This window comes from Carcharhinus amblyrhynchos, chromosome 1 (assembly GCF_965287045.1).
Source record: "Carcharhinus amblyrhynchos chromosome 1, sCarAmb.v2.hapA, whole genome shotgun sequence".
Classification (NCBI taxonomy): domain Eukaryota; kingdom Metazoa; phylum Chordata; class Chondrichthyes; order Carcharhiniformes; family Carcharhinidae; genus Carcharhinus; species Carcharhinus amblyrhynchos.
In genome coordinates, this window is record NC_137324.1 from 143,859,426 (window position 1) to 144,003,604 (window position 144,179).

Below are 144,179 nucleotides of genomic sequence, written 5' to 3' on the forward strand. Positions count from 1 at the left end.
TTTGCTCCCAGGTCGGGAGCGCAGAGTTGTGACAATTCCTGACTTCGTAAACCCAAACCCAAGAAAAAGTGCCTCAGATGTCCTAGGTTTCAGTCTATGGAGTGGAGGAAGGTAGCAGCCCCAGAAAGTATCCTAAGATTGCTAGGTGCAGAGGTAGGCTGGGTGGAAGACCCGCTTCAGTGCTCTGGCACTTTGCTAAAGTGTTCATAAAATGAAAAGCAGCCCTTCAGCCCTCACCCCACCACAGTCTCTACATTCTCCATCCATGCCAACCCATACTAACAAATGCACATAGCATTCCACCCGCCCCCATGCCCACTCATACTGTCCATGCTAAACTTCATTCCTCCATCAACCTTCGTGGCCACTCCATACTAATATATCCCCCTCCGTGTGTGGGGTGTCAGGGAGGGGTAGTACCTTTGGTGGGGGAACATGTCGCGTCCTTTCAGGGCGGTTTGTCCATCCTTTGTCCCCACCTGGCACTCAGCTCTCACCTGTGGCTCCCTGTAGCTGTTTGCATGTGACAGCGGCCACACCCCGGGCAACGGCCTCGACAAGCCGGCTAAACCAGGTGAGGGTAGCCGACGGGTCTCAACCCTCGGTGAGATAGGGAGATGTCTATCCCAGCTCGTGAAGACAGAGTCCGATGGCTTGAGCAGATGGGACTAATGGAAGGTCCAACGGTCAAGAAGGCGGTCTCTGCAAGCGTCGTGGAACGCAAAGAGTGGACAAGACACAGAAGATGTCCTGGTCATCCACTGCAGCTAGTCCCACCTCCAGCTGTCTTGACTCATGTCTTGCCACTGGATCTAGATGGAAATTGGGAAGAGAGAGTGGGGCTGACGCTGCACAACTCTCCCTCACTTTAATCCAATAGTTTCGACACGATCATCATCATCATCATCTGTGGCGATGGGCGAGCGACGAAGCAGCAGGTGTGGATACACTGGGAGCTGTAGTCACGGACCTGCACGCAGGCGGCTCAGGTCTAATGGTCATTTTCCACTGATCGAAGCAGCAGTGGAACTCAGCGTCTACCTGGACGACTGAGCAGTCCTCTTCAGGAACGCACTGGTCACCTGCATAGAATGAGGAAGGGGCTAGAAAAGATGCCCTAAACATTGCCTGCTTCACTACACCCTGGCCAGTTTACCACGGCTGGTGAGGGTCCCATCTTGCAGTCGAACAAACAAAATAAAACACAAGGTAATACCACTTACGATTGGCACTTGGAACGTGTGCATGCTTTTGGACAACCCTACAGCAGACAGACCAAAGAGAAGAACAGCCTTAGTTGCCAGAGAGCTTGCAAGATACAACATTGACATTGCAGCCCTGAGCGAAACTCGTCTTGCCAACGTAGGTCAGTTGACTGAAACTGGAGGTGGATACACTTTTTTCTGGAGCAGTTGCAGCAGTGATGAGTGTCGTGATGCTGGAGTTGGATTCACCGTCAGGAGTCATCTTGTTCGGGAACTTGATAGTGTACCCAAGGGTGTGAACGACCAGCTTATGACATTACAGCTTCCACTACAGAACAGAAGTCAAGCCACCCTGATCAGCACCTTTGCCCCCACAATGAACAACTCGGACGAGATGAAAGACAAGTTCTATGAAGAACTAGACGCCCTATTATCAGCAGTGAGCAGTACCGACAAGCTGATCTTGCTTGGCGATTTCAATGCAAAAGTAGGGTGTGACTCTGCAATCTGGCAGAGAGTCATTGGGAGGCATGGAGTGGGCAAGTGTAACAGTAACGGTCTACTTTCAATGAAGACCTGTGCAGCACACGACCTCCTCATCACCAACACAACCTTCCGTCTGCCTACCTGTAATAAGACCTCCTGGATGCACCCCCGCTCTAAGCATTGGCATCTTATCAACTATGTCATTGTCAGGAGAAAAGACGGGCAGGATGTCAGAGTAACCAAGGCCATGTGTGGTGCTGACTGCTGGACAGATCACAGGGTCATTGTCTCCAAAATGAGGCTCCGCATCAGACCCAAGAGGCGACAACAAGGAAGCAAGGTTATGAAAAGAATCAATGCGGCCAAGCTGAAGAACCCCAGCAGATCTTGAACACTGGCTGAAGACTTAGAAATCAAGCTTGCTGATCTACACCTCGCGGGCAGCACTAAGGACGACTGGGAACGCTTCAGGGATGTTATCCACACATCTGCGCTGAAGATGCTCGGGCCCTCCACCCACAAGCAGCATGATTGGTTCGATGAGAATGATGAGATACAGGCTCTACTTGTTGAAAAGCACCATCTTCATCGGGCCTGTCAGAATGACCCATCATCAGCTGCCAAGAAAAATGCTTTTACCAGTGCTCGCAGGACAGTCCAGAATAAACTGTGTAAAATGCAGGATGCCTGGCTGAGCGCCAAGGCAGATGAAATACAGGGATACGCTGACAGAAACGACTTGAAACGGTTCTGTGAAGCCCTCAACACTCTCTACGGACCTCAATCTCTCGGGAGCTCCCCCCTCCTGAGTACAGACGGTATAACTCTCATTACAGAGAAGGCTCAGATCCTGCTGAGATGGGCTGAACACTTTGAAGCCATCCTTAACCGATCGTCATCTATTAACGATGAGGCAATAGACAGGATTCCCCAGGTCGATATCAACAGTGCCATGGATGACCCACCGGTAATAGCCGAAGTCACGAAAGCTGTCAGCCAGCTATCCAGTGGCAAAGCCCCAGGGACAGATGCCATACCCGCAGAGATCTATAAAGCTGTAGGTCCTGTACTTATCGAGAAGCTCACCGAGTTGTTCCAGTCCTTTTGGAAGCAAGGATCCATTCCTCAGGAACTAAAGATGCTTCCATCGTACACCTCTACAAGAGGAAGGGCAATCAGCAAGTATGCGACAACCACCGAGGAATCTCGCTGCTCTCCATCACAGGAAAAACCCTCGCAAGAGTCCTGCTAGTCGCTCATCTGGAGCTGGGCCTGCTTCCAGAGTCACAGTGTGGCTTCCGCAAAGGTCTTAGGACTATTGACATGATTTTTGCTGTGCGCCAACTTCAGGAGGAGCGTCAGAGCAGAATCGCGAGCTCTACACAACCTTTGTTGACCTCGCGAAAGTCTTTGATACTGTAAGCCGACAAGGTCTGTGGAGGATCATGTCAAAGTTCAGCTGCCCTCCCAAATTCATTCAGATGGTACGCCAGTTCCATGATGGCATGATGGCCAGAGAACTGGATGGCGGAGAATCCTCTGAGGCATTCCCACTCACCAACGGTATCAAACAGGGCTGTGCCTCAGGACCTATGCTGAGATTAAGTTTTTAAAAGTCTGTTAATTTACTCTTTCAGAAAAATACACACATGTTGATATATTTGTTAACACTTGATTTCATTTAATCCCATATGAAAAGAAGCATTTGAATCCAAAGTCCCACTTCAAAATGTTTATGATTTTTGACAGACAAGGGAATTAAGGGTTATGGGGAGAAAGTGGGAAAGTGGAACTGATCCACTTCAGATCAGCCATGATCTTCTTGAATGGCAGGGCAGGCTTGAAGGGCTAGATGGCCTACTCCTGCTCCTATTTCTTATGTTCTTATGAGCACTTGGATCTGTCTATCAAATTGTGAACTGGCTAGCACCGCACTTTGAGAATTATAGGTTGTGAAATAAGCCATGCAGCACTAATCCTACAATCATAACCCCCAGGCCGATGTCACAGACAGAGTAAAATAGCAAAACTGACTTTTTTTTGAAACACAGCAGTCATATCTTTCTAATATTAAAGGCGAGGACATTTAAATGCCTTGACCATTCTTTTGACAGTTCTTTGGACTGTTAACATTTCCAATAAGAACTCTTAACATTTCCAATAAGCCTAACAGTTTGAATGAGTTTATACACTTTCCATGCACCTAAACGATTATATTTAACAATCCCAAAGGGTGCCTTACTTCTCCCAAAGGGCACTTGACCTCTCCCAAAAAGTTGCAGCACCATATCCAAAGGAGACCTTTCCTCTCCAAACAACTCCAGCAGCTTTAGGCCTTCTGCTGCCAGGTAAGATCAAGCCATCAGATCAAGTCTAAGATGGGGTGCAAAATCTTTTCTTGTCAGTTTGGATCTTGTGTATCTCTCTTGTGGGGACGATGAATTGGATTCAGTTTGAATTTGGTTTTTGGAGCAAGCAAGGAAATAGATTTGGGTCTGCCTGGTCTGCTCTATGCATTGGCTTTGTAACTTTAAGAATGGAGTAAAAAAATGATAACCTGCAAAATTGTGCTTTGGGCGTCCCAATAGCCAACATTGTATCAGACTGAGACAGTTCCACTTTAATATTGAACACACCTGTAGGCCCCCCCAGCAAAAATGGCGAAGGTTGAGTTTGAGGGCAGAACTTGTGGATCGGGTCCTCCGCTGCCACTTTTACTAAATGTGACAACCTCTTCATCTGTGCAAAAATTCTCAAATTTTTGAGAGGTGTTGTCTTTTCAGGGTAATTTGAGTAAGACTGGGCATCTTTTCAGTCCAGGAGCAGCAGCCTTTTGTCCATTTGCGAGTTTGCATGTACACAATGAACAATGACCTGATCAGAATTGTTATTGCCCTGCAGGATTGCTATGATGCATTCCATTCCTGTGTCAAGTGAGCAAGTGGACTAAGAGCCTAGCTACAATATTGCTGATAATTTCAATTTTACAATGAGTGGAACTATATGAATCCTAATTTGTAAAGTGAGCAGCATACACAGATGGATAATTGGATTTCTCAGTTATCAAATCAAGGAAAGGGAGTGGGTTAGACTGCTTGATCTGCAAAGGAACTTGAGCGCAGCATGGAATGTATTAAGGTGCGTTATGAAATCCTGGCATGTGGCTGCAGATTCAAACATTACAAACATATCATTTCTGTCTTAGAAAAATGCCACCAGTAGGGAGTTAAGGCTCATTCCACCTTACAGCATGTTTTCTCTTGTAAACTAATGAAAATGTAAGTGAGATTTCGATCTACAGGGGATCTCATGGCTTGGATCTGAGTGTAAGGTTACACAGGTCACCGAAAGTGACAATGCAGATGGTCAAGAAGGCATACGCATGCTTGCCTTCATCGGCCAGTGCATTGAGTTTAAAAATTGGCAAGTCATGTTGCAGATTTATAGAACCTTAGTTAGGCTGCACTTGGAATATAGTCTTCAATTCTGGCCGCCACACTACCAGAAGGATGTGGAGGCTTTGGAGAGGGGACAGAAAAGATTTACCAGGATGTTGCCTGGTATGGAGGGCATTAGCTATGAGGAGAGGTTGGAGAAATTTGGTTTGTTCTCACTGAAATGATGGAAGTTGAGGGGTGACCTGATAGAAGTCAACAAGATTGTAAGGGGCATGAGTGAATCGTCAGAAGCCTTTTCCCAGGATGGAGGAGTCAATTCCTCGGGGGCATAGGTTTAAGGTGCGAGGTGCAAGCTTTAAAGGAGATGTACGAGGCAAGTTTTTTACACAGAGGGTGGTGGGTGCCTAGAAATCGCTGCCGGGGGAGGTAGATAGTGACTTTTAAGGGGTATCTGGACAAATACGTGAATAGGATGGGAATAGAGGGGTATGATCCCCGGAAGGGTAGGAGGTTTTAGTTCAGATGGGCGGCATGTTTGGTGCAGGCTTGAAAGGCCGAAGGTCCTGTTCCTGAGATGTAATTTTCTTCGTTCTTTATACACCGTCTAATAGAACATAAATGGAGCTGAATTAGGTGGCTGCGATGGGCAGTTGACATGTTCCAAGCAGACTTGCCCTACAACCACAACCCAAGTTATGCCAACTGCTATTAGATGTTGACCAGAATGGGGCAGAAAAAAGACTTACATTTATATAACACTTTTCATGATCACTGAATGTCTCAAAGTGCATTGTAACCAATGAAGTGCCTCTGATGTGTAGGCACTGTTGTAATGTAGGGAATGCAGCAGCCAATACGTGCACAGCAAACTCCCACAAACAGCAATGATCATGCCAGTGGGGGGAGGGAGTTGGGGTTGATTGAGGAATAAATATTGGCCTATATCCCAGGATAACTCCCCTGCACTTCTACAAAATAACACCATGGGGACTGAAATTTTCTGGCTGTTCCTGCCAGCAGGATCTTCTGGTCATGGCAAAGGCAATGCTCATCACGGAGGCAGCAGAGGGTGCAAATAACGGGAAAACCCATTGATAGTGGCAGGACACAAAGATCCTGTTGATGGTCAATGGTGGGCTGCTCCACTATGGAGGCTGGAGTTGGGGTTGGGGGGTGGAATGTTGGAAAATCCTACCCAGGATCTTTTATGCCCATTTTATGCAGATTGGTTCTTACTCCAAAAGACAGCATCTTCATCACTGTCTCAGTATTGTACTGGAGCATTAGCTTTGATTTTTATGCTCAAGTCTGGCGTGAGACCTGAAGTATCGGTTGGACTTAAACCTGGTGTTGTCAGACTTTTTACTGTGTTTACCCAGTCCAACGCCAGCATATCCACATCATGGGACCTGAACCCAGAATTTTGTGACTTAGAGGCAACTGAGCTGCAGGTGACACATGAAGATAAGGTTTTCAAACCACTTCCGTGTTTGCTCAGCATCACTATCACAGAAAGAATCTCTATTCCAAAACCTGCAATATGTAACGCCCTCAAATTTTCAAAGATTAATTTTACTGTTTGAGAATACATCTTTACCCTTGTTAAGTTACATAGCTTAGACATTATTGAAAGATTCATAGAGTCATAGAAGTCACTTAGTCCATTGTGTCTGCACTAGCTGAGAAATTAGTCACCCAGTTGAACCCCACTTTCCCCGCATTAGGTTAATAGTTCTGCAGATTACAGATTCAGGTGCACATCCAGATACCTTTTGAAATTAGGTGAAGGTCTCTGCCTCTGTTACCCTAATGGGCAGTGAGTTCCAGACCCCTGCAACACAATGAGTGAAAAATTGTTTCCTTGTCTCCCCTCTAATTATTCTGACAATCACTTTAAAGCTATGCCCGCTATAGCCGCAGGCCTCTCTGCTAAAGTAAATAGGCTCTTCCCATCCACTCTATCCAGGCTCCTCACAATTTTGTACATCAAAACTAAATCTCCCCTCAGCCTCCCCAGTTGTAAGGAGAACAACCTCAGCCAATCTAACCTTTCCTCTGAGCTACAATTTTCCAGTCCTGGCAACACCCTTGTAAATCCTCTCTCTAATGCAATTACATCCTTTCTGTAATGGGGTGACCAGAACTGCACACAGTACTCCAATTGGCCTATAGTTCCAGCTTAACCTCCTTGTTCTTGATTCCATTCGCCTTCTTGGTCACCTTATCAACCTGTCCTGCCGCCTTTGGAGTCTGTGAACATTCACTGCAATGCCCTTCACTTACTCTAAACCTCTCAGTATAACTCCATTTATTATGCTTAATTGTTTGCTTGAAGAAGGATTCCAGCCAAATGATTTATCAATCTACTGGTCAAGTGCTCTAAATGCTGGATATTTAAAGCATGGATAGCCTGTGGCACTATCATCACTCACGCATCTTCTTAATGAAAGGCCATTGAGAAAATGATCACACAGCAGGGCTAATGACAAGCACAGCTGTAACATGTGAGTGACCTAAATCTGCCACCTTGAATCTGAGATGCTGCAGCAGCGTTCTGCTTCACCAGCATTCAACAATTCTGCATGAAGTGAAGACAGCTTACTAGAATTGAAGCTTCAGATCGCCATGATACTGTAGCACTATTAATACCAAATTTACTATCTAAAATAGAAGTGCCAAAAATCCTCAGCCTCTGGATAGACCACATGAAGCAGCAGTTTTTTTGTATGTTTATTTTATTATTTGTATTATTGTCACAAGTAGACTCACATTAACACTGAAATGAAGTTACTGTGAAAATCCCCTAGTTGCCATATTCCGGCACCTGCTCGGGTACACTGAGGGAGAATTTAGCATGGCTCATGCACCTAACCGGCATGACTTCCAAATTATGGGAGGAAATAGTCCCTGTGGGATGTATGTAGTGAGGGACTCCCACAGTGTTTCAGGTGATTTTACTTGTGGGAAGTGTGTTAGATTGCAGTTTCTGGAGGAGCGTGTAAAGGAGCTGGAAGGGGAATTAGAGGAGCTCCGTATAATTCGGGAAGTGGAGGAGGACATAGAAAGGAGTTATAAGGAGATAGTCACTCCTAGGAATAAGTCTTGGGTCACTGCCAGGAAGAGGGGCAAAAAGCAGTTGGGGGGACAATCCCCTGGGGCTGTTCCCCTCCAAAATAGGTTTTCGGCCCTGGAGGCTACAGTTGAGGAGAAATCAACTGGGGATAGCCAAAGGGAGCAGGTCTCTGGGGGTGAGCCTATTGGCAAGCCTCAGGTGGTTAGGGGTAAGAGATTGGGCCTCGTGATTGGGGACTCCACAGTTATGGGGACGGATAGGAGAGTTGGAGGTAAGGGTAGGGACTCTGGGCTGGTGTGTTGCCTACCAGGGGCTGGGGTCCAGGATGTATCGGACAGAGTATTCAGGACTCTTAGGGGAGAGGGAGATCAACCCCAAGTTATAGTTCATGTGGGGACACATGACATAGGGAGATTAAGGGAAGGGGATATTAAGCAAAGATTTATGGAGTTGGGGTGGAAACTAAAGGCGAAGTCAGAAAGAGTAGTTATATCTGGACTCTTGCCTGTGCCACGGGATAGTTTAGAGAGGAATAGGGAGAGGGAAAGTTTGAACTCGTGGCTGAGGGGATGGTGCAGGAGGGAGGGGTTCAGGTACTTGAGCAATTGGGGCTCATTCTGGGGAAGGTGGGACCTCTATAAGAGGGATGGTCTACACCTGAACCAGAGGGGAATCAATATCCTGGGGGGTAAATTTGCAAAAGCGATGCAGGAAGGTTTAAACTGATTCGGAGGGGGGGAGGGATAGTGAGGAAAGGGGGTGAAAGTGAGGGGGGCATAGTTGGGGAATGCAAGGCACGGCATAGTGGGGGTGGGGCGGAGCAGGGTTTGAAATGCGTGTACTTTAATGCGAGGAGTATTCGCAATAAAGTGGATGAACTTGCAGCGTGGATCAGTACCTGGGACTTTGATGTTGTGGCCATTTCTGAGACATGGATAGAGCAGGGTCAGGAATGGATGTTGCAGGTTCCGGGGTACAAATGCTTTAGTCGGAGTAGAGAAGAAGGTAGAAGGGGGGGTGGGGTAGCATTGCTAGTCAAGGACTGTATCACAGTGTCGGAGAGAAAGTTTGATGAGGACTTGTCAGTTGAGGTAGTATGGGCGGAGATTAGAAATAGGAGAGGAGAGGTCACCCTGTTGGGAGTCTTTTATAGACCTCCTAAAAGTTCTAGAGAGGTTGAGGAAAGGATTGCGGAGACAATCCTGGTTAGGAGTGAAAGTAATAGGGTAATTGTTATGGGGGACTTTAACTTTACGAATATTGATTGGAGTTGCTATAGTTCTAGCTCGCTAGAGGGGTCAGTGTTTGTACAAAGCGTGCAGGAGGGTTTTTTGTCTCAGTATGTAGACAGGCCAACTAGAGGTGAGGCTATATTGGATTTGGTGCTGGGAAATGAGCCAGACCAGGTGCTAGACTTGGAAGTTGGTGTGCATTTTGGTGATAGTGACCACAATTCGGTTACGTTCACCTTAGTGATGGGAAGAGATAGGCATGAACCTCGGGTCAGCAATTTTAGCTGGGGTAAGGGCGATTATGAGGCTATCAGGAGTGAATTAGGAAGCATGGATTGGATTAGGGGATTACAGGGACTGGGAACGTCTGAAATGTGGAGTTTTTTCAAGGAGCAGCTACTGCGAGTCCTTGATAGGTATGTCCCTGTCAGGCATGGTGGATTTGGTAGATCTAGGGAACCGTGGTGCACTAAAAGAGTTGAGTCGATGGTTAAAAAGAAAAAGGAGGCTTATGTTCGGATGAGATTGGAGGGCTCAGATAGTGCACTAGAAAGCTTTAGATTGGCTAGGAGGGAGTTGAAGAGTGAGTTGAGAAGGGCTAAAAGAGGACATGAGAAGACTTTGGCTGATAGGATTAAGGAGAATCCTAAGGCGTTCTATAGGTATGTCAAGAACAGAAGGATGGTCAAGGCAAGATTAGGGCCAGTTACAGACAGCAGGGGGAAGTTGTGTGTGGAACCGGAGGAGATTGGAGAAGTATTGAACCAATATTTCTCTTCGGTGTTCATGCAGGGGGACATGAATATAGCTGAGGAGGACATTGGGTTGCAGGGGTGTAAAATAGACAGTATTACGGTTGATAAAGAGGATGTGCTGGAAATTCTTGAGGGGCTGAAAATAGATAAGTCCCCTGGTCCGGATGGGATCTACCCTAGGATTCTCTGGGAGGCTAGAGAGGTGATTGCAGAGCCTCTGGCTCTGATCTTCAGGTCGTCATTGGTCTCTGGCGTAGTCCCGGAGGATTGGAGGATAGCGAATGTTGTCCCACTGTTTAAGAAGGGGAACAGAGACTTTGCCGGGAATTATAGACCGGTGAGTCTTACTTCTGTTGTGGGCAAGGTTTTAGAAAAAATTATTAGGGATAGGATTTATAGTTATTTGGAGTGTAATGAATTGATTAGAAATAGTCAGCATGGTTTTGTAGCGGGTAGGTCGTGCCTTACTAACCTTATTGAGTTTTTTGAGAAGGTGACCAAAGAGGTGGATGGGGGCAAGGCAGTTGACGTGGTATACATGGATTTTAGTAAGGCGTTCGATAAGGTTCACCATGGTAGGCTTCTGCAGAAAATGCAGATGTATGGGATTGTGGGTAATCTAGGAAGTTGGATCAGGAATTGGCTATCAGATAGGAGACAGAGGGTGGTGGTGGATGGTAAATATTCATCATGGAGTACAGTTACGAGTGGTGTGCCTCAGGGATCTGTTTTGGGGCCACTGTTGTTTGTAATTTTTATTAATGATCTGGATGAGGGTATAGTTGGGTGGATTAGTAAATTTGCTGATGACACCAAAGTTGGAGGTGTGGTAGATTGTGAGGAAGGGTGTCATAGTCTGCAGGGAGACTTAGATAGGTTGCAGAGCTGGGCCGAGAGGTGGCGGATGGAATTTAATGCGGAGAAGTGTGAGGTAATTCACTTTGGTAGGAGCAACAGATGTGTCGAGTATAGGGCTAACGGGAGGACTTTGAATAGTGTGGATGAACAGAGGGATCTAGGTGTGTGTGTACATAGATCCCTGAAAGTTGGGAATCAAGTAGATAAGGTTGTTAAGAAGGCGTACGGTGTCTTGGCGTTTATTGGTAGGGGGATTGAATTTAGGAGTCGCAGTGTAATGTTGCAACTGTACACTACTCTAGTGCGGCCGCACTTGGAGTACTGTGTGCAGTTCTGGTCCCCGCATTACAAGAAGGATGTGGAGGCGTTGGAGAGGGTGCAGAGGAGGTTTACTAGGATGTTGCCTGGTATGGTGGGGAGGTCCTATGAGGAGAGACTGAGGGATTTAGGGTTGTTTTCGTTGGAAAGAAGGCGGCTAAGAGGGGATCTTATTGAAACATATAAGATGATTAGAGGTTTAGATAGGGTGGATAGTGATAGCCTTTTTCCTCGGATGGAGAAAGCTAGCACGAGGGGGCATGGCTTTAAATTAAGGGGGGGTAGCTACAGGACGGATGTCAGGGGTAGGTTCTTTACCCAGCGGGTGGTGAGGGATTGGAATGCCCTGCCTGCTGCAGTTGTAAATGCGTCTAGTTTGGGGGCGTTTAAGAGATCTCTGGTTAGGTTTATGGACGAAAAGGGATTGGTATAGGCTAGTGGGCCATTGTTTCTGTAACTGGTCGGCGCAACATCGTGGGCCGAAGGGCCTGTTCTGCGCTGTAATGTTCTATGTTCTATGTTCTATGTTCATTGGTCCCCTGGGCCAGATGGGATACATCCTGGGATACCTTGGGAGGCAAAGGATGAGATTGCAGAGCCTTTAGCTTTGATCTTTGGGTCCTCACTGTCCGCAGGGATAGTCATGATGTGGGTATGCCGGCGTTGGACTGGCGTAAACACAGTAAAAAGTCTGACAACACCAGGTTTTAGTCCAACCTATTTATTTGATAATATACTCGCAAGCTTTCGGGTTAGTCCCTTCGTCAGGTGAATGGAGAGTTCTGGCCTCAGACAGAGCATATAAAGCACAGACAGTTTAGAGATTACTGATTAGAATGCGAATCCTTACACCTAACCTGCTGTTCAAGACCTGAAGTGGCTGATAATGTGAGTGGAAGGAGCACTGATCACAGTTTAAAGAGATGTGTATTGTCTCCAGACAGTACAGTAAGTGAGGTTTTGCAAACCCAGGCAAGTCACGGGGGTTACAGATAGTGCGACATGAACCCAAGATCCCTGTTGAGACCGTCCTCATGTGTGCGGAACTTGGCTATCAGTCTCTGTTCAGCGACTCTGCGCTGTCGTGTGTCGTGAAGGCCGCCTTGGAGAATGCTTACCCGAAGGTCAGAGGCTGAATGCCCGTGACCACTGAAGTGTTCGCCAACAGGAAGGGAACAGTCTTGCCTGGTGACTGTCGAGCGGTGTGTCGTGAAGGCGGCCTTCACGACACACGACAGCGCAGAGTCGCTGAACAGAGACTGATAGTCAAGTTCCGCACACATGAGGACGGTCTCAACAGGGATCTTGGGTTCATGTCGCACTATCTGTAACCCCCGTGACTTGCCTGGGTTTGCAAAACCTCACTTACTGTACTGTCTGGAGACAATACACATCTCTTTAAACTGTGATCAGTGCTCCTTCCACTCACATTATCAGCCACTTCAGGTCTTGAACAGCAGGTTAGGTGTAAGGATTCGCATTCTAATCAGTAATCTCTAAACTGTCTGTGCTTTATATGCTCTGTCTGAGGCCAGAACTCTCCATTCACCTGACGAAGGGGCTAACCCGAAAGCTTACGAGTATATTATCAAATAAATAGGTTGGACTAAAACCTGGTGTTGTCAGACTTTTTACTGCGCAGGGATAGTGCCAGAGGACTGGAGAGTGGCAAATGTTGTTCCTCTTTTCAAGAAAGGAAATAGGAAGGACCCTGGTAATTATAGGCCAGTGGTCAGAAATGGAAAGGGTCCTGAGAGATAGGATTTATGACCATTTGGAAAGATGTAATTTAATCTGGAATAGTCAGCAAGGTTTTGTGAGGTGTAAGTCTTGCCTCACAAATTTGATTGAATTCTTTGAGGACGTAACTAAGTGTGTGGACAAAGATAGAGCAGTTGATGTTGTAAACATGGATTTTAGTAAGGCGTTTGATAACGTTCCCCATGGTAGGCTCATGAAAAAGATATGGAGGTGTGGGATAGAGGCAAATTTGGCCAATTGGATAAGTAACTGGCTGTCTCATAGAAGACAGAGGGTGGTGATGGAAGGAAAATTTTCAGACTGGAGGCCAGTTACCAGTTACAGGGGTCAGTGCTGGGTCCTCTGCTTTTTTTGTGATTTTTATCAATGACTTGGAAGGGGGGCTGAAGGGTGGGTCAGTAAATTTGCTGATGACACCAAGATTGGTGGAGTAGTGGATGAGGTGGAGGGCTCTTGGAGGCTGCAAAGAGACATTGATAGGATGCAGAGCTGGGCAGAAAAGTGGCAGATGGAGTCTTAACCCTGATAAGTATGAGGTGATTCATTTTGGTCGGACAAACTTGAATGCAGATTACAGGGTCAATGGCAGGGTTTTAAGAACAGAGAGATCTTGGGGTTCATATCCACAGATCTCTGAAGGTTGCCACTCAAGTGGATAGAGCCATGAAGAAAGCTTATAGTGTGTTAGCGTCTATTAACAGGGGGTTTGAGTTTAAGAGCTGTGGGGTTATGCTGCAACTACACCAGATGTTGGTGAGACCACATTTGGAATATTATGTTCAGTTCTGGTCACCTCATTATAAGAAGGATGTGGAGGCGTTGGAGAGAGTGCAGAGGAGATTTACCAGGATGCTGCCTGGTTTGGAGGGTAGGTCTTATGAGGAAAGTTTGAGGGAGCTGGGGCTTTTCTCTTTGGAGCGGAGAAGGATGAGAGGCGACTTAATAGAAGCTTATAAGATGATGAGAGGGATTGATAGAGTGAACGTGCAGAGACTATTTCCTCGGGTGAATGTAGCTGTTACTAGGGGGCATAACTATAAGGTTCATGGTGGAAGATATAGGAGGGATGTCTGAGATTGATTCTTTACTCAGCGAGTGGTTAGGGTGTGGAATAGACTGCCTGCTGTGATAGTGGAGTCGGACACTTTAGGTACTTTCAAGTGGTTATTGGATAGGCACATGGAACACACCAGAATCATAGGGAGTGGGATAGCTTGATCTTGGGATTGGACATAGCTCGGCACAACATTGAAGGCTGAAGGGCCTGTACTGTGCTGTAATGTTCTATGTTTCTATGTAAATCTGAGCATCCGGAGGAAACCCATGCAGACCCAGGGAGAATGTGCAGACTCCGCACAGACAATGACCCAAGCTGGGATTCAAACCTGTGTTCCTGGTGTTAACCATTGTGTCACCATGTCAGGATAAAGAGTTTTCAGCACCTTTGTCCAAAAAGTGTACAGACTTACAACTAAGCTTTTTTTCTCCCTGCTTATTGCAGGATAGATTTGTGATGAAGGTAACCATTTTACAAATCTATGCAAAATTGTTTGCAAATTTGAAGCATAGCTGGAGTAATTATAATGAACTGGATTCACTGGATATCTGTAGCGTGTAGTCTCTTTTTGAATTTGTAAATAATTTACTTAAGGTCAAGCTACTATTTTCAATCAATTTCTTGATATGTGTAATGAAAAGACATTGGGTGGAGTTTTCCAAACAAAATAGCAAAGTGTCAGGTTCTGATGCAAAACTGGCATGTTTCTCCCCAGTGAAACAGGCAGCTATTCTCTCCAGATCTTCTGACCCTTTGCCAAAAAGAAAGCAAGGGCATGTGTTTTGTGCCATCGTTTCTCAGGGATGGGGCCTATACTTGCAAGAGACCCTCTTCAAAAGGCACCGTGGTCTCAAATTAAACTTAAAGTCTCCCCTCACCCATCTCACCAGCATCGGGGGCTTCAGAGCCCCCTTCCCCCTAATGGAGGCACCCACCACCTGCAGACAGTCTCCTACCCCATCGCTGAGTGTGAAACTGATTACATCATCGGCAGAGGAACAGGGGAGATCTCATTGAGATCCTCCCAGTGCAAATTCCATGATTGCACTCACAAAAGTTAGCTGTCATAAAGGGATTTCTGTGGAGAATGAATACATGACCTTACCAAATGCCAGAATACATGACACCTACCATAATGCTGCTTCCATGAATTTATATACTTCACTCTGCTTTTGCACTCTTAAGACACTGACAGCCCAAAGAATATTTTCCATTTGATTTTTTCAAGCATCCCATTTATCAGATCAGATGTGGAAGACATTCTGATGGAAGATAAACAGTTTTAAATTCTGAAGTCATGGCTATGATGGATATGTTCAGCAACGTCCATGGGGCTGAAATTAAAACTCAGCTCAACACCTCCCAATCTCCACCCTGCGGATACTATTATTACATTAATACAAGTTGGCGCTGTTGTGTAACACTAGGGACTCATTTGGACAGTATGCTTCTTGAGGATGGTTTTGCTGGGCAGAACTCAGTCTGATCCAAATCCATCTGTGGAAGGTCTAACATATCTGTGGAGGGACTGGGGTGGGTTTGGGGAGAGGGGCGTTATTAGTGGTGTCGGACTCTATCAGCGACCCTTATGGCCTTGATTTCACTGCAATGAATGACGTGGGGATGGGTTGGCTGGGATGAATGTAGCTAGGGAACATCTGAGGTGAATACACCCTTCACAATGATTTCATTGCTTTGAATGGAAGGTGAACATTGCAGTCCCATGTGCATTCATGCATCGGTTCAGTGTTCCTGAAGAAGTGAGAATGAGTACATTATAGAAGGAGCAACAAATCATCGAATCATAGAATCTCTACAGTGCAGAGGAGGCCAATTGGCCCATCGAGACTGCACTGACTTTCTAAAAGTGTATTTCACCCACGTCATCTCCCCTGCCCTGTCCACACACATTTTGCAGACTAATCACTCTAACCTGCACATCTTGCGGCACTAAGACCGGAACTTTTCCATCCCATCTGTCATGGAAATTGTAGCAGGCCGGAGGCAGACCATGAAAAGATCTGTTGCCCTCAGGGGGGATTTTCCGGTTTTGGGGCAAGCAGGGCCAGAGAATTCTGCCCAATGAGTTAATTCATTGTGGCTAATCCACCAAACCTGTACATCTTTGTAGTGTGGGAGGATACCAGAGCATTCGATGGAAACCTATGCAAGACACAGGGAGAACGTGCAAACTCTACACGGACAATCACTCAAGACCAGAATTGAACCCAGGTCCTGGCAGCAGTGCTAACCATTTGCCACTGTGTAGTCCCACCATCATTGTCTTCATCCTGCCAATCTCGCAGCTGAGGAGGAGGAGTCTATTGCCAGCAAGCTGGGCAGTGGGAAGAATGTTACCTTGATGAATAAGCATCCGCTGAGTCCCCTCAAGATCCTGAAGCTGAGGCTGGCAGAGCCATTCAATTAAGGCATTTAGCATGATCAAGGGTGTATGCAAGATGAATCTTAGACCTACAGAGATGACCGAGAGACAGTGCCACAGATGCCTCCATTGTCAAGGGATGTCGTGTCTCACATTTGTTACATCCTCTGGGAAGAACTGATGCCACAGATACTGGCCATCCATTACCACTGGCTCTCAAAGTGACCACTGCTCTGAACTGTGGCTCATTCCAGGGCTCCACTGGGGACATCCGAGAGATTAGTCATGTCGTATTTAGCAAAGTGAAGCTAGTTCTTCCTGGGTGAAGCCAGTCAGACTGCCAGAGCAGTAGGATTTGTAACAATCCCTGAATCCCCGCAGTTGCAGGATGCTATTGATTGTGCACATGCTCACGCTGCCATTCATCACCAGGGTAGGGTTTTTGTCTTTCTGTGTGTAGCTGGTCTATAATCACCAGAGATTGTGCAGGTCTGTATGAGATCTCCTAAAATCTCTCATGACAGATCTTCCAGGGGCCTCAGTGCATCTAGGGTTGGCTTCTGGATATCTGCAAAAGGAGTGCTTGGTGGTTCCCGTTTGGCAGCCATAAAGTGTCTTAGAAGAGACAGATATAATGCTGCTCATTCTGTAACACACTCATTGATTAAGCTTCTTGAAGGTTAATCCTTGATGCCTGGACTGGTCAGATGGCACTGTCCTGTACTCTCCACAGAGGGTCTCTTGTATCACAGTGGCTTGCTGCGTTCTACACAACTGGATGCTCCTAAGGGGAAGATGTCATGGCGGAATGAGAGATGTTGAGTTGCATGTCTCTCCCAATGAGGTGTACGTCAGGAGGGTTGAACTCAATGAGGATGAGGAAGATGAGGCTCCAGAGAAGGAGGCCATAGCATGGGCTAGATGAGGCAGCTGTGCATGCGAGGTCCTTACAGACACTGGATTCCATGAGGACAATGAGGACTAACTCAAACAAAACTCTTTCACTAGTAATTATCAATTTGGGTCAACCTTAAACTCTTGCTGCGATCTTCGTCATCTCAGTGAAGCACATTAATCTCTGAATGAGTGGTAATACAATGAGTGGCATCACAATGTCCTCATCCTTGGAATGTCAGGCAGCCTCTGGAACATGTGGCCTCTCTGTTATGGGGATAATAATTAAAACAACACATTTTGTAAGCAGATTAGACATTGTACAGCCTTGTTAAATATTTAGCCAACATTCCACTGCCCAAGGCAGCCTTCAAGCAAATCAATCCTCAGTGCACTCCAGGCAATATGGTTACAGTGTTTCAAAGCACTTCAAGGCATCAGTGGTTCTCACTTTGGTAACTGAAGGCTAATGTGAATCCGCATTGCAGTATCTCTGCATAGGCAATTAGCCATGCAAGGTAAGTCTTCAGGCTTCATCATCACATTGAGTCCATAGTCTGAGATCTATTTTCAGGACACTCTCAGTCACGGATGAAAACCTTCAATTTAACTCATCTTTCAGTGGGCTGTGAAAGCTTCAACAGTAGCATAGTCTGATCCCTATTAAACATAGAAACATGGAAATTAGAAGCAGGAGCAGGCAATTCGGCCCATCGGGCTGCTCCACCATTCACTTTGATCAGCGAATTCAATATCCTGATTCCCCCCCCAATATCCCTTGATCCTTTTAGACTTAAGGGCTATATCTAATTTCTTCTTGAAATCACACAACATTTTGGCCTTAACTACATTCTGTGGTAGTGAATTTCACACATTCACCACACTCTGAGGAAAGAAATTTCTCCTCACTTCAGTTCTAAAAGGTTTACTCTTTATCCTCAAACTATGACCCCTAGTTCTGGATTCCCTCACCATTGGGAACATTCTTTCTGAATCTACCATGCCTAGCCCTGTTAAAATTTTATAAGTTTCTATGAGATCCCCTCTCATCTTCTAAACTCTAGTGAATATAATCCTAACTGATGTGTTGAGTATAGGGCTAATGGGAAGACTTTGAATAGTGTGGAGGAGCAGAGGGATCTAGGTGTATGTGTACATAGATCCCTGAAAGTTGGGAATCAAGTAGATAAGGTTGTTAAGAAGGCATACAGTGTCTTGGCGTTTATTGGTAGGGGGATTGAATTTAGGAGTCGTAGCGTTATGTTGCAACTGTACACAACTCTGGTGCGGCCGCACTTGGAGTATTGTGTGCAGTTCTGGTCCCCACATTACAGGAAGGATGTGGAGGCTTTGGAGAGGGTGCAGAGGAGGTTTACCAGGATGTTGCCTGGTATGGAGGGGAGATCCTATGAGGAGAGGCTGAGGGATTTGGGGTTGTTTTCGCTGGAAAGAAGGCGGCTAAGAGGGGATCTTATTGAAACATATAAGATGATTAGAGGTTTAGATAGGGTGGATAGTGATAGCCTTTTTCCTCTGATGGAAAAATCTAGCACGAGGGGGCATGGCTTTAAACTAAGGGGGGGTAGTTATAGGACAGATGTCAGGGGTAGGTTCTTTACCCAGAGGGTGGTGAGGGATTGGAATGCCCTGCCTGCTGCAGTTGTAAATGCGCCTAGTTTGGGGGCGTTTAAGAGGTCTGTGGACAGGTTTATGGACGAAAAGGGATTGGTTTAGGTTAGTGGGTCATTGTTGTTGTTTTTTTTTTAACTGGTCGGCGCAACATCGTGGGCCGAAGGGCCTGTTCTGCGCTGTAATGTTCTATGTTCTATGTTCTAACTGACTAACTCTCTTCTTACATGGCGGACTTGCCACCCCAGGAATCAGCCTGGTAAACCTTTGCTGTACTACCTCTATAGCAAGGACATCCTTCCTCAGATAAGGGCACCAAACTGTATGTAATACTCCAGGTGTAGCCTCACCAATGCCCTATATAATTGCAGCAAAACATCCTTATCGCTATGCTCAAATCCTTTCACTATGAAGGCCAACATACAATTTGTCTTCTTTACTGTGCATACTTTCAGCGATTAATGCACAAGGACTCCAAGGTCTCATTGCATATCCACATCTCTCAATTTACATCCATTCAAGTAATAATCTGTCTCCCTATTATCACTACCAAAGTGGATAACATCATACTTATTCACGTTATACTGCATCTTCCATGTACATGACCATACAGTCAGCCTGCTCAAATCACACTGAAGCATCTCTGCATCCTCCTCACAGCTCACACTCCACCCAACTTCATCTGAAAATTTGGAGATAACGCAATCAGTTCCCTCTTCCAAATCTTTAATATGTAATGTAAACAGTTGGGGTTCTAGCATAGATCCCTACGGAACCCTAGTAGTCATTGACTGTCAATCAGAAAGTGAGTCATTTATGCCAACTCTTTGTTTCCTATCTGCTAACCAGCTTTCTATCCATCTAAAGACATTACCTGCAATCCCATGTGCTTTAACTTTACATAGTAGTCTGCTATGTGAGATCTTGTTGAAAGCTTTCTGATAGTCTAAATAAACCGCATCCATTGATTCACCTTGGTCAACTCTACTAGTTATGTCCTTAAAAAATTCCAATAGATTCATCAAGCATGATTTTCCCATTATAAATCTATGCTGACTTTGTTTGATTATACCATTGTCTTTCGCAAGCCGAGTTTTGAAATCCTTGATAACAGAGTCTAGTAATACCAACATTAGGCTCATTGGTCTATAGTTCCTTGTTTTCTTTCTACTTCCCTTTTTGAATAGCAGGCTTACATAAGCTATCCTCCAACCTTTAGGAACTATTTCAGAGTTCAATGAATTTTGGAAAATAACTATCAATGGATATACTAGTTCCAGGGCCACTTCCTTAAATACTTTGCAATGAAGATTATGAGGACCTGGAGATGTATCCACTTTCAATCTCATCAGTTTTCCCCTACTGTTTCTCTACTAATGCTGATTTCCTTCAGCTCCTCACTAAAACATGTTTCTCTCAGCACCTCTGGTACATTATTCATGTCCTCCTTTGTGAAGACTGAAGCAAAGTATGAATTTAATTCCTCAGCCATTTCTCTGTTCCTTATTGTGAATTGGATTATCAGAGGCCAAGCATCTAGCAAATTTAGAAGAGGTGTTAGAGATTCCAAGAGGCTAGAGTTCACCTCCACAAACACAACAGAACTTAACTCCTTTTTGGGGATGGTAAATGTCTATGGATGTTTTTTACCAAAGTTATCAATGGTATTGGCCCCTTGCATATTTTTCTGAAGAAACACTATCGTTGGTCTTGGAAGACTTCCCAGGAGGAAGCTTTTGAGAGAATAAAGCAATTGCTGTATTCCTCAAACTGGTTAGTACATTTCGACCCATCATCTTCGAAGAACTGATATTGACTTGCATGCCTCTACATGTGGTATCGGTATGATGTTGTCCCATAAGATTGATGATGGCTCTGAAAGACCAATAGGGTATATGTCAAGAACCCTCTCAGAGGTCAAAAAAGGCTCTTCACAAATATAAGAACATAAGAACATAAGAAATAGGAGCAGGAGTAGGCCATCTGGGCCTTCGAGCCTGCCCCGCCATTCAATAAGATCATGGCTGATCTGTCGTGGCTCAGTTCCACTTTCCGGCCCTCTCCCCATAACCCTTAATCCCCTCTCTTATCAAAAACCCATCAACCCGCTTCTTGAAAATATTTAGCGAGGCAGCCTCCACCACTTCAACGGGTAGAGAATTCCAGAGATTCACCACCCTTTGAGTGAAGAAGTTCCTCCTCAACTCCGTTCTAAAACGCCCCCCCTTTATCTTGAGGCTGTGCCCCCTAGTCCTACTGTCTTTTTTCAGTGGGAAGAGTCTCTCCACCTCTATCCTATCCATCCCATTCATCATCTTATACGTCTCAATGAGATCTCCCCTCATTCTTCTAAACTCCAACGAGTACAAGCCTAGTTTATTCAGCCTCTCCTCATAGTTCAACCCCCTCAACTCCGGTATCAGCCTAGTAAACCTCCTCTGCACTCCCTCCAGGGCCAAAATATCTTTGCGCAGGTGCGGCGCCCAAAACTGCACACAGTACTCCAGCTGCGGCCTCACCAATGCCCTGTACAGCTGCAGCAAGACCTCCCTACTTTTATATTCAATCCCCTTCGCTATGAAGGCCAGCATCCCATTCGCCTTCCTGACCACCTGCTGCACCTGCAAGCTGGGTTTTTGCGACTCATGCACAAGGACCCCGAGGTCCCTCTGCACCGTCGCCTGCTGCAGTTTTTCGCCCCGTAAGTAATAGTCCTTCCTACCATTATTCCTGCCAAAGTGGACCACCTCACACTTGCCAACATTAAATTCCATTTGCCATTTCCTGGCCCATTCGCCCAGCCTATCTAGATCCTTCTGCAGACTCTCCACACCCTCCGCACAATTTGCCATTCCCCCAATCTTGGTGTCATCCGCAAATTTCGACACCCTACACTCGGTTCCCTCCTCCAGATCATCTATATAAATGGTAAAAAGCTGAGGCCCCAGCACCGACCCCTGGGGCACTCCACTAGTCACCATCCGCCAATCCGAATAGCACCCGTTGACCCCCACTTGAAGAACTATCAATTGTCTTTGACATCAAGAAATTCCAACAGTACTTACATGGTAGACACTTTCCTATAGTTTCTCAGCGCTAACTGTATTGGGCTTATTCAAAGAGGACAACGTTATCCCAGTGATCACCTTGGCAAGAATTTAACGAGAGGCATTAATTCTGCTTGCCAATGCATATAGTTTCAAGATGGACCTGGAACACACATGACGAATACGGATGCTGTTAGCCACCTACCCTTTCAATAACATATCACATGTACTCCAGTACCACAAGAAATCATGGCATTACATTTTTAGACATGCTGCCAGTCTGGAGTGATTTTGGGAGGCGTCCCTTGGAGTGCCAAGAGCTGGAAGACACTGGCCTGCATTGTGTCCCCTGCTGTGGGACATGTGCACCCTCCTCAGTCTGTGGAGCTGGAACTGATGAGATCACAGGCAGAGGGGATTGGGATTGGTTGGATTCTCCTGAGTCACCTGTGTGGATTATCCTGTGCTCCACCTCCTTGTGGGTGCACGAGAGCCTCTGCCTCATGATTCTTTGAGGAGCACCTGGATTCTAGCCAATGTGCCTGCCTCTCTCACCACGTCACTGATAGATCCCACCTATGGCTAGAGCAGGTTCTGGTACAGATCAAGTTAAAAGTTCTGGATCAAGTTCTCCATGGCAGTCAGCATACTATCAATGCTGATCTCAGTGTTCTGGCATGTTGGTGCAATGCCAGTAGAGTAAACACAGATAGACATCTCCATTCTACATTCTGATCTGGTGCTGGCCTTTGAAAACCCTGCCTGTTGTTCTCCTGCCTGCTTTTGCAGCTCCAAAATCTCTTTAAAGGCCAACGCCAGAGGCTTTTCATCAGACTCAGCAGGGGCTTGAGAAGGCAGATGAGACGTATGTCTGCCTTCTATGTATACAGAGTGGATTTGCGGTGAGAGCTGAGGATGCAAATTGTGCAGGATGTGACAAGAGATGAAGATATTATAGTATGTGTGAGAGAATCTGTTGTAATCTGGTGGGCCAAAGGGCCTGTTTCCTGTGCTGTGTTGTTCTTTGTTCTTTGTAATGTCCCTTGAGCTGGGAGTAAGATCCCTATAGAATGTAACCCTGCAAATGTCCGATGGGTTTGTGAGAGTGAGTTGAGAGTGGAGAGAAGGTAGATTTATTCTGCCTGAGCAGATGGTCATCCTCTTCAGGGTGGCTGTTGTCTCTGGGATGCTTAGTATTGATTGCACTGGTAAACTGCTCCCAAGCCAATCTGGTGAAGTTAGTGGGTATCTGGCTCCAATTTCAGGGGTAAAGTATGTCCCTCTGGTCCTCCGTTGCCCGGGGGAGTGCCCCTAAAGCAGAGTCACTAACCTTTGGCACAGCGTGCTTTGCTGTCTTAGGAGCCAGTCTATTAATCATCATGACAAATCTTAGCTGCAGAGAGTGATGTGTACATGGGTGTGGTTTAAAAATGATGCCTGGAAATATGAGCTGATGAGGTAACTGCAGGGCAGATAAATCTCATGCCACACCACCACGAAATACGATATGCATCATGTTTATGTAGTGCAATGGAAGCCCACCATGAAGGTAGTGTTTTCTGTGCCATCTTTCCTGCCCGCCACCACACCTAGTCTCCAGAGCAGAAAATATTCTCTGTACCATGATGAGGTCAGTTGCTTTTGATGAAGTATCTAAGCAGGGTTGCATGCAAAATTCCAGTACAACACATCATGCTTAAAGTAAAGAGATTCTGAACTCATATTCAGGCACAACTAAGAATGATATTGCATTGATCGTTGCCGTCCATCAAAAGAAATAGTTGTCAAGTGAATTACATTGCAGATTACATTCTTGAGTAAAGAAACTGTCATCAGTGTTTGTATGGCACACTTAAAAATCAAGCATAGAGACATTTTTGTAGGAGACTTAAAGAACAATAAAATCCAGGCCAAACTTTTGAGCAAAGACTGTTGTGGAATGAAGCCTGCAATAGGACCTCAGCCACAGCCATGGAATTGGAAGAAAGAGATACTTTCAGCATGTAAGTGAGTTATTTTCTCGAGCCAGCAAGGGAGGCTGCCCTGGAATTTATTGGGATCCAGTCATAGCAGTTAAATTCACAATCTGAGAGTCAGAAATTTGCCATTACCATTTCCACAGTAGTCACCAACCATCTAAATGCCACTAATTCCAGTCAACACGCTGTGCATATAGGAAAATCCATCATATTCAGATGGCATGCAGTAGAAGAAACAGTAAAGCTTCATGTTGCAGTCGAGCAACATGAGGTCATGGTTTGCCCAGGAGCCTGGAAATCCTTTAATGTACATCTGATAGGTATGGAAACAGAAGTTGATATAACCGAGCATGAAGATCAAGACTTGGTCAGACAGCAAGAGAAAAAGTACATAGGAGATGAGATTAAAGCACTGAAGGTATAATTCCTGCACCCACAGTAGAAACAAATATCGACGATTCACAACTCAATTTTATTCTTGATGCAACTGCAGCAGTGTCTGTTATCTCGGAAGGAGAGTACAAAGAACACCTAAGTCACCTTCTCTAATGTAAAACTGATTAGATACTTCAATAAAAATATTCCAATGTTTTGTCAAGTGAGTGTAAAGGTCAAACATGATGATACATCCACTTATCATTAGTAGTAGGAGGGAACAAAGTCTCCCTGATGGGAAGGAATTAGCATTTTTATTCTATCACAGGATATGGGCATCGTTGGCTAGATCAACACTTATTTCCTACATTTAATTACCATTGAGAAGGTGGTGGTGAGTCACCTTGTATCACTAGAGTCAATGTATAGTACACCCATAGTGCTGTTGGGGAGGGAGCTCCAGGCTTTTGACCCACCGACAGTGAAGGAACAGTGATACAATTCCAAGTCAAGATGATGAGTGGTTTGGAGGGGAACTTGCAGGTCCCCTTGCTTCCCTTGTCCTTCCAGATGGTAGAGGTTGTGGATTTGAAAGATGCTGTTGGAGGAATCTTGGTGAGTTGTTGCAATGCGTCTTGTAAATGGTATGCACAACTGACAATGTTCATCAGTGGTGGAGGGAGTGAATGTTTAAGGTTGTGGATGGGGTCTCTTATGGCCATGTGAGGGGCAAAAATTCCCTCTCCTACCACTCTATGTCTGACTGTAACAGAGTTTTTTTTTGTGAATTTAAAAAGATGAAGGTCTCAATGTCTGTGCTTAATCCTGTATGTGCTGGTTGTAAATCAACTAGTCTGACAGGCTTTCCTGAGTGCAAAAAAAGGGTTAGTTTGTATTGACCTTTCCAGGCTTTGAGGAGTCAGGAAGCAAAACTTCCAGCCTCTGACTTACTTGTTTAGCCACAGTATTTGTATGGCTGATCCAGTTCAGTTTCTGGTCAATGACATCTCCAGGATATTGATAGTTTAAGAATATATGGTTAAACTAGGCCAAGTTATTTTCAGTTGGGATCTGTAAGAGTATGTTTGACATTGAGAAAGTGGTAAGAGAGGACAAAGTGGTCTTTGAACAAGAAGGACAAACTGATGTAATTAGGCATCACAAGACCAAAGTCAAGTTAAAGGACAATTGAGAGTCAGTAATATGCATGGCTAGGCCAGTACCTTATGCATTGTTCGATGTAGCTTGTAAAGAACTGATAGATTAGAAAAAACAGGGGCAATTAAGAGGATGAAGAGCAGTGAATAGACCACACACATTGTGGTAACTTAATTCAGATTTGTGGAGATTATAAACAAACAGTAAATAAAATGATTGCAAATGCTAGATTTGGAATAGTCTGTGGAATGTCAGAAGTCTTTGAAGAAATGAATCAAGTACAGACAGGTATGCTATTTTATCCACTTTGATCCCAAAAAACAATTGGTTTTAGTGTGCAGTGCTTCACCACTAGGAGTATGTGAGTGTTATCTCATAATGAATACAAACATAGAAACATAGAAGATAGGAGCAGGAGGAGGCCATTTGGCCCTTAGAGCCTGCTCTGCCATTCATCACAATCATAGCTAATCGTTCAACTCAATAGCCTAATCCTGCTTCCTTCCTGTAACCTTTGATCCGTTCACTCCAAGTGCTATATCTTGCTGCTCTTGAATACATTTAATGCTTTGACTTCAACTACTTCCTGTGGTAATGAATTCCACAAGCTCACCACTCTTTTTTGCCCCTTGGTATTTCCCAACTTTACCCATACAGTCTCCACATTGTCAGAGCTACTATCCTTTCACATTATTATGTTAATTTCCTCTTTAACCAACAATGCCACTCCATCCCCTTTTTCTTTATGCCTGCCCCGCCTAAATATTGAATAGCTTGGGACATTCAATTTCCATCTTTGGTCACCCTGCAGTTTGTCTCTGTAATCCCAATTATATCTTACCCGTTTACATCTATCTGCATGATTAGTTCATCCACTTTATTGCAAATGCTCTGCGCAATAAGGCACAGAACATTTAAGCTTGACTTTTGAACATTGTTTGTCTTGGTCCCAAAATTTTTCTCTATCACCTTGTTTGAATTTTGTCCTTGGTTTCTCTGCCTATCACTTTTATTCCCTTTTCTACCTTTTGTTTTTGTCCTTGCTCCCTCCTTCACTGACACCTTATATAGGTTCCCATCCCCCTGGAATGTTAATTTAAACCCTCCCCAACAGCTCTAGCAAACAGTCCCCCTAGGACATCAGTCCCAATCCTGCCCAGGTGTAACCTGTCCAATTGTACAGGGTGGAGAAGGCTATAGCATGCAGTTCATTTATTTTAGTTAGTTGTGAATTGCTTTACATCCACAAATTACATGCCAGTGCGGCCAGAGAAGTCAGAGAAGATGTTTACAAGGATGTGCTGCTCAGTAAAGTGCCCAGTTATGTTATGAATCGCTGATCTAAAGAGCATCTTAATTAAAAATTGTACGACTATTTCACACACAGAAATAAGCTAAACATAGATCAATGCTGTCTACTTTGGGGTTTAAGAATCATGGCTGGGATTCTCCCAAACATTTGCGTAAAAACTGGACTAACTCAGCGGGATTTTCAAAATGAATCTCTCACACTCTGTGCATCACAGAGTGCCCTAGTGTGAATCACAATAAAAATTGGGCCTGTTCCCGCTGGAGAAGCCAGCAGCATAGCGCTAAGTGGGCCACATCGCATGCACTGATTTGTCAGCAAGTGGATAGGTGCATGTGCAGTAGCCCCGCACTTCCAGCCTCCTGATCGCTGGCCAGCCCTGCAATCCCACAACACTGCCCTTCCGACACCTCCAATCCCCAATCACTGTCTTCCCCACTGCTCCTCAAGGCCTGCCTCAATCTCCCCAACCCTCTCTCACTGCCGACCTCCTGGTCCTATCTCCCCCCACATCTCCATCCCCCTCCTCTCTGCGATGGCCAACCCCGATCACTATCCTCCCTCCCTCTGTCACTGATCCCAAGACGTGGAGGTGCTGGCAATGGACTGGGTAAGCACAGTAAGAAGTCTCACAATACCAGGTTAATGTCCAACAGATTTATTTGGCAGCACTAGCTTTTGGAGTCTCAGGCTCCTTCACCAGGTAGTGAGGAGCTGTGTTCATAAATAGGGCATATACAAATACAAACTCAATTTATAAGATAATGGTTGGAATGTGAGTCTTTACAGGTAATCAAGTCTTAAAGGTACAGATAATGTGAGTGGAGAGAGGATGAATCACAGGTTAAAGAGATGTGTATTGTCTCCAGCCAGGACAGTTAGTGAGATTTTGCAAGCCCAGGCAAGTCGTGGGGGTTACAGATAGTGTGACATGAACCCAAGATCCTGATTGAGGTCATCCTCATGTGTGCAGAACTTGGCTGTCAGTTTCTGTTCAACAACTCTGCATTGTTGTGTGTCGTGAAGGCCATATTGCTCCAAAAGCAATCTCCACTGCACTCCATGGGCAGAATTTTCCCATCTTTTCCAACACAAAAATTGTAGTGGGTGGGACATGGACCGTGCAAAGATCTGTTGAACTTGGGTGGGATTTTCAGGCACTGGGGCAAGCGCAGCCTGAAAATCCCATCCTATGAATTCATTCGCTTGGTTGCCATTTCAATTTGGTTAGCTTAACCTATAGGGAAATTAAAGTCACTCCTGAATAGTTCAGTGCTCTTTTTACATACATTTGCTATTTCTTGATTTGAACTCCTTCCTACAATGTGACTACTTCTCAGGGCCTATACAAATTCTACTACCACTCTCTTCCTTCCTTCAATATTTGTCACTTCCAGCCAAATTGATCCCACTTTCTCTGAATCTGGATTGTCCCTTACTTATTTCCTCTCTTGTAAGCAGAGATACCTTCCGCCTTTTCCTTCCTGTGAGTCCTTCCTAAGAGTCAAATAACTTTGAACATTAATTTCCTAATTTTGATCTGCTTGCAACCATGTATCAGTAATGGCTATAAGATCATACCCAATTAACTCTGTATGTGTACCATCAGTTAATTTTTCTTGTTTCTTTATATTAAGTGCATTAAGATACAGAGCTCTTCATTTTGTTTCTCTACCACTTTTCCTTGCACTAAGCACATCTCTAGGAACAACTGAGCCACTTTTACATGCCTATTATTCCCATGTCTTCTCCTTTTGATTTCACTTTTTTTGCCTTTTGTTTCTAACCCAGTTTCCATCTCCTCTCACTCCCTGCTAAGGTACTCGTCCTCCTGCCATATGAGTTCAAAGCCTCCCAAGCAACACTAGAAGACATCTCTGCAAGGATATTGGTCCTGATCCTATTAGGATGTGACCCATCCTGTTAGGGAATAACCCAGTTTGTACAAGTCCCACCTGAAGCGTTGGTGAAAAGTTATGAAGCTCATGTCAGAAGAAAAAAATGATCCACTCAAGGTACCTTTAGTACAGGATCAGAGATGTCTTTATACTTTTTATGATGTGGGTATGCCGGCGTTGGACTGGCGTAAACACAGTAAAAAGTCTGACAACACCAGGTTTTAGTCCAACCTATTTATTTGATAATATACTCGCAAGCTTTCGGGTTAGCCCCTTCGTCAGGTGAATGGAGAGTTCTGGCCTCAGGCAGAGCATATAAAGCACAGACAGTTTAGAGATTACTGATTAGAATGCGAATCCTTACACCTAACCTGCTGTTCAAGACCTGAAGTGGCTGATAATGTGAGTGGAAGGAGCACTGATCACAGTTTAAAGAGATGTGTATTGTCTCCAGACAGTACAGTAAGTGAGGTTTTGCAAACCCAGGCAAGTCACGGGGGTTACAGATAGTGCGACATGAACCCAAGATCCCTGTTGAGACCGTCCTCATGTGTGCGGAACTTGGCTATCAGTCTCTGTTCAGCGACTCTGCGCTGTCGTGTGTCGTGAAGGCCGCCTTGGAGAATGCTTACCCGAAGGTCAGAGGCTGAATGCCCGTGACCACTGAAGTGTTCGCCAACAGGAAGGGAACAGTCTTGCCTGGTGACTGTCGAGCGATGTTCATTCATCCGTTGTCGTAGCGTCTGCATGGTCTCCCCAATGTACCATGCTTCGGGACATCCTTTCTTGCAACGTATCAGGTAGACAATGTTGGCCGAGTTACAAGAGTATCTACCATGTACCTGGTGGACAGTATTCTCACGTGTGATGATGGTATCCATGTTGATGATCCGGCATGTCTTGCAGAGGTTGCTGTGGCAGGGTTGTGTGGTATTGTGGTCACTGTTCTCCTGAAGGCTGGGTAGTTTGCTGCGAACAATGGTCTGTTTGAGGTTGTGTGGTTGTCTGAAAGCAAGAAGTGGGGATGTGGGGATAGCCCTGGCGAGATGTTCGTCTTCTGGAGCGGAGAAGCTACGACATCTCGCCAGGGCTATCCCCACATCCCCACTTCTTGCTTTCAGACAACCACACAACCTCAAACAGACCATTGTTCGCAGCAAACTACCCAGCCTTCAGGAGAACAGTGACCACAATACCACACAACCCTGCCACAGCAACCTCTGCAAGACATGCCGGATCATCAACATGGATACCATCATCACACGTGAGAATACTGTCCACCAGGTACATGGTAAATACTCTTGTAACTCGGCCAACATTGTCTACCTGATACGTTGCAAGAAAGGATGTCCCGAAGCATGGTACATTGGGGAGACCATGCAGACGCTACGACAACGGATGAATGAACATCGCTCGACAGTCACCAGGCAAGACTGTTCCCTTCCTGTTGGCGAACACTTCAGTGGTCACGGGCATTCAGCCTCTGACCTTCGGGTAAGCATTCTCCAAGGCGGCCTTCACGACACACGACAGCGCAGAGTCGCTGAACAGAGACTGATAGCCAAGTTCCGCACACATGAGGACGGTCTCAACAGGGATCTTGGGTTCATGTCGCACTATCTGTAACCCCCGTGACTTGCCTGGGTTTGCAAAACCTCACTTACTGTACTGTCTGGAGACAATACACAACTCTTTAAACTGTGATCAGTGCTCCTTCCACTCACATTATCAGCCACTTCAGGTCTTGAACAGCAGGTTAGGTGTAAGGATTCGCATTCTAATCAGTAATCTCTAAACTGTCTGTGCTTTATATGCTCTGTCTGAGGCCAGAACTCTCCATTCACCTGATGAAGGGACTAACCCGAAAGCTTGCGAGTATATTATCAAATAAATAGGTTGGACTAAAACCTGGTGTTGTCAGACTTTTTACTGTTTATACTTTTTACACAGGGCCTTGGTGAGGCCACACCTGGACTATTATGAGCAATTTTGGTCTCCTTATCTAAGGAAGGATGTTCTTGCTCTCGAGGGAGTGCAGAGGTTTATCAATCTGATTCCTTGGATGGCAGGATTGATGTATGAGGAGAGATTGAGTTGGTTAGGATTGCATTCACTGGAGTTCAGAAGAATGAGGGGGAATCTAATAGAAAACTATAAAATTCTAATAGGATTGGACAGGGTGAATGCAAGAAGGATATTCCCGATAATAGGGATATCCAGAATCAGGGGTCACAGCCTGAGGATACATAGTAGACATTTAGGACAGAGATGAGCAAACATTTCTTCACCCAAAGAGTGTTCAGCCTATGGAATTCACGACCACAGGAAGTAGTTGAAGCCAAAACACTATGGCTGGAATTCTCCCTGCAGCATCCACCACTATTCTGGCGGGTCCGGCCGGGAGACGCACTTCTGCAGCCTTGAACAGGGATTTGTGCTTGCATGGGGAACGCATGCGCATCCCCCAGAGCCTGCGAGCAGTCGGCAGCTAGACCATGCTGGAAGCCAGTGGGAAGGCAGGTAAGTAATTTAAATCGTTTTAATCTATTTCAACTGTATAGAATTGCTAATTATCAGGATCTTTCAGGATCTCCCACCCCACCAGGTGTACTTCATACTGGTGGGGTTCAGACTAGCTACCCACATTTGGGGAGCTGAGGGAGACCCCATCAGAATGAAGGGGAAGCAATGGGGGCCCCCCAGGCATCAGGCAGTGCCAAAAGGGTAGGGCCTAGATGCGATCAGTAGGGGTCCCACCCCATTCTGCATTAGGATCAGTCCAGGATGGAGGGAGAGCAGTCACTGGGCTGGGCAGGGGGGGCGGTGTATTCTGCCGGGATGGGGAGGAGACTGCTCCGCGGGAGGGGTCTGACCCCGGGGAGGGGGGGCTAAGTGCGGGGGAGAAGGGAGCTGCTGGGGTGAGGGAGTTGAGGCATCATCACTGCTGGGGCGTGGGCACTGGGGTGCTCTGGGACAGGGGGAGGGGTCAGGGCTGGCCCCTGGGCATCGCGATCTGGCTGTGGTGAGGGGCTGGAGGGTCAGAACTGCGTGGGTCCCGGGCTGGCCAGCGCAGAGCCCCAGGACTGTCAAACATGAATAGGCTCCACCCCCTTGGGTTTTTAATGAGATTCACAACTGGGACCTCTGCTCCGCGGAGATTCGGGTGAGAAACTGAACTGCCGGAACTGTCGCCAATTCAACACTTTAGGGACAATCACCCCCTTTGTTTTAAAAAGTAGTTTTGGGGTGAAGGGAATCAAAGGATATAATGGAAAGCAGGATGAGGCTATTATAAATCATAAAATTATACAGCACAGAAGAGGCCCTTTAGCCCATTGATCATTTATTGTGATCATAATAAATGATGGAGCAGGCTTGAAGGGCTGAATGGCCTCCTCCTGCTTCTATTTTCAATGTTTTCATGTTTCTATATCACCAGAACCAGATGGGATGCATCCGAGGATACTTGAGTGAATTATTTATTGGTGTCACAAGTAGAGTTACATAACACCGCAATGAAGTTATTGCAAAAATCCTCTTATCACTACACTCTTGTGCCTGCTTAGGTACACTGAGGAAGAATTTAGCATGGCCAATGCATATCTTTTGGACTGTGGGAGGGAACTGGAGCACGCGGAGGAATACCACGCAGACATGGAGAGAATGTGCAGACTCCAAACAGACAGTTACCCAAGCCGAGAATCGAACTCAGGACGCTGGCAGCAGTGCTAGCCACTATGTCAATGTGCCACGTGGGTAGAAATTGAAGAGGCTCTTACCATAATCTTTAAGTCCTCCTTAGTCACATGTGTGGTGCCAGAGGAATGGAAAATGCAAGTATTATACTTTTGTTCAAAAAAGGGTGTCAGGTTTATCACAGCAACTATAGAGCAGTCATTTAACTTTGGTGGTTGGCAAAGTTCCAGAAACAATAATCCAGGACAAAATTAACCTGAAAAGGTGCGGAATAATTGTGGAAAACCAGCATGGATCTCTTAAAGGCAAATAATGTGTAACTAATTTGATTGCATTTCATGGGTGAGGTAACAGAGAAGTGTGGTAAGTATAATGTGGTTGATGTTAATTACAGGAATCTCCAAAAATATTTCATGAAGTGTGATTTTATCAACTTGCCAACAAAGTCAAAGCCCATGGAACAAAGGGGACACAGGCAAGGGAACCAGGCTGGGTGATGGAAAGCAGACTAGTGATTACAATTGTCTCTTTGAGCAAGATATGTACGTCTCCAAGACTGCCTTTCTAGATATATATTAATATCTTGAATTGAGTGTGTAGAAGACAATTTCAAAATTTGTAGATGACAAAAATATTGTGAATTGTGAGGAAGATTGTGATTGACTATCCCATACCAAACTTGGAGATGAGGTAAATAGTGGGAATGATACCAGTCAACTAAAAACAGGGCAGAAGTAGGGGGCAGAATGGGTGGACAAGTGGTGAATGGAATTTAACACAGCGAAGTGTGAGCTGATGCAGTTTGGCAGAAAGGATAGGAATATGCAATCACAGTAAATGGCACTTTTCAAAACAGTGGACAGGAACAGAGAGATCTGGAGTGTCCAAGCACGTAGACCTTTGAAGGAGGCAGCGAGGGTTGAGAATGCATTTAAGTAGCAAACGGAAGTGTAAAGACATGAGACATGGGCGTCAATGGCTGGCCAATGTTTATTGCCCATCTCTAGTTGCCCACGGGCAGTTGAGAGTCGACCATTGCTGTGGCTCTGGAGTCACATGTAGGCCAGACCAGGTAAGGATGGTAGATTCCCTTCCCTAAAGACCAGATGGGTTTTTGCAACAATCAACAAAGGTTTCATGGTCATCAGTAGATTCTTAATCCCAGATATCTTTTATTGAAGTCAAATTCCAGTATTTGCCATGGTGGGATTTGAACCTGAGTCCCCAGAACATTAGCTGAATTACTGGATTAATAGTCTAGCGATAATACCACTAGGCCTTTGCCTCCCTGGTACATTGTGACGATCTTTTAGAAAAGACTGGTTTGGTATAGATTGGAGAAGATGTGATTATTCTGTTTGGTGAAGTGAAGATTGAGAGGAGACTTAATAGAGGTATTGAGAATCGTGAGGGGTTGTCCGAGAGATAGTGAGAAACTGTTCCCATTGGCGGGGAATCACCAAATTTTCAATGAATAGTAAAATAACCAAAGGTAGCATGAGAAAAAACATTTTAGAAAGCAAGTTGTTTGTACCAGAAATGCTCTGTCTGAGATTGAGATGGAGGCAGATTTAATCACGGCTTTGAATAGGAAATTGGGTGAGCTTCTGATGGGAAGAAAATTGCAGAACTCCAGTGAAAGGGCAGGGGAGTGGAATGGGCTGAGTTGCAAAGAACCAGCAGGGAATGACCTCCTTCTGTGTGGAAATCACTCTCTGATTTTGTGATTGTAATTACTGCAAGTTTGCCAACAGCCTGCTTCAGCCTCAGACAGTGGCAAGAGATGGAGTTGATGGATTGGCTGCCAAAAGCCTGAGGACACTGAAAACTGCTTATGCAGTACAATTACTAATGAATTTTGGAATGAGGACTTCATACAGGCAGTGGACTCCCTCAGTGTCTAACACTTGATTCAGAAATGGGCCTGCTCCCTTTTCCAGGAACCATTACTTACAGTACTGATTCTTCCAATGCAGAATATGTACATGTGTACCTGCCCCCTGCCGAAAACATTCCCCCCCCCCATTCCCCCGACTATGTAAAGCTTGTTATATAAGCGCAGTGACAATGAACTTCAAGGCCAAAATATTATTATTTATTTTTCACCTAGGAGTGGATTGAAGAATATTTAAAACAGAATATCTTGACAGAAGAAAATAGAGGAAGAACACAAAAGGAGAAAGAAAAACAGAAAAGAGGGTAGAAAGCTCAGTACTTGTTTTCTTTGAATCAAAATGCACAAGCTCTTTCTGTTGCTAGGCAACACAGTATGGTGTTATAATAGAGTCTCTTATTCCTGGCTGCAGACTGATGCAGCTTTGGTGCACAATTAATCTGCAACAAATGATCGAGTAAGGTGTTCCAATCTTGTATAATGCTGTATTCTGACAGTAAAGCAAACAGTTCAAATCAGTAATAGGATCTCTGGAAAGATTGGAGAGTCCTAATCATCTGTAAAATTGAGGAGTCCCACAACGAAAGAAGTTCATATTGATTCACCCAAGCCATGTCATCAATTTTGGCCTGGATGCCAGAGAGCGCTATTTACAAGAATCCTCACACGGCTGTTGTTCACCGATAGAGGATCAAACAAACATTCAATCTGATTACTCACAGCAAGTGACATCTTCATAATAATGTGACAAAATTGTCAAGCTGCAATGTAAACAATCCCACCATTGTCACGTCTGGTCTTAACAGGCTTCTGTTCAAAAAGCTACACTACAAGATCTATCTTCTAAAAAAATGGTAACTTTGATTTTCTGATTGGAACAGCACTTCTTGCCAACTTAAGGCAGATGGCCCAAGTTGAAAAAAAGACAGCATTCTGTTCCATTGAAAGACCATCCAATATACAGCCCACTGCAATTTCCGCTGTAACTACTGACACACTGGAAATGCTCACCTAAAACCAGCGGGGTTTTCTATGAATAACATGCAGAGTCAGGATGTCTTGCCTTCTCTCTCCTATACAGAATTGGATTTGTAATTATCCATATGTGGACTAGGCATCCAACATGATCAAGCACTGGTAAGCTAAGAAAGATTAATTTCAAGATCAAAATCATATTAAAGTAATAGGTGGAAAAAATTGAGAAGATCATTTTCCAGCTCTGCAGGACATGATGTTTATGTACCTGTGCCTCAACCCATTGAGGAAGGCAGCTGGCATGGAAGGGAGAGGTGCCATATTCTTGCAGACATCCAGGAGGTTCTCAAGATGACCAGACTCTCACACATCAGTTAGATCCTCCACCACACACTTGTACACCTACGAATGCTTCTAACCGCACAGCCACTTCTCACTATCTCCACATAATTCAAGCAATTCAGCTCAGAGGCAAACCACAGTTAGTAATGGGGAGTAGGGCTGGTCAGTAATTGAGTATGAGTGTTGCATTGATAGTAATGGAGACAGGAAACAACGGCCACAATGGTAGGAAGCTTGGGGCATGGGTTCATGTTATGCAGCAGAGAAAAACTCAGAGAGAGATCCTGAGATATTCAGAGTAGAGAGGCAATCATCAGGAACTGTATGACATTTGGACACCCTAATATTGGCCATGGTAAAAAAAAGCAGTAGGCAAGAGCAGGCCAAGAATGGATATATTTCACAAATTAATCGTTAACCCTTTACCTTCTCATACCTTTGTTGGCTGTGTTAATATTAGGGATGATGGGTGGAATCTTACAGTCTCGCCACGCATGGGAAGTATCTCGTAGTGGGTCTTAGTTTGGCCGTAGACGAAAAATCAATTTCCCAATGATAGGATTAAATTTCGGGGAATTCTGTTCTTGAGGCTTAAAGGGCAGGTTAGAGGTGGTTCGAGCTTCCTGACGCACAATGTTGGCAAGCCCTGTTGCATGCATTAACAAGTCATGCATGCTGATTGGAAGCTGCTGACTGAAAGGTATAACACCCCTTGGGTGACATCTAACCATTTCAGGCTTTGTGAGAAACAAAAGGTATTTATTGATAAAGAGAATCAGGAACAGGGGATTATAGCCAAGGCTGCCTTGTGGCAGAGTCCCAGTTCTTACGTAATTAAATATAGCTGCTCAGTGATTCTGCACAAGAGAGGACTCCACCCTCTAGTATGATCATTTACACTCCATTTCCATTGGCCCCTCAAACAAGGTGACCCAGTACTGCTGTGCTGTTTTTAAGGGACAGACATTATAATGACTATATCTCTCGCCCTTAAAGTTTTTATACAAATGTCAAAATTAATTTACTCAAACTCATGTTATACACACAAGTTAGACATTGTTGATTGATTCTCCTTCAAAAACTTCCAAACTGCACTGCCTGCAGCCTCATAGTGCACTGAATGCTACCAGGGACTCCTGCCACCCCACCTTTTTTCCCTTTCACAGAATCTCTACGGTGCAGAAGGAGGCCCATCAAGTCTGCGCCAACCACAGGCTATATTCCCGTAACCCCACATATTCACAATAATTCTAAGTTACTTTGAGCCACATTAAGTCACCCTCGACTTATTATACATCTGCAGTGGAAATTATTCCCACCCCCATACCAGCCACTGAGTGTAGACTCCAGATCAAAAGATTTCACCCTGTATTTCCACTGAGGTCTATTTAAAGCCCATCTCTCGTTATTTGGATTTAACCTGTATCCCCATCGGAAATTCTAAACTGTTATTTAACATTTTAAAAATAGTGTATTTATTTCAGTACATAAATACAGCACAATTTGCCTATTATTTTTCTTGAATACTGCTGGGAGCTCTTACTTTCACTTAAGAAGCACAAAGTTACTGATTGAGTCATGAACAGAATGAATCTTTGACAAGTGAACCTCGTCAAATAGAACAATATATAAGACTGATTTTTCTAATCCATTCTTAGATTTATCAATAACTGAAGTCAAACGATTGGGCCAGTGATTTCTTTGTTCTTTCTTACTACCTTTTTGATAGGCTGTGTGTACAGGCTGTATGGCAGCAATCCAAGCTGTCAATAAACTGTTAAATATATGGCCCATTGGCTCACATAAAACAGCTGCCCAGAATAAATACCATATTTAAATCCTCTTAGATCCCCTGTCAGGGTCAGCTGCTCAATCTGTTTCAAAAGCCTTCATTGTGACAGAAAATTACCTGGGTCAGTGATATCAACACTGTGTACAAGAGCAGATCAATGGCTGACCTCTTAGAATTCTTAGAAACCCTACAGTACAGAAAGAGGACATTCAGCCCATCAAGTCTGCACCTACCACAATCCCAGTCAGGCCCTATCCCCATATCCCTACACATTTACCTGCTAATCTCTCTAACCTATACATCTCAGGGCACTAAGGGGCAATTTTTTTTTAGGATGGCCAATCAACCTAACCCACACATCTTTGGACTGTGGGACGAAACCGGAGCAAACCCACGTAGACACGAGGAGAATGTGCAAACTCCACACAGCCAGCGACCCAAGCTGGGTATCGAACCCAGGTCCCTGGAGTTGTGAAGCAGCAGTGCTAACCACCATGCCACCCAAAGCTTGATTCCCAAAGCTCTACAATTGACAATGCTCAAGCCAGGAGTGGGATTAGATACTCACTTTTCACTTGAATAGGACAGACACAGCAATATTCAAGCTCAACATTTTCCTCCACAGAATGTCTCACTTAATTGGCCTCGGCACTGAGCTCAATATCCGTGCCCAATACACTGCAGCATTGTGGCTGCAGTGACACATCTGCAGCATGCCCTACAGAAACCAACAAGATTGCTTGAATTAAAATCCTGGATTCCTTTCCTCGCAACAATACCAGAGCGCCATCATGACAAAAGCAAAATGGAAATTTTATTAGCATCACCTCTATGACTACACTGGTGATTCAATATCATCTTCAGTAATAAAGATTGGTGCAAAATACCTATTTAAACTTCAGCCATGTCTTTTGAACCAATGGACAAAATTTTAACTGCCAAGGATGTGGTGTGGCGTGGGGTGGTGATTTTGGATGGGAGTGAGGCTTCAAGACACAAAAGATAGAGTCAGGTAGCAACCTGGCATGATCCTGCCCACTTCTGGGTTTCACCCAGTGTGTGTGTGTGTGTGTGTGTGTGTGGGGGGGGGGGGGGGGGGGTGAAACTTCAAATTAGGAGTAGGCAGTGAACCTGCCATTAGGTTATCTAAATAATTTATTCTTATTTTAACCCAAAGTTCCAACTATAACAGCCAACATTTGACAAATTTGATTACACCCTTAAGAGAAATTCAATAGCTAGCTTATCTATTTGTAATTTACCTGCAAGTTGAATTAGATTGATAACATCCTGAATTTGATCAATTTCACAATTTGTGTAAAATTGCCAGGTGCAACCAGCTAAGAGCACAGTGGGTGGACATTCTACATTGATGACCAGTTTCTGCAGACAAATGTAGAAACAGATTAAAATAATCCATCTTTCACATAGTTCTATTTCACTAAGGCAGCCAAACACATGGGCTCAGAGATCCAGCTATAGATTCGCCAACACAGGATCTACAGGCAGAGAGGATCAGTTCCAGTTTGAGCTCTAATTCCTCCTGAGGGATTAGGCTCAGGCTTTCAAGAGAGGTTGTTGCTGAGTTCTACAGCCTACTGGAACAAGACTCTTTACTAATGGACCACATAGGCCTGCATTGCCAGTGACCTGGTCTGGGTAACTAAGGGATTCCAAGGTGGAATTTTGCTTTAACTCAGCCACTGAATTGATACTTTCCTTTCTGGTTTCCCAATGAATCAGAAAGGAGAGGTGTGTTGAACCCTTCAAAGGAACAGTTTTTAGTTAAAAAGATCCCAACAGAGGTTGGAATGGATAAACTGAACTTGATTCCAATCACAGAAATGGAAAGGGTTCCTGGGAAGGCTGCCCCCTGATTCTTGGATTCTTGTCTGGAAGTCCTGCTGCAGCATCTGAGTGGCTGCAATGAACTGACTTTCTCCAAAGACAGACTGAAGAGGGTAACCTCCCCAACTATGGGGGCATGGATGGAACTGGCTGAGGCAGTGAGCAGCCAGAGTGTGACCCCTCAAGATTGAGAACAGTTTCAAAATGTTCAAGCATTTCAAGAGGGCTGGAGAGATGGGTGCTGAGCACCTTCAAGCACCAAGACCAACATGCCAACTTCCCTAGCATTCTACAGCAAAACACCCCTCACAATGATATATCCATTCATTCTCAGAAAACATTTCCTCGTATCCCCATCAGACCAATAATCACTGACATTTCACCCTCATCTTTCTGCCATTTCACAGTCACAGTCACCCTACACAAATGTTTTCTTTTCCTCCTTCACACATAATCCATATCTCACACTGATAACCCTATGCTTTCTCAACTCGCAGGAAGCAGAATCTGGTGATTCTAGTGAAAAGCAGAGACCAGAATGGAACAGGGAGTTGGTGGGCTGTGGAGGGCAGAGGGAATCCAAAGCTGAGTACCCAGAGATAGGGGAAAAGGGTGGGATTGGAGAGGATGGAAAATTACAGCTGTTGACATATGTCAGGAAGATTCATCCTTTACCTATAAACCCTTTCTCACCTTCACTGAGCTGGATCTCTACTTCCATCCCCCATCCTGTTTAGTGGCAGGTTTTGCTTATACAGCTTATACCACATAAAGAGGGGACTTGTATCGAGAGAGTGTGCTTACAATCTGGGTGCAGTAGCTTGGTGGAGATTGTAGTTGTCAGAGGAGACAGCTGATAGTGTTACTCCTACTGTTCATCCCGTTGGAGTCAGAATCGGTGTTGTTGCTCCTTTTCCATCTCCCCAGAGCTCCAAAGCAGAGCCACATAAGTTACTTATTGTGTACTGCACTGAGAAAAGACTAACATATGCTCAATGACAATCAACCACTGGCAAATCAAATTTATTTGCATTTTCTCAACAGAAAGGGGACAGAGAGAGGTGTTTTTAACTTACTATACTCACCACTTTAAAAAGTACGTTAAACCTCAAAATGGCATATGTACATAATTTGCTGGAATACAAAGACCCAGTACTCCTAGGAGTGGGAATGATGGTTGGGCTGTTGCTGTGGTCAAAAATTCCCTGATTCATTGCTGCTGTACATTTCTTCAGGGGTCTGCCAAGCTCAGCTTTCACAGAAATGCACTGTGCAGTGTCCTTTAGGGAACTTTAAAATAGAGTCAGGAAAAGACAGGATACACCCCGTGTGACTAAACAACATCAGCAATACCTGTAAGTTGACAGGTTGCTTTAAACATCTGTTTTCACAGTAATCAGAACTGAAACATATATGATCAAAAGTACCAAAATAATTTGCATGTAAATGAAAAAAAATCATTTTTTCTTAACATAAGTATGTGTTGAACAAAGTTTAATTTGCCAAGAAATAATGGAAAGACCAATTTTTTCCTTCTTCCTTCTTACGTACATTCAATTAACCCATCTGGCATATTTCTCTTTCTGTCAGAATAACTTCTTCCAGCTCCATTTCCATTAGCTTGACTCTGCCCTTCCAACACCTTTTGCTGTGTCAAACCTGAACTTTGATTACCAACTCCATTTAATGGAGGAATCTGTGAAATCAATTGATTTATCTTAATCAAATACTTTAGTGACTCACTTTGTTCTACAGGTGAATTCTGTGATATTGGCAAACTTTCAGTTTCTTTGTGACTTTCTCTTGCTTCCCGATTTCCCATTCCATTGATGGATGAATTTAGATTAAAATAACTTTCTTCTGCTCTCTCTTTGTCAGATTTCCTCTTTCAAACTGACCTACATGTCATTGATGGACATTCTCTCCAACCTGCAGCATATGTGAATGCATGTCGTCTCCTTTCAACTCCAATCACATTCTTCACCTCATTGGTTTTTCACCATAACCTTCTGACCAGCACTAAACTCTTTAAGATTCATACCTGGTGTATAATGACTCATCTTCACTTCATCTTGATTTTATTCTCCTTTGCTATTGATGTCAGACTTAGAAAATCTAAACCTTATCTTAGGAATGTGTTTAAACGCAAATTTATAAGGTGAGCAACCTGTTGTAGACTGTGAGGTTATTCAGTAAGAGAACAGAAAATTGTCCAGCTTGTGACATAAAGAAACCTGGAAATGAGTGCTTAGCTGTCACCAAGCAAATCCTATAAAGACTACAATCTGTCCACTTCTTTCTGCAGCATCATTGTCGCTGGGTAGTATTAGAGTCTTTATTCCATTTTTACTCAGAAATATTTCAAAGTCATCTGATGTAAATTTTGGACAATTTGATACCTGGGCCTCATTGCACATTCCCTTCTCCTAATTTAAGACCATTCAGATAATAATCCACCTTCCCGTTTTTGCTATCAAAATGGATAACCTCACATTTATCAAAATTATACTACATCTGCCATTCATTTGCCCACTCACTCAACTTGTCCCAATTAAACTGAAAGATCTCAGCATCCTTCTCACTGCTTACCCTCCCACCCAGCTTTGTGTCATCTGAAAATTTAGAGCTATTAAGTTTATTTCTCTCATCTAAATCATTAATATACATAGTGAATAGCTGGAGTCCCAGAACTCATCCCTGCAGAACCCTGGTAGTCAGTACCTGCCATTTGGAAAAAGATCCATTTATTCTTCCTCTTTGTTTCCTGTCTTTTCAGTTTTCTATCCATCTCAGTATACTACTCCGACTTTAAGTATATGCACTTTTAAGTACAGACAGCCAGTCTAATACTTCAATTATTTAGCTCATCCAATGTCTCAATTAACTTATCTTTCAAAATGACTTCTGCAGCATATTTCCATCAGGAAAGACAGGTGCAAGATATTAATTTATCACATTAGCCATGACTTTTGCCTATCTCTACCTTTTGGTCCAAAATTGGCCCCACTCTTCCTTTTACTATCTTTTCACTATTTTTAAGAAAACTTTGGGACTGCTTTTTATGTTAATTGCCAGTTTCTTCTCATATTCTATCACTGACTCTGTCACTTCCTCTAAACTTTCCAAATTCAGCCTAGTTATTACGTGTAAAGATGAAATAATCTGAAATCTGTCATCTGCATCCTTTTTCTGCTTCATCTTACTTTCTATCTCTTTCATCATTCAAGGAGCTCTGTATTTCCATTCCCTGCCTTTCCCTTTTGTGGGAATATACATTGATTGTATCCAAATTATCTTGTCTTCCTTTACTTTTATCTGTCAGTCTTTGATTCCAGTGCCAGGTCTGTTCTGACTCCACTGAAATTGGCAATCCTCCAATTAATTATTTTATTCTAGATTGTTTTTATCCATTTTCATAGATAATCTAAACTTTATAATTCTATGATCACTGATTTTTATTTCCTTCTGATGCTTGATCAATGTGACCCCCCTATACATTCTCCAGTACAAGATCCAGCAATGTCACCTTCATCTTTGGACAAGAAGCAATAATAATCTAGAAAATTCATGTCAACACACTTCAAAAACTTTTCTCCCTCTGCCCTTCATATTATCAAAGCCCCAGCTATATTAGGATAATTAATGTCATGAATTAAGCTTCTGAGCACATCCTCTCCATCAGCAAGATCACCTATTTCCAGCATGGCCTCAACTCATCTGCTGCTGAAACTTTCATCGATGCCATTGTAATTTCTAGTCTCAACTATTCCAACACCATCCTAGCTGATCTCACAACATGCGCCTTCCACATATTTGAGTTCACACACATCTTTGCTGCTCATATCTAAACTCATACCAAGCCCAGTTCACCCACTCTTGTACTCCTTCACATGTATTGACCCCCATATAGAAGCACATTGGGACTTTTACGGCCTTGCTCATGCCAAAACCATAAAATCCCACCTGAGATCAACAGACCTTTCCATGTTCTGCCCCGATTCCCGTGGTGGACAATCACAGTAAAATTCCAGCCATCATTTTAAAAATTATTTTCCTTGATTTCAATCCATTCAGAGCCTCACTCATTCCAATCTGTAATCTGTTCCTCCCTGCAAACCTTCAAGATCTTTGTGCTCTTCATATTCTGACCCATTGTGCATCCCCAATTTTAGTTTCCCTTTGGGGTTCAAGCCTCCAGCTGTCTAAACCCTAGGCCCTGGCAACCCCTATCTAAGTCCTCTACATCTCTAACTCTCCTCCTTTAAGGTGCTCCTTTTAACCAAGTTTTGCATTTATCTCTTTTTAATGTTTTGGTGTCAAACTTATTTTAACTGTACTAGTGAAGCGGCTTGAGATGTCTAACCACATTAAAAATGCCAGAATATAGACTGTTGTTGTGAAAAAGATTACAGCAGGTTTCTTATCGACTTTTATTGTCCAGCTGGAAAGAACAGAAGAGTATCAATATTAAATGTACAAGCTGCTACTGACTTCCACTTGGGCCTCTCCATTGCCCATCCCTTCTTGGGCTCTGCTTTCAGCCTTGCTGTTGTCTAATCCAACCGATCTTCAATCTTCCTGTATTGACAATCTGTCTCTGGGGCTGCAAATGGAACCCACAGTTGACAGGTAGTAGGATTTTAAAGGCTGGCAAACAAAACCAGCCTTCTCAGACATGGAGCAGCATTGTGATCCTCTCTTAGTCAATGGGGACCAAAGTGGAGGAAGGTGATTTGACTTCAGGCCATATCTCTGAAGATACGCTCTAGTTACTTCCCAATAACTGGTGTTAAATTGGCAAATTAGTAGTTCCCATTTTCTTCCTTCCCTCCACTTTCTAATTCCCATTCCCAGTTTCTGAGTCACAACAATCCTTTGGATTCAACCAGCAACCACCCCACAATCTATCCTGTCCTAGTGATATCCTACAGGCACCTGCTCCTTCATGCTTTCCCTGGTGAAAAAGTTTAAAAGACATCCTGATGGTTACCTCAGCAAGGGCCAGAATTCTTTGACCTCATCTGCAACTGGGATTCTCCGGTCTCGCCACAGTGAATGGAGTTTTGGCTGAGTGCCACATGAGATTGGAGAATTCTTGCCGTGGTGTCTGCAAATTCCAGTCCTCCAGTCTTCAAGAACGCCCCCGCCCCCCCCCCCCCCCCCCCCCCACCACTCCCCACCCACCCCACCCCCTCCTCGTTTCTTTGTTCAGGACCTTGAGTAAATATCCAGAGCCTCAGATTCAGAAACCCAATTGAAATGGGGTAACTTTCCCAGTAACTATAATACCGAACAAGAAAGGCAGTGGAATCAGAGAAGGAAGTTCAGAACTTAAAACATTTGTACAAAATATATGAGTGGATCCTACAGTGACACATGAATTTTAATGAAGCCCAAAGAATTAAAATGACATTGACAGCATGGACATGAAATTGACAGTGAGACAGGAAACATAGAATAATGAGGACAGTTGTTTTTCACATTCAATGGACACATATAGCTGTGGTTCCCAAAGATCAAGATTCAGGTACAGTTTTTTTGATGTATATTAATTACCTGGAATTGGGTATAAAGGGCAGCATTTAAAAGTTTACAGATAGCATAAAGCTATATAGCATAAAGGAAATTGAATAAACAGTGAAGAGAATAAAAACAAACAGGAGTGGCATGGTGGCACAGTGGTTAGCACTGTTGCCTCACAGTGCGAGGGACCTGGGTTCAGTTCTGGCCTCAGTGACTGCCTGTGTGGAGTTTGCACTTTCCCCCCTTGTCTGCATGGTTTCCTCCGGGTAGACAAGTTTCCTCCACACTCAGATTAGGCTGATTGGCCATGTTGAACTGCCCTTTAGTGTCAGGGGGACTAGCAAGGATAAATAGGTGGCATTATGGGGGTAGGGCCTGGGTGGGATTGTGGTCGGCACAGACTTGATGGGCTGAATGGCCTTCTGCACCTTAGGGATTCCACTATACTATGAAACATAAGAAAAATACGAACAGACTGGGGAAATGGGCAGAAATGCGGCAGGCAGTGAATTGGAGTTATTACATTTCGGAAGGAAAAATGAAGAGAGGTAATGAAAACTGAATGAGACAATGCAAAAGGGATTGCAGGAAAGAAGAGATCTAGAGTGCACAAATCTTTGAATAAAGCAGGACAAGCTGATAAAGATGTTAAAAATAGCAGATAGCTTTAGAAATAGAGAAAAGAAATGCAAAGAAAGGCTGGTAAGCTATTCTAAAACATTGATGAGGCCCAAGCTGGAGTTCAGTTCTGGATACCACTTTTGGAAGGATGTCAAGGCATTAAAGAGGATGCAGAAGTGATTAATTCAAATGGTATTTTGAATAAGGAAGAGAAAATTGTTTGCATTGTGCTGCTTGTAGAAGTGTCATGCAGATTATGTAGATTCCGGAGGGGAATGTGTCTGTCACCATGTGGATCAATCAGTCTCCTTCAATGATATCAATGGTGAGCACCACGTAGACCATGCTCTTAATGGCCACAACTCTCTCCATACCCAGGGAAGTGATGTAAGTCCATATACTGCAGCTACAAGTGGCGCTATGCCAATGAATTTCCCCTTAAGGATTATAGTTATGAGAAAAAACTGGGAAGCACTGTTCTCTTTAGAATGTGTGAAATTCTGGGAAATTGATACAGACCCTCAGAATGAAAGATTTTAACAGACTAAATAAGGAGCAAGTGTTTCTACTGCCTGGAGGACAGTAATCAGAGGACATAGATTTAAGATTGTTGGCAAAAAAGCCGGAGGGATTAGAAGTTTTTATTGCACAGTGTGTCATTTGGAATGCAATGCCTGAAAAGATGGAGGAAACAGATCCAATAGTAACTTTCATATGGAATTGAGTATTTATTTATAAATGAAATACTGGAACGATATAGTCAAAAAGCAGAAGAGTGGGATTAATTGAATAATCATTCCATATTCCAACACCTGCACCCTGGGCAAATAGTCTCCTTCTGTGTTGTATCATTCTATGAATCTATTTGTTATCACCTCCGGAATGCAAACCAGTTTTATTTGGGACTTGTCAAAATCTCGACTTTCGAGTTTGACTTTAACACAAACACACATTAACACAAAATGTTTAACTGACAGATTGTCTTTATTTACTTGCTAGCAAAGGAAGGAGTCTTGACACAATGGGCCAGAGACACCACTCCACCAGACAAAGAAAATCATCCTGGTTTATACAAATTCTGCAGTTCACAGTCAGTTGGAGACAATCCAATCAAAAGTGTTATAAATGACATACTTTATGTGCCAACAGAATGAAAATACGGAACCACCCTGATCTATGAGCTCATGATACCTCGTCAGCAGAGAGGATACCCGATCCTCTACACTGGTAGAGAATCCCACCCTCCCACCTCCTCTAACCTAAATTATAAGTGTGAGAAAGTTTTTTTTTGTTTTTGTTTTTTTTCTGCTGGTAATTGTTTCAGGGATGGCAGTTCAGGCAGTGTGCTGCATCTCCTGTGGGATGTATGTGGTGAGGGACTCCAGTAGTGTTTCAGGGGATTTTACTTGTAAGAAGTGTGTTAGATTGAAGCTTCTGGAGGAGCGTGTAAAGGAGCTGGAGGTGGAATTAGAGGAACTCCGCATAATTCGGGAGGCAGAGGTGGACATTGACAGGAGTTATAAGGAGATAGTCACTCCTAGAAATCAGTCTTGGGTCACTGCCAAGAGGAGGGGAATGAAGCAAGTGAGGGGTCAATCCCCTGGGGCTGTTCCCCTCCAAAATAGGTTTTCAGTCCTGGAGGCTACAGTTGAGGAGGAATCAACTGGGGATAGCCAAAGGGAGCAGGTCTCTGGGGGTGAGCCTATTGTAAAAGCTCAGGTGGTTAGGGGATGCAAAAGATTGGGCCTCATGATTGGGGACTCCACAGTTAAGGGGATGGATAGGAGAGTCGGTAGTAATGGTAGGGACTCAGGGCTGGTGTGTTGCCTACCAGGGGCTGGGGTCCGGGATGTATCAGAGAGGATATTCAAGACTCTTAGGGGAGAGGGAGATCAACCCCAAGTTATAATTCATGTGGGGACACATGACATAGGGAGGCTAAGGGTAGGGGATATTAAGCAGAGATTCAAGGAGTTGGGGTGGAAACTAAAGGCCAAGACGGACAGAGTGGTTATCTCTGGACTCTTGCCTGTGCCACGGGATAGTTTAGAGAGGAATAGAGAGAGGGAAAGTTTGAACTTGTGGCTGAGGGGATGGTGCAGGAGGGAGGGGTTCAAGTACTTGAGCAATTGGGGCTCATTCTGGGGAAGGTGGGACCTCTATAAGAGTGATGGATTACACCTGAACCAGAGGGGAACAAATATCCTGGGGGGTAAATTTGTGAAGGTTATGCGGAGTGGTTTAAACTGATTCAGAGGGGGGGTGGGATCCTGAGTAGAGGGGGTGAAAGTGAGGGGGGCATAGATGGGGACTGCAATGCACGGCATTGTGGGGGTGGGGCGGAGCAGGGTTTGAAATGCGTATACTTTAATGCGAGGAGTATTCGCAATAAAGTGGATGAACTTGCAGCGTGGATCAGTATCTGGGACTTTGATGTTGTGGCCATTTCAGAGACATGGGTAGAGCAGGGGCAGGAATGGATGTTGCAGGTCCCGGGGTACAAATGCTTTAGTCGGAGTAGAGAAGGAGGTAGAAGGGGGGGTGGAGTAGCATTATTGGTCAAGGACTGTATCACAGTGTCAGAGAGGAAGTTTGATGAGGACTTGTCTGTTGAGGTAGTATGGGCGGAGATTAGAAATAGGAGAGGAGAGGTCACCCTGCTGGGAGTCTTTTATAGACCTCCAAAAAGTTCTAGAGAGGTTGAGGAAAGGATTGCGGAGACGATCCTGGTTAGGAGTGAAAGTAATAGGGTAATTGTCATGGGGGACTTTAACTTTACTAATATTGATTGGAATTGCTATAGCTCTAGCTCGTTAGAGGGGTCAGTTTTCGTTCAAAGTGTGCAGGAAGGTTTTTTGACTCAGTATGTAGATAGGCCAACTAGAGGTGAGGCTATATTGGATTTGGTGCTGGGTAATGAGCCAGACCAGGTGCTAGACTTGGAAGTTGGTGTGCATTTCGGTGATAGTGACCACAATTCGGTTACGTTCACCTTAGTGATGGAAAGGGATAGGCATGAACCTCGGGTCAGTAGTTTTAGCTGGGGGAAGGGTAATTATGAGGCTATTAGGAGAGAATTAGGAAGCATAGGTTGGACTAGGAGATTACAGGGACTGGGAACGTCCGAAATGTGGAATTTTTTCAAGGAGCAGCTATTGCGGGTCTGTGATAGGTATGTCCCTGTCAGGCAAGGAGGATTTGGTAGGGCTAGGGAACCGTGGTGTACTAAAAAAGTTGATTCGTTGGTTAGGAAGAAAAAGGAGGCTTATGTTCGGATGAGGCTTGAGGGCTCAGGTAGTGCATTAGAAAGCTTTAGATTGGCTAGGAGGGAGTTGAAGAGGGAGTTAAGAAGGGCTAAAAGAGGACATGAGATGACTTTGGCTGATAGGATTAAGGAGAATCCTAAGGCGTTCTATAGGTATGTCAAGAAAAGAAGGTTGGTTAGGGCAAGATTAGGGCCAGTTACAGACAGTAGAGGGAAGTTGTGTGTGGAACCGGGAGAGATTGGAGAGGCATTGAACCAATATTTCTCTTCGGTGTTCACGCAGGGGGACATGAATGTAGCTGAGGTGGACACTGGGGTGCAGGGGTGTAAAATAGAAAGTATTACAGTTGATACCGAGGATGTGCTGGATATTCTAGAGGGCTTGAAAATAGATAAGTCCCCTGGTCCGGATGGGATTTACCCTAGGATTCTCTGGGAGGCTAGAGAGGTGATTGCAGAGCCTCTGGCTGTGATCTTCAGGTCATCGTTGGTCTCTGGTATAGTACCGGAAGATTGGAGGACAGCGAATGTTGTCCCATTGTTTAAGAAGGGGAACAGAGACTTCCCTGGGAATTATAGACCGGTGAGTCTTACTTCTGTTGTGGGCAAGGTTTTAGAAAGAATTATTAGGGATAGGATTTATAGTTATTTGGAGAGTAATGAATTGATTAGAGACAGTCAGCATGGTTTTGTAGCAGGTAGGTCGTGCCTTACTAACCTTATTGAGTTCTTTGAGAATGTGACCAAAGAGGTGGATAGGGGTAAGGCAGTTGACGTGGTATATATGGATTTTAGTAAGGCGTTTGATAAGGTTCACCATGGTAGGCTTCTGCAGAAAATGCAGATGTATGGGATTGGGGGTAATCTAGGTACTTGGATCAGGAATTGGCTAGCAGATAGGAGACAGAGGGTGGTGGTTGATGGTGAATATTCGTCATGGAGTTCGGTTACGAGTGGTGTGCCTCAGGGATCTGTTTTGGGGCCACTGCTGTTTGTAATTTTTATTAATGATCTGGATGAGGGTATAGTTGGGTGGATTAGTACGTTTGCTGATGACACCAAAGTCGGAGGTGTGGTAGATTGTGAGGAAGGGTGTCATAGTTTGCAGGGTGACTTAGACAGGTTGCAGAGCTGGGCCGTGAGGTGGCGGATGGAGTTTAATGCAGAGAAGTGTGAGGTAATTCATTTCGGTAGGAGTAACAGATGTGTTGAGTATAGGGTTAACGGGAGGACTTTGAATAGTGTGGAGGAGCAGAGGGATCTAGGTGTATGTGTACATAGATCCCTGAAAGTTGGGAATCAAGTAGATAAGGTTGTTAAGAAGGCATACGGTGTCTTGGCGTTTATTGGTAGGGGGATTGAATTTAGGAGTCGCAGCGTCATGTTGCAACTGTACACAACTCTGGTGCGGCCGCACTTGGAGTACTATGTGCAGTTCTGGTCCCCACACTACAGGAAGGACGTGGAGGCTTTGGAGAGGGTGCAGAGGAGGTTTACCAGGATGTTGCCTGGTATGGAGGGGAGGTCCTATGAGGAGAGACTGAGGGATTTGGGGTTGTTTTCGCTGGAAAGAAGGCGGCTAAGAGGGGATCTTATTGAAACATATAAGATGATTAGAGGTTTAGATAGGGTGGATAGTGATAGCCTTTTTCCTCGGATGGAGAAAGCTAGCACGAGGGGGCATGGCTTTAAATTAAGGGGGGGTAGTTATAGGACGGATGTCAGGGGTAGGTTCTTTACCCAGAGGGTGGTGAGGGATTGGAATGCCCTGCCTGCTGCGGTTGTAAATGCGCCTAGTTTGGGGGCGTTTAAGAGATCTGTGGATAGGTTTATGGATGAAAAGGGATTGGTTTAGATTAGTGGGTCAGTGTTTTTTTTAAAAAAACTGGTCGGCGCAACATCGTGGGCCGAAGGGCCTGTTCTGCGCTGTAGTGTTCTATGTTCTATGTTCTATGTATCGCAATATATCGTCCGTAAACCTGCCCTCTAGTCTCTTAGTCAGACATCATGGGCCAGATTTTACCACTTTGATTCTAAGTGCTGAATCTGGGCACAATTCAGAACCAACTTGGAAAACTGTTCTCATAGTGTGAAAAAAATCACGGGTCTGAATCACGCATATGGTCAGGGCTTATTGCGTCTGAAATGCTGCTGATCTGATCGGAGCTTTGAACTGTGCACGCGCAGTGAAAAAAAAATTGTCACATCGCTCCTGGGCTGCAAAAAGTGGATAAAGCTGCCTGGGAGCGAAAAGCGGGAGTGATGGCCCTCACAGACATTGCCCTATCCCCACAACATAACTGTTCCCCTTATCCACCCACTCTCCCGCTACCCCCACCGATCGCAACCCTCTGTCCCCCTTCCCCACACTGATTGCCTGCAGAGTGGCAGTCCCCGCTGCTCCCCCCACCAGAGATTGACTGGGTCTCTCTCCTCCCTGCACCACCACCCCCCCCCCCAAATCAGACAATGATCAGAGCTCCCTCCCCCACACCAGAGATACACCTGATCCTCCTCCCCCCCACCCTCTTCTCCTCTCCACCCCCCCTCCCCCCCACCCCCCCACCCCCCCACCGCCACTCATCTCCCCCCCCCTCCCACCAATCTGAGTTAGAGAGCCACTGGAAGCTCTGAAATTACCTCTTTAGAAGCTGGAGCACCCAAAACAGACCTTTGCCGAGCATATCTGTTTTGTGCCGAATCTGGATGCACGAATGCGATGGTAAAGAGGGAAATGCTGGTAAAGTTGGGTGGGCAGCCCATTAAATCAATTGAAATGCATGCAAATGCATTCAAATCACTGTTGCGCTGTTTTGGGTGCAATTCGCATTGCAGCCATTTTCCAGCCTTGGTAAAGTGGGCGCAGGCATGGACGCGGGCATGGATTGCATTAATGGCCTCATGCCTGACTTTACCAAGTTTTCGCACCCAAAAATGGCCACGACACAATGGTAAAATCAATCTCTATTTTGATGGCAGCCCTACAAAGCACCTTCACTAAAACAGTCTCAGAGGGGCATCTTTAATTGATAAAGGGGGTCTACAAAAGCCATTAGTATTTTATGGCCTTGTCAGTGAAGTTAACTGAATACCTGAGGGATGTGGTCAAATCAAATTGTCTTCAGGACAGTCCCTGATTATAACCCTGATAATTTTGTTTATTGCCAACATAATGAAACACAAGTATACATTGCTTATCAATCCAATGACTGAGTTTTTTATCACTACCTACAATTTTGAGGGATGTCATCATTTCACAATTAATTCTTGTCAGTTCCCACTAAGTCCCCCGCCAAAACTCTTTTGTTAGCGAGGACATTAATGTCTTTCTGATTCTGTTTTGATTAGGAACTGTGAAGGCAACTTCATTAAAACTCACTCTTGTATCACTTATTTCTGATAAGGTGTCTGGTGAGGCAATTAAGTGTCCTTTATGGCCTTGTGATTCTAACATTTGGGTGCTTTAAAGGAATGCATCTGGCATATGTTTAGTATCAGAGGGCACTCTGTAACTGTGCATCAAAGTTTCTTTGTTTACCTTTTAAAAAATATAGAAATTATATTTATATGTATGGACTAATTAAAGGTATTACATGTACTTTTAAAACTACAAAGTATTTAAAACACATCATTATAATTACTAACAAACTTGCTCCCCATTGATTTAAAGTGAATTCTACATCTAAATTGATTAAGCAGAGTCTGGCAATCTTATAGTAGCCCTTTTATTTGCTATCTTTCTACAGACTTCATCTTTGAGAGTTGTCAATTAGCTTTCCACCCGTGATGAAGCCTAAAATGGCCCCAATCAGTATAACAAATGATATTCTAAATCACTGCAACTTTGGTAAATCATCTTTCCTCAGCCTTCGAATCAAATTATGCAAAACTGATTCCTAATCAATTGGGCGTAAGCTATAGCCATATATGAAACTCTATCAACACATTGCATTTATTTTTTTGATACTTTAGAAGTTTTTGAAATTGCAATGGTTAAAGCATAGTCCCTTAAATGTATAAGGATGCTAAACATGTGTGGGGGAACATTTGTATGAAAGGACAGTTACATAAGCAAAATCATTGTACGGTCTGCCAGAGAGAACTGCATGTTTTTTTTTCAGATGGTAACTATAGAAACACAGGCCAAGAAGAATTTGAAATGAAGCAGCAAAGGCCTGATTGGGAAGTATATTTCTCAAAGTTAGATGTAAAATCACCTCTTAAATATTTGATCAGCATAAGGATATGAAGGAAGAACATTCAAATGAAATATTTTATGGATATAATTACTGTGAAAATCGAGAACGGTATGTAGCAGGGCTGTACTGATCCTGTTACTGCTTGCTATGAGTCAAAGAAAAATGGGGGCCAGTCTCTAATAATTTCCTATGCTCCTTTATTTACTCTCATGTCATTCATCACCACTGCTGTTTCTCTGTACCTGTCCTCCCACAAGTGTTTGTCACTCCATTACTTCAGGCTAACAATGATCTCCTTATTTTCAGGCTGTTCATGGCCACCGCCAATGTTGTTCGGTGCTGAGCAGAGAAAAAGAGAGAGATAATGACAGAAAGGCGAGAGACACGGGAGGAATTGAGGGAGAGAGATTGATTAGCAAAAAAAGAGACATCGGAATTGCAAAGAGAGACAGATTTGATTGCAGGCGAGAATGAAAATGGACAGACAGGACACAGTTAGTTATATGGTAGGGACAGACAGGAGTTTAACTTAAAAAATGGACATTAGAAAATATATATAAAGATTACAGGAGGGAAAAAAGGAGTTGAGGGACAGAGAGAGTACTAACGGACTGAGAAATTGAGGCTCATTTTTAATTTGTCTGTGGATTGATCACACCCCACTTATTATGTTTAGTCACTGGTGTCAAGAGGTGGTATAAAATGGGTGAAGTGCATAGTGGCCAACACTAAGGAATGGGTTCTGGGGGAACTGAAAGATATGAAAGTGGATAAGTCACCTGGATCAGTTGGAATACACCCCAGTGTTCTAAAAGAGTTAGCTGAGGAAATTATGGAGGCATTGGTGGTGATCTTTCAGCAATCACTGGAAGCAGGCAGGGTCCCAGAGGACTAGAAAGTAGCTAATGTAACATTGCTGTTTAAGAAGGGAAGGAGGTAACAGACGGGAAATTATAGACTGGTTAGCCTAACATCAGTCATTGGCAAGATTTAAGAGTCCATTATTAAAGGTGAGATCACAGAGTACTTGGAAGTGCATGATAAAATAGGACTGAGTTAGCACAACTTCATCAAAGGGAGGTCACATCTGACAAATCTGTTAGAGTTCTTTGAGGAGATAATAAGGAAGTTAGATAAAGGAGAACCAGTGAACGTGATTTATTTAAATTTCCAAAAGGCCTTTGACAAGGAGACTGTTAAATAAGAGCCTATGGTGTTAAGGATAAGATCTTGGCATGGATAGAGGACTGGCTGACTGGCAGAAGGCAGAGAGTGGGGATAAAGGGGTCTTTCTCAGGATGGCAGCTGGTGACTGGTGGTGTGCCTCAGGGGTCAGTGCTGGGACCACAACTTTTCACAATATTCATTAACGATTTGGAAGAAGGAACTGAAGGCACTATTGCTAAGTTTGCAGATGATACAAAGATATGTAGAGGAATAGGTAGTATTGAGGAAGCAGAGAGGCTGCAGAAGGATGTGGGCAAGTTAGGAGAGTGGGTAAAGAAGTGGCAGGTGTGAGGTTATGCATTTTGGAAGGGGGAATGGAGGCATAGACTGTTTTCGAAATGGGAAAATGCTTAGGAAATCAGAAACAGAAAGGGACTTGCATTCGTGTCGCGAGGGCTAGAATACAGGAGTAGGGATGTACTTCTGAGGCTGTATTGTAGCCCTCTCGGCATGAATGCTAACATTGCATTTTCCTTCCTAACTGCTGACTGAACTTTACATTCAAGATTGTGGCATATTGGACAGTGAAGGAAGTTATCTCCAATTGCAAGGGGATCTTGATCATTTGGGCCAATGGGCTGATGAATAGCAGATGGAGTTTAATTTAGACAAATGCGAGGTGATGCAGTTTGGTAGATTGAACCAAGGCAGGACTTACTCAGTTAATGGTAGGGCTTTGGGGAGAGTTACAGAACAAAGAGATCTAGGGGTACATGTTCATAGCTCCTTGAAAGTGGAGTCACAGGTAGACAGAGTGGTGAAGAAGGCATTCGGCATGCTTGGTTTCATGAGACAGAATATTGAATACAGGAGTTGGGATGTCTTGTTGAAGTTGCACAAGACATTGGTAAGGCCACCCTTGGAATACTGCATGCAATTCTGGTCACCCCATTATAGAAAGGATCTTATTAAACTGGAAAGAGTGAAGAAAAGATTTACTAGGATGCTACCGGGACTTGAGGGGTTGAGTTATAAGGAGAGGCTGAATAGACTGGGACTTCTCTCTCGAGCGTAGGAGGCTGAGGGGTGACGTAATAGAGATCTATAAAATAATGAGGGGCATAGACAAGGTAGATAGTCAATATCTTTTCACAAAGGTAGGGGAGTCTAAAACTAGAGGGCATAGGTTTAAGGTGAGAGAGGAGAGGTATTAAAGTGTCCAGAGGGGCAATTTTTTCACACAGTGGGTGGTGAGTGTCTGGAACAAGCTGCCAGAAGAAGTAGTAGAGGCAGGTAAAATTTTACCTTTTAAAAAGCGTTTAGATAGTTACATGGGTACAATGGGTATATAGGAATATGGGCCAAATGGGGGCATTAGCTTAGGGGTTTAAAACAAAAGGGTGGCATAGACAAGTTGGGCTAAAGGGCCTGTTCCATGCTGTAAACATCTATGACTCTATGACGTTAACCTTAAGAGAATCCTGAACAAGGACTCCAAAGTCCCTTTGTGTTTCTGATTTCCTAAGCATTTTCCCATTTCGAAAATAATCTATGCCTTCAATCCTCCTTCAAAGTGCATAATCTCACACTTTTCCACATTGTACTCCATCTGCCCCTTCTTTTGCCCACTCTCCTAACCTGCCCAGACCCCATTTGGAGTATTGTGAGCAGCTTTGGGTCCCATCTCTAAGGAAGGATGTGCTGGCCTTGGAAAGGGTCCAGAGGAGGTTCATAAGAATGATCCCTTGAATGAAGAGCTTGTCGTATGAGGAATGGTTGAGGACTCTGAGTCTCTACTTGTTGGAGTTTAGAGGATGAGGGGGGATCTTATTGAAACTTACAGGATACTGCGAGGCCTGGATAGAGTGGACGTGGAGAGGATGTTTCCACTTGTAGGAAAAATTTGAACCAGAAGGGGTATAACAGATGTAATGGTGCAGGATGAGGAAGAGAAGCCATTGCAAGTGGCAAGTGGTATAACCAGCAAGTATGAGTGTAAAATGGGTGAGTGTACAATGGGCAGACAGAGCAGTTAACAGACGCACAATCAAACACCAAACAATTAAATATCACACTGTTCATGATCTGGCATTTACAGGCCTGAAATGTGATATGCCAAGTCCCAATGTTACCAAGATCCTGCCATGAATCAGCAAATGCTTCTGTCTCAGAGAAGTTGTGATGCAGCTGAAAACTGACAAAGGAGGATGTTCTTTGATTAAGGAGCCATTCTTAACTATCTAATCGTAGTTAGAGTACCACTTGCAATGGCTTCTCTTCCTCATCATGCACCATTTCATGTTATTCCCCCAAGGATCGATCCTTATCCTCTTCTTATTACTCATCTAAACACTGTCCCTCAAAGACGGCATCCAAAAGCATAGCATTAGTTTTCATGCATACACTGACCAGTCTCCCTCAAGTCCTCCATTGTTGCTAAATTATCAGACTGCTTATCAGACATCCAGTTTTGTGTGAGAGTAAATTTCTCCCAATTAAACATTTAGATGTCAAAACCATTCTTTTTGTCTTCACTCCAAATTCCTCTCCTTTGCATTGATTCCTTCTCTCTCCCTGGCAACTAGAGTCATAGAGGTTTACAACATGGCCCAATTTGACCATGCCGCATTATTGTTTACCACTAAGATAGTCCCATTTGCCTGAGTTTGGCCCAGCTTCTTCTATACTTACCTTACCCATGTAACTGTCTAATTGTTTTTTAAAAGACAAAATTGTACCCGCCTCCACTACTACCTCTGGCAGCTTGTTCCACTCACCACTCTCTTTGTGAAAGAATTGTCCCTCTGGACCCTTTTGTATCTCACCCCTCTCACCTTAATCTAATGCCCTCTAGTTTTAGGCTCTGAGATTAATTCAGTCTGTGTGCAATCTTGGTGTCACTTAGGATCCCAAGAAGTTCCGACTACATTTTCCTGGCATCACCAAGACTGGCTATTTTCACCCCTTAATATTACTCTCATATCTCATTGGTTGTTGAAACACTCATACCTGCCTATGTTACCTCTAGACTCAATATTCTGACACTTCTAACTGACGATTGTTTGACCTTAAACCACTCTGAGTTACAAATTTGGTGTCATATTTGACCTTGAAATAATCGTTCAGCCATATATTTACACCATCACACAAAGACTGCCGACTTCATTTCCACAAAATCACCCCGGCTTAACTCATCTGCTGCTGAAATCCTCATTCAGGTTATTGTAAACTCTAAACTTAACTACTCCAACATGGCTGATTTCTCATATTCTACCCCCATAAACTTCAGTTCATTCAAAACTCCATTGCTCATATCTTGACTCATACTGAGTCCAATTCACCTGTCACCTTTGTGCTCGCTGACTTATAATGGCATCCAGTCAAACTACATTTTGATTTTAAAACTCTCATCTTTGTTTCCAAATTCCCCCAATTCTCTCAGTCCTCCTTAACTCTGTCATTCCCTTCAGCCCAGGATACCAGCATTTATCAAAGTCTAGTTTCTGACTTTAATCGCTCTGTAAGAAGTCTCACAACACCAGGTTAATCACTCCACCAGAGGAGGCTGCACATTCAGTTGTCGAGACTCTAAGATCTGGACTGTTCGCCCTACACCTCCCTGCCTCACTACCTCTCTTTTCTTCTCCTTTATTTCCTTTAAACCTACCTTTTTGGCCAGTCTTTCAGTCACCTGATCTAATATCTCCTTATGTGATTCTCTTTCTCTTCCAGACAATTTTACTTTATAATGTGCTCATGTGAATTGCCTTGGGGCATTTTATCATTAAGACACAATTCAAATATGAATTGTTATGATTGGCATCAAAGATGCCAGAAGATAGCACCGAACCAAGCTGGAGTCCCAGGCTAGCAACATGGACCCCCGCCAACTGTGGCAAGGTCTGCAAGACATAACAGGCTACAAGGTGAAGGTGTGTATAATCACTGGCTCCAACGCACCCCTCCCTGATGAGGTCAATGCAGTCTACACTTGTTTTGAGCAAGAGGTCAGCGAGAGCGCGCCCTCTACCCTGGAAGCCTCGGATGAACCTGTATTTGAGGTCACCACTGCAGATGTCAGAGCAGCTTTCTCGAAGGTCAACACACAGAAAGCTCAGATGGACGAGCACTCAGATCTTGCATGGATCAACTGGCAGGGGTATGCGCAGACATCTTCAACCTCTCTTTACAACAATGTGAGGTCCCCTTCTGCTTCAAGAAGACAACCAATACCAAAGAAGAGCTAAGCAGCTTGCCTTAAAGACTATTGTCTGGTGGCTCTAACACCCATCATTATGAAGTGCTTCAAAAGGTTAGTCATGGCACGAATCGATTCCAGCCTCCCGGACTGCCTGGATCCACTACAGTTTGTTTACTGCTGCAATAGGTCCATGGCAGACACCACCTCCCTGGCTCTGCACTCAATCCTGGAACACCTAGATAACAAAGACACCTATGTCAGACTCCTACTTATTGATCAGCCTTCAACACTATTGTTCCTACGAAACTCATCGCCAAACTCCGTGGCCTGGGCCTCAGCTCCTCCCTCTACGACTGGATCCTGAACTTCCCAACCCTAAGCCATTTTCTAGGCAATCTGCAAATATTGTACCACAGAATTAGTGAGGACGGCACGGTAGCACAGTGGTTAGCACTGCTGCTTCACAGCTACAGGGGCCTGGGTTTGATTCCTGGCTTGGGTCACTGTCTGTGTGGAGTTTGCACATTCTCCTCGTGTCTGTGTGGGTTTCCTCCGGGTGCTCCGGTTTCCTCCCACAGTCCAAAGATGTGCGGGTTAGGTTGATTAGCCATGCGAAGAAATTGTCCCTTAGAATCTAGGGATGTGTAGGTTAGAGGGATTCATGGGTGTAATATATGGGGGTAGGGCCTGGGTGGGATTGTGTTTGGTGCAGATTCGATAGGCCGAAGGGCCTCTTTCTGCACTGTAGGTTCTATGTTCTATGAATAGGAAATCTCTCTCCAAAAACCAGCTAAGTCCACCTGAAAAAGCAAACTTCTGAATTTCAATTGCAGAAGTCTGGTCGCCTCACTATAGGAAGGACGTGGAGGCTATTGAAAGGATGCAGAGGAGATTTACAAGGATGTTGCCTGGATAGGGAGGCATGCCTTATGAAGATAGGTTGAGGGAGCTGGGACTCTTCTCCCTGGAGAGACGAAAGTTGAGAGACGACCTGATAGAAGTTTATAAGATGTTGAGGGGAATAGATAGGGTGGACTCTCAGAGGTTATTTCCCAGGGTTGAAATGGTCGCTACGAGAGGACGCAGATTTAAGGTGCAGGGAAGCAAGTACAGAGGAGGTGTTAGGGGTAAGTTTTTCACTCAGAGGGTGGTGAGTGAATGGAATCGGCTGCCGTTGGTGGTGGTGGAGGCGAACTCGCTGGGGTCTTTTAAAAGACTTCTGGATGAGTATATGGGATTTAATGGGATTGGAGGTTATAGACAGGTCTATGGATTGGTAGGTATAGATGTGATCGGCACAACTTGTGGGCCTAAGGGCCTGTTTGTGCTGTAGTGTTCTATGTTCTATGTTCTAAGTCGTCTCAGCTGCTAAATAGGACCTCAAGTTTCAACTGCTTCACTTCAGAAAGGTGTTCAAGCAACAAGTTCACAACAATACCTCACAATGAATGATTTGGAATCCACTCTTCAAGTATCTTTTTTCATTATCTGCATTTTACTCTTTGTATTTTAGTTAATAATGCCACTACTTTGACTTAATTAGCTTTCAGAAATAGTGTGTAATAAACTAATCTTTATCGAGTTTAAGAATACAGCTTGGTGGCTGGTTATTTTAAATTGAACAATTCAAATGGTTCACACAAACGCACACAAATACTTAGCTCATGGACCACATTTAACCAGTGCCTTTTATGTGGTTGTGACAGTTTGCCTTGCATACAAAATTGGAAAGCATCTCTGCATATTATGATTTTGATCTTATGCAAACAATGAATTGTCCCAAAATATATTCAAATGTGAAAAGAGTTATGTGGAGAAACACAGGAAATAAGAATGCATGTTTGTCATATTTAAAGGTTAAATATCACTCAACAGTATAAATACAGATGAAAAGGCATTGAAAATAGAATACATTTCACACATTAAAATACTTGTTGAAAACAATTAAAGGTGACACAATAAACACGATGGTTCATAAGTTCTTAGTTATCAATTTAGATCATCTCAACAAAGTACTTCCAGTTTCATTTAAACTGGCATAGACACACAGCTTTGTAAATTATTAAAGTGAATTTCTACAAAACATGAGTGTTAAAATCTATGCATTGACAAACAAAATAAACTAATGCTCCCTTTTCCATGGCCCTCTCTTCTGTCTGAATCCATTCTCACATGTTATATCTAGCAACATTTTTATCAGACACATGTTGGCAGATTTAAAACTCAACTATTCAGTGTGGATGAACCATTGTGTAACACTCACTTCAGAATAGTTCATTCGTATTGCTTCCCTTTGACATTAGACTTGAGTCATACAGAATTTGTATTTTATTCTATTTAAGACATCCAAGCAAGTATAGTTTGAACATGTGCTTTCAAAATAAATCTTTAATTTACTGTTGAGATTTATCCACTTTCCTATCAATCTTGTTGTGGCTGAAGAATATAATTATTTTCCACTTTAAAAAGTCCTAGATCGATTGGTTCTTTTCACTCAAACAGATACAAAGGTTGTTTTCTCAACAAATACCATTGGCTCAAAGTCCACATTGGTCATCCAGGCCAAGCCACACTGTGTTGCCCTTAAAGGGACAATCCCATATATGCATAGGTATCAAAACATTATAGCCGGGATTCTCCCAAACAAAGCAAAGCTCCCAACAACAGGAAAGCAGGAGAATTTCCCATCCATTTTTTGGATGTACTTACTGGATTGAATCTCTAACACTCTATGCAACGCAGACTGCCTCAGAGAGATTCATGCCGGAATGTGGGAATGCTGGGCCTCATCTTGCCCAAGAGGGGGCCACTGCTCATGTGCCTATCTATCAGCGTGGACAGAAAACTAAACTAAAGCTAGAAGCTGTAAGGATGAGAGAGTGAACATCAGATAAAATCCTTGCACACATAGAAACTGATGTATCATCTCTGCATATCTCCATGGTAAACACACTGGTGATGAGGATGATGGAGAATAGTTTAACCTTACCAAATCCAGTAACCTTTCCTTCCTTTGCTGGGAGATCTACTCTTGCTATGAGACTTACTGATTTCAGTTCAAGACCTACATGCTTATGATGGGAATGGACAGTCCAGAAGTCACAGTGACCCACTAGAATTTGATACTTGTACACCGCCTTGTAATTGAAGGCCAGTATTTAATGGAGCAACTCACTGAAAACATATCTTTGTTTGATATGGAGGTAGATGTTCTCAAAAAATACATTATGCCAAAGAAAAGTGCAATGATTGAAAAATCTATGTTTTGCAAGAGGTACCAATGAGCCTATCACAGTCAGGTACCTTCAAAAATTACCCAAATTGTGGAGGTACTCATCAACTCAAGATTGTGTCCAGCTCAAGGGAAAAAGTGTAACTCCTGCTTAAAGTTAAAGTAACTCCTCCTTCACAAATGTGTTGAAGAAGACATCATCAGTTCAACACACAGTGGAATATACCCTGATAGTGAAGTCCAGCTTGAAAATATCATCATATAAGTGAAGCACTAATCAAGATCATGGGCATCTCAATGATACATCTCTTTGTTGTTGGCTTGAAAATACATTGAGGAATGAATTCATTTCTTTTCTAAACTTTCTTCCACCCATCTGACAGACACTTTAATAATAGACAATCTTCAAGCTTATGACAACTTGCTAATTAAAGTTTTGGGAATGTTAGCAGTTCCAGCATACTATAAAAACATCACCATCACCACATTCTACACATTTAAAGGCAGAGGCGGTGTGGGGATAAATCTTTTCACTCCCAAAGGTGCATTTCAGTATGATGGAATGCTTTATGGACTAAATTCAATGCCCTAGTGCATTCCAGAAAATCATTTCTTCAGTCTTGTCAGACATTGAGGGGATGCTTAACCTACCTGGTGACATTGTCCATAGATGGGATAAAGCAGCCCGTGATCAGCCATTATTAAACGGTGCTCACTTGTCAGCTTGGGTGACGGGTGACAAGTAAAATTCGCACCACACAAGTGTCAGACAATGAATATCCCCAACAAGAGAGAATCTAACCGTCACCTCTGATGTTCAATGGCATTACCATCACTGAATCCTCCACTTTCAACATCCTGGGAGTTACCAATGTCCAGAAATTGAACTGGACTAGCCATATAAATACTGTGGCAACCAGAGCAGGTCAGAAGGGGGGTGGGGGGGGGGGGGGGGGTGGGGGAGGAAAGTGGGGGTGGTGGTGGTGGTTCTGTGGCAACCAGTTCAAGCTCCCCAAAGCCTGTCCGCCATCTACAAGGCACAATTCAGGAGTGTGGTGGAATAGTCTCCATTTCCCCAGATGAATGCAGTTCCAAAAGCACTCAAGAAGTTTGACAACATATAGGACAAAACAGCCTGTTTGATTGCTACCCCTTCTACAAACATTCAATCCCTCACCCCCAATAAACACTGGCAGCCGTGTGTACCATCTACAAGATGCACTGCACAGACTCACCAAGGTTCCTGAGGCAGCATCTTCCAAACCCATAGCCACTATCATCTAGAAGAACAAAAGCAGCAGATACTTGGGAGCCCCACACTGGAGGTTCCCCTCCAAATCACTCATCATCCTGACTTGGAAACATATCGCCATTCCTTCACTGTCACTGAGTCAAAATCCTGGAATCCTCTCTTTAACAGCACCATGGATGCAATTACACCTCAGGGATTGCAGCAATTCAAGAAGGCAGCTCACCATCACTCTGAAGGGCAACTAGGGCTGAATGCTGGTCTAGCCACTGATAGCCACATCTACTAAATTACTTCTTTTTTAAATCATTGGACTTACTCAACACAACTTGATGTTCAGCAAGGACACATGTACATTTGCAACATCCAAGACTGACTTTGCAGGACACAGAGTGACAGCAGTCAGATTAAAGTCTATACATGACAACATCAAAGCTAGTCATACACTTCCAAACCTTGCCTAATGAGAAATAGTTGGCAGTGTGTTCAGTATTATCAACTTTTATCACAAGTTTGTACATAAGTACCTAGAGACCATGGAGCTTCTTTCAAAGTAGTTCCTGTGCCGAGATGCACATTAGGGGATTGACAATCATAAAGCAAACGATGGCTGACATGTTAAAGCTGAAGATAGCCTCTCTACCAGTAATTACACATCTCAATCCACAGGCGGAAACATTTGTCACAACAGATGGATTGGGCAATGTTTATCTCAAAAGCAAAACAATAATGTATATTGCACATGACGGACATTCAGGTGTTGTTAGGGTGAAACAATGATCATGAAGCACTCTGGTGGCTAGCAATAAATTACTGGGAAGAAGAATTCATAGAATCAGAATTTCTACAATGCAGGAGGCCATTTGGCCCATTGATTCTACAAAAAACACAATCCTACCCACGCCCTATCCCTATAACTCCATGTATTTACCCTGCTAAACCCCTAACACTAAGGGTCAATTTAGCATAGCCAATCAATCTAACCCGCATGCCTTTGGATTGTGGGAGGAGACTGGAGAACCCAAAGAAAACCTATGCAGATATGGAACAATGTGCAAATTCCATACAGACAGAGATCCAATCTGGGAATTGAACCCAGATCTGTGGCTCTATGAGGCAGCAGTGCTAACCACTAAGAACAAAAGAACAAAGAACAACACAGCACGGGAAACAGGCCCTTCGGCCCAACAAGCCCACGCCGCCATCTTAACAATGTGTTTTTCCTCCTCCACCCTTGACCCATGTCTATGCTTATGGTACCCCCATCGGAAACCAGATTAAGGGGAGAATAATTTAGGCACAATTTGTTACACAAATCAGCCTAAGAGCACATCTTTGGGGTGTGGGAGGAAACCAGAGCACCTGGAGGAAACCCACACAACCACAGGGAGAATGCGCAAACTCCCACAGACACTGGCCCAAATCCATGTATCTGCACAGCTAGCAGTGATAGTCACTGAGCTGTTGTGGTGCCCATCTGCTGGTCCAGTTTTAAGCACACACAAACGACGCGAAGTACTAGGCTACTCTCGAACTTTCAAGAGCAGCCCACGCACGACCCACCGTGTGCATGCCCCTCGTTAGACAACAAGGTGGACCGACGCACCTGCGGAGTAAAAGAGAAAAACATCAACACATGTAACAGTTGATTTCCAGGAATGTCCCAAGGCTCTGATCCTTATTTAAAACTGTCTCCTATAACCCTCCATCCCTATTTCGCTCATGTGTCTATCTAAGTAAACCTTAAACAAGTCCAGCGTGCCTGCCTCCACCACCTTACTTGGCAGTGCATTCCATACCCCCACGACCCTCTGTGTGAAAAACCTCCCTCGAGCATCCAAATTATACCTCTCCCCCCTCACCTTAAGCCTGTGGCCCCTCGTGATGTTTGCCTCCAATCTAGGAAAAAGCCTGCCACTGTTTATTCTATCAATACCCTTCATTATTTTATACACCTCTATTAGATCCACCCTCAATCTCTGTCTTTCTAAGGAAAACAGCCCCAATTTACCCAATCTTTCCTCGTAACCCAGTCCTTCCATACCAGGCAGCATCCTGGTAAACCTCCTCTGCACTCTCTCCAGGGTCTCCACGTCCTTCCGGTAGTAAGGTGACCAGAACTGGACGCAGTACTCCAAATGCGGTCTAACCAACGTTCTGTACATCTGTAGCATTAGACGCCAGCTCTTGTACTCTATTCCCCTTCCTATAAAGGCTAGCATTCCATAAGCTTTCTTCGAAACCTTCTCCACCTGTGTTGCCACCTTCAAAGACTTATGCACTTGCACTCCCAGGACCCTCTGCATTTCTATACTCTTAATAGCCTATACCCTTTATCATGTAACTCCCCTCTACATTATTCCTTCCAAAATGCATCACCTCGCATTTATCAGGATTAAATTCCATCTGCCATTTATCTGCCCAATATACCAGTCTATCAATATCCTGCTGTGTCACCTGACCCTTCTCCTCACTATCCGCCAATCCTGCCATCTTTGTGTCATCTGCAAACTTGCTGATCACACCACGTACGCCCTCTTCCAAGTCATTTATATATATTACGAATAGAAGAGGTCCCAGTACTGAGCCCTGTGGCACACCACTGGTGACAGACCTCCAGCTAGAAAAGGGCCCTTCCACTACTACTCTCTGTCTCCTGTTGCCTAGCCAGTTTTCAATCCATCTACATACCTGTCCCTGTATCCCATGTGCCTTAACCTTTTCAACCAACCTACAATGAGGGACTTTGTCAAACGCCTTACTGAAATCCATATAGACGACATCAACGGCTCATCCCTCGTCAACCGTTTTTGTCACCTCCTCAAAAAATTCTACCTGATTTGTAAGGCAAGGCCTCCCCTGAACAAAGCCATGCTGCGTATCCCTAATCAGATTGCAACCTTCCAAATGCGTATACATCCTATCCCTAAGAATTTTTTCCAACAACTTTCCTACCACTGACGTCAAACTCACAGGCCTAAAATTACCGGGGTTATCCCTACTGCTCTTTTTAAACAGTGGTACCACATTAGCTATCCTCCAGTCCTCTGGGACCTCACCTGTGTCCAAAGAAGAGACAAAGATTTGCGTCAGCTCATGCCTAATCCGGCTATAACTTGCCTTCTCCCAGTTTAGCACCCTCCCCTTCGGACATCATTCATCTTTTTCCATTATTATCCTAAAGTAGACAGACTTGTGGTCACTGTTAGCCACATGTTCACCCATTGCGACCTCAACCACCTGACCCGGCTCATTACCCAAATCTAAATCCAGTATAGCCCCCTCCCTAGTCGGGCTAGTTACGTACTGCTCCAAAGACCCTTCCAGCACACATTTTACAAATTCCTCCCCATCTGAAACCCCAGTTCTAGGCACCTTCCAATCCACTCCAGGAAGATTAAAATCTCCCACTACAACAACCCTATTCTTTCTGCACCTATCCATGCCACCTATTAGAAACTGGATAGCTTGTACACTCAGTGAAATATCTGTTAAACTTCGGGCATGATTTATCCAAATTGGCAGTAAGTGCCTATGCCAGTGTTTCCTGCTAGCAGTGTCAGTCAGGTGGGATTCACCCACTTAAAAGATACATTGCAAGAATCACTCTGGCCAGCCCCACTGTTCAGAGGTTGAGACATGTTTTTAAATGGTACCCTGAAAGCTGGGTTAGCGGACAGGTCTCCCTTCCCATAAAAAACAGGAAGGTAATTCCTCGTGGATAAGCAGAGCACCACCATTCCTTCAGCCAAGAAGAGCATCCTCTCCCTTCCACGGAAATAATGAGTCACTGCCCCACAACGCCACCTCCTCCTCATACCTCACAGGTATGAGGGTGACCCAACACTCCCCCTCAGCCTCCCTCAGATCCCCCCCTTAGATCAACTCCTCAGGCCTCCCTTCAGGCCCCGTCCTTTGGCAATGCAAATGGTACACTGGCACCAAGCACTGACACCCTGACACCTTGGATGCCAAGGGGGATTAAGGAAGTAGGTCCATTGCCAATGTGCCCTTTCGCTGCTGTCATGCTGCAGAGGGAGGGTCCCTCAAGGGTTCCAACAGTCAGAGGACTTGAAAAAGATCTTGCACCTGTAGCTTCCTAGAGAGAGAAATAGAACACAGAACAGTATCGTACAGGAATAGGTCCTTTTGCCCATCAAATCCATGCCAACAGAGGTGCGTCTCTAATCTAATATTTTCTTGTCTCTACGTGGTCCATATTCCTCTCTTCCCTGCCTATTCACGTATCTATCCAGATGGCTCTTGAACATTGTTATAGAATCTGTTTCCACCACCTTCTGTGACAGCCCATTCCAGTCATTCACCATCCCCTGTGAAAAAAAACTTGCCCCTCACATCTCTTTTAAAACATTCCCTCATTCATTTTCAACCATGCCCTGAGTAATTGACCCTTAGACCCTGGAAAAAATACTGACTATCCAATCTATTCAAGCCTGTCATAACCTTGTAAACCACTGTCACATCCCTCCCTCATTCTCTGATGTTCCAATGAAAACAATCCAAGGTTGTTCAATCTTTCTTCATAGTCCATAACCTCCAATCGAGGCAACATCCTAGTAAATCTCATGGAATGCTGTGATGATTTGTAAGAATTTTGGCCGTTCAGAGGGCATGGAGGTTTACGTGATCAGGGAACTTCAATGGTTTTGGAGGACAGAGACAATAATGAGTCTTTTACCCCAGGATGGTGTCTGAATGCACCATCCTGAACTGAACAACCCATTTTCTAGGGATTGAAGAGGCAATCCAGCCAGAAGCTGATTGGGTTTGCATTAAATAGCCGCATTGTGCTCAAACGCACATCATCTCCACCAGGACCAAAGCAGATTTAGCAGTTGTTCAATACTAACGATTATCTGTTGGATGACAATACAAAATGGAATGTGAAGTTCTTGATAGTGAGCAGACCAGGTTTCAATGACAATAATTGTGAAGATGCATTTCCTTTTCCGATGAGCAACTGCAACATTGGTCATCTGCCTCATCAAGCTGATCAGACATAATCATGATGTCAATTGATGTCAGCACTGTCATCAACAACCTTCATATCTCAAAGACTACTTTTTGCACTTAGAGGAAATGGACTGAAATTATTAGACGGATACGTATTTGTTGCTTATGATATTTTAAGTTAAAGTAATTTCATTTTACATGGAGCAAAGGTTGTGGTAATCAATTGTTCAATTACCTGATGCTTGATTATGTATGACTGTTGACTATTCTCTGTGCACTATTAGTCAAGCCTAGTGGGATTACAGAGCGAAACCCAAACTAAATTGAAACTAGAAGCTAAAAGCATGAGACCACACCTCTACAGTATTAAAAAATACTATGTATGATACTTGTGTATCATCTCTGCATGTCTCTGATACATAAAAAGACATAAAACACAACAAACAGCTGGAACAAAAGAAAGTGAAAGTATTACCTGGACAGTACTATCATTCCTGAGTTGCCATAGCCATCAACATCTTCGCTAATATCATCAGCCAGAGACTTATCTATATTAGTCACATCACCACCATGGCTATAAAAACTGGTACAAAGCAAGCTGTCACTCTCTCAAGGTTCTCCAATATCTAACATCAATTATCACCCCAATATCAGGAGTGTGGTGGAATGCTTAACACCTGACTGGGTATATGTAAGCACAGCAATGCTCAAGGAGTCTAACATCATCCAAAAACAGAGTAATTTTCTTTATTGACATCCTTGTCCCTGGATTTAATACTGACCCACATCACCAATGGCAATGTGATGTTTGTGTGTCCAATCTATAGGGTTCACCGTATCAAAGTTGGTAGATAGGGATGAGAAGAGGATTATTTGTGAGCCAGCTGAGAATTCCAGTCCCTTTCCCTGTGTACATTTCAGATCAACTACAAATGCCTCTCTTCTGATTTCATATCCTATAGCACACTTTGTGCTTACTTAAACATTTCTTGACTTCTGCGACTTCCAATTCTCCTTCCTCAACTAACCTGTCGCACTAAAATTTATTACCATTGGCTTCGTGCGTCATTCTACAAGAGGAATGGCAATTCATGGTTTTTTCTGTCGAGACTTCTCTATCCAGCTTGCCCCATTGCTCTAAGCTACTGTACAAATTAAAGCTCTATGATTTTTGAAAGAACAGTATTCCTTTCTGACAATCATATCAAGCATCATATTCTCTTGAACCATTGCTGCCAGCACCTTTACAGTGGACTGCATGTCATTGTCCTATTGCTTAACTGGAAACATCTGATATGGGTTTCCTAGTTAATTGCTTTGAACATAAGAACATAAGAAATAGGAGCAGGAGTAGGCCATCTAGCCCTTCGAGCCTGCCCCACCATTCAATAAGATCATGGCTGATCTGTTGTGGCTCAGTTCCACATTCCCGCCCTCTCCCCATAACCCTTAATCCCCTCTCTTATCAAAAACCCATCAACCCGCGTCTTAAAAATATTTAGCGAGGCAGCCTCCACCACTTCAACGGGCAGCGAATTCCAGAGATTCACCACCCTTTGAGTGAAGAAGTTCTTCCTCAACTCCGTTCTAAACCGCCCCCCCTTTATCTTGAGGCTGTGCCCCCTAGTCCTACTGTCCTTTCTGAGCGGGAAGAGTCTCTCCACCTCTATCCTATCCATCCCATTCATCATCTTATACGTCTCAATGAGATCTCCCCTCATTCTTCTAAACTCTAACGAGTACAAACCTAGTTTATCCAGCCTCTCCTCATAGCTCAACCCCTCAACTCCGGCATCAGCCTAGTAAACCTCCTCTGCACTCTCTCCAAGGCCAAAATATCCTTGCATAAGTATGGCACCCAAAACTGCACACCGTACTCCAGCTGCGGCCTCACCAATGCCCTGTATAGCCGCAGCAAGACCTCCCTACTTTTATATTCAATCCCCCTCACTATGAAGGCCAGCATCCCATTCGCCTTCCTGACCACCTGCTGCACCTGCAAGCTGGGTTTTTGCGACTCATGCACAAGGACCCCGAGGTCCCTCTGCACCGTCGCCTGCTGCAGTTTTTCGCCCCGTAAGTAGTAGTCCTTCCTACCATTATTCCTACCAAAGTGGACAACCTCACACTTGCCAACATTAAATTCCATTTGCCAGTTCCTGGCCCATTCGCCCAGCCTATCTAGATCCCTCTGCAGACTTTCCACACCCTCCGCACAATTTGCCGTTCCACCAATCTTGGTGTCATCAGCAAATTTCGACACCCTACACTCGGTTCCCTCCTCCAGATCATCTATATAAATGGTAAATAGCTGAGGCCCCAGCACCGACCCCTGGGGCACTCCACTAGTCACCAACCGCCAATTTGAATTTTCTTCAATAGTTTCTTGCCTCACCTAACTGTGGCTGGTAACATACTGCATCTATTTGGCGATCACTGATGATTTCCAAAGCACTAGAATATTTCCTCTTTTTTCCCAATGAACTCTCATTTCATCCAGAGTGAATTCTAAAATGGCTGGTGTTATGACGTCTCAATTCCTGTTTTTTTGTTATTGTTTCTAACTAAGTGAAACTTATTGTAAAGGTTACCACACACAACAACTGCTACTTATTTTTATAAACTCTTTTCTCTTTTAGCTCCATTTGATAATTTGGGCTTTTCCATTAGTCAAAAAATCAAAAGCTAATGATATTTAAATGACCCATAACAAATGTTGTCGTCTCTAAATTTGACTGGTAACTGCAGCCTTCAATCAGAATCAAAAAACACTAAAATTCAGTGAAAATATAAAGATCAGTGACCAGGAGAAGTCTTCACTGCAGCTGTTAATTGCTTGTTGAAAAACCTTAAAATGATTGAGTAATTATAAATGAAAATCAGCAACAAGTGACAAGTCACAGAGGGTTTCTCGATGGCGGGAAGCTAATCATCTCATGACATCTCTTCCCGATTAAATTGGAGTCATTCTCACACAATTATATTGTAGATGAATTTTAAAATAAAATGCAATTATCACCCAAACATTTCACATTTCTCATGAAGAAATAACATTAATGATGTAAAAATAAATTGTTTGTATCTTCTTGCATACATTGGCTCGTTTTCCGAGTTAACAACATTAACAGGCCATTGCACACAAATCCTCACCTTTTCAGAATGCCCCTTGGAGTTAATTGAATGTTTGCTTCTGCCTGCAAAATGCAAGTGCCTATGGCTTTCATGCCTTTTTTGGATAAATTTATAGTTAGCTTATCGCCAAGTGGCAGCACTCAAGCTTCATAAATAAGCAGTAAGCTAGCCCTATTGATTGCAGTTAATACATCGTTCAAATAAGAAAAAGTAATCAATTTAATCTTTACTTTCAAATCTGCAATGTAAATGGCGATAAGGAATCTTAATTAAAAAAGTCCCAATTGTTTAAAAGTCAAAATATTTATTCAGAATTCTTTCCATCATCTTGAAGGGTCAGGGTTAACTGACTTAGATGTTATCAAACTGATTTAGATATTTGCTGGGTATCATAGAATCTGGTACAGCAAATCTGAACCCAAATGGCCTTGGAAAAGGAATCAATAATTATGTGAGCCATGGATGGAGATAAGAGTTTGAACTTAGCTCTGTTTTTAGATTAGTTTCATGCAAATCAACCTATTTTGTATAAAAAGTCCTCAGTAAGTAAATAGTAGCTTCACAGCAGGTAATTGTCAAAATATATATAAGCAAACAAAAATATTAGCAAATGAATGGTGACATTAGAAATACATAATGTAAAAAAAGTTAAAAATACTGGAAATACACAGCAGGTCTGCCATCATCTGTGAAGAGAGAAAAAGAGTTAATGGGAAGGATTTTACAACCTTGCTCATCCCAAAACTGTAAAACCCTGCCTGAGGTCAACGGACCTTCCCATTGTCTGCCCCTCACCCACTCTGATTCCTGTGGTGGGTGGAACGGTAAAATTCCGGCCAATGTATCAGGTTGATGCCCCTTCATCAGAAATGGGAAAAATTAGAAACGTAACAGGTTTTCAGCAAAGGGGAAGAATAGAGAACCCAGAAGGAAAAAGAAAACGTAAAAATTGGGAAATGAGAATACTGGTCCAAGCAGTTTTTTTTTCCCATTCAGAATGTGTGTAAAAGCAGAAAGCAGGAGAAATTAAAAGACCAAAGTGTTTGTCATGCAGTCTAATGTGTCCAGAGGAACTGTGAATGGTTTTCAACTGTCACCAGAGAGAAAAGAAATAAAAATAGAACAATACGAAAGGAAAAGCAAAACTAGGAAAGAAAAAAGAAACAAAATAGGGACAGATCTGAAATTGTTGAACCCATTGTCAAGTAAAGAAGACAATATGTTGTTCGTTGAGCTCCTACTGAGTCTTACTGGAACAGTGCAAGAGGCTGAGAGCAGAGAGGTCAAGGTGAGGGAAAAATGAAGATCACAATGTCAGTTGATTGAAAAATTGAGGTCAGTCTTGTGGATTTAATGGATGATTTTCACTCATCTATGTTTGGTTTCCCCGACATCATGAACAGTGAATATAGGATGGTAAATAGAAAATAGAAGAAATCACTGTTCCATCTGGAAAGAGAAATGTTGGGCCTGTGGAAGGTAAAAGAGCAGCTTTGCATCTCCTGTGCCTGGATGGAAAGGTGCTGTGGGAATTGGAGGGGTGATTTCGGTGATTAAGGAGTGGGCAAGGAGTATCAAGGACGGAGTGGACCCTTCAGAATGCTGAAAGGGGTAGGGGAGATATATTTAGTGGTGGTGGAAATGGTGGAGGATGATCTGTTGTAACGGAGACTGATGGGTAAAAGACGAGAATAAGGGAAGTGAGTTTCCTCCAGGTCCTCCCACACTCCAAAGATGTGCAGGTTAGGTTGATTAACCATGCTAAACTGTCCCTTAGTATCAGTGTAAATAGATAGGGTTAAGGGGATAGGGCCTGGGTGGGATTGTGATCGGTGTAGACTTGATGGGCTGAATGGCCGCCTTCTGCACTGTAGGGATTCTATTGTGCATGAGGAGGGAGGGGAAGAGATGAGAGCTGACATGTATGAATGGACATATTCTAGGACACCATCACTATGATGAGTGTGGAGGAGGTGGTGAGTGAAAAGGAAGATATATTGAAAAGACTAGTAGAGTGACAGCACTGGGAACATAAGAACATAAGAACATAAGAAATAGGAGCAGGAGTAGGCCATCTGGCCCTTTGAGCCTGCCCCGCCATTCAATAAGATCATGGCTGATCTGTCGCGGCTCAGTTCCACTTTCCCGCCCTCTCCCCATAACCCTTAATCCCCTCTCTTATCAAGAACCCATCAACCCGCTTCTTAAAAATATTTAGCGAGGCAGCCTCCACCACTTCAACGGGCAGAGAATTCCAGAGATTCACCACCCTTTGAGGGGCAGGTTCTTTACCCAGAGGGTGGTGAGGGACTGGAATGCCCTGCCTGCTGCAGTTGTAAATGCGCCTAGTTTGGGGGCGTTTAAGAGATTGGTGGATAGGTTTATGGACGAAAAGGGATTGGTTTAGATTAGTGGGTCAATGTTTTTTTTTAAAAATAAGACTGGTCGGCGCAACATTGTGGGCCGAAGGGCCTGTTCCGCGCTGTAATGTTCTATGTTCTATGTTCTATGTTCTATGAAGAAGTTCCTCCTCAACTCCGTTCTAAACCGCCCCCCCTTTATCTTGAGGCTGTGCCCCCTAGTCCTACTGTCTTTTTTGAGCGGGAAGAGTCTCTCCACCTCTATCCTATCCATCCCATTCATCATCTTATACGTCTCAATGAGATCTCCCCTCATTCTTCTAAACTCTAACGAGTACAAGCCTAGTTTATTCAGCCTCTCCTCATAGCTCAACCCCCTCAACTCCGGTATCAGCCTAGTAAACCTCCTCTGCACTCCCTCCAAGGCCAAAATATCCTTGCGCAGGTGCGGCGCCCAAAACTGCACACAGTACTCCAGCTGCGGCCTCACCAATGCCCTATACAGCTGCAGCAAGACCTCCCTACTTTTATATTCAATCCCCCTTGCTATGAAGGCCAGCATCCCATTCGCCTTCCTGACCACCTGCTGCACCTGCAGGCTGGGTTTTTGCGACTCATGCACAAGGACCCCGAGGTCCCTCTGCACCGTCGCCTGCTGCAGTTTTTCGCCACGTAAGTAATAGTCCTTCCTACCATTCTTCCTACCAAAGTGGACCACCTCACACTTGCCAACATTAAATTCCATTTGCCATTTCCTGGCCCATTCGCCCAGCCTATCTAGATCCTTCTGCAGACTCTCCACACCCTCCGCCCAATTTGCCTTTCCCCCAATCTTGGTGTCATCAGCAAATTTTGACACCCTACACTCGGTTCCCTCCTCCAGATCATCTATATAAATGGTAAATAGCTGAGGCCCCAGCACCGACCCCTGGGGCACCCCACTAGTCACCAACCGAACACAAGTGCCATTATGCTGAGAAAGGTACCTGCTTCTGATGGCGCTATAATCTTCCCTCATCATTTATTGAATTTCTGGACTACAATAACAGCCTGCATATCCTATGATTTGGAGATGTGATAGCAACAGTCTCAGTTTACATGTCATCTCAAAAACCTCAGTCTGAGCTTCCTTGCAGCAATGAGATGTTAATTGTTTTCCACTTGTGTAGCGGTGGAAGATGAAATATTGACCACCAGACATTGGCTGCATCACTGATGGGTTGGTAAATTGGCTGCTCCCGCCATGCTGGAAAGGAAGGGTTTCAAGCTCTCCATGATGCAAAGAAAAGTAGATAAAACGAAAATAGATCTGATGGTTTTGCAAGAGTCATTACATCTAGGACTAATTTCAGTCACAAATTCCTTCAAAGCTCAGATCTTCCACAGGTTGAACTCCAGTAACTTTTCTTTAAAGATTTAGCCACAGAATCTCATCTGACAGCAGCACCTCACCAACTCAAATGCCACTGGTAAAATCTTGGCCAAAATGGCTCACTCAACTCTACTCATGACAGCCTTGATGACATGGATTCACCAGAATCATCTTTATCTGAACCCCACCAGTGACATGTTTGTGCACTGAATGGTCAAGTCTGGGTAGAAAATTACTCTAAATAACAGAAACAGCTGCAGCAGAAGTGGGATTTGTCTATCGCCAGCTCCTGGATCCAGCACAAAGACTTGATGTATTTAAAGTGGTTTCAACCAGCTCCCTCAAAACCTGAAGATTGATTTCCCTTTCAGTTTGGATCTGACACCAAAATACAATCTTTAAAACCAGGATCAGTGCACTTAATAGAACATTCAACAAGTCATCTACATGGTCAACAGATCCCACTGCTCTCACAAACTATGGACTCCATCTCAAACCTATAGCAAACCTCATTTGAGCCCACGATGGCTTGTGTTCACCTACAACCCCAGCTTCCAATGAGCTGGCACAGGTATCATTTTTTCCCCCTAGCCTGGCTGCCCATTTTTGCCCAATGACTCAACGTGCCAATTTTATAATATTTTGTACTCATTCATGGGATGTGGGTGTCACTGGCTAGGTTAATGTTTGTTATCCATCTCTAATTGCCCTTGAAAAAGGTGATGGTGACCTGCCTTCTTGAACCGCTGCAGGCCTTGTGGTGTAGGTACACTAACATTACAGTAAGGGAGTGACTTCCAGGATTTTGACCCAGTGAAGGAACGATAATATATTCCTGAGTCAGGATGGTGAATGACTTGGAGAGGACCTTACAGGTGGTGGTGTTCCTAGATATCTGCTGTCCTTGTCCTTCTAGATGGAAGTAGTTGTGGTTTGGGAAGTGTTGCTTAAAGAACCTTAGTGAGTTCATCCAATGCATCTTGTAGATTGCACACATGGCTGCCACTATGTGGTGGTGGTGGAGGGAGTTTGTGGAAGGCATGCCAATCAAGTGGGCTTCTTTGTCTTGGATGATGTTGAGACTCTTGAATGTTGTTGGAGCTGGACTCATCCACGCAAGTGGAGAGTATTCCATCCCACTCCTGACTTGTATCTTATAGATGGTAGGCAGACTTTGGTCAGTCACTTGCCACAAGATTCCTAGCCTCTGACCTTCTCTTGTAGCCACAGTATTTGTTATATACTACATGTGTTTAGATAAAAGAATGCACTGTGATATCATGTGGGGTTGGGTGGAAACAACAACACAGGTATATTGATAAGCTGTTGACTCTACAGAGACTTGCTCTAGACTACGTAAAAAGCCTGCAAAGCAGCAGATGATGTCACAAACTGTACACGTGTTTAGACTCTTAGCTCCAAATTTATAATAGTTTTTATATGGATGGTAGAATTCGGTTTCTGATTAATGGTAACCCCCTGGATGTTGATAGTGGGGGATTTATATTACTCCCAAAAGGTCATAGAATGCTAATGTCTGAGCTGATGGAGATTTAAGTGACAGAATTAATCAGTGTTGTGGTGTTGTTCTTATCCTTCCTGAAGCTGCTGTGATTGCTCAGGAGGCAATTCTTCGTGTCAGAAAGCATAATGTTAGGAGGGGGAAGCTGTGAAGAAAGAATTGAGATAGATTGGAAGGCAAGAGATGAATGACAAGTAGCAGTTTGTACATTGTGTCAGAAAGCAGGATAAGCGTAAGGTATGAACATATGGTGATCCACAATCTTTCCAGCAATCCTGAAAATCCTCTGCCACAGTTGACCCAATTATGAGAAGGGCTCAGGAAATGTAAATGTCCTTGTTTCACTTCCTTTTCGTGCAATTCTGCTCTCCAGCAGCAGAAATACTGTTGGTACAGCAAACAAATTCTCGCTTCTACTGAGTGTAGCCTCCCTTTTAAGAAGAGCAGGCTACCTACCCTAAGGTGATATCAGCCCACATTACTTGGCCCCTTGCTGAGCATTAAGACAACAGCAGTGAAGGCCCCACTCAGCAATGTTACAATTATTTAAATGATGAAACACCAGCAAGTTTGTCTACTGTGTGACTTCACAGGAGTGGGCATCGAGTGATCACAGAAATGCATCTCAACTAATTATTAATTATCTGCTCTCCAAACAGGCATCTTAATCAAGCCCATGCCCTGTCTTATCCCCATAACCCCACACATTTACCATGGCTAATCCACCTAATCTGTACCTCTCTGGGTTTTTTTTTCACATACATGGTCATGAAAAGATTAGATTTGATTAATTGTCTTGCTGCAGTCAGTGCTTTAGGGTTTCTACAATGTGGGCATTACAAATATTGGGGTAATTTTCAATCATGGCAACATTATAAGGGTGAATTTTACCATCCAGCCCGCCATGGGGATGGATCAGACGAGGGGTGAACCGTGGAAAGGTCCATTGACTTCAGGCAGGATTTTCCAGTTTGGGGTGAATGGGACCGGAAAGTGCCGCGCGTATTGTTCATATCTCACTATAACATATTTCATTTGAGGATTTAAAAATCTGCAGAAGTCTGTGTTCAAGTTATTTTCAGTTTAATGTTCGAAGCCATCAGAGGGAAAAAATAATTTATTTGACTATGTGTGTCTGCGGAGGAGACTGATCGACACTTGTAAGATCCTTTCTACATGACTGAAACATTAGGAGATGTTAATGAGTGTCTGTTCGTATGAAGTTTAAAGTATATACTCTGGCGCTTAAACTTCGCCCAGGGCATGAGAGACTGTGACGGGGTCAGACAAGGTTGTGATAACAAGCTCACCTAGTTATTCTCTTTTAATCTTTTCCATCTGGCACCTCTCTTCCATGTTTATTTGAATGCTCTAGCAAGCACACAAAAAAATTACTGCAATATTTGTTTTCTTTGATGACGTTTTCACTCCTATGATGTTTTATTTTCTGGATTTCCAATAACCCTTTGAGGTTTTTTTTAAATCTTGCATTATGGTAAAGCTGCTTCCCTAAAAATTGAGAACTCCAATATCTTCATAAATCAGTCATAGCTTTCTGGTTTCATCAATGGTGCACTCGCTGTCAGAATGCATTATTTATGAGTGCTCTTGGCAATGTTGGTATATTATTCAGGAAGGCAAGTCTGCAAACTTACAGGAAGTGCAAAGCTATATGCAGCAAATTTTGGTATAGAGAAATACCTTTTCTTCTTTGATGGGATATGGGTGTCATTACCAGGCCAGGAGTGTTGGTCATCCTTAACTGCCCTTGAGAAGGTGGTGCTGAGCTGCTTTCTTGAACCAGTGCAGTCACTGTGGTATATGTGCACTCATGTTGCTGTTAGGAAGGGAGCTCCAGAATTTTTACAGAGAGTGAAGGGATGAATATAGTTATGTCAGGGTGGTGAGTGGCTGGAAGGGGAGTGTGCAAGTAATGCTGTTCCCATTCATCTGCTGCCCTTGTCCTTCTAGATGGTATAGAGGTCATGGATTTGGAAGCTGCTATCAAAGCAGACTTGGCAAGTTGTTGCAGTGAATCTTGTAGATGCTGCACATTGCTGTCACTGTGCATCAGTGATGGAGGGAATGAATGTTTAAGGTGGTGGATAGGGTGCTAAACAAGTGGGCTGCTTTGTCCAGGGCGGTGTTGAGCTTCTTGAACGTTGATGGAGCTGCACTCATCCAACCAAATGGAGAATATTGCATCACACAGCTGAATTTGCCTTGTAGATGGTTGATAAGCCTTGGAGATTTCCAACCTCTAACCTACTGTGTGCAGTTTTGGGCGCCGCACCTGCGCAAGGATATTTTGGCCCTGGAGGGAGTGCAGAGGAGGTTTACTAGGCTGATACCGGAGTTGAGGGGATTGAGCTATGAGGAGAGGCTGAATAAACTAGGCTTGTACTCGTTAGAGTTTAGAAGAATGAGGGGAGATCTCATTGAGACGTATAAGATGATGAATGGGATGGATAGGATAGAGGTGGAGAGACTCTTCCCGCTCAAAAAAGACAGTAGGACTAGGGGGCACAGCCTCAAGATAAAGGGGAGGCGGTTTAGAACGGAGTTGAGGAGGAACTTCTTCACTCAAAGGGTGGTGAATCTCTGGAATTCTCTGCCCGTTGAAGTGGTGGAGGCTGCCTCGCTAAATATTTTTAAGAAGCGGGTTGATGGGTTCTTGATAAGAGAGGGGATTAAGGGTTATGGGGAGAGGGCGGGAAAGTGGAACTGAGCCACAACAGATCAGCCACGATCTTATTGAATGGCGGGGCAGGCTCAAAGGGCTAGATGGCCTACTCCTGCTCCTATTTCTTATGTTCTTATGTACTCTTGTGGCCACAGTATTCATATGACCAGTGCAATTCAGGTTCTGGTCAGTGATCATCCCAGGCTGTTGAAAGTGGAGGTTTCAGCAATGGTAATGCCATTAAATGTCAAGGGGAATGGTTAAATTATCTCTTGTTGGAGATAGTCATTGCCTGGTACTTGTGTGTTGCAAACATTACTTGGTGAATGGTGTCCAGGTTTTTACTGTATATGGACATGGACTGCTTCAGTTTGAGAAGTTGTGAATGTGGTTGAACATTGTGCAACAAAGATCCCCACTTCTGGCCTTATAATGCAGGGAACAAAGAACAAAGAACAAAATCAGCCCGGGAAACAGGCCCTTTGGCCCAACGAGCCCGCGCCGCCATCTCAACACCACCAGTCCCCCTCTCCACCCACGACCCCTGTCTAATGTTTTATGGCCATCCAGATTGAGGGAAACTGACAATTTATTCCTGCCAATCAGCCTAACAGCACATCTTTGGGGTGTGGGAGGAAACCGGAGCACCCGGAGAAAACCCACGCAAGCACGTGGAGAATGCGCAAACTTCCACAGACACCGGCCCAAATCCATGTGTCCGCACAGCAATCAGCGATAGTCACTGAGCTGTCAACTTGCCCAGTATCTTGTCCAGTTTAGGCACACTAACGACATGAAGCACTAGGCCAATCTCGAACAATCAAGAGCAGCCCCAGTACGACCCATCACGTGTATGCCCCTCGTTGGACACGAGAAAGATCATGAAGAAGCTAAAGATGGTTGGACCTGGAACATTTCCCTGAGGAACTCCTTTAGCAATGTCCTGATATTGAAATATTAATCTTTAGCAACCATAACCATCTTCCTGTGTGCCAGGTATGACTCCAACCAGTGGAGTGTTTTTTTCCCCGATTCCCATCGACCTCAGTTTTGCGAGGACATGCCCAAATGTGGTTGTGATGCCAAAGGCAATCACTTTAATTTCACCTCTTTACTCAGCTCTTTTGTCCATGTTTAGACCAAGGCTGTAATGAGTTCAGAATCTGAGTGTCTCAGGCAGAACCCTAACCAAGTGTCAGTGAGCAGGTTATTGCTGAGTCAATATTATGTGATAGCACTATCAATGACACTGTTTATCACTTTGCTGTAGGCAGATGTGGGGGTAATTTGTTGCGTTGGATTTGTCCTGCTTTATGTGGGAAATATATCTTATTCTGAGCATACCATCTATGTTGAATACCTGCTCCAGCTTCAGGTTGTATGAAGATTTTGATAAAAGGAGATTTTCAGAAGTAACAAGTATATGAAATGTGTGCAAAGAAGGCAAATGGAATGTTGGCCTTTATAGCGAGGGGGTTAGAATATAAAAGTAGGGAGGTCTTGCTGCAACTGTATAGGGCATTGGTGAGGCTGCAGCTGGAGTACTGTGTGCAGTTTTGGTCGCCGCACTTACGCAAGGATATTTTGGCCTTGGAGGGAGTGCAGAGAAGGTTTACTAGGCTGATGCTGGAGTTGAGGGGGTTGAACTATGAGGAGAGGCTGAATAAACTAGGCTTGTACTCGTTAGAGTTTAGAAGAATGAGGGGAGATCTCATTGAGACGTATAAGATGTTGAATGGGATGGATAGGATAGAGGTGGAGAGGCTCTTCCCGCTCAGAAAGGACAGTAGGACTAGAGGGCACAGCCTCAAGATAAAGGGGGGGGGCAGTTTAGAACGGAGTTGAGGAGGAACTTCTTCACTCAAAGGATGGTGAATCTCTGGAATTCTCTGCCCGTTGAAGTGGTGGAGGCTGCCTCGCTCAATATTTTTAAGACATGGGTTGATAGGTTTTTGATAGGCGAGGGGATTAAGGGTTATGGGGCGAGGACGGGAATGTGGAACTGAGCCACGACAGATCAGCCATGATCTTATTGAATGACGGGGCAGGCTCGAGGGGCTAGATGGCCTACTCCTGCTCCTATTTCTTATGTTCTTAATGTACAGGGTACTGGTGAGGCCACAACTGGAGTACTGCGTGCAGTTTTGGTCGCCACACTTGCGGAAGGATATATTGGCCTTGGAGGGAGTGCAGAGAAGGTTCACTAGGCTGATACCGGAGATGAGGGGGTTAGCCTATGAACAGAGACTGAATAGAGTGGGCCTGTACTCGTTGGAGTTTAGAAGGCTGAGGGGGGATCTTATAGAGACGTATAAAATAATGAAGGGTAGAGGTAGAGAGATTCTTCCCGCTTAGAAAGGATAGCAAGACTAGAGGGCACAGCCTCAAGACAAGGGGGGGGTTGCAGTTTAGATCAGAGTTGAGGAGGAACTTCTTCAATCAAAGGGTGGTGAATCTCTGGAATTCTCTGCCCATTGAAGTGGTGGAGACTACCTCGCTGAATATATTTAAGTCACGGGCAGATAGGTTTTTGATAGACAAGGGAATTAAGGGTTATGGGGAGAAAGCGGGAAAGTGGAACTGATCCACTTCAGATCAGCCATGATCTTATTGAATGGCAGGGCAGGCTCGAAGGGCCAGATGGCCTACTCCTGCTCCTATTTCTTATGTTCTTATGTTCTTATGTTTAAAGATAACCAAGCTTTGCAACTTCATAATTGTTAATATATAATGTAAAATAAAACATCTTTAGGAATTTGAATCCTTGTGGCGTAACTGCATATGGCTTTTAATTATTGGTAGATTGCCAGTCATACACTGATAATTAAATTATGCTGGGTTTAATGAGAATTATGGGAACTCTATCATTTTATAGACTTTAATCTTCTTTTCGAATTTATGATGATTCAAATGTTCTAAACTTACTTAGAGATTCAATTAGGCTGCAGATCGAAATACTTTAAAAATCAATTTCCGCTAGGAAAGTAAGGTCATGTTTTGTCTGAGTATAGGTACTCATTGGCTGTGCAAAATGAAAAACTTTCAAATCATCGTAAACCATTTTTCATTAACTTGAGAATCAAGAAGTCAAGGTAATAGTTAAGTTATAATTATCATGGCTTTCGGATTTAGTGATGAGGCAGAGCAACGGCAAGCAAGTCCTGCAAACCGCATCCCTTATGCCTCCTGGGACATCCTGCCAGTTGTATTCAAAGATCTGTGCATTGAGAATAGACCTGTTCAGACACATGAAGGCCCATGGCAGAAACTCGCCACCCTGAGCAGACATCATCCTTGAAGCAATGGAAAACGATGATGGCTTGCAGTGTAAAAACATGTTGGCATGTTATACTTGAAGCTTTCCACTTAACTAACCAAAGATTAGAACTTGCAGTATTACATTATGAGGTCATTATTCCTGTTAAAATACTGTTGTGAAGCTTGGACATGGTGATAATCCTTATTAAACTCAACAAACTAAATGTGAACAAGAGACCGGTTGCTTTGGGAAATTTGGAAGGCTGTTTCTAAAGAACCATAGAATCCCAGCAGACCCACCGGGTCTGCAGTGACCACAATCGCACACAGGCCCCATCCCCATAACCTCATTCCCCTTGACAATAAGGACTAACTTAACATGGCGGATCAACCTAACCTGCATATCTTTGGACTGTTGGAGGAAACTGGAGCACCCAAAGGAACCCCACGCAGACATGGGGATAATGTATAAACTCCACACGGACAGTCACCAGAGGCCAGGATTGAATCTGGGTTCCTGGTGCTCCCATCTGAAGACAAGTTTAGACTTAGATTAATTTGGAGTCTTTTTTTGGTCTCGGTCAACAGCATTTTTTGGCTTTTTTACCTCTGTATTCACTCATTTTGCAAGCTCTAATTTTCCTGGTGTTGTAGGTAAAATAATACCTCTGAGACGGTGAGTGAAAGTACAGTGGTTTTTATTCCAAAGCTTTGGGGAGAAACTGGCTCCGATTAAGGTTTACCAGATTTCTCCTGGAACACAAACACAAGTGGGTATTTATACATTATGAGCTCCAGCAGGAATCACGATTCAAAGTTCCAATTCCTGCCAGACCTTCCTGGGTCGTGATGCAGCCCAGAGTTCCTCAGCAATTACAGTCCTGCAGTTAGGACACAAGAAACCCTTCTGCAGCAGTACCGGCATCCCTTCTCTGAAGTTACTTGTGCGATCGCGGCTGTCCCAGCAGGACTCTTCCTGTTCAAAGCCGGCATCGCAATCTGCCATCAGCAGCTGTTAAAAGCCGGTATTTTAAACTATCATCTGTGTAACAATGTCCAACTAACACAAATAGGTAAGATTTACAAAGTCTACAAAATAACAGCCACATTAAACTATCTGTCTTTATACAAATGAAAGTTAAAGCATGTAAGACATGAACAAATAACTTATATTAATGCCAGGAGCAATGTAAGCTAAAGGAGATCAGCCATGATGAAGGGTTATGTTTGTGACATATTCTAGGTAGAAAATCCATTAACCCTTTCCCTTCAGGAACAAAATGCATTCAGTTTTTCCCTGCTTCACTGGAATGTAAAAAGTCTGACAACACCAGGTTTTAGTCCAACCTATTTATTCACCTCTCCATTCACCTGATGAAGGGACTAACCCCGAAAGCTTGTGAGTATATTATCAAATAAATAGGTTGGACTAAAACCTGGTGTTGTCAGACTTTTTACTGTGTTTACGCCAGTCCAACACCGGCATACCCACATCATCACTGGAATGTCACACCTGAAGGTGCAACCTTTCCAGCATGTCTCACACATCCCAATCACTACGGCAGCTAACAAGAGGCAGCAATTGTTCTACTATCCTTGCTGGGCTCATAACAGTATGCCTTCAATATGACAAACCTCCTCCAGAAGATCTGTACAACTGCTCAACATCCTCTGTGTAGCATCCAGGATCATAGTGAGAGGCACCTCACAGGCCAAGGCTGCCGAAAATAGAATGTAGATTCCCAAATATCCATTTAGACATGATTTAGTCCTCAATGCCCTCCTCAGGCTATGGAGGAATTTGGACACAAGGACAAGAATTTTAAAATTGAGGCGTTATTTAGCTTTGCGTCAATGTCAGCAAACACAGGGTAAACGGGATATGAGAGTTAGGACGTGGGCAGCAGAGTTTTGAACAACCTCAATTTAACAGAGGGTAGAATGTGGGTGGCCAGCAACAGTGCACTAGAGAAGTTGAACCTAGAAGTAGCAAAGGCTGAGGCAGGGCAGTGATGAGTAATGTTACAGGAGTTTCAAATAGGCAGTTTCAACGCCAGCGCTGATTTTGGTTGAAAGCTCATCTTGTGATCAAAAATGCACAGTTTCAGACTGAGACAAGTGCCAGGGAGAGGGATGGAAATGGTGCCAAGTAACCAGGGTTTGTAGCTGGGACCAAAGACAATGGGCGCAATTTTCCTGGCATCATATGCTGCTCAAGCAGTGTATTGGGCCAGGAAATGTCAGCTGGTGGCCATAAACGGGAATCTCGTCCAGCACTTGCCTGGTCATGATCTTCCCAGGCCCTTTTTTACTGTGTAATCAGCCTTGCACCAGAAAACAATGCAAGGCTGATTAAAATATTCAAAAGTTGATTTACATCTATTTAGCGAGCCCAGGATGCAATCGGCAGACCTCGCTAATCATTCTGACCAACGGGGATCATGTACGGTCCCAACAACAGGGATCGGTGTGACGGCCTTGCCGGTGGGACCAGAGGTCATTGAGGCCCCTGGGAGGTCAGGGGTGTCCTTGGGCAGTGCCAGTCTGGGACCCTGACAGTGTCCATTGGGCCTCCTGGCAGGGCCCAGCGGGGAAATCTGGGTAGCCGATCAGGAGGCCGGCAGTCGTGTGGGTGAGGCGTGTGTCAACATGTGCATTGGCCTCCTCAGCAGTCTGATATTAGCCTCCTGGGTGGCATTAGCCCCAACTCACCCCTCCCCCCCTACACCATATAAATTCCTCTGATGACCTCTGCAGTGTACAGGTTGCCAAATATTCATTAAACTAAAGTCGCCCAAAAAATGGACAGGAAAAACTTGTTTTTTTCACCCAATGGACACTTAGTTTTTTTTTCTGTGAAAGTCTCACCCAATGGCATTGGTCTTCCCAATATTTAATGAAGGAAATTTTTATTCATTGAAAGTTGGATTTGGAATAGGCAGTCTGGCGATTTAGAGGGAGTGGTTGCATTGGGAGAGCTGGTGGGGAGTTGAAGCTGGATGCTGTCAGCATATACGTGGAAAGTGAAATTTCTTTTGCCCTGTATGTAAATAAATTGAATATTTGGAAAGTCCTTGCCCTTTAGGGAGAGGGTGGGGGATGGGTTAGGACTATAGATATAAGAACATAAAGAACATAAGAACATAAGAAATAGGAGCAGGAGTAGGCCATCTAGCCCTTCGAGCCTGCCCCACCATTCAATAAGATCATGGCTGATCTGTCATGGCTCAGTTCCACATTCCCGCCCTCTCCCCATAACCCTTAATCCCCTCTCTTATCAAAAACCCATCAACCCGCGTCTTAAAAATATTTAGCGAGGCAGCCTCCACCACTTCAACGGGCAACGAATTCCAGAGATTCACCACCCTTTGAGTGAAGAAGTTCTTCCTCAACTCCGTTCTAAACCGCCCCCCCTTTACCTTGAGGCTGTGCCCCCTAGTCCTACTGTCCTTTCTGAGCGGGAAGAGTCTCTCCACCTCAATCCTATCCATCCCATTCATCATCTTATACGTCTCAATGAGATCTCCCCTCATTCTTCTGAACCCTAACGAGTACAAACCTAGTTTATTCAGCCTCTCCTCATAGCTCAACCCCCTCAACTCCGGTATCAGCCTAGTAAACCTCCTCTGCACTCCCTCCAAGGCCAAAATATCCTTGCGTAAGTACGGTGCCCAAAACTGCACACAGTGCTCCAGCTGCGGCCTCACCAATGCCCTATATAGCCGCAGCAAGTTTATGCTCTTTTAATTAAGAAAGAAAATTGACTTTAATAAATAAACTAAGATGCACTACCAGCTGTGGTTTGATTTAGTAGTGTCACAAATAGGCTTGCATTAACACTGCAATGAAGTTACTGTGAAAATCCTCCAGTCACCACATTACGGTGCCTATTCGGATACATGGAAGGAGAATTTACCATGGCCAATGCACCTAACCAGCACATCTTTCGTATTGTGGGAAGAAACTAGAGCACCCAGAGGAAACTCATGCAGTCACAAGAAGAACATGCAGACTCCGCACAGATAATGACCCAAGCCAGGAATCGAACCCAGATCCCTGGGACTGTGGGCAGCAATGCTAACCACTGTGCCATCTTGCTGCCCATCTGGGTCCACTCAACAAATGCAGTAGTTATTTCTGAGCATTCAGAACAGCCCCACAATTGTGGGATACAAACCTCTTTAGTGAGAATTGCGATGCTAACTGGCACCCTCTGCCTCTCAGAACTATTAAAAGAACTCACTGATATTTCTCCTGACTGCTCCCTCAGAACCAGGCTCAGTGAAATGCTGCTGGAGACATTTTTGCTGCAAATGTGCTGTGTTGTGGCCTGATTAATTTAAAGACCAAATCTTTTCATTAAACATTTATTTCACAAGGGCAAATAAAGTTTATTCAGTTCAATGAAATTGTTCAATTAAACTAGTTTTATTAAAACATTGAAATGTTAGAATAAAAAAATTACAAATTAATATTCAGCCAAACATACAATTAAGACAAGACAAATCCCATTTTGACCAAAATGGGAGATCAATGGATCCACCTATACAGCTAATGGGCTAGCAGGCTTTCACAGAAGATCTCAAATTTCATGCCAAAGTGCAGAATAGTTCTACTTTTTGTTATCAGATATATCAGCCCAGCACTTAATTAAAAGCAATTTTGTTTGTTCACTGATCTGTCAATCTAATGATGGCATGTCCGTCAATGATTGTTTGACATCTTCAAGTATAAATCTGTCATTCATCTGTTTGTTTTACAAAGCTCTCTCCCAGAAATGGCTTCTTATGATTCACCATTTCTCTAACCAGTTTAAATCAGCCCTAATACCAAGACACCCTGATCTTTTGGTATTATCACCAGCCTGGGTAATTTGCGTTGTTGCATAATTTGTGCCTGACTTGTGCTGATATCTTTCATGAATACATCTTCCATTTTACTGGCATGTTACAAATTCATTTTTTAGCATCATTATTAAGATGTTACTTAATCATTTTATATTATTCTCAAACCACAAATTAAAACATTAGCTGCTAATTATTTCTAAATACCCAACATGAGGATAATCAGAATTCTCAACTAATGCTGCTTCTTCCTTAGCACTGGAAGTGTTAACATAGAACATAGAACATTACAGCGCGGAACAGGCCCTTCGGCCCACAATGTTGCGCCGACCAGTCTTATTTTTAAAAAAAAACATTGACCCACTAATCTAAATCAATCCCTTTTCGTCCATAAACCTATCCACCAATCTCTTAAACGCCCCCAAACTAGGCGCATTTACAACTGCAGCAGGCAGGGCATTCCAGTCCCTCACCACCCTCTGGGTAAAGAACCTGCCCCTGACATCCGTCCTATAACTACCCCCCCTTAATTTAAAGCCATGCCCCCTCGTGCTAGATTTCTCCATCCGAGGAAACAGGCTATCACCATCCACCCTATCGAAACCTCTAATCATCTTATATGTTTCTATAAGATCCCCTCTTAGCCGCCTTCTTTCCAGTGAAAACAACCCCAAATCCCTCAGTCTCTCCTCATAGGACCTCCCCTGCATACCAGGCAACATCCTGGTAAACCTCCTCTGCACCCTCTCCAAAGCCTCCACATCCTTCCTGTAATGTGGGGACCAGAACTGCACACAGTACTCCAAGTGCGGCCGCACCAGAGTTGTGTACAGTTGCAACATGACGCTGCGACTCCTAAATTCAATCCCCCTACCAATAAACGCCAAGACACCGTACGCCTTCTTAACAACCTTATCTACTTGATTCCCAACTTTCAGGGATCTATGTACACATACACCTAGATCCCTCTGCTCCTCCACTCTATTCAAAGTCCTCCCGTTAGCCCTATACTCAACACATCTGTTATTCCTACCGAAATGGATTACCTCACACTTCTCCGCATTAAACTCCATCCGCCACCTCGCGGCCCAGCTCTGCAACCTGTCCAAGTCACCCTGCAAACTTCGACACCCTTCCTCACAATCTACCACACCTCCGACTTTGGTGTCATCAGCAAACTTACTAATCCACCCAACTATACCCTCATCCAGATCATTAATAAAGATTACAAACAGCAGTGGCCCCAAAACAGATCCCTGAGGCACACCACTCGTAACTGCACTCCATGATGAATAATTACCATCAACCACCACCCTCTGTCTCCTATCTGCTAACCAATTCCTGATCCAAGTACCTAAATTACCACCAATCCCATACATCTGCATTTTCTGCAGAAGCATACCATGGTGAACCTTATCAAACGCCTTACTAAAATCCATATATACCACATCTACTGCCTTACCCCTATCCACCTCTTTGGTCACCTTCTCAAAGAACTCAATAAGGTTAGTAAGGCACGACCTTCCCGCTACAAAACCATGCTGACTATCTCTAATCAATTCATTACTCTCCAAATAACTATAAATCCTATCCCTAATAATTCTTTCTAAAACCTTGCCCACTACAGAAGTAAGACTCACTGGTCTGTAATTCCCAGGGAAGTCTCTGCTCCCCTTCTTAAACAATGGGACAACATTCGCTGTCCTCCAATCTTCCGGTACTATACCAGAGACCAACAACGACCTGAAGATCAGAGCCAGTGGCTCTGCAATCACCTCTCTTGCCTCCCATAGAATCCTAGGGTAAATCCCGTCCGGACCAGGGGACTTATCTATTTTCAACCCATCTAGAATATCCAAAACATCCTCTGTATCAACTACAATACTTTCTATTTTACACCCCTTCACCCCAGTGACCTCCTCAGCTACATTCATATCGTCCTGCGTGAACACCGAAGAGAAATAATGGTTCAATGCCTCTCCAATCTCTTCCGGTTCCACACACAACTTCCCCCTACTGTCTGTAACTGGCCCTAATCCTGCCCTAACCAACCTTCTGTTCTTGACATACCTATAGAACGCCTTAGGATTCTCCTTAATCCTATCAGCCAAAGTCATCTCATGCCCTCTTCTAGCCCTTCTTAACTCCCTCTTCAACTCCCTCCTAGCCAATCTAAAGCTTTCTACTGCACTACCCGAGCCCTCAAGCCTCATCCGAACATAGGCCTCCTTCTTCTTCCTAACCAACAAATCAACTTTTTTTGTGCACCACGGTTCCCTAGCCCTACCAATTCCTCCTTGCCTGACAGTGTTGGCCCATTTCGCAGAACCTTCTTATGAAAACCTGAACCTTGAGCAATTATTGCACTGAAAACAAAGTGTCAAGCAAGGATGAATATTAATTATGACATGTGTGTGTCCTTGTCAAGGATACTTCTACTTCTTGGCACTAAGATGGGTGGAAGAGCAAAGTGTGCAGAGGACGCTGGAATTCTGCAAAGGGATATAGATAATCTAAGTGAGTGGGTGAGAATCTGGCAGATGGAGTACAATGTTGGTAAATGTGAGGTCATCCATTTTGGTAGGAATGACAGCAAAATGGACCATTATTTAAATGGTAGAAAATTGTAGCATTCTGCTGTGCAGAGGGACCTGGGTGTCCTTTTGCAGGAATCTCAAGAAGTTGGTTTGCAGGTGCAGCAGGTAATTAAGAAGGCAAATGGAATTTTGTCCTTCATTGCTAGAGGGATGGAGTTTAAAAACAGCGAGGTTATGTTGCAGCTGTATAAGGTGCTGGTGAGGCCACACCTGGAGTACTGTATACAGTTTTAGTCTCCTTACTTGAGAAAGGATATACTGGCGCTGGAGGGGATGCAGAGGAGATTCATTAGGTTGATTCGGAGTTGAGCGGGTTGGCTTATGAGGACAGACTGAGCAGACTGGGGCTGTACTCATTGGAATTCAGAAGAATGAGGGGAGATCTTATAGAAACACAAAAGGTTATGAAGGGAATAGATAATATAGAAGCAGGAAAGCTGTTTCCACTGGTGGGTGAAACTAGAACTGGAGGGCATAACTTCAAAATAAGGGGAAGCAGGTTTAGAACTGAGTTGAGGAGGAAATTCTTCACACAAAGCGTTGTGAATCTGTGGAATTCTCTGCCCAGTGAAGCAGTTGAGGCTACCTCACTGAATGTTTTTAAGGCAAGGATAGGTAAAATTTTGAACAGTAAAGTTATGGTGAATAGGTGGGTAAGTGGAAATGAGTCCAAAAAGAAAATCAGCCATGATCTTATTGAATGGCGGAGCAGGCTCGAGGGGCCAGATGGCCTACTCCTACTCTTTCATAAGTTCTTATGTTCTTGACAGAATAGTTGTTCCTCACCAGCAACAAAATTCACATTAATAAATATATTTGCTTAATTTATTTTCATGCAAAAATACTCAGTTACATGGAAACAGTGGGTAGATTTTTCGAACATGGAGATGGAATTTCAGCAATGGAAAAGGTTGAAAACCCTTGCAGTGTATCTATCTGACAATGATCTCAGTAAGTCGAGCATTTTCCATTCACTCACTGCTTCCCCAGCCTCCTACTACAAGTCTGTCAGATTTGCTTTTTAAAGGTTGTACTCTAATTTACTTCCAATTTATGCAATGCCCTTTGAAGCTGCTACAATTGATATGTAAATGAGCTAACACTATATATTATGCTGGATTCAGGTCTCCCACACTTCCAGATTCAATAATATGACTCGAACTCCGTTCGCCAAATCAAATTTCAGAGTCAGGACCTTTCTTCATAATACGCTGCTCTCAGGCAGAATGAAAAGTGCTTAACTCACTTTAAAAATCCATCAAAGGTATGCATTACATCAGTCTCCAACTGGTAAAAATAAGTTTATTTTAATAAAAGCATAACCTGCAATTTCACAGGAATATCAAAATCAGCAAGAAAGCGGCTTGCAGTTTGTCGCTGATAACTGTGTTACTTTTTCCTGGTGAAAGTCAAACAGATTTACCTAGCAGCTCCTGTTGGACTTCAACCTGGTGTTGTGAGACTTTCTACTGTGCTTACCCCAGTCCAACATCTGCATTTCCACATCATTATTTTTTCCTACCATAGATTTTTTGAGTTAGGTCATCCTGTGGGTATTGTAGAACATGTACTATGATGAACAGACAAGAAAATGTGGATTAATGCTAGTATGTACTGTTGAGACACCAGAAAAATTACTGTGAATATGAATGATTAATCTTTTTTAGAATTCAGGGACACACTGCCAATTGCAGTGGAAGAACATAGTTTGAATATTTCTAACAAGAACACACTTCACCCTTTAACACATATCTAGCATAATTACTCCTGATGGGTAAGTTCACTTAATTCGAGATCTTCATACCTTTCTGATTGAAGTCCAAATATCATGTGTTAAACTGGTGGTACTCCCTGACAACTGAGATAGAAAATACTGCAAGGGAATAAGGAAATTAGAACAGTGACGGAGGAAATTCAGGATACAATTTTACTGGCCCCCAGTAGCAAAGCTGGGAGATAGGGGAATGGTTGCAGGGGGCTGTACCATGGTAGCCCTCCAACATGGTTCCAGCGACAGGACTGGATATGAAATGGCTTCCTGCTCAAAGCACCTGATTATAATCATTAAAGACCCTATTAAGGCCATTTACAACTGCACGGGGAGCTACCAACTCAATATAGCTGACCTCCCTCAGTCCAACACATTCAGTGACCCTGTGGCCTCCCTAGAGAAATAGAGCTGGCCCTCTGCTACAGACACTATGAAAACAACAGAGAGAAGGCAATGGTGATGGGCTAGCTCCCTGCATGCAATCTGATGGAGAGCTGGACCTCCTAGCTACCTGGTGACAGAATTAATTATCATCAAGCACATAGCACACAACTCACTAGCCATCTGCCAGTGAGATAATAACCTGTAAATTGAAACTTAGATCCTCCTTGACCCTATCAGTTCTAATGTATGTCTTTCATCTCCCACAAGGTGCCACAATCATCTCTGACCAGCTGCCACTTGTTAGTTTTAAAGGGGTATTTGAATTAAATTTACATCCAGTTTATTTTAATTGTGCCATGACTAATCTCCTGCTTCCAAATTAGCCCTTTAAACCGGAGATTGAATTGTCAAAGTCAAGACTCTGAAATAGCAAATAACATCAATGTTTATCAAAAGGAAAGAAAAATGTATACTCACCAATACATGACCAGATTTTACACCTTGGTTGGGCAATCACCCCAGTTAGTAATGTAAATTGCCCTCAGGTTCCCTCGCTAACAATGATTTCTCACAAATCCTACCCAGCGAACATCTAGTACCCTCAGGGATACAGTCAAACTTGCAAAGCAACAAGATGGTCCTTGAAACTGACTTTAACCCATGAATTAGCATTACTCCATCTGGAATCAGTTCTGTTGTAATCATTAAATGAAGCTGCTACAATTGATATGTTTTAATGATTTGAATTTGATGCACATAGTTTCATGGAGAAGAACAATATGGGACATTTCATGACCTTCTATCTGAATCTGGACAAGTCTTCATTAATTCTCTTGTACCTGCTGCAGCCAGTCAAGTAGTACTGAGTTCTCTCTGATCCCACAGGCAGTACTTCCAGCATCAAATTAATATTATAACAAAGAACAAAGGAAAGTGCAGCACAGGAACAGGCCCTTCGACCTGCCAAGTATGTGCCGATCATGATGCCTGCCTAAATTACAACCTTAAACTACAGTCCGTATTCTTCCATTCCCATGCTATTCATGTATTAATCCAGTTGCCCCCTAAATGCCACTATTGTACCTGCTCCCAACACTTCTCCAGGCAGCGAGTTCCAGATATTCATCATACTCTGTGTAAAAAACTTGCTTCGCACATCTGCTCTAAACTTTTCCCATGTACCTTAAATCTATGTCCCCTAGTAGTTGATTTTTCTACACTAGGAGAGGGCACCTGACTACTCACTCTGTCCAAGCCACTCATAATCTTGTAGACCTCTATCAGGTCACCCCTCAACCTTTGTTATTCTAGTGAGAACAAACTGAGTTTGTCAAACCTCATCTCATAAGTAATATCCTACTGATAAGGCAACATCTTGGTAAATCTTTTCTGTACCCTCTCCAAAACCTCCACATTCTTCTGGTAGTGTGGCAACCAGAATTGTATGCAACATTCTAAATGAGGTCTAACTGAGGTTCTGTACAGCTGCAGCATGACCTGCCAATTTTTATACTGAACACCCCAACCGATGAAGGCAAGCATGCCATATACTTTCTTGACTACCTTATCCACTGGCGTTACCACTTTCAGTGATCGGTAGACTTATACGCCTAGATGTCTCTGCTTGTCAATACTCCTAAGAGTTCTACCTTTTACCACATGCATTGGGCCTTCCAAAATGCATTATCTCACATTTGTCCAGATTAAATTCCATCTGCCATTCCTCCACCCAAGTCTCCAACTGGTCTATATAGAATCATAGAATCCCACCAGTACAGAAGGAGGCCATTTGGCCCATGGAGTCTGCACTGACAGTGATCCCACCCAGGCCCTATCCGTGTAACCCTGTACATTTACCCTGCTAATGCCCCCGACACTGATGGACAATTTAGCATGGCCAGTCCACCTAACTCACACATCTTTGTACTGTGGGAGGAAACCGGAGCACCTAGAGGAAACTCATGCAGGAACAGACAGTACATGCAAACTCCACACAGACAGTGACCCAAGCCAGGAATCGAACCCAGATCCCTGATGTTGTGAGGCAATAGTACTGACCACGTGTCACTGTGCCACCCATACCTTACTGTATCCTCTGACAATCCTCTTCACTATTCGCAACTCCATTTTTTGTGTTGTCTGTGAACTTACCAATCAGACCAGCTACATTTTTCTCCAAATCATTTATATATACTGTGAACAACAAAGGTCCCAGAATTGATCCCTAGTCACAGCATTCCATTGAGAAAAGTACCCTCTACTGCTACCTTTGTCTTCTATGACCAAGCCAGTTCTGTATCCATCTTACCAGCTCTTCTCTGATCCCATGCGACTTCACCTTTCATACCAGTCTACCATGAGGTACCTTGTCACATGAAGTCCATCTATTCAACATCCACTGCCTTTTCCTCATCATCTTCCTCACTTCCTCGAAAAACTCGAACAAGTTAGTGAGGCATGACCTCCCCTTCACAAATCCATGCTGTCTATCGCTAATAACTCCATTTATTTCCAAATGTGGAGTAAACCCTGTCCTAAGAATTTTTTTAATAATTTCTCTACCGCTGACGTAAGGCTCACTGGCCTATAATTTCCTGGATTAGCCCTGCTGCTCTTCTTAAACAATGGAACAACATTGGCTTTCCTCCAGTACTCTGGAACTTCACCCATAGGCAATGAGGATACAAAGACTTCTGTCAAAGCCTCAGCAATATCTACCTTCGCCTCCCTCAGTATTCTGGGATAGGTGTCATCAGGCTATGGGGACTTATCTACTTTAATGCTTTTTTAAGATGCCCAATACCTCCTTTTTTTGATATCGACCTGATGCAAAGTATCTACACACCCTACCATAGGCTCCTCAACCATCAAATCCCTCTCTTTGTGAATACTGAGGCAAAGTACTCATTTAATATCTCGCCAATTTCCTCTGGTCCCATGCATAGATTCCCTCCACTATCCTTGAGTTAACCAACCCTTTCCCTGGCTATCCTCTTGTTCTTTACATATATTTAAATGCCTTAGGATTTTCCTTAATCCTGTTTGACAAGGACTATTCAAAATCCCTTTTAGTCCTCCTAACTCCTTCCTTACGTTCCTTCCCACGTTCTCTATATTCTTCAAGGGCTTCATCTGTCCTAAGCCTTTTAGACCTTATGAATGCTTCCTTTTTTTGACAAGGCTCATAATATCCCTCATTATCCAGGGTTCCTGAAACTTGCCACACTTATTCTTCATCCTCACAAGTACATGCCAGTCCTGAATTCCAATCAACTGACATTTGAAAAATTCCCACGTATCAGATGTTGACATGTTAACAAATGTCAAATGTTGAAAAACATCCTCCCCCAAGCTACACTGTTCAGATCCTGCCTAATGTTGTTGTAGTTAGTCTTCCCCCAATTTAATACCTTTGCCCAAAAATTGCTCTTGTCCTTGTCCACAAGCACCTTAAAACTTATGGAATTATGATCATTGTTCCCGAAACGCTCTCCTACTGAAACTTCGATCATCTGGCCGGGCTCATTCCCCAATACCAGATCTATTCTGGCTCCTTCTCGAGTTGGGCTATTTACATACTGTTGCAAGAAACCCTACTGGACACTCCTTACAAATTCTGTCCCATTCAAGCCCCAGGCATTAAGTGAGTCCCAGTCAATATAAGTTAAGTTAAAATCACCCACCACGACAACCCTGTTGTTTCTGCATCTTTCCAAAATCTGTCTGCATATCTACTCCTCTATCTTCCACCGACCATCGGGAGGCCTGTAATAAATCCCCAACATTGTGACTGCACTCTTCCTGTGCGTGAGCTCTACCTATATTGCGTCACTGCATGAACCCTCTGAGGTATCCTTCCTCAGTACAGCTAGCTATAAACTTCAATGATTAGCACACTATCTAGCCAAGAGCAAAAGTATAATTAATTACTTTTCTTTCAGTTATACATTGAGGCTCACTACTTGTTCAATCATTTGCTACTGACTGGTTATTATAGGAGCAGGAATAGGCCATTCCGTAAGTAGAGTAATACCAGTTGGAACAGGAGAACAAGCATCTTATCTTTAGCTAATGACTAATTATCTGTTTCTCACAGCAAGTTCTCTCTCCTCCTTCAAAGATGCAGAGTGGTCATTCCCTTTACTCCTGCTGCTCCAGTCCATCCTGCAACACAAGCACAGCACTATCCTTCTTGATACTCTTACTGGTACATACTGAAGGGCAACCTTATATCTGTCCAGGAACCTCAACAGTGTTTTTCTCATAACATTGACTTGCTCAATGAAAATTCTTGTGCTTATGTGGCCTTGCTTGTACCTTTTATTGGCAGCTGTGTGGAGCTCCTTACAAGAGATATAACACACATCCTTTAAAAATATCCCTTGTTTCCAAAGAGCCACAGCTGATTCTGCTTGGAGATGCAAATATTTGTGGAATATTTGACGGGGCAGAATGCTGGCATCATGGCACCTCCCTGGTTATCTTCTACGGGCAGAACTGATGGTCTTCAGGATGGAGTGGAATCCCTTTGGTTTGATAAATACTGCTGGATGATCTGAGACCCTTGATTGCACATATATGTAAGCTATGACTCCCTGGACACAATGCAAATCTGGTTCCAAATCCAAGTGGTCTCTCATTATCACCGGCTTCGTCAGTTGTAAAATGCATGGAAGTGCTCTGGCAAACGTAAGTGCAGCCAGATGCATTTGTGGGCAATAGGCGTGAGATTTAACAAATATTTCCTGAAGATTCCTGTAAGAAGTGAGAGTTGAGGAAATTAAGTGCAATGTTGACCTTAAATGTCACAGCAATATGTGCTAGAGAGAAGGAGGGATACATTTGCATGATTTCAAAGAAGTTTTCACAATTTAAAATTTGTTGCCTCTGCACACATTGCCCAGGTTTCTGATGTAAAGATCGGGTGTATAGCAGATTGAATTCAAAATGATAATGATGAAGAAAATTTTTTTTAATATTCACTTACATTGCACTCAAATTTTCACTTCTAATCTGTATTAATGTATAAACATATGTTTAACTATTTTTTATCTTTAGTAATTAATAAACTTTATCTTTAACTCAAGAAAACCTCGTTAACTTGGTTCCTTTTAAACATAACTATTGGGCCTGGGAAAGACAGTGGGTGGGATTTTATGGCCTCACTCATCCCGAAACCATAAAATCTCACCGGCTTGAGGTCAATGGGCATTCCAGTCTGCATCTGTGAAAAGGGATCCTGTTTAGATTAAATCTTGTTGTGGGTAGAGCTCATGTACAGGAAGGGTGCAGTCACAATGTTGGGGATTTATTACAGGCCTTCCAATGGTCAGTGGGAGAAAGAGGAGCAGATATGCAGACAGATTTTGGAAAGATGCAGAAACAACAGGGCTGTCGTGGTGGGTGATTTTAACTTACCCTATATTGACTGGGACTCACTTAATGCTAGGGGCTTGAATGGGACAGAATTTGTAAGGAGTGTCCAGTAGGGTTTCTTGCAACAGTATGTAAATAGCCCAACTCGGGAAGGAGCCAGAATAGATCTGGTATTGGGGAATGAGCCGGCCAGATGATCGAAGTTTCAGTAGGAGAGCATTTCAGGAACAATGATCATAATTCCATAAGTTTTAAGGTGCTTGTAGACAAGGACAAGAGCAATCTTTGGGCAAAGGTATTAAATTGGGGGAAGACTAACTACAACAACATTAGGCAGGAGGGTGGTGGAGGGTTGGGGGTGGGGGGGGGAACCGGGGACGGCCAGGGGAGGGGTGTTGAAAAAAGACCAGTTCATCCGTCCTGAGGCAGGTCTGTAACAATCTGGGAGTATCTCAATCGGATGGTGATAAACTGAGGAGGGTCTTGCCCAGATCAACAGCATTGGGGAACCTCACCTGGAGTGGGACACGACCTTTTGGGGGCTCACCATCTGGGATTTGTAACGCAAAGGGGTAGCAAATTAGGGACTTGTGGTCCAGAATTTGTTCCCACAGATTTGTTCCCACAGGGGCGGCAAGGTAGCACAGCGATTAGCTCTGCTGCCTCACAGCGCCAGGGACCTGGGTTCAATTCCCAGCTTGAATCACTGGAGTTTGCGCATTATCTTATGTGTCTGCATGGGTTTCCTCCAGGTGCTTCAGTTTCCTCCTGCAGTCCAAAGTTATGCTGGTTGGCCATGCTAAATTGTCCCTTAGTGTCAGGTGGACTAGCAGGGTAAATAGGTGACGTTATGTTGGGAATAGGGCCTGGATGGGATTGTTGTCGGTGCAGACTCGATGGGCCAAATGGCCTCCTTCTGCACTTTAGGGGTTCTGTATTTCTATGATGCTATAAAGCAAATGAATTAGAGTGGAGAAAGTAAATTGTTCCTTGAAAACAATTTTAAGAAACTGTAAAAATATGCATTCTTAGTGTTAGTACTTCTCTAACAAAAGCAGAGAATGTTACTTTTGAGGATTTAAGTTTTGTCCCTCGAATGGTTAAAAAAGTTAATGAGGCATTTAGGACAAGAAATTCAGCAGAAAGCAAGAAAAGCGAAAAATTAAAAGGGGTGGCCAAGGGTGTGCAAGTGCAAATTGGGGAAGTTGAAATGGATAGTGTGGCCGTCAAGAGATCAAAGTTGGACAAGTGGAAATTAGAAAGAGGAAAGGAAATTTCACGAAAAGGCATGAAGGGAAGAGAGAGAATTTCTGGAAAGAGCAAGGGAAAAGAAAGACAAAAGGAAAGAGAGGAAATTGTGTTTCAACTAAGACAGCTTGAACTAAGGAGATGCAATCCTATGCTGTCCTTTGAGGACACCACTAGCTCAGACTTGAGGAGTGAGGCAACTCATTTTATCCCGAAGCTTGATGAGAAAGGTGGGAAACCACCAAACCCAAAATCCATAACCAGGGCACACTGCCATGCATAACCACATCATTAGGATTAAAATACTCATCCAACCAGTGTTACTCCATTTGAACTAATTAATGGGCATCCACTGTGAGCCCCTGCAAGTCATCAAGATGAGAGTTTCAGATGAGATGGAGGAATTCTCCATGCTAAATTATGTAGTCATGCTCTGGGAGTGACTCATGAAAGCCTGGGAGGATGCCTAAGAATACTTGGAAATCTCCCAAACAGTTATGAAAAACCAGGCTGACAAACATGCCAATACCTGAACTTTTCAGCCTGGACTGTGGCAGGGTTTCACCAGGCACGCTGGCCCCTGACAGGCATCAGAGTGGTCTGTTGAATTAGACGTCAAGCTTAAAACAGGATTCCCGCCAGGTGGCTAACCCGTCATGATTCACCTGGCCCACCCCACTGAACCCGATCAGGTTCCTGTCAGAATTAGCAGTAATTTGTTCATTTTACAAGGCTGTGCATTATAATGTAATTAGTAGACCAGAATCTTGATTCAGCAGTGTCCCGCAATGTTTCCACTCTGCCAGTGGGAAGCCGACCTGATGGGCGGGTCCTGACTTCTGTGAATCTGTACACTAAGGGGGAGCAAGCATTCAAGGTGTGCGTATGTGCCCCCTGCCACTGCCCAGCTGCAGAGGAAGCCCCCCCCCCTCCCGCAAAGGACCTGGCGAAGGGAAAGGGCTTGACCTTGGGGCTCTCCCCTGGCGGTCTAGTGGCTGTACTTCTCCTTGTTTCCCTGTGAAAGATACTGTTCAGTTTTAAGATGGTGAATTCTATTCTCAGGTAAAATATTCATTATCTCCTCTGTCCTCTAAAACCTTTGAAGTGCCTTGGTTGCTTTGATATCCATGCCCCTCAGATGCCTGGAAGACTTCAAAATCACTGCAGCATTCAATTCCACAACATGGATTGGCCCAGTTGTTAAAATAACTTTATAAAGTGCTCCTACAGAAATGACCTGTCAGAATTACAGGGGAGAACATTGCAAGGTAAACATCTGGTGTCTGCAACCTTTTGAAACTGTTTGATTGACAGAGTATGGATTACTTACCCACCAGCAAAGCGTCTTGTTTGTTTTTCTTTCCCTTCAGACTTGAAGGCATCTGGATGACTTTGTAAATATTGTGATTAGAAAAGAGGAATTTAAACCTCATAAAAGATTCAACCTAATCATAATGCTGATAAACACTCAGCTTTTGATTGACAGGTTGCATATTTTACGAGGCTGAATGTTTTTTAACCACAGATTTTACAAAGTACTGGAGATGCTGAAGGAAAAACTGGGAAGCTTCTCCACCGAACTACAGAACACTGGAATTGCAAAACCAACTATTCACCTGTTGAAGTCAACTCTACTGGAATCTCAAATCGCAATGGCCACAACACTCAGTCCTCTACTCCTCATGAGTCAAGAACTGCTCTGTATACCCTTTTATGCATTTGCTTACTCTGAACTCAATTCTCCCTTCTAATCTATTTAAATATATATGCATGTCTTTTACAATTTTCTTGATTTTAAAAATGAATAAACTCTCTCCATCCTATTTTGCGCAAACCAGTTGAACTAAATTAACAAACGTAGGGGCAAAAAGAAATCCCTGAAAGAGATATTGCATCGGACAAGTCAAATCTCAAAAGGAACTTAAAACATCAAAGCATAAGATGATTAAAGGAGTATGTTCGCAAGGAGATCCTCCTCCGTCCCCAGCCCTCTTCACAAAGGGGGCGGAATTCTCCCATCTCGCCCACCACAGGAATTGTAGCAGGCGGGACATGGATCATGCAAAGGCCTGTTGACCTTGGGCGGGATTTTCCCGCATTAAGGCGAGTGCGGCTGGAAAATCCTGCCTAGGATGCCTGAATAAACCCACCCAATCTTAAATCAGGGAAGTCTGATTAAATTGGCTGCTTTTAAAACATTGCTACTGGGTCTGAAAAGCAGGTATCCACAAAAAAAGGATCCTTTTTAGGTTAAATCTTACTGCAACTGACAGAGGAAGTGGAAAAAAGGCAGGGAGAAGTTCATCCCTCCTCAGCCGGGCTCATAACAATTTGGGGATATTTCTGCTGGAAGGTGACCGACTTTGGGAAATCTCATCTGGAGTGGGTGGTAATATCAGAAATGACTCGGAACAGTAACTAATTTTCATGACCAGCATTCTGTTATCCACATCAGATAAAAGGATGCAAAACTATTTCTCATGCTGTGCTGTTTTGACTGGAGGTATCCTGTTACTTTACTGCACCTGATGACCAGATGGTTGTTAGGATTTTGGGGTTTTTTTTGAATAATTTGAGATTCATCTTTACATCAGTCATGGTGACAGCTTTTTAATTACAGACAAATTTTTTAAGATTCTGAAGACTTGCTTTTAATGTGGTTCAAGTCTGCTACGGAATTTATAATGTTTTTTTTTCCACACAAATGGATTATATTGATGAGGCGAAGTAAAAGCAGTTGATTGCAGGCAAGCCATTGTAATTCAGGAGATCACCTATGTTTAATGTAAAGTTTATTTATTAGTCACAAGTAGGCTTACATTCACACTGTAATGAAGTTACTGTGAAAATCCCCTAGTCACCACACTCCAGCACCTGTTTGGGTACACTGAGGGAGAATTTAACACGACCAGTGCACCTAATCTGCACATCTTTGGACTGTGGGAGGAAACTGTAACCCCCTGCCTCAGCAACCAATCAAGCTAGGACAAGAGTGTCCATGCTCCCACCAGAACAAACCATGTCTGTCTCAACCATTGTGTAACATAATCAATCTTGGATTCTTAAAAAAATACATTTCATTTTTTTTCGTACTCCATAACTTCATACTAGGAGTAATGAGATTTCCATTGGGAATTCCTTCATGGAAAGAAAAGAGAAGCAAAAGAAGGATTCCAGGTTGGTCAGTTTGCAACTGTGATACATGGTATCCACCCACACCTAAATATGTAGATGAGATCCACAGACTTCATATGTCAGAGGAACAATTCTGCAGTGACTTCTGTTTTTGGAATGCTAATGAATCTACAGACTACCAGCAACGCAGGTACCATACCATTATGGCTAAGGTAGCAATCAATTAGGACTTTTATACAGTGCACCCATTCTAGGCTGTCGCTAGAGACGTCACTATCATTAGTCAATAAACTGTGCACAGATATCTAAAGTAAGTTACAAATACATTGTTTAACTAGAACAAGAAATTTAAGCTTCGCTGTAGAGAATCAATGGCAGCATGAAAAGATACTGCAATCTTATACAGCAGCAAGATTCCTAGAGCCACAAGGAGTCAAAGATTGAACTTATTGAATGCCATGTCTTTGTCAACAAGAAAATATTCCATTCCCTTATTGTGCAGTATAGCATCCTGCTCACTTTCTGGCATATTTGGCACAAGAGGATGAAATCTAGTGGCAAAGTACAGGTGATCAATTATATTAAATTCTATTAGAGTCTCTCTCCATATAAGGCTCAGCATTTTGCCACATTTTTAAATGACACAGAGGAATGTTGATAGGGAGACCTACCAATTTCCCTACTTGCTTGCTGCAGTATCACCAATCTCAGGTAGGAAGGGTACATGGGCTGTTATATTTGCCTGTGTCAGCTGTGGGTTACTTGGTAGCACTCTCACTAATGGATGCAAGTAGCACTCCAGGACCTGAGCACTAAAACTCTTGATGACAACATGAGGGCTAAAGGAATGCTGCACCCTTGGATGAGACATTAAAATGAAGCCCTGTCTTCCCTTTTTGGTGGGCGTATTTGGAAAAAGAGCAGGGGATTTATCTTTGGTATTCTGGCCAATATCAACATATTGCCTTTCATCAACATCACCAAAACAGATCACTTGGTCGTTAACTCTGCAGTTTGTGAGAGCTTTGCTGTGTTTCCTAAATTTACCAGAAAGACTATGCTGCAACAATATACTTCATTAGCCATGAAGTGTTTTGAAGTGTTCAAAGGCTGTGAAAATGCAATACAAATGCAAAACTTTCATTTTATTTTTATTTGTCATGGGAAGTTTTGATGGACCATTCTGAATGTTATTAAGGTCTTGCTGCATATGGACATGGATTGCTGAAGAGTTCTAAAATTGTGAAGGTCTCCATCTGGTTTGCAGCCCTCTCACCCTCTGGAAAATCCAACGGTCTGTTGCTGGAGTTCTAATGCCAGATGTTCAGAATTATTACAAAATTTCAGGGTCATCGTGTCTTGCAACAACATAACTAACATGCTAGTTGATCAAGAAATACAAAACAGAACAGTAATTTGAGAATCTCCGACAGTAAAGACAAAAAAAACTGGAAAAGTCTGGCAGCGTCTGTAGAGAGAGGAGAAAAGTTTTTAACCCATTTGACTCTTCAGAACAGTTTCCAGCATTTTTTGACTTCATTTCAGATTTCCAGCGTCAGCTGTATTTTGCTTTTATTGACAATCTCAGGGATCACCTTCAATTCAGTTTTGACAGAAACAAATATAATTTCATAGAATCACTAAAGTGCAGAAAGAGGCCATTCGATCCATCAAGTCTGCACCGATCACATTCTCGCCCAGCCGTATTCCTGTAACCCCATATATTTACCCTGCTAATCCCCTGACACTAGGGTCAATTTAGCATGGCCAATTGACCAAACCTGCATATCTTTGGACTGTGCGAAGAAACCAGAGCACCCAGAGGAAACCCACGCAGACACTGGAAGAATGTACAAACTCACCCATGGCCGGAATTGAACTCAGGTCCCTGGTACTGTGAGGCAACAGTGCTAACCACTGTGCCACCCAAATTTACATAAAATTATTATGAACCACACGTTGTTTTAACAGCAAATCATTTGATGCAGGCAGATAAAAATTATGAGGAAAATTAAATACATCGGGAACAATATTCCCCAGATACCTTTGGTGCTGAAGTGCCTCTGACATAGCCTAGGTGAAGTCTCATCCAAAATGCTGGCTTAGAACTGTGTTTAGTTCAAAGTGACATGTTAATAAATGGTTGTGATCGGAACAGCTACCCACAGGGGTAGCTTAAGGGGCTGATTGATTGTGAATTTGCCTGTTAGCAAGGGATGCTGCATGGAATTTTGGTGGATAACATTTAACCTAACAGTCTGTTTGAGTAGTCACTCATTGACTGGGATCATACAAGTCATTGCAGAGGATTTCAGGTGGTTATTAAAGGCATATTGTTTTTTACTGTTCATTCGCTATGGGAGGTTTGAAGAGGATTTTTGTAATTTATTTGGAGATCATCGGGCGCACTTTGACAAAACTCCATCAAAACTCAAGTATCATTTTGTCCAAAAATTCTGAGGATTTCACCTAAAGATCCTAATTCTGTGCTGCTCCAATCTACTGAACATGTGATAGGAGTCACTAGAGAAAGGAAATACTTGTTCATGGGCCTTTTGCGAAGATTTCCAGTTGGCCTGTAATTGGAATGGAAGGAGTCCATGAGATGAAGCAGAGGAAGAGCTACCCAAGGTCAGAGGTCACCTGTTAACTTCAGAATGTCCTCCACTAGGAACTCCAATGCTGCGTCCAAGAACCTATGCACCCCCTCAGTCGAACCCTGAGCCATCATGAAATATGGTGCAGCGAGTCAATCAGTACAACTACACTGGCAATAAAAGGAGCCACATATAACACACCACAGAAATTGCACCTGATCAATAATTTAGTGCCAAACCTGCAGGTATGTGTTTTAGCACATGCAATTAAATTCAAATTATAGAAACAGTAATTAGAACCAAAATTTTGTGCCAAAATGGGCAATTGTTATTTGCACAGCATATAGTTAACATCTGTTTTCACCCTTCTGAAAGTAACTCACACATGTATTACCAGTGGGACCAGTCACATATTAAAAATCAGCTTCCAAGAACTATGATATTTTGCTCTTTGTAATTGTATCCCTAATTCTCAAAATCCTGCAATCTGACTGCTCGCACTGTTAAGTGTGTACTACCTCAGGGTATAATAGTAATTATCAGTCATTTCAAATTATTTCAAAATGTTACCAAAACCGCCAAGGAAAGGCTTGTTAGATAATGTCCTCCTTCTACCCCAGAATGATTAAGGAAATTAATTCTATCTCCCAAAGAGGTTGAATGAATTAAATAGAGCAGATGGACCTGTCAGTATAGAATTGAAAATCACATTAACGTGTTGTTTTTAAGAATCATTACTTGTCAGTCACATTTTCCTGTCAAAGACATCGGAAATCTGTCTAAGTATTTTTTGTGAAACTTTCCTGCAATGGATTAACTGTCAAGCAAAATATGGTTTCTTGGAGCCCGCAAGTGTAATGAGAACAAAACTCATCAAAGACATCATCAGATCAAACTACAGCAACTTTGAACCAAGTTCAAAGTTTCATTGTAGGCGATTAGAATCATACAATTCCTACAGCGCTGAAAGAGGCCATTTGGCCCATCGAGCCTGCACCAACAACACTCCCACCCAGGCCCTTTCCCTTTAACCCCACGTATTTACCCTACTAATGTCTCTGATAGTAAGGGTCAATTTAGCATGGCCAATCAACCTAACCCACACATTTTTTGGTTAAAACATATCTGTATCATTAACTGTGTCTCTGCTTTCTGCTGGCTGGTTTCTCACAGATTCAGAGTATCATCACGTGCACAAATGTGGCCATTAAAGCACTTACACATCATGTTGTCAACTGCAACGGTTTCCACTCCATCAATGTGTAACCACGATGGAATCTTTATACAACTGTGTGCAAGATTCCTGGGCAGCTGTCATGATACTTTCATCCTGCAACAACCGCAATATTATAGAATTGTCACAGTGCAGAAGAAGGCTATTTGGCTCACCATGTATGCACCAGCTCTCCAAATGAACATCATGACTTATACTGGGGTAGAGAGGGTAGGGGCCTCAATGGCCTCTGGTCCCACCGGCATGGTCATCATGTCTGGTCCCCATTGGTGGGGACCATATGTGATTCTTGCCGATGAGGACCTTGACAAGCAAACAGATAAGAACAAGTGAGCCTGGATGATAGGATGATTGATTTGCCTATTATCTTCTCACATGGAGTTAAAAAATAATGCAGAGTCCAGCCACAATCTGACTCTGCCTATTTCCTGGTCCCAAGGTTGGAGCTCCACATTTGTGTGCTTGTACTGATCCATCTGTTCAATTTCTGATTAATATACAAGGAGATAAAATCTTCAACAACAAAATACACTGCAAGTTTGATTCACTGTTGTGCATTAGAATCATAGAATCCTACAGTGCAGAAGGAGGCCATTTTGCTTATTGAGGCTGTGCCGACAACAATCCTATCCAGGCCCTTTCCCCTTAACCCCACAGTTACCCTGCTAATCACCCTGACGCTAAAAAGTTAACTTAAGGTTTACTTGCTAATCACAAGTAAGGCTTACATTAGCATTCAATGAAGTTACTGTGAAATTCCCCTGGTTGCCACATTTCGGTGACTGTTTGGGTCAATGCACCTAACCAGCATGTCCTTCAGACTGTGGGAGGAAACCAGAGCACCTGGAGAAAACCCATGCACATACTGGGAGAATGTGCAACACACACACACACACATACACACACACACACACACACACACACACACACACACACACACACACACACGGTGCTGTGAGGCAGCAGTGCTAACAACTGTGCCATCGTAAGGGACAACTTAGCATGGCCAGTGAACCTAACCACACGTCATTCTCCTCTATCAAGTCCTGATGTTGGTGACAGAGCACTTCAAATTTACTGTGACCATGCACTAAAAGATCAAAAAAAGTGACTAAAAGCCTTTCTCTGGAATTTTGGATGATGCAGTGATATCTTTTCTCAGCGCTGAACAATTAGTCCACTACAAATAATTTATCCCACGTCCAATCACATCTCCCATTCTGCAGCTGCCGTACTTAGTACACTTACATAAGGCACCTGCCATTCAGCTGCTACATGCACGCTATCTGACTAAGCAAACTGTCATCATCTGTCAGGTATTGCAAAATTTTTATATGTTAATATATTGGGAAAGGAATACAAATGTCAACTGTACCGTGTATTGCCTGTACAGCCTTAACTGGTACTATCCATCTGGGTCTATTTTCTCAATGTTTCCATCCTTTCAGTGTAAGCAAGTTATTTGTTTGCACTTTTAATTTTGTTAATTCCAGCAAGTGAGACTTTTATTTGACAGTTTCAAATGTCTGAATTCTGGAAGTGTAGCTGGACAAAAAAATACATTTACAGAGATTACCCCATAATGCCTGTGACATTCCTAGACATTTTCACCTTGTGAACAATTTTCTTCAAAATGAAAATCTTCTGAATTCATTGCTTGTGGGAAAATCATATGAATCAGATTGATGTTGACATAATCCTCCAGGAAACAGCAAATATATTTGGTCAGATTTTGCTGGAGCAGGACCACTCATGACGTGTTCTGTTATTAAGAGTTCCTCCTGCACCGTTCAGTTTATTTGATCTGTAAGTTGTTGATTACAAGTATAGCAAAGGCAATGATGCATCTGGAAACTTAGTTAATGGTGGAACCAACAATGTATCTCTTTAACCAGTGAAATTTAAGGATTGAGAAAAAAAAGGATGACTGAGAAGGAGTTTTAAATGGAGCCCAATCAGGTCCAAAAAGAGAAATAAAAAGAGGGAAATATTTGATTAAGTTGGAAAAAAGAGACAGAAAAGAAAAATAAAACATGTTGGGCGGGATTCTCCCAAAAAAATTCTAATTGGAGTAAATCTGGCTGGTTTTATCAGCAGGAGTTTTAAAATGAGCCTCCCACACTCCATACATCACAGAGTGCCCTAGCATGAATCTTGCTAAAAATCGGTGGGTGGAGCCTATTCCCGCTGAAGAGGCCAGTAGCATACAGCTGAGCAGGCAACTGTGCATGCGTCAATCTGTCAGCGCCGAGATTAATGAATGCACAGTGGTGCCACACTGCCTGCTTCCCGATTGCTGGCCAGCTCGGCTGACAGGCCTACCCCGATTTTCTTTCCCCCCTCCATCCCAATGCCCAGCCCCAATCGTTGGTCTCCCTCTGTCACTGCCAAATGCAGAGTGGCAGCAGGACCCCCCGCCCACCCCCACCGATCCCCCGGTACCCCTGGGCATTGCCCATCAGTGCTGGGGCCCAGACTTGCAAAACCCAGGGGAAGCGCCCTCTTATCCTCGACCTCCTGGGGAGTGGCGGGGTGGGGGGGGGGGGGGGTGCTTGATGCCTCCCCTTCTTTCCAGCAGGGTCCAGCTGCCAACTGCTGGTAAGTGGGGTACTATTGTAAACTCTGCTGAAGTGAAACATTCCTATTAGGGGGAGAGGCTATCAGGCCTGGAGACATCAGTCCCGGGCCCGCTAGTTCCAGGCTAATCCTTATCTGCATGATTAAATCAGCGTGGAGCTGACGGCGCTGGAAATCTGATGGCTGGAGACTCTGAGCTTGTGGCGCACAGCGGGAAGCCCATTACACAGCCTTTGTTTTAATCTCCCAACCCTCTAGGAGAATCTCCTGTTATGTTTTAGTATTTTTAAAATCTCTGAAGAACAATTTATCACCTTAAAGGAATGAAACTCAAGGTAAATAGTTCACTTTCTCTGCCAGAGAGACTGATCAGTATTGCACGAACAATTACCAAGCCATCTAATGGGATTTACATTCATAAATATCAGGCTTAACTTCCTGTAGTGAGCTGACTGAGGAAATAATTTTACAATTCAGCAAGCCCTTAAAAATAATGGGTGGTTTAGGACAAGATTCCGTTTGAGTTAAGCAAGTAACAACATGGCCTAAGTCGACAGAAGGATCTAGATAGGCTGGGTGAATGGGCCAGGAACTGGCAAATGGAATTTAATGTTGGCAAGTGCGAGGTGGTCCACTTTGGTAGGAATAATGGTAGGAAGGACTATTACTTACGTGGCGAAAAACTGCAGCAGGCGACGGTGCAGAGGGACCTCGGGGTCCTTGTGCATGAGTCGCAAAAACCCAGCCTGCAGGTGCAGCAGGTGGTCAGGAAGGCGAATGGGATGCTGGCCTTCATAGCGGAGGGGATTGAATATAAAAGTAGGGAGGTCTTGCTGCAGCTATATAGGGCATTGGTGAGGCCGCAGCTGGAGTACTGTGTGCAGTTTTGGTCGCCGCACTTACGCAAGGATATTTTGGCCTTGGAGGGAGTGCAGAGGAGGTTTACTAGACTGATACCGGAGTTGAGGGGGTTGAGCTATGAGGAGAGGCTGAATAAACTAGGCTTGTACTCGTTAGAGTTTAGAAGAATGAGGGGAGATCTCATTGAGACATATATGATGAATGGGATGGATAGGATAGAGGTGGAGAGACTCTTCCCACTCAGAAAGGACAGTAGGACTAGGGGGCACAGCCTCAAGATAAAGGGGGGGGCGGTTTAGAACGGAGTTGAGGAGGAACTTCTTCACTCAAAGGGTGGTGAATCTCTGGAATTCTCTGCCCATTGAAGTGGTGGAGGTTGCCTCGCTAAATATTTTTAAGACGCGGGTTGATGGGTTTTTGATTGGCGAGGGGATTAAGGGTTATGGGGAGAGGGTGGGAATGTGGAACTGAGCCACGACAGATCAGCCATGATCTTATTGAATGGCGGGGCAGGCTCGAAGGGCTAGATGGCCTACTCCTGCTCCTATTTGTTATGTTCTTATGTTCTTATGACCAGAAAGTTCTGGAGATCTTGTAGCTTTTCCGTTCTTAATGTGGATTTGCACGTTAATAAAGTGTGCAGCATTAACACACCTTGTTTTTTTTCAGCAACTTCAGGCCTAATAAATTAAGTGGATCTCTTGTGATGTTGCTCAAGGTGACTCATGACTATGACTGCAGAGAGGGAGGGATATAGTGAGACTGGTGAAAACACTTATGTGGGTTATGTAACTAGGGAAAGCTAGGTTGTAAAATGCTGCAGCCTGAAGTAAAATACATCTGGCAGAGAGAGAAAAATGGGGCATTAAATTTTGGGCATCGGTCCAGATTCAAGCACATATCAATAATTGGTGTAAGATAAGTGGCACAGTAGCACTGCTGCCTCACAGTGCTAGGGACCCCGGTTCAATTTGCGGCTTGGGTCACTGACTGGTAGAGCCTACATTTTCTCCCCATTGCTGTGTGATTTTCCTCTGGATGCTCCGGTTTCCTCCCACAGTCTGAAAGACGTGCTGGCCAGGAGCATTGGCCATGCTAAATTCTCCCTCAGTGTTCCCGAGCAGGCACAGGAGTGTGGTGACTAGGGGATTTTCACAGTAACTTCCTGTAAGCCTACTTGTGACTAATCAATGAAAACAAGATTCAACATGCTTGAACTGAGGCCTGCAACTGCCATAAATCTGATTTTTACTTTACTCTCACATTCTTGACACGTGCTCCAGTCATAAGAATTGATGTCTTAAAATAAAGAGCAGAGATTTGCAAACTTTTCCATTTGACCTGCAATATTGCTGCAGCCTTGGTGGCCCTTCTGATACCTGTTAAGCAATGCAAAGCAAAACAGTGACATCATTGCAACTGGCAACAGAGCTGCATAACACATACAGAAAAAGACAATAATTTGATAGCCTTGATGGAAGTGAATATAATGTATGTGAAATTATTGTGAAACAGATGTTGTTTTGATATTTGATGCCATGTGTGAATAACATTTAAACAGCTATTGTCATCAATGGGATCAAAATCCATTAAAAAAAAATCAATCAAGTGACCAAGAGCTGAGATAAATTGTAACATCTCAAGCCATCTGGGATTTTGATTATTTTAGTTCTGATGCTGAGATCTGATGAGATAAGAAAGAATAACCTGTAAGACGTCATAAGGGAGGTAATCATCTATAAAGTGGAAATATCTAGATTGCTAATGATTTTTCAGGCTGTTGTGTTATAGAGTCATAGAGGTCTACGGCATGGAAACAGACCCTTCCCGTTGAATCATTTCTCCAAGCCATTTTCTGATTTAGGATTTTTAGACAATTTCTCCAAATGAATATAAGACATTTTGGTGTTTGAAAGCAAAATGTATTCCAACAGGTTTAGCTGGGTGAGGTGACAATTATCTCCGAGATAATGGAAAGAACCTTGTGCTGCTCCCGGGATCAGGAAGCAGGGAAGGTGGGGGAACTTAATTGATTTGGGAGGCCAAAAAACAGTTTCCCAATGGCAGGATGAAACGAAGCTATTAAATTCACGCAAGTTTGAAGGCGAGGTGAGCTTCCCCATGGTGAGCATTGGGAAGTGCTTTTGCATACATCCGCTTGTCATGCATGTTCATCAAAAGTTTAGCTTGCCAGAATTAAACTCTCCCTCCCAATTAAGTTATCTGTGAGAGTATATTTAAAACTGCATATAAGAAGGTGAGAAAGTCAACTTACTGAAGTTGGAGTGAGTAGCCGTTTTCTGTTTACATTTTTTTATTATTCATTTATGGGACAAGGGTGTTGTTGGCTGGCCAGCATGTCTTGTCCATCCCTAGTTGCTTGAGGACAGTTGAGTGTCAGCCACATTGCTCTGGAGCCATGTGGAGGCCAGACCAAGTAAGGACAGCAGATTTCCAAAAGGACATTAATGAGCCAAATGGGTTTTACTGACAGTTAACGATGGTTTCATGGTTATCAGTAGATTCTTAATTCCAAATTTTTTTTTAGTTCAAATTCCATCAGCTGTCTTGATGGGATTTGAATCCGTGTTAGCTGAGGTTCTGTGTTAATAGACTAGCAATAATCCCTCTATGCCATCACCTCCCCCACTTTTGGGCACTATCGTTCAAGGATGTAATAATTGGGTGAGTGGCGGCAGCCTAAGAGGCCAAGAGGAAGGATGTCCAAGCTAGGGACAGAGCCAGGGAGGAAGGCTGTCTGGGATAGGGAGGGTATCAGAAAGGGAAGCGGGGATGTGGGAAGGAGGGAAGGGCCTTGCATGTTGGTGTTGGGGGTCCTATGAGTAGATTGGGGGGAGCTTTTGCATGGGGATGATGGGACTGAGATAATTGTAAATGACAGGGTCAGAGAGAAACGTGGAAGATGACCATTATAGGCTCAAGTGTAAAGAAGGGAGGTTCAAAGATAACAGAGGGGAGAGGATTGAGGCATCAAGGGTGACAGAGGAAAATTGGTGGGGAAGGTAGAATGTGTTGGAACGTGTTTGAAAAGTGATGCTTTTTTAAAATCTCATATGGAAAAAAGCAGTCAGTTGGTAAGTAGGATCCCTCACAGTGGGAGAAGGGCCTTTTCAGGTAGATAGCATTAAACATGAGCACAACTGGCCAACTAAAGGAACATCCGATGATCATGAGGCAACTCGATGAGAAACATGCCATTGAGACATGTGTTCTCTTCTGTGGTGAAGGCCACGTGGCAGCAGGTTTGCCTCTTGGGTCTCAACATTGAAATCAAAGCAAGCTCAGGAGCTGCAATAAAGTCTACGCTGAAAGGCATGAAGGATGGAGATAAGAGTTAACTCTTTGGGACCTGATGCAGAGGTGGGGAAGGTGGGCAGGGGGAGCGAACAACAACAAAATGCTGGTTTAGAATCTCGAGGTTCCCTGATAGATGGTCATGGCTGATAATGGTACATCTATGACAGCAAGGCATGTGCCTGTCAAATGTGTTGAAGTTGAGGGAGGAAAGCTCAATAATACTTGAGAGAGGGTGCATGGACATAACTTTCATTACCCTCACTAATGCTGCAGTCTCAATGCACGTGGATGTATGAATGAGAATAGAATTCATCTGTGGTCCCCCAAGGTAGGCTTTACCATGGTGGGATGAAGAGAGGCCAACATAGACTGATGCTATGTATAGGGCTCCTTATTGACTGAAATATCCAGAACTAGAGGGAGAGATTTATAAAAAGATATTTAGTAGATGAATGATGGCAATTTGTTCACAGAGCTCAGGTATGCATGATGCTGAGGCAGATAACCCTGCACTTCTACCAGCTCTGATCCAGCTGAGGATGAATCGGAGGAGGGTGGTGCAGGGCTAGGTGCAATGGCCAGAGCAGCAAGAGGCAGTGGCTGTAGAGCCTCTGTATATACAGTGGCACAGTGTGCCTCACAGTGCCAGGGACCCAGGTTTGATACCCGCCTGAGTAACTGGCTGAGTGGAGTCAGCCCCGTGTCTGCGCGAGTTTCCTCTATGGCTCCATTTTCCTCCCACAGTCCAAAAGACATGCTTATTAGGTGCATTGGCCATGCTAAATTCTCCCTCAGTGAACCTAAACAGTGTGGCAACGATTTTCCCTTGTAACTTTATTGCAGTATTAATGTAAGCCAACTAGTCATACTGATAAATAAGCTTTATTAAACTATTCAGGAAAGCACATAATTTTGTGAAATTCAGTATGGACATCCAAGGACAGGCAATTTGAGTACTAGGATTTGCTGCAATCACATGATTCCCACCAGTTCTGGGGTAATTGAACGTAAGAACTAAAAGCAAGAGTAGAAAATTCAGCCCCTTGAGCCTGCTGTTGCCATTCAACATGATCATGGTTGATCTCAACTCAGCCTCATCTCTACCTTCCTGCCCACTCCCCATAACCCTTCGACCTTCCCCTAATTAAAAACCTATCTACTTCCCAAATTTACCTCTGCACTCTGCATAATTGACTGCAGAAAAGTGGTGGTGAGACTTCTCTGGGCTCAGCCAGCAGCTTTCGTTAACAAAAGGAGTCTTACTCTTTGACTGTGCAGCTGGAATGCAATCACAATAAACGGATCCTTCAGGTGTATGTGAGTTACACAAGAAATTCTCATGATGCCTTATCTCCTGAGCAACTTGTAGCTGCTCTCCCACATCGACAGCAGGATTGGCTCCTTGGTGACAGGGGATACTTATAGAAGGTGTAGTTGATGACACCAGTGCGGGACTTACAAAGTGCTCTGTGGATAGGTACAATGCTGCCCCATGCCCCAGCAAAGGCAACAATAGAGCAGACAATAGGGCTGCTAAGGATGAGGTTCTGCTGCTAAGGATGAGGTTCAGACAGAGCATTGCAATAGGCGACAGAAAGAATGCCCTGGATCAATTGTGGCTCGCTGTGCCCTACACAGCCTCGCTCAGTAAAGGAGGGTTGATTTTGCAGAGGAGGAGATGGTGGTTTCTCTTCTAATGAGAGGGAAGGGGCAGACACAGATGCCATCAGAAGCGGGTTGTGGTGCAGTGAGGCACACAGGCCCATAACACTCTTGTCCAGGCTGAGCGAGGCACTGATACATTTCTACAACATTGTGTTTTCTAATCCTCTGACAGCTGGGAGGCCAGAGTTCCCTTGTGGGCTTTGGACATTTTTATTTAATTTCATTGTTTTTAGATTCTGGTGCCTGCATTAAATTTTACATTTTCAGTTTGAAATAACTGGCGTTGTGATCTCATGTATGGGCCATTCTGAAATAAAACATATCTTACTTGTGTAGAATTTGCTGCTCAGGCAACATTACAGTGCCAGTACTAGCAGGAGCATTACCTGTAGAACAGTACGCATTCTCATAACCTCTGGCACCTGAAAGGAAACATACTGCAGAACCTTGGCACAATCAAGTCTATATGCGTACAGCATTCAAAGTCATATCCACTCTTAACTTTGCAAGGATAAACTCAAATCTCACTAGCTTCTTCGCCAAATGAGGGCAATGTCTTGCAATGAATTCATGGACACCATGCAATGACTTGTCTGCAGATGTTGCTCATCAGAAGGATGATCACTACCTGCTGAGTTGCCAAATGTGTTCCAAGGCTGCAACTTTATAAATCATAGAATCCCTACAGCGCCATTCAGCTCATTGAGCTTGTGCCGGTAACAATCCTACCAGGCCCTATCCCTGTAACCCCTCATATTTACCCTGACTTAAGGCCAATGGCCAATCAACCTACCCCGCACATCTTTGGACTGCAGGAGGAAACCGGAGCACCCGGAGGAAACCCAAGCAGACACAGGGAGAATGTAAATTACACAGTCACCCAAGATCAGAATCAAACTCGAATCGCTGGTGCTGTGAGGCAGCACTGCTAACTACTGTGCCACCATGCCACCCCAGATGTGAATGCATCTGAGATAAAGCTGTATGTAGGTTGTCTTGTCTTCCTGGGATTGGATTTGCTGCAAGGACCTGAACAGGAGAACTCTCTGAACAGTGTTTCAGGCATTAGTCCTTTATGTCCATTTACCAACAGCAGACCAGAGGCCTCCTCACTGGATTGTTGTAAGACTCCGGTCTCTCCATCTGCTTGTGCATGGTGCTGATCTTTGCTGGTGAGTTTGGTAGCTTCCTCCTTGAAGGGGGTGAGGATTATAATGTTGGATGGTGCTGCACCAGATGTGTTGTGCTCCCGGAGTGTGTGTTTTTCTTCTGCACATACACTAAATGATTTAATGTCATCCCAAAGGATATATGAGCAGCTTACAATAGTGCATTCCTCTGACAGCTCCTCAGCTTCCCCAGTAGCTGATTCACACTGTTGTACAACTGGAACAATGATCAGAGCAGGAAATGGCTGACAAGCAGTCAGTCCACATATTACATCTGCTGCTGAGGCTTGTACATTGTTTCTATCTGACATCCCTCTGCATTCACACACTTACACCTACTCTAGCGGAGCACAACAAATCATCGTGCTTTGACAAAGGATCATCTGGCCTCAATGTCAGCTCTTTTCTGTCCTTACAGAGGCTGCCAGACCTGCTGAGATTTTCCAGTATTTTCTCTTTTGGTTTCTGATTCCAGCATCTGCAGTAATTTGCTTTCAAATCATTCATGTAACCAGACCAGATGTTAGTAAGGGGACCGTCACAGATTGATGGGGTTGTGATTGTCATTGTCATTTTCAATGTCTAGGTCAATATTATTGGCCAGTTCAATTTTATTCCTTTTTATCGACTTTGTAAGTGTGGGTCTGGAGGCACATGTAGACCAGGTGAGGATGGCAGCTTTCCTTCCCTAAAGAACATTTGTGAACCAGATGGATTTTTATGACAATCAATAATGGTTTCATGGTCATCATTAGACTTCTAGTTCCAGATTTTTATTTAATTCAAATTCCACTGGGATTTGAACACAGGTTTCTGGATTAGTGATTCAATAGCAATACCACAGTATCAGCCGTTTTACTTAGTCTCATGATGTTGGCAGTATTGACACTGTTGCTTTCATTGTCTTTTCCTAGTTGTCTTGAAATGTTAGTGCTGAGCTTTCTGCTTGAATAGATTCAGATCTTGAGGTGTTAATGTTCTGCCATTACTGATAGGTAAATAATATCAGAATGTTTAGATAACAGTGATGGAACTGGAGAGGAACTTGAAGTAGATTTTGTTCCCATTATATTATTGATCTTGGTGAAGTGGTTTGCCAGAAAGGTGTAAAAATAATGGAAGTAGGGAAATGTTACATCATAATTATCAACACGTTTTGCAAGCTGTACTGCACGTTTAAAATAAGAGCAGTTTTCTGAATTTCAAACTGTTACAAATGATTGCTGTTACTGTCAGGTGTGAGACAAAACAGGGGAAACAAAATGCCCTAAAAAAACAAATAGTCCAAAGATATTGATAAGACCACACATGAACAGCATTCTTTGGCAAGTATGTTATTAATGAAGTATAAATTTTAAAAGGTGGTTTAAATTCCTACACAGGAAGAGGAACTTTGGAGCTGGAAGTAGATGTATCACACAAAACCACCTACTGTCAAAGAACTATTCTTATCGAGGACAAGTAGGGGTAATGTTAGTTTAATCTCCAATACTGCTGCAGATCATGGTGGTGTAATGGTAATAAACTAAAGGAATATAATTCAATTAGTTAATAAAAATCTGGAGTTGAAAGCTTGTCTCAGCGCCAATGGAACAATTAAGCTATCATTAACTGTTGTCAATAAAAATGTCTGTTTGAGAAATCTGCTATTCTTATCTGGTCTGGTTAGCTTGTAACTCCAGACCCATGGTAATGTAGCTGATTCTCAACTGTCCTCTGAAATGGTCCAACAAGTCGCTCAGTTCAAGCACAACTAGGAATGGGCAATAAATTCTGGCTTAGCCAACGATAGCCACACCACATCAAGTCAATGAATTTTTTAAAACTCTTATCTGTTTGAATTGACCATTAATAAATAAGGCATTGACAATCGTTTGATATCATGTAAAGGAAGTGCTTTTGAAGTAAATTTTATGAGGTGGCGTAGTGGTATTGATGTGTAGTTATATTTTATAATTTATTTTACATTATCTCAATTAGTTATTTTTGATATTTGGGATCTTACCTGATATCCTTATATTTACTCATAAACGTAGAGAAATGAAGGACAGGAAAAGAGCCACCTCATCCTATTTCTAAACAACAATTCCTTGTGCCAGGAGTTTGGGTCAGCATCCGTCTTTAAAATGTTTTCAGAGAAAGTGGTTTCATGGAAGAAAAACCATTCACCATTAACAGTTATAAATCAGGTACATGAAAAGCTTTTGCTGTGGCTTATTATCAAAAAGCTTTCTCAGCAATTGTACCAAATTAGTTATAAAAGTTAGAAAAGGTTCCCAAGATTAAAAGGTTAAAAGATTTTTTTCTCTGCTTTGACTCCACTACTACCTGTTATTTTATTGGTTACAGCCTGATTTAGCTTTAATACAGAAGAGTTTAGGAAGTAGGAGCAGGAGTACCTTATATAGCTGCTGGAGCCTGCACCATTACTCCATATAACGGCTGGTCTTCTGGCTAAACCCCATTTTCCCATCCGTTTTCCACATTCCTAGATCCACTGAGAGATCAAAAATTTGTTTATGTCAGCATTTAATGTATTTAATGATGGAGCACAGTCAGAGCTAGCTGAGGTAGACAATTCCAGAGTTTCAAAACCCTTTGTGTGAAGGAATTTCTCCTCATCTCCGTTCTAAGTCTTTGTCTCTTTATCCTGAGACGGTGCTTCCATGTTAAAGATTCCCAACCAGTGGAAACAGCTGTGTCTAATTGTCAAACCCCTTCAGAATCTTCTGTTTCGTTTGTTGTAAACTCCAGAGTATAGGACCAATTACATTTGACATAAAAATCGCCAAGAATCTATCGCTGTTAGTTCTTGTACTACTTAACAGAATTCAAATTCAAGAGGGTCATATTGCACAGGTTTTAATATCTTCTGCTATAAGGCCACTTGAAAGACTTCTGATCAAAAACTAGTAATTTTTCAGGTACCCTGTGACAGTCCAAGAGTGGTGTTCAGCCTCTTTCATGACAGCGTAACACCTGTTCTAATTCTCACTGGAAAATTAGACATTGTAAATTTATAAGCTGAGCAGAATAGGGTGGCATGGTGCCACAGTGGTTAGCGTTGCTGCCTCACAGTGTCAGGGCCCAGGTTAAATTCCTTGGGTCACTATCTTTGTGGAGTTTACACTTCCTCCCTGTGTCTGTGTGGGTTTCCTTTGGGCGCTCCAGTTTCCTCCCACAATCCAAAAATATGCAGGTTAGGTGGATTAGCCTAAGCGACAGCAGCCACACCCTGGGCAACGGCCTTGGCAAGCCAATTAAACCAGGTGGGGGTAGCCGACAGGTCTCAATCCTTGGTGAGATAAGGGAGATGTCTATCCCAGCATGTGAAGCCATGATAAACTGATCCTTAATGTCAGGAGGATTATCAGGTAAATCTGTGTGGTTATGGAAAAAGTGCCTGGGCATGATTGTGGTTGGTACAGACTTGATGGCTGAATGGCTTCCTTTTGTACTATAGAGATTCTATGATTCTAGAAGCTGGCCCTAGTCTTTTCTTAAGAGAGTCTGTAGCCTACTGACACCAAAGGATATATATATAAAAAGTTATTTTTCTGAAGCTCCTGTGAAGGCAGAAGTAGAAAATCTCCCCCTGACTCCAAAGCTACCACCTTCAACCCCTTCTGGGATCTATCTGGTGAAGCAGGCATCCCAATGTTCAGTCTTGTAAAACAGCAGGCAGTTGTACAAATAATGTTAATGAGGCCCAATTGCAGACTGGCCATGGGCACAAGTTGGCGAAAATGGCTCATCATCAACCTCTGGCCCTATTGATTTATGAGGGAGAGCGACACACCTGAACCTCAAATATTATCTGGTGAATTGTCAAGCATGTTTTATGAACAGAAAATGAGGGTAATTAAGAGCAATTTTATGATGCAGTATCCAGTGCATCTGCATTGCAGGCAATGTCATATTCCTACACACAACTTTTCCAGCATTAATGTCTGCTTGAGGGCATTTTCAGCAAGTATCTCAGTTCAAAGTAGAGCAAGTTTGTTTCAGTATTTTTAGATTCTCTTGTGGCCTAATCAGGTCTTTAAGGAGCTAATGGAGGCTGCCACCAAAATAAATAAACTGATAGTTTAAAACTTTCCTTCCTCTGGAGCAGGAGTGGTGTCCAGCAGTGCCTCTGATGTTTACTATTGGCCTATGCTTACTCCACTGCTAACACCCGCTCTGGATCATAAAAACATAAAATAAAATATGTTTTTACTCATCGAACAAGGCCGTGGGATCTAAGGCGTAGAATTTTGATCTCTGGAGGGTAGTACCCCTGAGGCTTTCCAGATGATTCACTGAGGAGTTCTCGCAGAGGTCCCCACACAAGGACTGTACGGCAATTGCATGGGAAGTTCAAAGTTCATTTCCTATTCCTGGTACCATCTGAAACTTCAATTGAAATCAAAGACTTTGGATAGTTCTGGTTGTCTTAACAGTATAGTTATTCAGGAAAAATTAGAATTAAAACCGTCTCTAATTTCTAGTTAGTTATGGTAGTGCACTGTTCAACTACCCTCCTGATCCTCTCTCCTGACCACCTAACTATCCCTCACCTCCTGACTAACCCCACTCTAACTAACCCCCACCCCTGACTATTCACCTATCCTCTCGCAATTACCCCAGCTACCCTCAATCCTACCCTTCCGACTCCCTGATCACCCGCTCACCTGCTAATTCCACACCCTGCCTACCCCTTAACTACACCCCGATCCCTGAGTAACCAACCGTCTCCCCTGCCACCACTCCCACCGACCCCCGACCCATTCTAAGCAGCCTCGCAACTCGTCCAACCCCTCACCCAGTCATCTTGCACACCTGTCATCTCTCTGGCTTTGCAAAATGGCTGCGACCTTTAAGCTTACCTGCTTCATTGCAAATATTTGAATCAGAAAAAGTGGGGAAAAATAAATTAAAATGTTAAATGTTCTTAATTCTTTTAAGGAATTTTCTTCAAGGATGATCACACTCTACCACTCAAGAGAAGCACCTAGCAACTACAAAAGCTAACTGTTTTTAAATTTGTTACTGATGTGGAGGTGTGATTGACTGAATTTTCCAAGGAATGATTACTGATTAAATATCTTCTGGCATCCTTGAATACAGTAAGATATCAAAGATCTGATGTTTGCCATTACTCACCTGAATTTCATTACAGCGTAGGTCATCAGGGTACATTACCCTAACCCATCAGGGACATCAGTCCTCAGGGAAGTTCCTCCTCTCCCCTTGACTGATTAAACCATTGGCAAAACACAAAAATCAGACCACCAAATAAGTTAAGTAAAAAGTCGCATTCGCAATTTGCTTTAATCCTGTCAGCCTCTGTATCAAGTCAACGGCAGCAGTAATTTCTAATTCAGGAGGACACAAACAAATTTGGTGCAACACATTCAAGATGGCAGAATGCTGGGAGAAAATTATCTGCTGCAGGAAATAAAACCTCCTACTTCACCTCTATTGATGAATTGTAGATTAGACAAAGTTGAGTACGTATGAACGTAGGATTGAGGAGCAGGTGCAGCCTTTGGCGATATATTCCATCGATCTGATCGTGATTTCAGTTCCACTTTCCTGTTTGCACCCCTGACTCCCTGTCTAACAAAAAAACTATCTAACTCAGCAGAGAGGGGATTAAGGGTTATGGGGAGAGGGCGGGAAAGTGGAACTGAGCCACAACAGATCAGCCATGATCTTATTGAATGGCGGGGCAGGCTCGAAGGGCTAGATGGCCTACTCCTGCTCCTATTTCTTATGTTCTTATGTTCTTATGTTCTTGGAATAAATTTAAAGACCCGCCTCCACTACCTTCTGGGGAAGAGAATTCCACACACTACTGACCAACTGAGAGGAAAAAAATCATCTCTATCTTAAAAGGGGGAATCGCTTGGGTGGAATTCTCCAATGCCCCCACCGATGGGATAAATGATGGGTGTGGGGTGGAAAATTTGGCACAGGCCCAAAAATCAGCTTCACACTGGTGTGCAATTACAGTGAGATCTTCTGATGCTACACACCATGACGGATCACAGTTCCCGCTTGGACCTGTTATAAAACCAATCTCTGTTCCCTTAACGGGATGCACTCTAGCTACAACCGTAACACTACACTCTGCACTCTCTCATTTCTTTCTCTATGATTGGTATGCTTCATCAGTATAGCACGCAAGAAACAATACTTTTCACTGTATGTTCATACATGTGACAATAATCAGTCAAATCAAATCAAATGCTCTATTTTCAGAGTGTGCCAGGACACTGAGTTTCGGCCATTCCTCCACCAGTCCACAACCTTCCCTTTCATTGTCTTGCAGGAGCCTGTGTGTCTAACCTGGAATTCTGGTTTAATACTGTCTTGACATGTTTTATGAATGTCCTTAAATCATATCTGGCCTTCTTATATAGGTCAGGGTTGCCTGACTTGAACGCCTCAGACCTGGACTTCAGCAGGCAGTGGACATCACTGTTTGTCCAAGTTTTCCGGTTGGGAAACACATGGATTTACTTCTTTGCAACACAGTCTTCTGCATACTTACTAATGAAGTCAGTTACTGTAGTGGTATACTCTTCAGGTTGGTCACAGAGCTTTTAAATACTGACCTACCAACCGAGTCTAAGCAGTTCAATTGGTGATCATACAGACCAACGTTACATGAATTTCTTTGATGGATTCCCCCATTTCAGTTTTTGCATCTAAGCTGGGAGAAGAAACACAGCCTTGTTGTGTTTACAACAAGTTTAGACTAAATAGCAATGAGATTACCCTTCTTGATTCCCTGGCTCCAACTGTGACTGTCTCCTGTGACCTATGGCATGCACTCTGCTGATTGACTCGGCTTCCTGCCATGACAATCCATGTGGTCCGGACCGATCACGTGGCCCTCGGGAACTATCTCCCCTCCGCATCCCCTCCCAACACTTAAAGGACCATGCAACTACAAGTACGGCCACTTGGGTAGCATAGTTAACACCGCTGCTTCACAGCTGTGGGGACCCAGGTTCGATTCCAGCCTGGGTTGACTGTTTATGTGGAGTTTGCATGTTCTCCCCAGGTCTGCATGGGTTTCCTCTGGGTGCTGCGATTTCCTCCCACAGTCCAAAGATGTGTATGTTAGGTGAATTGGCCATGCATGGTAAATGCATGGGTTTATAGGCCAATTTAACTTAACTTCTGTATTCGGGAAAATGTTTGAACCTATCATCAAGGAAGATAAACAAAGACATCTGGATATAAATTGTCCCATTGGAAAGACGCAGCAGGGGTTCATGAAGGACGTGCGCAGTGAACAGCGGGGAACCTGTGGAAGTGGTGTATCTGAATTTCCAGAAGGCATTTGACAGGGTGCTGCACCAAAGGCTGCTGCGTAAGATAAAGGTGCACGGTGTTCCAGGTAATGTGCCACAAGTAGACTTACATTAACGCTGCAATGAAGTTACTATGAAAATCCTCTAGTCGCCCTCGGCTCTGGTACATTGAGGGAGAATTTAGCATGGCCAATGAACCTAATCAGCATGTCTTTTGGACTGTGGGAGGAAACCAGAGCAGCTGGAGGAAACCCACACAGGCATGGGGAGAATATGTAGACTCCATACGGATAGTAACCCAAGCTGGGAATCGAACCCGGATCCTTGGCATTGTGAGGCACCACTGCTAACCACTGTGCCACCGTGCTGCCCTCAAGCAGCAAGCTAGCAGTGCCAAGGTGAAGGAGGGGGGACTAAGGTGAAGGCTGAAGTTTCAAATTTGATCTGTTTAAATATTCAAATATGTTCCTAATCCAGCTGTAGCATGCCAATTGCAAATTTCAGGTCCAGATGGGTGCAGCATTTTAAGAGCAATAACTGATGGATATGTTGTTGTTATAACTACATCTAACAGGCGTGTTACGATTATAGCCACATCTAATTGGTATTTAATTGTTATAAACACGTCAAACAGAATATTTATGGCAATAGCTGTGTCTAATAGGTAAACCACCAGTGTGGCAGTGCATAAAAGGCAGCCAATCTGTTCCCATTAGTTTTCTGTACTCTCAAAAATAAAATTACCTTCACAGTAACTTATGCATGATTATATTGTAAATACTATCTTTTATCTTTATTGCTTTACAACATTAAAGTAACCCATTATTCTCTACAAATTCATAAAAGTCAAGAACCCCATGCCTTACAGGAAAATACCATTGTTCTCTATTATCTTTATTTTAGAGTGTGTGTGAATGTATCAACCAATCTGAATATCACGCTTGCTGACATCATTCACACAATGATGTTTGCACCGATTAGATAAAATCATCAAAATTATTGGTTTGCTAAACTTCACCAACTAAATTTTGAGCACGACGGTGAATCTTTAACTCCATGAAAGGAATGTCAGCTGTTTGCGCAATCTGCTACCAGGCACGATGGGAACAAGTTCCTGTTGTTTTGGAGGTGTTGTCTCACCTTTTTTCTGGCTTGTGCTCTCTGCTGAGTGACTTTCGCTGACTAAATCAATCTGACATTATGTAACAGAAAGCAGCCTTCTGCTGTGATTATCTATGTCTACACAGAAGGAACGCAATGATGACAAAAATCTCTCTGTTCCTGAGATATTATCATTCACAGGAATTGTTATTGCGAGACTTATGAGAAACTGGCATTTACTGACGAATAAGCTCTGGATTGCAGAGACACATCGCGAGGTTCATTTAGAAATTGTTATGACAGCGTGACATTTGGTTAGTATTGAGTCATGAAATGACCAAAGTCACTGGTGTGGTCTGGTAAAAGTAGCCACTCAGCCGAGGAATGCTTTTCTTTCCTCTGAGCTCAGATAATGGCACATGATATATTGTTGATGGGTGCCTGACAGTACAATGCATGGCTGTATGCTGCACTGGGGTGAATCATAAATTCAAGGCATTACATGTCAAAATAAATGGCAGCATGTCTGGTAGGACACATTCATGCAATTTCTCCATGAATAGGAAACGGTCTGCTGCAGTTAATAGTTCATCTGTTGGAGTTTTCTGAAAACTAAGGTCAATTTATGAGCATATTAAAAAAGCAACAGAATATTCATTATTGGTGTTGTACAAATAGATGTTCAGACTCTGAACTTGAACTTTACAGACCTTTTGTAAAGTGTTTAAAAATCAGTTTTGTTGGATTTAGCAGGCTATTGATATTTTACCACAATCTTAGTATATAGGAAACATGTTCAATGATATATTCAAGGTCACATACAATGAAGGAGAAGCAAAGCGTCCAACATTTTACTGCGAATGACATAATCCTGAGGTGTTTCTCATTTACTGTAGCAATCTGGTGTGTGTCAGTTCATAAAATGATGATTCGCTGAGAGATTTGTTTGAGATTAGTGTCTCTATTGTAATACAAAATTTAGATACCTGACATATTTAATCTGGCTGTGGCATTTTGAACCAGTGCTGATCTTGTATAGACTCGGCAGCATACCTCTTGTGAATTTCTATATGCCTTTTAGCGTAGGTGTCAACCCATTTGTTTCATCTCTGTAGCGTTTGTGGTATTGCCTTGATTTTGTTTTGAAACTGGAATTCAATCTATTTTTCATAAATTATGCTGTGGTGAAATATTTGCAATTTTCTAGTAACTATTACACTCATGAAGTATGTTTGCTATTCAGATAGTGGTGGAGATGAGGTGTCAATGACAACTGACGTGAACACTGTTATTTATGACTGAAATAGTACTGGTCCTGAATTATACCACCAATAAGCATGTTCATTTGAAATTCCTTTAAAATTTATGGGTCAAAATAAAGAGGTCATTGCCTTGATTAAGGAACATATCAGAGAACTGAAGTCAGTAGCTGTATATTCACCAGAATTAAATATGGTCAGCCCCTAAGTGCTGGTACCAAACATTTTTTTCAACAAATCTTGCCCCTCAACTGCCTTAACTTCTCTGCCATAAAAATTTAGACACCAAGGCTGTGATTCTCCCATTCCGCTGTACTAATTTTTTAGCACAGTGGGCTGGGAGGATTGGGCATAATCTGATTGGCAGGGTTCCTGCCAGTGTTCACACCGCGCTTACGTCTCCCAGCACCAGATTTTTGGCATGGTCTGCTCCACAGCAGAAATCGGCGGGGAGATGCAGAAATGTTGTAAATAAATTATTTCCCTACCATTTAAATGAGATTAATGGGCCCTAGACTGAATTCTCTGGGCTTGCTAGCCTCTCCCATCCCGCCAGAGTGTTTCAGTCCAGCGGAGATTACACTTGCTCCCCACTTTTGGGGAACTAGCAGCCTGACCCTGCTGGAGTGATTGGGCGGGCAATTGGGGTTCCCCAGAGGATTGGGTGTTGCTTTGCTGGGCATGGGCACTTTGGGTCCCCGGCACTGCCTAAGGGGCAAAGAGCCCATCCAGGGGGCACCATGGTACTGCCCACAGGGCATAGGATGGTGTTAAGGGAATGGGGCATATGGATGTGGGGGCCTAAAGGGTGATCAGTGGGGGATCCCACTGCCATTTTGCTATTAGGGTCGATAGGAGTAGGAAGGAGGCCAGCGATCGAGGTAGGCTGGGGAGAGGGGGGTTGGCTGGGAGTGGGGGGAAGTCTGTCTGTGCAGCTGTGTGCACTGCAGGGTGGTGGGGGGATTGGCACTCAGGGGGACTGGCTGGAGATGGTGGGGTGGTCTGGGATGGAGGGGTCGAGGCTAGCCCAGGGGCCAACATTGGGCTGTGGGGGGAGGTTGAGGAGCAACATTCTGGGGGTCGCAGAACACATCTCTTTAACCTGTGATCAGTGCTCCTTCCACTCACATTGTCGGCCACTTTAGGACTTGAACAGCAGGTTAGGTGTAAAGATTCGCATTCTAATCAGTAATCTGTAAACTGTCTGTGCTTTATATGCTCTGTCTGAGGCCAGAACTCTCCATTCATCTGACAAAGGGACAAACCCCAAAAGCTTGTGAGTTTACTATCAAATAAATCGGTTGGACTTAAACCTGGTGTTGTCAGACTTTTTACTGTGTCGCAGAACAGCCCAGTGATCAAGCTGGCCAGCAAATTGGAGGCTGACTGTTCAGGCCCACTACCTATGCACCTGCTGATTTCAACCTCCTGGGTGGGAATAGATCCTGGCTCCTGAAATATAATGATGTTCGTGCTGGTGACTTCTGCATTGCACAGTGTGTGAGAGATTCTAGTCTGAACTCCCACTGAAAAATAACAGTGTGAATTACTCCAGTTTTCCTGCAAATTCAACATCAAATGTTTTTGGGAGAATTCCACCTCAAATCTGCATCTAATTGTGCTCCAGTCGGTGCATCATTTGACATCAAATGGTTTAATTTAGGCTGGATCTCGATCGCAAAAACAGTGCTCATTTGCCATCAACTAATTGCTCAATTAACATCCTGACCACCCTACTCCAGGAGTTATCACGTGGCTTAAAAGTGTTTGATCACTGTTAGATTTGTGGAAGTGATCATTAGCATTCGAAACCAATTGTTAGGATCAAAGTGCTCTGGAGGATCTCAGTGCAACTTCTAACATGTTATATTGAGAAAAATAAACAGATCTTAACCATTCATTTTCAAAATGTTTCCCTTCCTCACTGCTTCCATGTCAGCTGGTCTATTACCCCTTCCATCCAATCATCCTTTGGCAGCTCTGCTATGCTGGCTTGGCCAAGGTAACCAAATCTGAGGGAGCCAGAGCAGTAGGGTGAGGTGTGCCAGGTGGCAAAGAAATAGTCAACCATATAAGTATCAAATTAAAATAGCACATTGAGAAATAAGAGTGCAGTGGAAATACATGTGAAAGTATGTTGAAATAAGAAAGCAAGTCACAAATGCTCTTCAATGGTCTCAGTCTTGACAACTGCCTGCTGAAGCTTGGGCCTACTGGGCATTCACTATTCTTCCACCCTAGTCTCAGGGCCTGCATACACACACCCTATCCCATCTCAGCACATCCAACCCCTCTAATTTTGAGGGCCAACGCACTCCCACCTGTACCTCCTCCCCAGTCTCATAGTCTATACCCTCATCCTCTCAGTCTCAAGGCCTACTCACCAGCTTCCACCCACACCCCCTCCACTACTGCACTTCAATCTTGGGTCCACTTCACCCACTGTTGACCTTTGACCCCAGGTTTCAGGTTGCCGGATGCTGACCCACAGGACCCTTACCAGACTTTGAGCCTCAGCAGTGCCTCCGTGCCAATCTCCAGGTCTTGGACAAAAGTAGCTGACAGGAAACAAAGAATAGGAATAATTAGGTAATTTTCCAAATGCTGGGCAATAACTAGGTACTGATGCTAGGACCCCAGCTATTCACTATATATTAATGATTTAGATGAGGAAACAAAAGCTAATATCTCCAAATTTGCAGATAATACAAAGCTGGGTGAGAGGGTGAGCTGTGTGAAGGATGCAGATATGCTTCAGTGTGATTTGTGAGAATGGGCAAATGCATGGCAGATGCAGTATAATTTGGATAAATGTGAGGTTCTCCACTTTGGTGGTAAAAACAAGAAGGCAGATTATTATCTGAATTGTTAAAAATTAGGAGCGGGGAGTGTGCAACAAAACCTAGGTGTCCTCATACACTGGTCACTGAAGATAAGCATGCAGTGCAGAAAGCAATAAAGAAGGCAAATGGTATGTTGGTTTTCACAGCGAGAGGATTTGAGTACAGGAGCAGGGATATCTTGCTGCAATTATGCAGGGCCTTGGTCAGGCCACACCTGGAATATTGTGTGCAATTTTGGTCTCCTTATCTGAGGAAGGACGTCCCTGCTATAGAGGGGGCACGGAGAAGGTTTAGCAGACTGATTCCTGGGATGACGGGACTGACATTTGGGAAAGATTGAGTAGATTAGGATTATATTTGCTGGTGTTCAGGAAAGTACAAGCCTTGTCTATGCGATGTATCTTCAAAATATATCTCATTTAGCCACAGTATCATTCTGGTGAATTGGTGCTGCACCAATATATCTTTCCTGACGTACAATGTTCAGAACTGAATGTAGTACTCTTACTGGGGTCTAGCCAGAGCTTTGTAAAATCATGAGGTAACTTCCACACCTTTGTATTCCAGACTGCTTGAGATAAAGGGCAGCATTTTAGTGGTCTTACAGATTGTCACGGTTGAAGCAATTCGCATTTCATCTATTTGCTATCAGCATGATGTTTGCCTCTTCCTTATGGCTGGCCTGCCCAGCTCGTGGTCCTTAATGGCACTCCTTCTCACTAGCGATCCATGTTGATGACTCCTTGGTAGCTGTCTGGAACATGAGGTCAGTAACTCTGTCTCCCATGCATCTCCTTTACCTGGCAAAGGTTATTTAACATCTATTAATGCTTGTCCTATATAACAAAGTGCAGATTAGGTGGCGGGGCGAGGGAGGGTGTTGCCAGTGGTGCTGGAAAAAGAAGGGCAGGACTGACTCTCAACAGGTCCCCTCTTTCCAAATCTTGAGTCCCTGAATGTCAGGACACAGCAAAAAGCACTCCCAACATGGTTTGCTTTTTGGGTTCGCCGCATGGACTCCATTCTCTGCTGGGTACCAGTAGTAATAGGATGAGACCCTTACATGGGCATTAATTCCCCACTTAAGGATCGCATTTGATGCTCTGGTGGGAAGGCTATCCATGAGCATTCTCCCTCCAGCCTCAACTTAACCAAGACAGAGATGGGAAGATAGTGGGATCCACACTGGTTCTCTCTAGCCTGATTAAATGCCCTGCCCCTTATTTCGAAACAAACCTCAGAAGAGGGTACTTAGTTCCACAGATGCACGCATTAGATGCAGATAGATGCATTGAGTTTACTTCTGGGTTTCTCGTGATATCGCCAATACCCATTCCACTGCAAATATACATCTGATTTAATATCAACAGAAACAACATGTGTTCGTAGAGTACCTTTAGTGTAATCAATTATTTCAAAACATTTCAGAGGTTAGTTGCAAAGCAAACTTTGGCAACAAGCTACATGAGGAGATATTTGGGCAGATGGACAAAAGCATGGCAAAGAATTTAAGGTGTATCTTAAAGAAGGAAACCAATATAATCCATTTAGGTTTTGGGACGGAAACCAAAACTTAGGGTTGAGATCAATTGTTCCCAACATTTTCAATACACTTCAATGAAACAAACAATTCCATGTTCCACCCACTCTTTTTTAACTGAATCGATTGCTCATAAACATCTCACAATATAATAACAAGCTAACAGTGACTAATCACATACAAGGGGTGGGGCCACTCCATATCCCATTTCCGTGGAGATTGAACATTGGCGCTTGTTATGGTTCCACACAGATAATTACCGTTTCAGGCTATTCAAAAAGAAAAGTTTGGAAAGGCAGTATCACAGCCACTAACAAATCTCGCGTTATGTTTGTATATATGCTTTTTTAAATGCTCATCTGAAATTAAGAGTAATTGAATTAAACAAGGCCAGGATTGGGGAGAATGAGGAAATATTACAAACCATGACTCTCAAACTAAATCGACAAAATATGTTGCATTCAGAAATGACAGAGAGAAAAGATCTTGATAGATCCAGAAATTGGCCTGAATGTAATATCAACAAGGTTCAGTTAAATTAGTCTTAGAGGGGGAGTAAAGGGCAAGTGATTTCCAGCAAACTTGCACACCACAAACTAAATAATCTGTCATTAGAATTTGGAGGAACAGTACACCTTTCAGCTAAAATTTATGAGATTGCAATTTAATTTATTGGATACAAACTGCTTAAATCTAGAAATAAAGCACCACAAATCCTGTGCACTACATTTTTTTTCTCATTCACTCAAATGACTTTGCTAGAAGAGCTACAAAATATCTTTGCAATCAGGGTTTACACACCTGGATGCTAGTAGTCCTGCAGTTATATCCCCCAGTAAGAAGTCTCACAATACCAGGTTAAAGTCCAACAGGTTTATTTGGTAGCAAAAGCCACTAGCTTTTGGAGCTAATATCCCCCAAACATGAATCATTATTAAGGAATTTTATAATGAAAGTAACTTTATATATGACTTTAACCATGAGAAACCATTTGTGCAAATACATGAAATAATGATCTGTAGATATAAATTACACGCACTCATAAATTCACAAGAATAACACCAATAAAACAAGTCCAACATGAGTCCAACTAATGTAAATTGTGGGGTGGAGGGCATGTGAACTGTGTGAGAACTTGAACATGTAGAATCAGGTGGACAATAATCCTGATGCCAAATAACTTTGCTGAGAGGGTTGACTGTCTCTTACCTGAGAAAGGCTTCTGGGGTTAGCACAGCCAAACAAGCAATAATCCACCCTGAATTCATCTCCATAAATCTCCAATCTTTCTTCAATAGACCAAAGAAGGTCAAGTATGTGTTAATGTCTGTATGTAGGTGTGTATCTGTGTGTGCTATTGTGAATAAATTTTCATGCCAAGAGATGCTATTTACCCTTTTTTTAAAACCTTACAAGGAAACTTGTCATTTGTCGGTTCTTGAGTGTTACACAAATTGGGCTGGGGTTGTGGAAAGATGGTGTTAAACCACTTTTCTCTTAAAATGCATCGGTGGGAGTTGTCTGACTGTGCTCACCCCAAAACCAGAAAATCTCACCCGAAGTCAATGGGCCTTTGCGTGGTCTGCCACCGCACCGACCCCGCCCCCCCTCCACGCTCCACCCCCTCCCCACTATGATTCCCTTGGTGGATGGGACAGGAAGAGTTCCCCCATAGTCTTGGGGGGCATTGCTGCATGCAAAGTTCCACCAGCATTGTAGCATTAGGTCTTATTGAATGGAACACCTTACAATACTCATGAACATATTGCCAAATAACTGGGCAAAGTGACAAGTTTATTAGTTTACCAGATTTAATTGGCATTAATAAGTTAATGCAATTAGGTAATGGAAATAGGTTTTAAAAACAGAGCGTGCCTTAATTAAAGTTTTAGTATCTTAAAGATAGTCTCACTAGAAGTTTACTCAGGAGTCTAGAAGTACAATGGTGGCACAATTGTTAGCATTGCTACCTCACAGTGCCAGAGACCCAGGTTTGATTCCAGCCTTGGGTGACTGTCTGTGTGGAATTTGCACATTCTCCCTGTATCTGTGTGGGTTTTCCACAGGTGCTCCGGTTTCCTCTCAGACTCCAAAGCCAATTAGGTGGCTTGCTAAATTGCCCATTAGTGTCCAGGGAGGTGTAGGTTGGGTGGATTGGCCATGGTAAATGTGCATGGTTACAGGGATAGAGTCAGGGTGGAGGAGGCCTGGGATAATCTTTCAGAGAGTTGATGCAGACTCAATGGGCCAAATGGCCTCTTCCTGCAATTCTATAGATTGAATGTTTTGGGGGGTTTTTTTGAAAGGAAAGGGGTAGAGGAGAAAGAAAATCTTCCACGTGTCCCTGATATTGCCATAACATTCTCCACACACAACAAATACATACCAAGGCTGTCTGTTAACCCAGCAGAGGGATTACAACAATTGCCTGAAAGGGGGAGGGAGGGGGGTTGGCACGGTTACTCATTGCCACCAGAGAACTGCAGTTCTCAACTGGCTTTTGATCCATGACTCAAATTTGCAAGTGGGAGCGGCTGTTATTCCCCACGTTACATTTGGGCTACGAGGAACTCAAAATTAAATTGAGGCAGTTTATTGACACAATTGATCTTTCCCAACCAAATCAAGTTACAAGTAGCCAGCAAGTTGCTTTGAGGAATTCCGTAGGGGCAGGTCATTCTCTGTGATAGTACAGCTCTCTCTCTCTCCCTCCCTCCCTCCCTCTCAAAGGACAACACAATGGGAGAATCACAAAACGGATTGTTTATAAATGGAATCAGTTCCCATTTCATTCAGCAATGTAAACAGTTAACAAGAAGAATCCTAATAAATGTTCAAACTTCTTTTTTCCACACACAAAAATAACAAAGTTGGGGCTCAGAGGCTGCTCCACAGCCTTGCATACTTGCACATTTCTCACATGGCACACCAGTTGAAAACCACTAGTTGAGACAGATAGACGTGCTGCCATTAGACTTTTGAACAGACCTACCTCGTATTAAGTTGATCTTTCTCTGCACCCTAGCTATGACTGTGACATTACATTCTTCACCTTCTCCTTTCCTTCTCTATGAACAGTGTGCTATACCTGTGTATCACGTGAGAACTAATACTTTTCACTTTATGTTATATGTGAGAATAATAAATCCAATCAAAGACACCAATGACGAACTAGTTAAAAATTGGGGATCCTCAGGAGACCAGAATTAGAGGAATGCAGATGTCTTGCGGCTGGAAGGGATCACAGTAATTGGAAGGTGCAAAGAAATGAAAGGGTTTGAAAAAAGTGATCAGAATTTTAAAATTGAAGTGTTGCTTAACTGGGAGTGAGTGTAGCTTGATGAGGACAGGCACGATAGATGAACAGGAGTTAGTGCAAGTCAGCAGCATTCTGGATGAGCTCACATATACAGATGGTAGAATGTGGAAACATTATCATGGCCATTAATTCTTTCTTCTCAGCTGTATCAGCTGAGTGTTCCCATTATTTTCTGATTTTATATATATATATGTATGTATGTATGGAAATGTGTATATAATTAATTATAAGTACTGTATGACATATAACATCTAATGAAATAATTTTATTTCAGGAAATGAATTCAGTCTGTTTGAACTAGAGAATTGGATGATGCAATGAATGGCACAGGTGTTTTACATTTTTGAGTATAAATTCAGCCCGGACAAAAATAGTACATGCCTTTAATCATAAAATGCAGTTGTACAAAACTGCTCATACTGTGGCATAAATGCACACAGAAATTGGCAATTTCACTTAGTGAGCTGGTAAGTATGGTGGAATGGAAAGTGGATCAATTGACATTGGTACTGCTGCTGGGGAAGGGAGGGATGAAACACTCCATAGCAAACTCTCTGTTCTACTGCTCCCAGTGGTGCATTTCAGGAAAAGGCAAAGTGATTCAGAGAATCAATGTTACATTTTCATGTTGCTTTTATGCACTGCCTTACACAGGATCACTGCATTTGAGCTTTACTCCATAGTTGGCTTTTGAGCTGGGAGTGCTAGATATTGATATTTTATTAAAAAGTTTTGTGAGAAACCATCGAATAAAGGAACAACAGCTGTTTTTATGAACACCACAAAAGAACTCAACGTGGATTGAAGATTATCAAAAAAGGTGCAGATGTAACCAAATGCTGTGACATTTCAAAAGATAATAGTTGATCAGAATGTCACGGCAAGAAAGGCATCCCTCCCTCTCTGCCTCCATTTCTCTTCTCCAAAGCTTGTACTAAAATCCTAGGTTTAATTTTCAAGTGCTCTCTGATTTCATCTTGTCTAGTCTTTAAATCAATAAATCTACCTTTCAGTATCTTTTAAGCTTGAGCTTAATACTCACCAAATAAATCTTCTTTGTGCAGCGTCAGATTCAGAGTACAAGAATTAAGCTTTACTGAACAGAAAGAACATCTGACAGCCTCTGCTTTGGAGTTGAGTTGTGGGAATCCAGTATTATTCTATCAGTAACATATTGCCACAAAGGGATATATTGAACTAAGGCTCAGCTAAAGTTCCGTGAAATTAAGTCAAACCTGTACTGAAATGAAGAATACATAAAGGGATGCAATGTATCTATTGATGTTTTCTTCATTCATTTTGTTCAACCTTAAGCTGCACTTCAACATGTGATTTAATATCCTTCGTACAACTGCATTTATATTGTTCCTTTAACATAGCAAAATATTCAAGGTGTTTCATGAAAGGACAGTCAGCCAAAAACTTACACTGAACCAAAGGAGAAGAGAACAGGGCTGAAAACTTGGTTAGGGAGGTAGTTATTGAACATAGTGAGGAAAGGAAAGCGGGACCATTTCATGAGAGAATTCTAATACTGAAAACTTAGCCTGTTGCAGGCATGATCATCCAGGGTCGAGTAAAGGGAGCAAGGGATACCTAAGAGATGGGATCTGGAGGAAATAATTTCAAAATTTCAGTCTTGAAATTCTACGTTCTGTGGTTTGTTGCCCTAAGTACAACGGATAGACTTTTACCTGCTGGCTGACCCAGAAAGCAATCTGGTCAAAAATCCAAAGACTGGACTATTTTCACATGGCTGGAACAGATAAAGTTGCATGTCATGCCTGTAATTGGCCCCTTCTGCAGGAAGCCTAAAAAATATATGGAGAGAAGAAATGATGCAAATACGCAAACGTGCAACATTACAATTTACAATTGTAATACTCTTAAAACAGAGGCAGCATGTAGCAAACTGCAAAGCATGAATCAAATTGGAAAAATAGCCTGAAGCAGCTTTGAGAATGATGTGAATATTATCCTAATTGAAAGAAGATAAGCAGAGATGCGGGTGAAATAGTAGGAATGGATGACATGAGACTGTTGTAATACACTTTAACGTATAGAAACATGACATCACCAGAAGGGAAGTGTGTCATGTGATCCAATTTCAGTTTCACTTTGGCCTATAAGCAGGACATAGCACATACAGCCCTGCTCTGGTATCTTCAAGCTTTCAATCCATGGCTGGAATGGTCTGATTTTTCACGCCCTATAGAGGACGGAGAATTTGGAACTCATTCAAATCTTCATTCACTGCAGTGGGCTGGATAAATCCTGCTGGCATGAATGGCAGGATTTCAGTAGGGATTTTATCTACTCCAGAGGCTTTGCTGTTTCCCAGCTGTCGATTGGCTTTTTTTAGCTTTGCTCTGAACCTAGGCGGCATTGAGGCCGAGCCAGATAGGGTGCTGAGGAATGGAAGTCAGCAGTTCTAGTTTGTGCAGAAAGTCTTTTGAGTTGCCAAAAGGAGCTGTAATAATTTTTATTCGACAATTGTTTCACCATTGGCTGCATATGAAGAGGAAAACCCCGCACTTGTTATTTTTGATTCAAGAATGGTTAACTCCTGTTCTGTCAATTTTCCAGCAGTTTTAATTTTCAGCTTGGAAATAAGGGAAGGACTTGCACAAGATCACTTCAGATATCTAAGCAAACAAGAGTTGGGGGCAACCAATTTACATACTGGAAAAGAATAGGTTTTTGGCACCAGAATATATTCTTAAACTCCGAAGAAGTGGTGAGAAATTAGTACATTTTATCAGGAAATTATGTAAACTGGTGAGGTGTCGCCAATTCTGTTTGTACAACATCAGCATGTACATGGATTCTTACAACATAAATTCAAGGCATGTAGACATCTCACTAAATCATCCGAGCAATGGAAGAATCATAGTACTCACAGGTGTATTACGTAACAGAAAGGTTCATGTGAGAATAGGCCCAAAATACCAAACAGCTTTTTATTTGAAGAAAATCAGATATGAAAAAGAAATCAGCAAAATTTCTTGTTACTTGATGCCTCAGCAAATTTCAGTGATCTCTCTCTGTAGTTCAGTTATTTTGGTAACAAGTTCCTACTATGTACTACTAAAATCACATAGCTGTTTAATAAAGTGCTGTTCTGAAATTATTTTAATAAAATTAAGGCACACAGCATGAAAAGGAATGTGGAGCATATATATATAAAAAATAAGTTAGGTAAACGGTAAAAGACAGACTAGTGGATAACGGATTTATTTTAGATGGCATGAAGATAATGGATAGGATCCCCAGGGGTTATTGTGAGGACCACTGATCTTTTCAATCATTGGAAATGATTGCAGCCCTCCAGAATTTAAAATATTAATCTCCAGGACATTGTGAAGAAAATGATAGAGGCAATGACAAACCGGCATGATCTTATCTGCCATTCACGTCACAATCCCATTGTAGCGAAGTTGGAGAACTGTTGCCTCACAGCGCCAGGGACTTGGGTTCAATTCCAGCCTCAGGTGACAGTCTATATGGTGTTTGCATATTCTCCCTGTGTTTGTGTGTGTTTCCTTCGGATGCTCTGCTTTCCTCTCACAGTGAAAAGTCTGACAACACCAGGTTTTAGTCCAACCTATTTATTTGATAATATACTCACAAGCTTTCGGGTTAGTCCCTTCGTCAGGTGACGTTCACCTGACGAAGGGACTAACCCGAAAGCTTGTGAGTATATTATCAAATAAATAGGTTGGACTAAAACCTGGTGTTGTCAGACTTTTCACTGTGTTTACGCCAGTCCAACGCCGGCATACCCACATCATTCCTCTCACAGTCCAAAGATGTGCAGGTTGAATGGCTGTGCTAAATTGCCCCTTAGTGCCAGGGGGATTAGTAGGGTAAATAGAGTTAAGGAGATAGGGCTTAGGTAGGATTATTGTCGGTGCAGGCTTGATGGTTCGAATAACCACCTTCTGCACTATAGTGATTCTTTGAATTTGGTGGCCAGTCAAATTTCTGTTCACTGCTGCGACTTGGGAAAATCCCATTGGTGTGAAGAGTGGAAAGATTTAGACCAAATGTGTTTTACATTTATTTTTTGAATACTTTCGTTTACTGGTTCAGAAATATTGGACATGGAGAAAAATGACTGTTGATTAACAGTCAAGAATTATCCAACTGGGTAATGAAGAACTTATTCACTTTCTGATTGGTATAGGCGCATCATGTGAATGGACATTTTGGGTGATTAGTAGAACGAGTTTGGGGGGAGTAGTAGTTTGGGCCAGAAGGTTAAATGTGAAACATCAATGTACATTGAAATAATCACATAAAATGGTCCATCTTCAAGGACTTAAGAACATTCTGGAAGATCTTATGTGGAAATGTAATCACAGGTAGCCAGTTTTGAATGATGATCAGGTGAAAAGTAAGTACCTCTCACATACTGGAGAGTGAATTTTTATTGACGTGACCTACCAAGTGGGGAGATTCTGAAAGACATAGGAAACTCAGCAGTCAGAAAACTCCCATGCATATTGGCACGTCTGTGGTAATGCCATGAGTTTTCTGCCTGGATGCCAGCCTGGTTAGCTTCCTGCTGGACAAGGAACCAATTGGCTTTGGATAAATCTGCACTGTGATTTGAAGGAGGCGATGCAGGTTATTTGTAGAGTTGAGGAGGTGAATCCTGTGAGGGGCTGGTAGATATGAACGGATATTTTTTTCCCAGTGTGATAGATCAGGTTGAGGGATAAAGGGGGTACATCCTGACTGGAGGATGCTGACCTGGGAGTGGAGACAGATGGTTGACTATTGGACAAATGTGTCAATCTGATGATTTTGCGAGGGAGGCAGAGTTGAGTGTGGAAACAACAGGTCAAATATGTGGATGAATGATCCAGGTGGCCCACTGTGTGTGGAGTTGGAGGCCTGGTTGTGAGGGGATCTGGGGCCTGCTGTGGGATCGGAGGTCTTGGGGAGTGGGTCAGTAGCTGAGTGCCCAATTGCAAATTCTCCTCAGGCAGCTATGTGCATTCAGAGGGGAAGTGTTCCTGAATCCACAAAATCTTCAATGGTGCAAAGCATGCGGCTTACCAAATGTTTTGGAAACCCAGACAACCAGAATTAAAGTTGAGAAACAGAATGACAATGAAGCACAAAGCCTCATTCTAATATTTAAATTTATGGAGCCCTTTCTGAATTAAGGAAATAGGTGGATTGCAGGTATGTTTTGTTAGAGAGACTGATTTTTCAGAATTTAATCTTCCAACCTAAACCCACTTACCTTTTTTAGGGCATATTTAGCCTGGATCTTTGCTGGCAGAACAAATTCCACTACTGAAAATTAATGTCAAACATTTCTCATGTAGCATTTCTTGCGAGAGTATTTCATTGCCCATTGCTTTGATTGGAGCAGCAAGCAAGAATTGAAGCTGATCCTCACATAAATATTTTAGCCTTAGCCTTCCAAAGAACTGGAGAGTTATTTTTCTAGTGTTGTGCGCATGGTAGGTAGCAATATTGATTTAATTGTTCCATAAACATTGCTTTCTGTTCATTTAAAGTTGTTACACAAAGAAGTGATTAGGTGGTGTCAAATACAGCTTTCATCAGCTACAAATCTACAAGGTTGACTCCATCTGGCTCACTCATTTACTTTAGGGAAGGAAATCTGCCATCCTAATCTGCTCTATCCTATGTGTGACTCCAGACACAGCAATGTGGTTGACTCTCAACTGCCCTCCAAACGCAACTAGGGATGGGCAATTAATGCTGGCCTGCCATTGCCAATTTTCTTTTTGTAATGTCCTAACTATGGTAGGGGTTGGGGGTTTTACAATGAGGAAGATGGAGCATATTTAAAAGGATCAGAAATATTAGGGAAAATCATTTAATAAAAGTCTCAGAAAGCAAGCCCAGGTAAAGATATATTGTAGGATATAGGAATTTCTTCATTGCTATTCTATCTGTGGGGTCTTTGGAGGATAAAGGAAAGAATTTGAAAATGATTAAGAGTCAAGGTTGTTTGTACCATAGATGGATTGCACTTATTCATGTTGATAGGATAAGGAAACAGTGACAGAGTTGCAATGTATGATAAATTTTAATTGATAGATAATATTAACTGCACAGGTAATATTGTTCATGAAAGTCACTATATCCTATAACTTTCCCACAACTGAGTGTTAAATTGACTGGTCTATTGTTACCTGGTTTCTGCCTCCCTCCCATTCTTCTGAAATACAGAAAGTTTTTAAATATGAAAGGCAGGATAATCTGAGGGAGAGAAAATCTATTGATGACCTTGAGAGCCATCCCTTCCAGTAGGTTTTGAAATGCTAGAAGGTGCTTTCTCAGGAGCTAAATGTAAAATTTTCCTGCAAGCCTTTCCTCTTTGTAGAGGAATCAATGAACAGGGGGCATAGGTTCAAGTGAGGGGATGTGAGGAAAAACATTTACACCCAAAGTGTGGTAGGAGTCTAGAATTCACTGTCTGAAAGAGTGGTGGAGGCAGAGGTCCACATATCATTTTAAAAGTACTGAGATGTGCACTTGTGATGCCAAAGCATACAAGGGGACTGCTCAGGTCGAAGGTTTGAGATGTCTCTATTTTAACGTAAGGGGTGTTGTGAACAAAGTGGATAAACTTAGAGAACTTAGATCGCTGCTTGGAAATGTGATGTGGTGGCCATTACAGAGACTTAGATGACTCAGGGACAGGACTGGTTACTTCAAGTGCCATGTTTCAGATATTTCAGAAGGGACAGGGAGGGAGGCAAAAGAGGTGGGGGAGTGGCACTGTTGATCAGAGATAGTGTCAGGGCTGCAGAAAAGATGGACGCCATGGAGGGATTGTCTACGGAGTCTCTGTGGGTGGACGTTAGGAACAGGAAGGGGTCAATAACTTTATTGGGTGTTTTCTATAGGCCACCCAATAGTAACAGGGATGTTGAGGAGCACATTGGGAAGCAGATCCTGGAAAGGTGTAATAATAAGAGTTGTCGTGATGGGAGATTTTAATTTCCCAAACATTGATTGGAATCTCCCTAGGGTAAGAGGTTTAGCTGGGGAGGAGTTTGTTAGGTGTGTTCAGGAGGGTTTCTTGACACAGCATGTGGATAAGCCTACAAAAGGAGAGGTTGTACTTGATTTGGTATTGGGAAATGAACCTGGTCAGGTGTCAGATCTCTCAGTGGGAGAACATTTTGGAGACAGTGATCATAATTCTATCATTTTACAATAGCATTGGAGAGAGATAGGGTCAGACAAGTTAGAAGAGTGTTTAATTGGACTAAGGGGAATTACGAGGCTATCAGGTGGGAAATTGGAGGCTTAAATTGGAAAGAGGTTTTCTCAGGGAAATGTACAGAAGAAATGTGGCAAATTTTCAGAGAATATTTGTCTGGAGTTCTGCATAGCAACATTCCAATGAGACAGGGAAGTTATGGTAGGTTCCAGGAACCGTGGTGTCCAAAGGCTGTAATAAATCTAGTCAAGAAGAAAAGAAAAGCTTACAAAAGGGTCAGAGAGCCACGTAATGTTAGAGATCTAAAAGCGTATACAGCTAATAGGAAGGATCTTAAGAAGGAAATTAGGAGAGCCAGAAGAGGTCATGAGAAGGCCTTGGCAGGCAAGATTAAGGAAAATCCCAAGGCATTCTACAAGTATGTGAAGAGCAAGAGGATAAGACACGAAAGAATAGGACCTATCAAGCGTGATGGTGGGAAAGTTTGTATGGAACCAGAAGAAATAGCAGAGGTACTTAATGAATACTTTATTTCACTATTCACTATGGAAAGGGATCTTGGTTGTAATGCAAACTTGCAGCAGACTGAAAAGCTTGAGCATGTAGATATTAAGAAAGAAGATGTGTTGGAGCTTTTGAAAAGCATCAAGATAGATAAGTCACTGGGCCCAGATGGGATGTACCCCTTGCTCCTGTGTGAGGCGAGGGAGGAGATTGCTGAGCCTCTGCCGATGATCTCTGCCTCATCAACGGAGATGGGCGAGGTTCCAGAGGATTGGAGGATTGCGGATGTTGTTCTTTTATTCAAGAAAGGGAGTAGAGATAGCCCTGGAAATTATAGACCAGTGAGTCTAACCTCAGTGGTTGGTAAGTTGATAGAGAATATCCTGTGTGGCAGGATTTATGAACACTTGGAGAGGTATGATATCATTAAGAATAGTCAGCATGGCTTTGACAAAGGCAGATCCTACCTTACGAGCCTGATTGAATTTTTTGAAGATGTGACTAAACACATTGATGAAGGAAGAGCAGTAGAAGTAGTGTATATGGACTTCAGCAAGGTATTCGATAAGGTCCCCATGCGAGGCTTATTGAGATAGTGAGGTGGCATGAGATCAAAGGGGACACTGCTTTGTAGATCCAGAACTGGCTTGCCCACAGAAGGAAAAGAGTGGTAATAGATGGGTCATATTCTGCATGGAGGTCGGTCACCAGTGGAGTGCCCCAGGGATCAGTTCTGGGACCCTTACTCTTTGTGATTTTTATAAATGACCTGGATGAGGAAGTGGAGGGGTGGGTTGGTAAGTTTGCTGATGACACAAAGGTTGAAGGTGTTGTGGATAGTGTGGAGGGATGTCAGAAATTGCAGTGAGACATTGATAGGATGCAAAACTGGGCGGAGAAGTGGCAGATGGAGTTCAACCCAGATAAGTGTGAAGGGTTCATTTTGGCAGGTCAAATAGGATGGGAAAATATAATATTAATGGTAGGACTCTTGGCAGTGTGGAAGATCAGAAGGATCCTGGGGTCTGTGTTCATAGGATGCTCAAAGCAGCTGCGCAGGTTGAAGCTGTGGTTAAGAAGGCGTATGGTGTACTGGCCTTCATCAATCGAGGAATTGAGTTTAGGAGTCGAGAGATAATGTTGCAGCTATATGGGACCCTGGTCAGACCCCACTTAGAGTACTGTGCTCAGTTCTGGTCGCCTCATTACAGGAAGGATGTGGAAGCCATAGAAAGGGTGCAGAGGAGATTTACAAGGATGTTGCCTGGATTGGGGAGCATGCCTTATGAGGATAGGTTGAGGGAGCTCGGCCTTTTCTCCTTGGAGAGACGAAGGATGAGGGGTGACCTGATAGAGGCGTATAAGATGTTGAGAGTATTGATTGAGTGGATAGTCAGAGGCTTTCTCCCAGGGCTGAAATGGTTGCCACAAGAGGACACAAGTTTAAAGTGCTGGGGAGTAGGTACAGAGGAGATGTCGGGGTAAGTTTTTCACTCAGAGAGTGACGGGTGTGTGGAATCAGCTGCCGGCAACAGTGGTAGAGATGGATTCGATAGGGTCTTTTAAGAGACTTTTAGATAAGTACATGGAAATTAGTAAGATAGAGGGTTATAGATAAGCCTAGTAACCTCCAAGGTAGGGACATGTTCGGCACAACTTTGTGGACTGAAGGGCCTGTATTGTGCTGTAGTTTCTCTATGTTTCTAAATCTATGGACCAAATGCTGGAAAGTGGGATTAGAACAGATGGATGTGTATAACCGGTGAAGACATGATGAGCTGAATGGCCTTTTTCTGTGCTGTGGACCTCGCTTACTCCGTTACTATTAAACTTTTCAAAGGACATTTGCTATATCTCTTTTTTCTGGAGACAAATTTGAAATTAAAAGCTGCAAATCTGGAGCACTTACAAAGCTAGCAGTGTTGTCAGAATCAGAAACGCAAAATCTGCTCTTTTATTTCTATCAGCACTAAATCGTCAAAGTCACTGGGCCAATAAATGAAAATATCTTTAAAGTTCTACTTTACTGTCAGTCAGGCTCTCATTCAATAATCCCAATTCCTAACCAGGTAGACCATCGTAAAGAACAACATTTTGGATTACAAATTCCAATAATGTTTATGCAAAAATCTACAAAATCCAATGAATAAGGCCACAGTACAATTTACCTCCTTTCCCACAGATAGTTTGTAGCTTATTTCCCTGAACAGGTAAGCAAATTCAGCATGAGTTAAACCATAGGCACAAACCCACATCCAGTATTGCCCCCTTGAGTGTTACAGTGCCAATATTTTACTCTTAATAATTTGTGCCCCTCTGGATTTTTATTGTTGTGGTAAGGGTGGTGGCGATAAGGATTGCAGAAATGTTGGGAGGGATGGATAACATGATGCCCACTTGAATGAGGTATTGTTAAAAGGTTTTGGAAGTCCAAGGCATTCATTGTTAATACCGTTCCTGATACTTCTCCTGTACTTTGAAGTGATTTTAAGGACTAATCCCTGATTATCACTAAATTATGCAATGTGCAACACAGTTACACAAGTAGATACTCACATGGGCTGCACTCCTGAATGGTGAATGAATGCTGAATGCTGATTGACTGCTGCATGGAGTACTATGTGCAGTTCCAGTCACCTCACTATTGGGCGGCAATAGTGACCGAGTGGTTAACATAGCTGCCTCACAACTCCAGGGACCCAGGTTCAATTCTGGCCTTGGGAGTGTGAGTGGAGTTTGCACATTCTCCCCGCGTCTGCGTGGCCTTTGACAAGGTACTGCATGGTCGGTTGTTGCATAAAGTTAAACCTCCCGGGATCCAGGGTGAGGTATCTAAATGGATACAAAATTGGCTTCTGTGTGGTTGTAAAGAGCTGCTTTTCAAACTGGAGGCCAGTGACCAGCAGCATGCCTCAGGGATCAGTGCTGGGCTCACTGTTATTTGTCATTTATATTAATGATTTGGATGAGAATATAGGGGGCATGGTTAGTAAGTTTGCAGATGACACCAAGCATAGTGGGCTTGCAAAATCTCACTAACTGTCCTGTCTGGAGACAATACACATTTCTTGAACCTGTGTTTAACACTCTCTCCACTCTCATTGTCTGTACCTTTAAGACTTGATTACCTGTAAAGGCTCTCATTCAAACCATTATTTTGTAAATTGAGTTTGTGTCTTTATATGCGCTGTTTGTGAACAGAATTCCCACTTACCTGATGAAGGAGCAGCACTCTGAAGGCTAGTAGTTTTTGCTACCTGTTGTACTTTAACCTGGTGTTGTGAGATTTTTTACAGATGCAGTTGAATGCAGAGAAGTGAAGTAGGAAGAATGTAGGGGGACAATCACAGAGTCACTGAATTGGTACGCCACAGAAGAAAATCATTTGGCCCATCATGTCTGCACCAACTCTCTAAATGAGCATCGTGATTAGGTGGTATTCTCCTATCTTTTTCCCATACCCTGCATCTTATTTCTATTCAAAGGGAGTGCAGGAGCAGAGACACCTGGATGTATGTGTGTATAGATTATTGAAGGTGGCAGGACAGATGGGGAGAGTAGTAAGTAAAGCATACATGATCATGAGATTTATTAATGAGGGCATAGAGTAAGGAAGTTATGCTGAACTTGAAGCAGATGCTGGAATTTTGTGCACAGTTCTGGGAAGGGTGTAAATCTATTAGAGAGAGGGCAGAAGATGTTTACAAGCATGGTTCCAGAGATGAGAAAGTTCAATTATGAGGTGAGATTGGAAAGACTGGGACTGATGATCATGGGGAGAAAAAAGGTAAGAGGAGATTTGATAGAGATGTTCAAGATCACAATCGGGACTGGACAGAGTAGAAAGACAGAAACTGTTCCTGCTCATAGAAGGTTCGAGAATGAGAGGGAACAGATTTAAGTTGATTTGTAAAAGAAGCAAATGTATACTGAGAAAATGTTTTTCACATAGCAAATGGTTTGGATCTCGAATACACTGCCTGGAAGTGTGGTGGAGGCACATTCAATCAAGACATTCAAGAGGGCATTATTTGAATAGAAATAAGATGCAGGGTATGGGAAAAAGATAGGAGAATACCACCTAATCATGATGCTCATTTAGACATTTGGTGCAGACATGATGGGCCAAATGATTTTCTTCTGTGGCGTACCCATTCAGTGACTCTGTGATTGTGTGTGAGCTGCACATCTGAT